The 142,466-nt window shown below is 41.0% G+C and overlaps 10 protein-coding genes across 27 annotated transcripts in view; 7 read left to right on the top strand and 3 right to left on the bottom strand.

The window, feature by feature from the left end:
* The window catches only part of smtnb (smoothelin b), a 50,486-nt gene extending 36,236 nt beyond the window's left edge, over positions 1–14,250 (top strand). Inside the window, 11 exon segments of the mRNA XM_078250760.1 lie at positions 6,844–7,029; positions 7,310–7,385; positions 8,414–8,593; positions 8,815–8,877; positions 8,976–9,063; positions 9,155–9,331; positions 9,434–9,560; positions 9,728–9,879; positions 11,477–11,619; positions 11,622–11,652; positions 12,679–14,250. Of these exon segments, the coding sequence (XP_078106886.1) occupies positions 6,844–7,029; positions 7,310–7,385; positions 8,414–8,593; positions 8,815–8,877; positions 8,976–9,063; positions 9,155–9,331; positions 9,434–9,560; positions 9,728–9,879; positions 11,477–11,619; positions 11,622–11,652; positions 12,679–12,832 (1,377 nt within the window). The 3' untranslated portion in view covers positions 12,833–14,250.
* A 181-nt stretch (positions 14,251–14,431) lies between these two features.
* On the bottom strand, positions 14,432–17,333 carry selenom (selenoprotein M). Its single transcript, XM_078250761.1, has 5 exons — positions 17,088–17,333; positions 16,232–16,267; positions 16,010–16,044; positions 15,811–15,889; positions 14,432–15,207 (listed from the first exon to the last, which is right to left on the bottom strand). Exons 1-5 carry the CDS (start codon positions 17,181–17,183, stop codon positions 14,977–14,979), a joined length of 477 nt encoding a protein of 158 aa, XP_078106887.1. The 5' UTR covers positions 17,184–17,333; the 3' UTR covers positions 14,432–14,976.
* Positions 17,334–20,915: 3,582 nt separating this feature from the next.
* Positions 20,916–39,408, top strand: inpp5jb (inositol polyphosphate-5-phosphatase Jb). 2 transcript variants are annotated; one of them, XM_078250759.1, is made up of 13 exons: positions 20,916–21,441; positions 26,594–27,114; positions 28,513–28,620; positions 29,094–29,202; positions 31,427–31,543; positions 33,765–33,940; positions 34,080–34,191; positions 34,663–34,772; positions 35,620–35,827; positions 36,712–36,849; positions 36,998–37,086; positions 37,167–37,266; positions 37,497–39,408. In XM_078250759.1, the coding sequence occupies exons 2-13, from the start codon at positions 26,606–26,608 to the stop codon at positions 37,839–37,841; spliced, it is 2,121 nt and encodes a 706-aa protein (XP_078106885.1). In that variant the 5' UTR covers positions 20,916–21,441; positions 26,594–26,605; the 3' UTR covers positions 37,842–39,408. The 2 variants fall into 2 exon arrangements, with proteins under 2 accessions (XP_078106885.1, XP_078106884.1); XM_078250758.1 differs by having other exon boundaries at positions 20,917–21,435.
* A 5,632-nt stretch (positions 39,409–45,040) lies between these two features.
* Positions 45,041–49,981, top strand: mat2ab (methionine adenosyltransferase 2Ab). Its single transcript, XM_078250757.1, has 9 exons — positions 45,041–45,287; positions 46,019–46,096; positions 46,183–46,305; positions 46,405–46,517; positions 46,634–46,777; positions 46,867–47,085; positions 47,166–47,348; positions 47,456–47,589; positions 48,178–49,981. Exons 1-9 carry the CDS (start codon positions 45,197–45,199, stop codon positions 48,278–48,280), a joined length of 1,188 nt encoding a protein of 395 aa, XP_078106883.1. The 5' UTR covers positions 45,041–45,196; the 3' UTR covers positions 48,281–49,981.
* Positions 49,982–58,285: 8,304 nt separating this feature from the next.
* On the bottom strand, positions 58,286–62,354 carry c5h2orf68 (chromosome 5 C2orf68 homolog). The gene is made up of 4 exons (XM_078250756.1): positions 62,126–62,354; positions 59,566–59,690; positions 59,335–59,480; positions 58,286–59,237 (listed from the first exon to the last, which is right to left on the bottom strand). The coding sequence occupies exons 1-4, from the start codon at positions 62,233–62,235 to the stop codon at positions 59,115–59,117; spliced, it is 504 nt and encodes a 167-aa protein (XP_078106882.1). The 5' UTR covers positions 62,236–62,354; the 3' UTR covers positions 58,286–59,114.
* A 372-nt stretch (positions 62,355–62,726) lies between these two features.
* Positions 62,727–69,662, top strand: usp39 (ubiquitin specific peptidase 39). The gene is made up of 13 exons (XM_078250753.1): positions 62,727–62,930; positions 63,267–63,345; positions 63,452–63,550; positions 63,633–63,765; positions 64,182–64,334; positions 64,425–64,650; positions 64,769–64,843; positions 64,941–65,008; positions 65,187–65,375; positions 67,890–68,032; positions 68,239–68,374; positions 68,467–68,553; positions 68,959–69,662. The coding sequence occupies exons 1-13, from the start codon at positions 62,870–62,872 to the stop codon at positions 69,010–69,012; spliced, it is 1,503 nt and encodes a 500-aa protein (XP_078106879.1). The 5' UTR covers positions 62,727–62,869; the 3' UTR covers positions 69,013–69,662.
* Position 69,663: 1 nt separating this feature from the next.
* Positions 69,664–73,801, bottom strand: sftpbb (surfactant protein Bb). Of its 2 annotated transcripts, none has more exons than XM_078250755.1 (11): positions 73,667–73,798; positions 72,766–72,818; positions 72,492–72,566; positions 72,026–72,148; positions 71,786–71,917; positions 71,606–71,686; positions 71,329–71,512; positions 71,091–71,233; positions 70,813–70,893; positions 70,398–70,508; positions 69,664–69,794 (listed from the first exon to the last, which is right to left on the bottom strand). In XM_078250755.1, exons 1-11 carry the CDS (start codon positions 73,716–73,718, stop codon positions 69,756–69,758), a joined length of 1,074 nt encoding a protein of 357 aa, XP_078106881.1. In that variant the 5' UTR covers positions 73,719–73,798; the 3' UTR covers positions 69,664–69,755. The 2 variants fall into 2 exon arrangements, with proteins under 2 accessions (XP_078106881.1, XP_078106880.1); XM_078250754.1 differs by lacking the exon at positions 69,664–69,794 and adding an exon at positions 69,816–70,312 and having other exon boundaries at positions 73,667–73,801.
* A 20,397-nt stretch (positions 73,802–94,198) lies between these two features.
* Positions 94,199–100,600, top strand: LOC144518239 (eosinophil peroxidase-like). Its single transcript, XM_078250752.1, has 13 exons — positions 94,199–94,302; positions 94,432–94,500; positions 94,792–94,879; positions 95,036–95,211; positions 95,301–95,433; positions 95,755–95,884; positions 96,068–96,274; positions 96,402–96,753; positions 96,860–97,020; positions 97,163–97,421; positions 99,318–99,488; positions 99,619–99,856; positions 100,033–100,600. Exons 2-13 carry the CDS (start codon positions 94,434–94,436, stop codon positions 100,241–100,243), a joined length of 2,193 nt encoding a protein of 730 aa, XP_078106878.1. The 5' UTR covers positions 94,199–94,302; positions 94,432–94,433; the 3' UTR covers positions 100,244–100,600.
* Positions 100,601–104,099: 3,499 nt separating this feature from the next.
* LOC144517558 (uncharacterized) lies at positions 104,100–105,418 on the top strand (the record flags this gene model as incomplete). Its single annotated transcript, XM_078249642.1, has 2 exons — positions 104,100–104,322; positions 104,454–105,418. Coding segments are annotated over 2 exons (645 nt in total), but the record flags the coding sequence as incomplete, so codon positions are not given.
* Positions 105,419–109,404: 3,986 nt separating this feature from the next.
* Positions 109,405–140,250, top strand: ebf2 (EBF transcription factor 2). Of its 16 annotated transcripts, none has more exons than XM_078249728.1 (17): positions 109,405–109,921; positions 111,804–111,960; positions 113,731–113,794; positions 117,190–117,245; positions 117,333–117,406; positions 118,799–118,867; positions 133,043–133,124; positions 134,708–134,827; position 135,518; positions 135,875–136,005; positions 136,232–136,358; positions 136,504–136,592; positions 137,144–137,209; positions 137,863–138,037; positions 138,130–138,312; positions 138,419–138,589; positions 138,768–140,250. In XM_078249728.1, exons 1-17 carry the CDS (start codon positions 109,788–109,790, stop codon positions 138,797–138,799), a joined length of 1,731 nt encoding a protein of 576 aa, XP_078105854.1. In that variant the 5' UTR covers positions 109,405–109,787; the 3' UTR covers positions 138,800–140,250. The 16 variants fall into 16 exon arrangements, with proteins under 16 accessions (XP_078105854.1, XP_078105851.1, XP_078105849.1 ...); XM_078249725.1 differs by having other exon boundaries at positions 138,386–138,589; XM_078249723.1 differs by lacking the exon at position 135,518 and having other exon boundaries at positions 113,737–113,794; positions 134,708–134,849.
* Positions 140,251–142,466: the final 2,216 nt, after the last annotated feature.

The following is a 142,466-nucleotide window of genomic DNA, read 5'->3' as shown; positions in this document are numbered from 1 at the left end:
ACCTGTCTGTCTGCATGCACACTGATTGCTGTCCAGCTGCATCGAAACACATGTTGACACAAGTTCTTCATCGCATCTTTTCTCAGGGGGCCAAAACCTAAAGGTTCAACTCTCTTAATTTGCACACTCTGATAGGAAGGAAAGAGTCAGAGTCTAACTAATCCCCTCCCGTCTCACAGTGACCTCTGGGAGAACAGCTAAACTCCCTTTTGCCTCATTCCTTATAACCTTCTCGGTCCTCCATGAAAGGAAGTGTCCTCATGAATGGAGAGTGGGGGATTGAGAGGGTCAGGAGAGGAGAAGTGGTGTCCTGTGTACTCTTAAATGGCTGTGTATTCCAGCCCCTGTGTCTAGTGCAGCTGTAATCTGGTTATGGGATCAGGGAGCTGGTTAATTAGGGCTGAGAGGAGGCTCCACAAGGCTGCGGGGTAAATTTAAGGTGTTGGAATGAGACTCCATCAGATATGCCCTTGTTGAGACGCACAAACACAAGGGCAGGTACAAACTAAGATACCACAGCAGAGCCTTGTAGAAAAGGGATTTTGTAGGAAGAAGAGGACAAAGATTCTGCAGGAGATGATGTTTATATTTGTCTGAGCTGAGTGCTGCTACAACCTTACCATAACGGCATGCAGGTAACGTCTTTGCGTGTGTACTCACATGGGTATGACATTACTAAACATGATGTATTTTAAATTATGCTAAAAGAAATATATGCTGTCTGCATCACATAATCTTCTTTTTTCAATTAGAATAGTTTATTTACCTCCCAGGACCTCTCACTGTTATTGATTATAGCCAGTCACCAATCACAAGTTTAGCCTTAAATTGTTACTATGTTGCTGACTGCATGCAAGGCTGAGATTCACATACATGGCTATCGGAACAACTGCATCATCATTGTGTAGACTCAACATGAATGAATGCATTGATGAACCGCAAGGCTATGACAGTAAGTCTTTCTCTTCTCGTCACTCTTGACGCCGACTGTTGATATTTCACCTGCTCAAGTTTTCCCATACAAACCCTGAGCCTGAGTGACTTGGCACATGAGATTGGTTAGCATCAACCAGAGGGGAGGCAGCTTAGTTACCTTCAGACTGATCTAGAGACAATTCTTCCGAAGTGCAAGGTTGTGTGATGGGGAGGATTCATGTGAAAGTAGCTTATACAAGTACCCTTTCACATTAGTGTATATGTTCATTATAAGAAGAAGAGGGTGCAGATATCTAAGTGGAGTAACATTACTTTTAATATGTTCTTCCTGTTTAGTATTTGATTGTTGTTTATTGACCACACTGGTTCCTGTCTGGGACTCTGATCTGTTTGGGTGGTCTGGGCTTCTCTTCGGTGGTCTAACTTCAGCACTCACAACCTCCCCTATTTCTTTTATGGTATTTTTTCCAATAAAACAAGTTGTTCTTTCAGCAGATTGCCTATAAATTACAATCTATTTGAGAGTCAATGGAGAGAAACATTTGAGTAAATGAGAAAATAAGCAATGGAAAGACTTTGAAACAATGAGAGACAAATGTGCGCTAAAGAGACGGAGCTGCTCCTTGTTATTTATTCTGAAAGCAACATTAAGATAAAGTTAATGGCAAGGTCAAGATGCTTGTAGTGTTTCAGTGCAGTAATGGGAGTTCATTTCAGACCAAGGTAAGGCCAGCAGCTGAATATTGATGCCTCCAGCTCCGAGTGATCGCAGCTGCTCCTACTCATCTCAGCTGTCCGTCCATGCCGATCACTGCGCTCGGCCTTGAACACAAATATAAACAATGCCTTAGCTTAATTACCAGAGTAATGACAGGACAGTGGTCATGGAGATTACTGCCAAGCTCTGGGTCACACTGGTAAAGTGCTGCTACGTGAACATGGACACACAGGCCCACAGTCAATGAAAGATTGTCTCACGTCGCACGGAGGAAGAAGGACCCCATTGTTAACATACTGCTGATCCATGAAACATGCTGGTTACCCAACAAGTTCACACGTGTCACAGATTTAAGCCTGGTCTGCAGACTGAGGAGAAAAAGATGTGAGATTATCTAATGTTTGGATGATGTTTTATTGCCATTTTAGATTTAGATTGTCTTCCTCATGTTGGTTCTTCTTTAGACTGAAATCTCTGCATTGCTTTATTTTTGAGCACTGTTGGAAGCTATTCTTTTTTGGAAAATCTTTTGTGAATAGCAGCAGATGGTTCACAGTAGCCACAGACGCGTCACATACATAAGAGAAAAGATACAGTTTCTACTACATCAGTTTCTGCCATAATCGGAAATACAGACCCATATACATGCAGAAAATTGTGTGTCTATATGCTTTCAGTCTTCATTTGTCATGCTCCTTGTCTTTCTACATCACTTTGCTTTGCTGTGGGTAAAGTGTGTTAGCGCTTTGATGCATGGTAAGACTAGAGCCATGGCCTTCTTGGGTTTTGACCCACTTTCCCTGCTGCCAGTCACATTTCTCTCCCTCGAGGTCCGATTGTTTTTGGAAACTGATTTGCTTACCTGTACATCCCAGGAGAGACCACTGTAGCCCTCTGCCAGCCTGGATTATTTAGATTTTAGATTCATGCACTGTTTATGTGTTTAGATCATTAAAAACATTGGTTATACAGTCATGACATTTGAATTTTTAAGTTACAGATATTTACAGTCAAGTGTTCTGTTGTGTAAAATCAGTTTAATGCTTGTGATGTATTGGCATGTAATTAAGAATTACAGGTTTATCACATTTTGCTTCTTACTGGGCTTCCTTCAGAGCTGCAGTATGTACAGTCCCATTTGATTTCTCTGCATGGTCTGCAATATCCCAATAAATTATCAGTAGGCATTTCAAATATGTACTTGAGCATCTTATACTATGAACAGCGTACACACACAGACTTCTGTCAGCGCTCTTGGAGAGCTCTTAATTTATCACAACAGCACTTGAAGCATCCACATGAGCAGCAGCTGGGCCCATGCTGCTTTGTCAGTGAGCCTAAAACAAAATATTGGAAGGGCTACATTGACCTTCCCAACATCCTTGCCGAGAGGCGTGGAGAACTGAGCCCCAGCTCACCCTCGCTGGTCACCCTGTCTGCTGTGTCATGGCCCTAAGCACGCTGTCCTTCATGGACTGATCTTCCCTCTGCCTTGAATCACAGCCATGCAACACAACTGACCTTATTAGTCACGACGCAGTTGCATTTAGTCAGAAAGCGATTTCATGAGGAGTGAAACACTAACGTGTAACTCCACTCAGCCCAGGCCTTGATTCACATCTAAACCCCTCGTCGCCTGCCAGTCGAGGTGTGAAGGACAACAGCTCTAAATAAAAGGAAAGTTCAAAGAGGGAGGGGTGAGTTTTCTGAATTGTTGCCACTACCATTCCCCCTCTGGCCTCCACCAGTGCCCCAGGACTGACTGGCTCAGTGGAATGATGGCGGGCCAGGAGATACATAGACGTGTCCATGGCACCTGGAGATAAGGAGGTGGGGCTACTGCTGCCTGGGAAACAGGATTCCTTGCATGCTCATTGGCTCTCAGGCTGTTGGCCGCTAAATAGGGGAGATTTGTTGGGGGGTATAAAGAACGTGCATTGTTATGGAAGGTCTCTGTAGACAGACGGACAGAGAGGACACCTACACTCACATCTGAGACCACAACCTTTTGATTTCTCTGATCTTACACCTCAACTTAAGGTTTTGGGATTTAAACTGACTTTGGCCAGTGTGATATTGAGTGCAGCTGGTCTGGCGATGCCTGGAGTAAACCTAGACTTCCTCCCAGCCTCACAGGCTCCAGAGGCTTTGGGCAGCCCAGATAGCGCTTGTGCCGAGTCTGGCCTGGAAGAGGTGATTGGTGATCTGCTTGCTCAGGAGGAGGCAAAGGATGAAGAGGAGCAGTTTTGCCAGAGGAAATTTGAATTAACACTACAGTGTGCAGTTGGGGGAGATCCATAGGGACCTGCAGGCCTTTGGGAAGCGAGTGGATGCCCGTCTGGAGGAGGCTGCAGCCCAGGTGGGTCCTCTGGCCGAGGCCCTTGCCAGGCTGCAGGATGAGAACCTGAGAGTGAGGATTCAGCAAGAAAGGCTGGTGAGGCAAGTGGAGGCCCTGTGCCAGGTAATGGGGCTACCTGATACCTTACTACATGTAGTGCCCAGCAGGGAAAGCTCACCAACAATTCCATGTGAAAACAAAACATCATCCAGTGATTCTCCATCGTCATCCAGTGATATTCTAACATCATGCAGTGATCCTCCAGCCTGGACACCCCAGGACACTGCACTTGAAGCGCCACATGATACTTCATCCTGTACTCCCCAAGATTCTCCATCCAGTGCAGCTAGCACTCTCCTGGATACTCCATCAAGCATACCCCAGGAACCTTTATCATGCCCCCAGGACTCAGACTCTGTACCTACTGGGACAAGCATACCTCAGAAATCAGAGCCTTCACCTGTCCGTCACCCCCCCACCTTTGCAACCTACCGCTCCCTCTCTGCTCCTTCTGTGATGGCAAACATTTCCTGCAACAACAGCACGGTACCGCTCTCTGTTAATGATTCTGATCATGACTGCTTTTAAATCAGAAAAGCTGCGTGAAGAATGGGAATGTCTTTTGTTTCAGTGTTGACAATACATATGGAGCTGGCCATGAGTACTTTTACGTGCCTTGCTAGTGACGCTCTGTGTTCTTGCTCACGTACTTGTTGACCTGTTGTTCCATCTCTCTTAGCTTTCCATTGGTTTTAATCTTACATTCTATCCTCACTTCCTGGGTTGTCTCAGCTGTCAGTCAGTTTTGACAGATTGTGTTTATGTGGAGGACTTCACTGCAATCTGTCACAGAGGTATTCCAATCCTCCAACACCATGTTTTTCTGATCCTGGCACTCATGTGTGTCTGCAGTGTGAGTGGATACACTGCCTGGTGGAGGAAAAAAATGACAATGTTATAACAGTAACAGTGGCCCTGACTTATAGTTTGCCATTTTCAGATCATCCATAATGTTCACTTTGGCTGAACATGAACTTAGCATTAGATGTTTTTTTCCTAAAAAGTAGCCATAAATGAAAAGGTTTTACTTGTCTGGCTTCAGAACAAGAATGGGATTTAAGGTCTTATGTAGATTACCGTTATAGAGATTGATGCACAGTTTCTTGACTGACAGGATAACTCTCGGCCCTCATCTTTAGCCTTGTTTTTTTCCGTGTACTCTTAAATTCCCATGACAAACCCTGTGTGTGTTTGTGTACACTGGTGACATTTTGATGTATATTGAGTATTTGCTGCATTATCTTTAGTTATTCAACCAGCCAGTGTTCATATTCCTGTCTAATCCTGCAAAGACAGCTGGGTCTGCCAATCAACTATTCCAGTAAAGGTGATGGCCTTCTTTTAAATGTTACTCTGGTAATTGTGATAATGAGGGGTGAACTTATCTGACTATTTTGCCTTGGTGCAATATCAGCTATTTTTCCCATGTCAGCTTTATATGATTCTGCTGGTGGAGACTGTATTGCTGGTCTAAGTGATGAAATAAAAACATTTCAGAAGAATAGTAGCCCTTCTCTCATTAGAGAAGAACGATAAAAAGAGCATTTACCCGGATGCTGAAAACTATCCTGAAGCTGAATTAAATTATGACTTGAGCACTAAGGTTATCTGGGATTTTCTCACTCCACTCACATTCCCTCATTGCCTCAATCATTGGCCTTGTTTGGCTGTGTTGGGTCCCAAAACATTCCTCACCGGTCAAGTGCCTCTCAGTCCAGTCTGTCCCATGTCCAGAAAAGTCTTAAAACCAGTGGCCACCCGTGATCACACAACACAGTGGCTGCGCTGGGCATTCTCCCTCCCTGGTGAGACCTGGCCCTGCTGGGGCCTGCAGGGAGGAGGGCCGGGCAGCTGTGGATAGGGACGGGGCCAGCTGTCTGAGCTATATCTGGACCTGGACTCAGTTACAACAAAAGCATTGAAGCCACAGCTAGAGCTCATAGTCTGCCGCAGGCATTCAGCACCATATGTAATGAAAATGTAAGAGTTGTTTTCTGTAGGGTTTGTGGTCACTCCAAATATGCTGGTAGATATCTAGGTTTACATTAACAACCTATAATGTTGTGTTTGTTCTCTTGGTGCACTGCTTCCTTTTCACCATGCTACTTTTGCTGCTACGCTCACCACTCCTTCTTTGGTGTACATACCATCTCCTTAGAGTTTATATCTGCTAATGCATTGTTCCCATCTTCCAGCCATAATGGTGTACCGTACCTGTCACATAAACTTTTGCTTCACAGCAGCTCTGTATCATTTAGACACTCAGTGTGTCAGTCACACTCCATGAACTACGGTAACAGTAACTAGGCAGGGGTGCTCTTGCTCTCATGTCCTCACTGTCACCCTCTCTAGCATGGCTGGGAGGCGGAGGCGGATGGAAGAAATGATGAGACGTGGTGAGCTGGCAGTCTTGGTACAAAAAGAGATTAGTAGAGGGAGCCTACTTCACACATTCAGGTCTATTATGGCTGCAGCGTATTTAACCAAAATCCTTTTGTGCTTATTACATCCTAAATGTCAGCAAGCTTGAGTTATGTTTTTTTTTGTTTTTTATGAACCCCATGCTTGTTTCATAAGTGTACAACTTAAAAGCCTGAGCTCCAGGTTCGGGGATTCGTCCTGCAAGAGGTCTCAGATGACAATGCACATATCCAACTACGGTCACAATTTAAATGAATTTAAATGAACATAGACAATGAAACAAATTAATGTAACTGTGCATCTTTTTGCATGTCTGTGTGTATGTGCTCTTGCTCACGCAGTGTGTTTTTGTGTTATGTGACGTGTGCAGATGGAGACAGAGCCCGTCGTGGCGTCTGAGCCGGTGTTTTCAGCTGGACCGTCTGCCCAGGTGGCGTGTCACGTCCCGGCCATCCCCAACGGCTCCAGCACTCGGGCCAAACCTGACGAGCGCTCTGGAAAACTGACTGAAGAACAGCTGGCTGCTATCGAGGACGAAGAGCTCCTTGACAAAATGGTACTTCACACCCAAGTTATAATTCTGGATGATTTAGATTTGAAAGCACCACTTTGTAACAAATACAAATACAGCAGCTTCAGTCATGCAGCAAGTTTATGTATTAACACTGAATGTCTCACTATGTGAGGGTGTGTTTGGAAAAGTCATAGCCTGGTGTTGTGTGTATGCGCAATGCTATGTTACAACTGCATGCATAAATAGAGCCATGCTACGTGAGGATTGACTTCATTGTTTCCATTTTGTGTTTTTTTCTTTTGTTTTTTCCTTCCTTCCACAGCTCGATGAGTCCAAAGACTTTGAGGAGAGGAAGATGATCCGTGCAGCCATGAGAGACCTTCGCAAGAGAAAGAGAGGTAACAACAATCTTCTACCTGGTATTCCAACCACATCAAAGTTTTTGCTCCATCATTTTATCATGACAACTGCTTTCTTTCAAATCATCTAAGGTAGACACATCGCCATTACAATCAAGCCTGATGCATTTAATTTACTCACAGTTTCTGCATGATTTCTATCCATTCTGCCCTCAGAGGCCATGCTGGGATGTACTCAAGAGGAGATAGGTAGGGCAGGTTGGTGTGCAGTGTGCATTAACAATTGATACTTGCCTGCATTTGTGTTTTTGTGTGCACCATCCTGTCATTGTTGGACCACAACAGTTTATCTCTCAGACCTCTGTGGTGGATGATGAAGGATTTGTTGACAGTTTTGTTAGAGTGCATGAATCCTGGTTTCCCACTCACCTCAGTGTGCTGCAATATTGTTGCTAAAACGTGTACCACATTTGGTGTATTCTCTGTTTTGCTGTGAGCACTTGCCATATGGGTTCACCAGGCGTCTGGTTGCATTAGGCTGACAGTTGAACCTCCTTATTTGATTCCCAGATCTGTAAAGGTTCAGTGCACTCAGTGGCATGGAGCATACCAAGGGCAAAAAACCCACTGCATAGTAGGTTTAAATAATGCTCACTCTCAGGTAAAAGCTTTAGGTAGTCCTGCAGGTGTTAAGGTATCAGTATTCGGGACATTGTTGAACTTGGCACAGCCTTCCACAGAGGACGGTCAGAGTGTGTTTGCTCTCTTTGATCTGTGATGTTTGCGCAGTACATACTACTTGACAGCTTTGGCTCAGCTCCGAGCCTCCCATGTGTGGGTGTTTGTGTGTTCAGAGGAATTTTACGGTACTGTGGAAAAAGAATCCTGAAATGTATCACTTCAAATTTGGAAGCCCTGTTTTAATCCATCTTTGTGGCAGTCAGATGAGGTGCTGTCAGTTTGTTTAGGACCTTTTGTCCTCCTCCTCCTCCTCTTTTTCCACTTACATCATCTCTCCACCTCTCTGTCCCTTCTCTCCGTCCCTTCTCTCATCTCCTCCACACCAGACCAGAGAGAAAAGGAGCGCGAGACCCGTCTGCAGGAGCTCCGGCAGCAGAGAGAAGAGCGAACACAGAAAGGCCTCGCTGGTGTCGGAGCAGGAGAGGTGGTGATGAGGAAGGTGGAGAAATCAGCAGATGGCTCCAAACTCAGTCAAGTCACCAAGACAGACCGCTTTGCTTCATCTGGTAGTTTTTTCTTTTCTCTTTCCTTCCTGCATTTCTGAAACCTTCTTTTGAACCTGTATTTTAACCACTCACAGTGACTTGTTATTCACAATTGCAAGACACAAAAGGCATCTTGGGAGGTAAAAGTTAACAGTAAAAGCAGATGAAAAACAAAAACTGACAGTCATGAAACGGATATGTTCAATATGTACATCGTTTTAAGTGTTTGTTTGTGTTTACAGATGATGGGAGCCGATCAACACGCAGCACTGTCGTCGAAGCCAGTTATGTGCAGAAAACAGACAGTGAGTCATTACTTTATTTCTCTTAAAATTCTGTATAGTTATTACAGTCATATCACCAATATCATTTATATATCTGTGTTTTTGTTTTATTATCTTAGGAGGGACAGTCCAGTCAAAATCATTCAGCTACAGCTCTTCCACATCCTCCTCCTCCTCCTCCTCCAACACAAGCAAAAAAGTGGGCAGGTATGTCACAAAACATCAGGACAGTAATAACACAAAATTTAAAATCCATGGACTTTCACAGATTAACTTGCTGTACGTGTCCCTGCCTCAGTGTATTTGATCGCGAGGATGACACATCATCTCGCAGCGGCAGTGGCGGGTTAGCCGCAGTGGAGCGAAGGCAGGCAGAGAGGCGCAAGGAGCTGATGAGGGCTCAGACTCTGCCGAAGACCTCAGGCATGCAGGCCCGCAAAGCCATGATAGAGAAGCTGGAGAAGGAAGGAGGAGGGTAAGGATAAACAGAGAGATATTACTACCAAACACTACCAAAGAAAGAAAAGGAGCAGGTCGAAGCATCTAAATATTAACACAAAGCTAATTTTTCTTTCAGCCCTGGAAATCAGGCAGTCCCCAAGGTAAACAAGGTCCAGCGTTCCACCAGCTTTGGTGTACCCAATGCAAACTCCATCAAGCAGATGCTGCTCGACTGGTGCCGTGCCAAGACCCGCTCGTATGAGGTGAGCCAACCCGCCATGGCAACCCATTGTGTGTTTAGTGCTCGTCTGTAATGTCAGCCAGTGAAGCTGTAGCTGAACCTGATGATTAAGACAAGATAGGCTGAGATAATATTTTCCTACTTTTGGAATCTTTCCATCACTTATTTGGAATTTGTCTTCTCCCTCAGCATGTGGATATTCAGAATTTTTCATCCAGCTGGAGTAACGGCATGGCATTTTGTGCCCTGGTGCACAATTTTTTCCCTGAATCCTTTGACTACGACTCCCTAAGCCCCAGCAACCGCAGGCAAAACTTTGAGGTGGCCTTCAGCACTGCAGAGTGAGTACACATTAAAAAATAAAAACACGTTTGTCCCAGTAACATGTCCACTAACCACATCAGTTCTGTTGTTGTTACGTTTTGACTGTAAGTGAGAGCTTTGTTGGAGAAACCACATCCACTGCAGTGAGCCTTCGTTTTTCTGACGCTTGGAAGAAAAAATGTAAGAATATGAGGAGCAGAAGAAGCTACTGCAGGCTTAGCTTTCCTTAAAGATAGAAACATTATCTTCCAACCAAGGCTGCCGTGGAGTGAATACACAATGAAAATCAAATAATCAAAGCCATTTTTTCACCACTTTGCATCATACAGGTTTTTCACACCCATCTCTCGTTTCTCTGTAAAATCCCATTCTAGCTTTTATTCAGTTTTGCCAACATCTAATTGAGCCTGAAGTACAGAGACGGACGGAGAACACGTGGAAGCTCCACTGATGTCCCAGTGTTAATTTTCCTGTCTCTCCCAGGTGTCTTGAACCACCTCAAGGCTACTACTCTAATTACTCCACCTCTAAACCTCCACTCTCCATCTGTCCTCTACTCTGAGTAACTGCTGTGACACCCTCCATCTCCTCTAAACCAGAGACCCATGAGCAAACCCTCCCCAAACAACCACCAGGTTAAAACAACAAATGGACAAGCTCTCAGCTGTGCCCCCAACATTTCCTCTCCTTTTACTCCTAATATCTCTCCTCTCCCTCTCTCTTTCTCATCCCTCTTACGTCACACCATTCTGACTTGTAATGCCCCCTCCGGCCACCTTTTTGTGTGTGTGTATGTGTGCTCTCACATGCTCCCAGTAGCATATTGTCCATGCTGATATGATGTACTATTCATGCTCTCAACACCGGACTGTCACCCAACCACAGCCCCCGCATTTCCACCTTTGTGTTGCACTATCACTCACTTCCCTGGGCACTCCTGACCCTCCCAGCAGTTTGCTGTTATCTGGAATCTCAACACACACACTCTCACACACACTCCATCCTGTGCACCAGTGTGATGTTTTTAGAGTCACCATATGTTTGTTTTTGTTTAGTTTTTTTTGCAGAATCCTTGTTGTTTTTTTCATCGTGTCTTATGTTTCTGAAATGGTGAAAAGTTTCACAGAAAAAAACAACAAACAAAAAGGCTAAATGAGCATCACCTGACGCTCATTTGACGTTTTGTTTTGTCTTATACGTGTGTGTTTGTGTGTGTGTGTGTGTGTGTGTGTGTTTGTGTGTGTTTGCCACATAATGTACGTATCATGATGTTCATGAAGCATGTCCACTCATGGATATATTTGTGAACACAGAGAATGTAATGTTATTGTTTCTTTTTGTGTCATTTCTCTCTCCCTCTGTCTCTTCACCCTGAATCTTTTTCCATTTTTGGCTGCTCACTGCTTTATCTGTTTCCCCCCCCCCCCCCACCCCAACCTTCCTCTCTTTCCCACACTTTGTCCACTATCTCTGTCCTGTTCCTCCTCTCTTCTTTTTATCTGTACTTCTCCCTTCTCCTCCTTCTCTTCTTTGTTTCTATCTGTTTGGGTCTGCCTCTCCTTCCTGTCCTTGTCCTCGTCCTCCCCCCCCCCCCTCTGCTGGGTGCGGGCACAGGAAACTAGTGGACTGTCCCCAGCTGTTGGATGTGGACGACATGGTGAAGATGCGCGAGCCGGATTGGAAGTGTGTGTATACGTACCTGCAGGAGTTCTACAGAGGTCTGGTGACGAAGGGCCTGGTTAAAACCAAAAACTCCTCCTAGTCGCACCCCACCTAAAACTGAACCCATGGTGAGAGAGGGGGCAAACCTACGAAAGAACCTTACTTTGGTTCTGAGAGACGGGATGGAGGGAGTGTGTATGAGTAGGTGTGACTGCATGTTTTAAGCAGCTGTTAGGATTTAAATCAACCGTGGCTGTTCAGAAAACTCCTTTATTGGACACTTTTGGATATTTGATCGTTCATGTTAATCTGAAGCTACTGAGGTCCAAAGTACCATACATGGTGTGTGTGTGTGTGTGTGTGTGTGTGTGTGTGTGTGTGTGCGTGCGTGTGTGTGTGTGTGTGTGTGTGTGTGTGTGTGTGTGTGTGTGTGTGTGTGTGTGTGTGTGCGTGCGTGTGTGCGTGCGTGTCCATGTGTGCATTTCTGCATAGTCAGACTATGGCCCAGGCGGAGAGCCAGGACTATCTGCAGCTCAACACTTTAAAAGGAACTGCTGTATCACAATGTTTCAAACAGAGAAGTTAAGAAACAAAGCAGAGAATGGAAAGGCTTTGTTGTCCCCTGACTTTTTATGCCTACAGTTCCTTAAAAAACATAACCGATTTTATGTAGTTGACATTTATTTTCTCATGTGAGAGATTTACCCTTGTGCTGTTCCTGTTACTCTACACTTTGTTTGTTTGGGATGTCTGAGGGTTTACAGTATATGGAGATATAATGCCGCCCTGTGGTCACTCCCTGCATAGCTCACATGTGAGGTCTTTGTTCCTAAAAACTGTTTATTGAAATGCTCTGCATTACTGAAGTTTATTTATAGAGAGCTTTTAAAGGGTTTTCCACACTGTGCTTTAGAGAAAACAGAGACAAAAAAGGATATAAAAAAAAAAAGAATAAGTAGAGCATAACCACAACAAGGAGGTGTGTGTGTGTGTGTGTGTCCAGTTTGGTTAATGATCACGAGATTAAATATGAATAAACATGACTGAACATCTGAAGAGAATATCGTCCCCTCTGCTCCATCTCAGGTCCTCTACCATCCTGTCTGTTCATCCTCCTCTTTCTCATACACGCTCTCTTGTATGCTGTTCCTCAGGAGCTACGCCAACTGCATGCCTTTGCTGGAAGTGGAGGACATGATGATCATGGGTAATAAACCTGACTCCAAATGCGTCTTCACCTACGTACAGTCTCTGGTCAACCACCTGCGCAGATATGAGATGTCCATGGGTCGGCCCTGTGACCTCTGACCTGTGCTCAGTGAGGGTTCAGCCTTGACGTGGCATCACCCCTAACCCCCCCGTGTGTGTGTGTGTGTGTGTGTGTGTGTGTGTGTGTGTGTGTGTGTGTGTGTGTGTGTGAGAGAGTTTGTCAGTTTGCTTATTTTCTTTCTTGGCAGCGGTGATGTCTATTCATTTTTTCACGTAAAGTCCACCTTTCTCCAGCAAGAAAGCGCCAACGTTTTTATAAGACCTTTATAAGACCTTTTAAGCTTTAAAATTTTACTTTTTTTGTACTCAGCTTTGTACTAGGTAATATTTAACATGCAGTAACTGTGGCACTACGCCAGTGTACTGAAAAACGCATTAAGAGAGAAAAGAGAAATATTTTTATAGTATTTCCCCTTTAAGTTATTTATACCTTCATTTTTTCTCTGCTACACTTCAATTTGCTAGCATTTCTGTTGGTAATTCCACAGAAGAAGAAAAATACACCTAACCATATGATGCATTCATTTCGGTACTTTTTTTAAAAAACTTTTACCAAACTCTTCTAGTATTTCAATTAAGTTATTAGAACAGGTATGTTCTTTCTTCATTGTTATAAGTAATCTCACTTTTCTGAACTCTACATTGCTACTGAGAACATGTTTCAGATTATTTGAACATTGTACCCCTCCTGTATCACTGTATCATCATAATATAACAGCAGAAATGCGTTGCAGTCAAACAAGCTTTTTATTCAGGTAGAAAGAAAACAGCAATAGGCGGTAGCCTACAGCTGAATTGTATCATTACTTGATGTTTCTTACTGCTTGACTTACAGCATATGTACAAACAAAAGTGTGTACAACAGTGCTGCCATCATCCCCAGCATCACTGACTTGCCCTGCCAAACACACTCGCACACAGCTCTTTTAGAGGGCTTCTTATTTATGCTTGAGTAGATCTTTTTGAAATATATTATTTGTTAGTGTGTACATTATGCTTTCAAAAGCTCAAAGTGAGTCAATAAGCTCAAGCTATCACGATGTTTTGTGAAACTAATTGGGGTCACGTTTTGAATGAGTTCATGGGCCTGATGAAAGCCAGCTTTCTGTTTAAACATGAGTAATCATGACTGAACATAACTGCCAATTGTACATTTTACAACATGAAGCTAAGGAAATTTTTTAAATGAAGATTTGTATTCCGCTTGTAAAATTAAGATTCCTTTGAGAAGATGTTGAAAATCTGATCGTTTCAGAGCTGGTTTTGATGAAACTTATTTCTCAAAGCTCTGTTTTAGTAGATTTAGAGAAATTATTTGACAATTATCACCGCTGTCCACTGACATACCTGCCACAGAGCAGTGAGTTCTGTACATAAGAGCTTAAACACGTTATAATTTCATGTTTCTGTGCACAACAGTTAAATGTGAATTAAAATTAAACCAATTTGAGAAATGAGTGCGTTTGTTGGGGATTATTGCTCTGAATCATCCCATAAAACACTTAACGTTTGCTTTTTCCACACCCGATTTTTTTCTTAGTGTCAAACATGCTTACATTCATTCATACATCTGCCAAATCTACACTTTGAAGGAAACAGACATGAGAACATAAACATTCAACACAGCAAGGCCGAGGATGAGGTTATTTCTTTCAAATATTTTATTATTTTATTCTTTTACAATGCTTCAACTTAAATCCTCTTGTGTGTTTTTGTCAAACCCACCAGAACATGTAGCATCAGCCTCAGGCCAGTCAGACAGTTTTCAGCCTGGGGCTTCATTCGGTTTCACAGTAGGTAGGAAGCAATCAGACACACAAGAGAACTCGAGAGAGGCGAAAATCCTGAAGACAGCTGACACATGATGGACCAATAAAATGTACACACTTCCAGTCGTGTAGAGAATAGAAAAGCACTCACAAAGCAGCCGGTTGGGTTATTATTGCTGCAAAAAATAAGAACAAATCGCAAGAACAATATGTGCAAATTCAGACTGTGGACCTTTTAAAGGCCTTTTGCTGATGCTAAGATTGTGTCCTTGCCCAAGGGCTGATCCATGACCTGCTGGTCTTATTTTGAAATGACAAGCACGTTTGTCATCGACTGCAATTACCAGCTGGTCGTGGAGCAGCTTTGGGGCTTAGTGGTACTGTGAGATCCCTACTTTTCTCCACTCTGACGGGTTATAGGTCAGTATGCATGGTTTCTGCATTGGGCTCTGAGGAGGCATTCTCTGTGGCAAGATGGGAAGTGGAGGGTTTATAGGCCAGCTCGTCTTTAAACGGGCTGTCTTTGGCAGGAGAAAAGTGGAACTCCTCCGGCACCTCGTCCTCAGGTTTAGCCTTCTTGTAGAAGCCCAGCTCCCCCAGCAGCTCGTTGATCTCGGAGCGGGTCATGTCAGATAGAGCGATCCGCTGTGGAGCACACACACAGGTTGCATTATAATTCCAGTTTAAATTTACTTTTCGGTCACTGTTAATGCTGCGTGAAAAACTGCATTACACATGTTGCTCCACATCTGCTGGATGTGTTAATTGGCAACGGTTTGCTAGGAAATTTGCTATAAGAGCTTTAAAAGGTGAAGTCAGATGTGGGTTTACAGCTTGGTGTGGAGTTCTGCCTCCAAGTGGACAAACATATTAATGCAGCGAAAAATTACACCATCATGCCTTTATTTCAAATTTTTCACATTTGAAAAGTAAAATAAAGCAAAATGTATTTTTTTTTAAAAAGTTGTTAATTAAAAATAATGCGTAAAGCCTCTGTGTGTAGGGTATTTTACAATTGACTGTAGTAACTGGTTTAGAAAGACCCCAACCCCTTCAATTCTACAGATCTGACCCCTGGACTATGAGAATGAATAGGCTGAAAACAACACACAAACCCTGATTTACATCATTATTGTCACATTATATCATATAGATGCTATAATCACATTCCAAGTCTACATATAGGGGCTTTGATATTGTGAAACAAGAACAATGCAAATATAAATAAGCTGCAAAACAAAGACTTACATCCAGCTCTTCATAATAGTGGTTCAGGAGGACGAGCTCAGGGTCGGCCCCAGGAATGTGCTTCATCACCAGGTTATGGCTGAGGTAGTGATGGTCAAGGATCGGCACACACAGAAAATGCTGGACTTTTTACAGTGTGCAAATTATAAACAACATATTTAAGAACAAGTCACAGGAGTGTACTTGAGTCAAAGGATACTAAAGAGGAATGTCCTGGACCACAAAGGCTTTGACCTGCAGACAGAGGTGGGGATTAATGTTTTTCACTCAAAGCTTGTTTCAGTGACAGATCTGTGGGGGATTATGTGAAACTCTAGATCTACAATGTTTCTCAGTGAGCAGAATTTTTTTAGGCAGAGCTTTCAGGCCTCTGGCGCTCAGTGTGTTGTCTGTTTTGTTCCTGTTGATGGGGATAACTTACCTCTCTGAGCCTGTTCAGCTGTCATCCACCACAAGTCTGGAAAGAGACAGAACATCAGATACAGGAAAATTAAACAAGCAGCTCTCATACTTTTGAAATGAGACATCACCTAAATTAGGAATAAGATAACTGACATATTTCAGCCACTGAAATGTGTCATTATGCATATATTCCTTGTGGAGCTGCAATTATTTGGGTTAGCTTCCTTGTTCAAAAACACTTAAGTAAGTCTCTCTAATGTTCTGGTATCACTGCAGCGTTGCATCCTTTGAGAGCACAGATTTAGATTAGGCTTCTGGGATGGATGCCTAACCCATTTTTGTAGAAATCCGAGCCTCAGGTATTGAGTAGCAGGTGTGACTAACGCAACAATAGCAACAGATAACGTGCTTTTCTTCGGTGATGGTGACAGGGTGGGGGAACAGTGCATGGTTTCTCACAAAAAGAAGGGTTGAGTTTCAGAAACTTTTGTGCAGGAATCAGACCTCCAGTTAGGGTACGCCCTCAGTCCCTTTCAGATAAGAGAATGAGAACTGTCACTTTGTTGCCGATGTTATGGTTATTACATAAAATAGGCCTACATGTTGTCTACACAGTCTGTGTAGGCTACTTAATTGGGTATAGCCTATACTGTAAATGCATGAGGATCTTTCCAGTTTACTACAGCTCTATTGGGAAAAAAAAATCACTCACGCATGCGCCCATCACGGAAATATAAGGATTAAAAACACATCCATTCACACATTTAACCAAATCTGACTTAAAATGTACTCACAGCGCAGCCGCACCTTCAAATGCAACTATCAGCCTATTCTCACGTATGAGTAGCATAAGCTGCGGTGTTACTGTAGCCTACCTCCACCCTCGCTTTCGCCAGCCCGTCCAGTTTCTTCAGATCCACATCGTAGGCCGAGACGCAGTGAAGTAAACTGGCCAACAGGATCAGCCACATTATTTCTCCTGGTTCAGATCGTGGACCAGGACTCGCTCTGCTCCAGGACCAGTAGGCTACCTGCAGATGTCTGTAGGTACGTAACGTAACTCAGCTGAAGAGAGGAGGAGGAGGAGAGATGATGTGCGGATATGTCACGTCCGGACTTCTTGCCACGTCAAAGATTTCTCCCAGAGGAGAAATAGAGAGGCGTGGAGAGTGCGCTCATTGGTTATCCGAGATCCCCATCAAGTTACAGTTAATCCCATAGATGTGACATGCAATCCATGGTTAATCCTCGCAAATGTTAAAATGAAAGAATGAAATCACTTTATAAAACCATACACAGGCTGAAGTATCGTCTACGTAGTCTCTTTATTTAGGCCTATAGACTACTTTAAGATCACGCAAGCAGAAGATGGCAGGTGGGCTGTTTCATATTTAGAAACAATGATGAAGTTGATGAACAATGAACTTTATACAAAGTAAATCACGTGTTCCTACATTTAGGAGGAGTTACCTGTGATGGGAAAAAAATGTGATCTTTGCTATGTTAAGTGATTGTATCAACAGTTAACATATTGGTGTTTGGCAAAAAAACATGGGGACCTGAGCTGAGTTGAAGTACATTTGTCAAAACAGTGATGATGCTTTTGAGTCTCTTTAATCATGAGGCATTTCTAGAGCAAATTACTCAGTTAAGGCCAACCTGATTATATTCAAATGTATATTCTGTTAATGTTATGTCAAACATATATGCCTACATAGTGGCAGAACACAACTACTTTCCAATGTCAACGTTTCAGCATAATGCAACACTACAAGCTTTGTAAATTAACACAAAATTGAATTAATTCTGTAATTCCTTTGCTAGAGTTTCAACAAAAATGGGATGTATAAGATGTACAGAGACAGTGTTTATTGCCACTGAAGTGGAGGGTTTCAAAAGCATTTCAGTAAACATTAGATGTGAATTTGGTGTGATGAGTTGCAATAGAACATCAGAGGAACACTGAAGGGACATAATGAGGAAAGCAGCAAAGAGGTTAGGAAACACACACACACACACACACACCTGTGTTGTCAGTGGGATTCATTACAGAAGAGAAAGACATACAGCACTGCTGGTCCGCTCTAGAATAGGCCCATCGAAAGGATGAAAAAGAAAATCTATAACAAAAATAAGATTTTAGTATTTAGATTTTTAGTATCTACTGACAGCTCTACTGTGTCAGTAGAAATAGGTCTGGCAATTCTTGCATAGTAGCCTAGGGTCTGGCAAAGCGAGACTAGTAGCCTAATTGACCCAAAAGACTTTTGATGCTATACATTATAATGTACCTACTATATACTCTATACTTCCCAGGAATTCCCAACAACCTCTAGTATGCACAGAAATGAGTTGCTTTTTATGATATAGCAGTTTTGGAAATGCCTTAGTGTATAATCCACATTATATAAGAAAAAAACTAAAACCTATGTACAGGTGCTGGTCATATAATTAGAATATCATGAAAAAGTTGATTTATTTCAGTAATTCCATTCAAAAAGTGAAACTTGTATAATGTATACATTCATTCCACACAGACTGATATATTTCAAGTGTTTATTTCTTTTAATTTTGATGATTAGAACTGACAACTAATGAAAACCCCAACTTCAGTATCTCTAGAATATTGTGACAAGGTTCAATATTGAAGACACCTGGTGCCACACTCTAATCAGCTAATGAACTCAAAACACCAGCAAAGGCCTTTAAACGGTCTCTCTGTAGGCTACACAATCATGGGGAAGACTGCTGACTTGACAGCTGTCCAAAAGACGACCACTGACACCTTGCACAAGGAGGGCAAGACACAAAAGGTCATTGCTAAAGAGGCTGGCTGTTCACAGAGCTCTGTGTCCAAGCACATTAATAGAGAGGCAAAGGGAAGGAAAAGACGTGGTAGAAAAATGTGTACAAGCAATAGGGATAACCGCACCCTGGAGAGGATTGTGAAACAAAACCCATTCAAAAATGTGGGGGAGATTTACAAAAAGTGGACTGCAGCTGGAGTCAGTGCTTCAAGAACCACCACGCACAGATGTATGCAAGACATGGGTTTCAGCTGTCGCATTCCTTGTGTCGAGCCACTCCTGAACAAGACACAGCGTCAGAAGCATCTCGCCTGGGCTAAAGACAAAAAGGACTGGACTGCTGCTGAGTGGTCCAAAGTTATGTTCTCTGATGAAAGTACATTTTGCATTTCCTTTGGAAATCAAGGTCTCAGAGTCTGGAAGAAGAGAGGAGAGGCACAGAATCCATGTTGCTTGAAGTCCAGTGTAAAGTTTCCAGTCAGTGATGGTTTGGGGTGCCATGTCATCTGCTGGTGTTGGTCCACTGTGTTTTCTGAGGTCCAGGGTCAATGCAGCCATCTACCAGGAAGTTTTAGAGCACTTTATGACTTCCTGCTGCTGACCAACTTTATGGAGATGCAGATTTCATTTTCCAACAGGACTTGGCACCTGCACACAGTGCCAAAGCTACCAGTACCTGGTTTAAGGACCATGGTATCCCTGTTCTTAATTGGCCAGCAAACTCGCCTGACCTTAACCCTATAGAAAATCTATGGGGTATTGTGAAGAGGATGATGCCATGCGCCAGACCCAACAATGCAGTAGAACTGAAGGCCACTATCAGAGCAACCTGGGCTCTCCTAACACCTGAGCAGTGCCACAGACTGATCGACTCCATGCCACGCCGCATTGCTGCAGTTATTCAGGCAAAAGGAGCCCCAACTAAGTATTGAGTAGTTATTCAGGCAAAAGGAGCCCCAACTAAGTATTGAGTGCTGTACATGCTCATACTTTTCATGTTCATACTTTTTTTACTTTTCTAAAAATCCTTTTTTTGTATTGGTCTTAAGTAATATTCTAATTTTCGGAGATACTGAATTTGGGATTTTCATTAGTTGTCAGTTATAATCATCACAATTAAAAGAAATGAACATTTGAAATATATCACTCTGTGTGTAATGAATGAATATAATATACAAATTTCACTTTTTGAATGGAATTACTGAAATAAATCAGCTTTCTCATGATATTCTAATTATATGACCAGCACCTGTATGTTATGGTCAACGTTAGGCCTACATCTATGTTGACTATGGATATGCTATTAGTTTTTTTTCCATATGAGGATTCAGTATGTGCAGTGAGCTTTCAACACATCCTGCAGTATTTATTTTACTTCTGCATCTCCTCCAGTAGCTTCAGAAAAAAACAGTATTTCAAGTTCTGATAAGACAATACCAAGTAACCTTGACCCTTGACCCAACATGGCACCCTTGCTCTTTTTCAAACTAATGAAATCTAAAGGAGGCTGCATCAAATCTTATATCCACCAACAAAAATACTCTGTTAGGTTTTTTTAGACAGTGTTACAGTCTACAAATGGCTAATTAAAAGATGCTATAGAAGGTAAGGCCATACAACCCTCACTGCTGTTCTGTAATTATGCCACGCACCTCTCCAAACCAACCACTATGCGGCAGTAGTGCTTCATCATAGACTTTGACTACATAGAACGGCCATTCAAATCCACACTGATTAATAGGTAAGAGGTAATTTGGCTCGCAGCCTAAAATTGACTAACGGTAAGTTGTTGTTGTTGTTGTAGAGAGAGAAGTGTACGCTAAGTTCGCAAATGTAAGCCATGTGTGTGTAATTGTCATGATATCTCCATTCTACTTGCTGTAGTTCTGGGAGCTTCAGAGCCGGACTACTGTAATCATCAACCGAACATCGTTGGCAGGCAGCGGCTGCTCGTTTACGGAAGCGCTCTCTCTCGCTCTCTGTCTCTCGTGCCGTCCCGGACACGTCTTCTTTAATTTGAAGGGCACGGTGAAGGCACAGGACACACAGGCGTGCCCGTGCTGCTACAGCCTGTTTCTTTAAACGCAGGAGGAGACATTTGTGTTCCTGAGATGTAGCCTGCTTGGCAATTCTGTCGCCAACATCGCTATAAACCCACCTGCTCCTCCTCCCTGTCGTTCCCCCGCTGAGGAAGGAAGGAAGGAAGGAAGGCGCTGGGATGCCGATAGTTTCATCTGGGAGACGACTGGAAAGGAAAGTTCAGTGTATTTTCGGTTAACGTTTCACTCCTTCTCCTTCTTGTGATTCCTATTAATTCACATCCTCCACCGAGGCTGACCGACTGCTACATCTGTGACAACGGTTTCCTCAAGATCCATCAGCTGTAAAAATCCTCAACACAGAAGAACCAAAACAGGTAAAGGTAATGATTAATCAGCTGCAAGCATGCGTTCTGTTGAGTTTTGAAACCTATCAGGGACATTTATGTAACAGGACGCACCTCTATTAATTACCAGTGATTGTGACTGCAGAAACACCAATATTGTTGTTTACTTTTATTTCATTCTAACGTCCCCTGTAAAGAAATCATCATGCTGTGAATGTGTGGGTCATTAATACATGTTACAGCTTACTTGTTTGCAACGTAAAACCATGATAATTAAGAATAAACAAATTTCTCACCTTTTTCAGTGCTAGAGATCATGCAGATGAATCATGATCAGGTTTTCACACATAAGTGTACACACATACTCTGGCACTGATATTTATATTACACACACACACAAATTAATGCACAAGAGGGCACCCATGTGTCTGAGTGAATTTAATGGCAAAACACTGAATTAAAATGACCATCTTCTTTTTCTGCCAGACAAAAATTGTCGTTGAAGCAAGAGTGTAATTAGACCAGATACTGTAATTGCTACTGCTGTCCTCTTTCAGCCGATACATCAGTCATTTCTGTTTCAGTATGTAAATATGTACACCTATCATGGGACGCTGAAAGTGTGCAATGTAAAACTTGTGTTCTAGTGTTAACAAAACTGAGTATACCACGTATCAAATGACACATCCTGACAAAAATCCTTCTCTTGGTTTATAGAGATAAATATTTGCACATTTATGTGCAGTCAGAAGCTGTTTCAGGTCACTAACTCATGTTATACAGTTGTCATTATGCTCTGTTAAAATGGTGTAAACCATATAAGCTTTACCCTTACTCTGCCAATCTGAATCGCACCAAGCACATTATAGTGCTAGAATATAATGTAATGTGAAAGATGCACTGAGGGAGGATTATGCTGCAAGCCTAATAATCTGTAGCAACATTGGATTCCAAAACGCTGCATTTAATTTTAGTCTAAATTCACTGATTATCCCTGACTATCACTCCACAGCACAGGTCTGGCAATGTGAGACTATCACTCACCTAACATATTTCCTCAGTAGTTACTAAAGCGGCAGCTACTGTACTGTGAAGCTTCTTTTGCAACTTTCCGTACGTATTTCTTCATTCTTACTTACGTAAATATCAGTAACTGGGCATGTAGAAAGATCTGGGCAGTGAACAGACTTCTCTATAAAATAGTGTTTTAATTCCATGCACATGCAGACCTTAGTACACATGCTGTGGGCCTGTTTCACATTCCAGTCCACGCACAGTGGATTTCTTTTTATCATCCATAATGAGTTTTTGTCATTGCATTTGATTGCATAGCCAGATTCCTTCACATACAGATTATGTAGTGCAGAATGATAATCTTTATCCCAATTAGTTGACATTGTGCAATCTATGCAAGTCAATTATTTGGTGAACCAGATGCTGCTTTTGTGTCTGATAACAACATGGTGACCGTTTTCCTCTACAGAGGACCATTTTAAGCAGAATGAAGCCAAAGTAAATGTTTCCATTTGGCTGATTTCTATAATTGTTAATTGACAGAATCTGAAATTGCAACTTACAATATAATTTTGCAGTGCAGACATTATACTGCATGTTGTCAGCATATGTCTTCAGTGTTAGACTGTAAGCAAGATCATCTTGACATCCTACAGCCTTGGCTGTGATCTGATCATCTGGTCGTCCAAAACTATCTGTGTTGTCAAATAATCCCACCAGAGGAGCCAAGAAGGTTTGCTAGAGCCTGCTGTTTGGGTTACACCACATCCTTCCTGGCTCTCTCAGCTTTAGCCCCCTCAGGAGGGCGCATATAAACCCCATGACACATTTGTTATTATCAAATCATTCCACTCTCTCCTTGGTGACCGTGAGTGGAATAAGAAGTGGTAATGTGTCGTTACTATTCCCAGAAAGACAAATATTTGGCTATTAAGCAAATTAAAACAAATTGTGTATTATAAATGTAGATCTGCGTGTGCTATTTCCACCTTAATCAGTGTCCATATCTCACGTTTTAGTATTTGCTTCTTTCATTATCACCTCCACAAAGTCCTACATACTGTGTCTCCCCATTGTTCCCAGATATTTTCTCATATATGATTTGAACATGTTCTCATTCTCCAGTTTTTTCCCCATGTTCCCGAGCACATTAGCACTGATTATGATCAATGTCCGGTTGTTGTGGCGGCGGCCGCTGGGACTGTGGCATGTTGACGTCATTGATAGTGACTGTGAGGTGGTTGGCTGAAGGAAACAATACAGAGCACGTCGCTGGAGGAGCGCAAGTGTCACCTCAGAGTGCAGGCGGAATAAGAGAGGAAAGGAATGAACATTTTTTAGGCCAGGAATAGTGTAGGCACTCAGGTTGATGTGAAAGGGAAAATATAGGGATGGGGAAACTAAATTAGTGGGGTGAGCGATTCAATGCCCATGCAGTGGAGGTGGGTAAGATGAAACAACAGAGTCTGGAAGAAGATGGGGAGAGGGAAAGGATTAGAGAAATGGGACGAGAGAGAGAGAGAGAGAGAGAGAGAGAGAGAGAGAGAGAGAGAGAGAGAGGGGGGCTTGGAAAAATAGACAGTGCCAGAGGGAAGTGTGAGAGGATCAATTTAGAGACATTCTGCAAAGAGACACAGTGTTGTCACTGAATGGGCTGTCTCGCTCCGCTCTCCCCCTCGCTTCCCTCGGCTCGTTTTGCACCCACCCACTCCCACGTGTGCCCTACCACCCTCTTCCACACTCCCCCCACCGAATGCCATACATGGACCATAGGAATACATTATGCCCAGCCAGGCACCAGGTTATTGGTGGACTGAGAGGCCAGCATGTTTGTGGGCACATGTGGAGTACAGAGGCAGCCCTCCTCTCTGCACGAAAGTCATGGCCCCCATCTCTTCAAGGTCATGTGAATAATTATAAAAAAGGCTCTGTCGTTTCCCCGTCCCCAAGCAGATAACCCTGTCTCCCTACTGACCAAAAATATGTCCCTAATGTACAGGGCATCTTTTTACCATGTAGAGAATATATTGGGTTAATGTCTGCCAAGATTTGGCTGTGCACCTGACAATGTTAGATTAAGTGTCCGCTCACCCTCATAGAATATTTTGACATTTTTTGGTCCTTCCTCACCTGTTTCCCTGCTGCCACAGTTTAGTGCTCAAATCAGCTCTTTTAAGGCTCAGACATGTCCACAAGCACAATATGATGTCCCCATCTACTGTATGGGGCTGATTTTTTTGTTTAAGGGATTTTACATCTGAGCATTTCTTGCTTGCTTTTATTTCGTCATCTTTGGTGATGATTACAGTGTCTGTATCTTTTTTTCCTTTGATTTCCCATTAATTGTATGGCCATATTTTTTCACGGAAGTTTGAATTTCTATAAGTGGCACTCTTTTATCGTCAGCCATGTTGGACATCACCATATTTACTATTACTAATTACATAGTTATTTATTAATTTTTCATCAACTCATTGAAGCAGTTGCCTCTGAAGTTAAAATGCTGCACATGTTTTGCATTTAAATCAGACATTTAAATTTTTTTTATAAACTGTGTGCAGTAGCTTAAATTACTATTGTGTCCTATCAATCTGCAATAGAGAAAAGCAAAACCGTCATTTATTCACGCAATAATCGAATAGATTGTTACTTGAATGAATGCGTTTAGATTCCTTTTTTATTCCTGTCCTCTACTCTCTGTTTGTCTGATCTCTCTGTAGCTCCTCTCTCTGTGTTGTTGTTTATTCCCTGCTGTTGACTTTGTGGTTCTGGACGGTGCAGCGGTTCTTCATGTAAGTGTGTGGCAGGTGCTCTGAACTGATATGAACTGACTGAGCATCTCCCTGGTTACTGCTGGACTGGCGCGCGGCTTAGGCACAAGTAGAGAGGATGTTAAAGCGCCCATATTATGCTCATTTTCAGGTTCATACTTGTATTTTAAGGTTGTACCAGAATAGGTTTACATGGTTTAATTTTCAAAAAACACCATATTTTTGTTGTACTGCACAGCTCTCTCTAACTGCTGCAGATCCTCTTTTCAGCTGGTCTCTGTTTTAGCTACAGAGTGAGACCTCTTTTCTTCTTCTTCTGTACTATCTTTGATTGCACTCGCACATGCGCAGTAGCTCAGATGTAGATCATGTCAGCTAGCTAGCTCCATAGACAGTAAAAGAGAGGTTGTTTCTCCAACTTCGGTCAGTTACAAGGCAGGATTAGCTGGGAGACTTCTAAATGAGGGCGCACATGTAAGTAGTTCTTTTGTAGATTATGGTGAACTTGTGTGTGTTGTAGCAGTACTTTGCTATTGTGAACGAGGTAGCATGCTAGCGTTAGCATTAGCTAACACTACGAGCTAACGGTTGCGGTTAGCCAGCTCGTTTTGGTTTTGTGACGTCACAAGCCGTGCCGATTTTGAACAGCTCACCCGGAGACTGAAGGCAGGACACATTCAGAAACCGTATCTCACTCAAAACAACATGGATGGATTTTTTTCAAAGTTTGTATGCGTGTGGAAGCACCCGAGACACAAAAGAACACCCCAAATCCCAGAAAAAGTGTTTTTTTCATAATATGGGCACTTTAAACTGTGTCCAGGTGTTTTTTCTTCTCCAAATCTTCCATTCAAAAGCTCCAAGAGGTTAGGACAGTAGGAGAATACATTTCTCCTTGTCTCTTCCTGCTCTTTAGCTGTTGCTTTATGTATTTTGGTCTTTCAATTTCGTCTATCATACATGCAGCTGTATTCTTCTGTTTTCAAGGCCATGAGAAGGCAGGTAATGAACAGTCATGAATTGGTGGGAGCCTGACTGACTCACTCAGTTGTCTTGCTTGCTCAATAGGGTCTCATGACAGTCCTGCACTCATCAGCTGAATAGCCTTGTCATTTGTGAAAGAGGCTGCATGTCGTGCTGTTCAGTGTTCCAGTGATAGAAATCCTCTCTGTACCTTCTTAGCTCCTTTTTTAAATTAATTTTCTGTAGTACATTATATCATCATGTACTGGCCACAGAGACTTTGGTTCCTTACATAAATCTCTCCATATAATTCTGATGCTACACAAGAATGTTATCTTCAGGGTAAGATGTTCTGGATGAATATGAATTGAAATTCCTAAAATGCAAACATGATGTGCATCTTGCAAGTGGAAACATTCCTATTGTTTTCTTTGTCACAGAAATCTTAAGAAATGGACGGAGATAATCTGAACCAAAGCCAGATGCAAGAAGACAACACAAAGGGAGCAGCAGAAGCTTTAACAACAACTCCAGCTCCGGCATCAGATACAGCGGCCCCGGCCACAGATTCCACTGCCGGCCAGCCTGGAGCTCCTGCCAGGCCTAGACGGCCCCAGAGAAGCGCCAGAGTAGAGGGCTCTGTTGACATCTCCGAACTTAAAGCTGAACCCAAAGCCGGACCCACTCCAGTGGCTAACCAGGACAAGTGCATTCCTGATGGCACTGTGGCAAGTCGCCCCAAAACCTCTGGCCCTGGAGCAGTCAAACCCGTAGGAGAGCGCACGGGGCCCAGCGCTAAGGCTGGTCCTAAAGGACCGGGCCACCACCCGGTTAGGGCTGCCTCAGTCCCCCACCCACCTGTTAACAGGCCTGAGGCTCCTCACCTGAACCCTCATGCACAGAGAGCCTTCTCTGTAGCAGGTACAGCTGACACTCAGACCCAGATTGTGGAAGACTTCAGGCAAGTTCCCTCATCTGTTTTTCCCACCATGATTTAGAATGTCTTAACATCGCCTTTATTTCCCAAACAGCTGAAAAAAAAGCCTGGCACACATAGTATTTATTTATATACACTGACAGTCAACAGTGCAAGGCTACATGACTAGAGTGAACATGTAGTCAGATTCTGGTGATTTATACTGTCATCATAATTATTTGTTTCTGTGTCATGAAACATTTACTTTGACTACTTTTTACAAATTCAACAATCAAATTGGTTGTTGTGAAGTGAAGAATCTCTCTGAATAATATCAATATCCCAAATTTGGTCAGAATACATGGCATACAATTATTCTTTTTCTAAATTACATCCATTTCAGTGTTAGGTTTGTGTCTTTCTTTCCCTCTGGTTCCTTTTTATCTATGGGTGTGTTTCTAACCACTTCATGCTTTAGTAGGTAGTGAATCACTGTAAAGTGACTTGGATTAGGTTGCTAAATTAATGGGAACATTTTAACAGAAGTGTCGTGGCACAGACAACTTAAAAACTTAATGCCATGTAATGTGAATGAACAAGAAAAATTGCAAACCTAAATAACATGCATGCAGTTTAATCAGCTACAGCATGCTGTGGCTGTGAGAAGGGTTTGCTGGAAGTGGAAATGTAATGATAACACTAGCATAGTGAGCTCATTGCTTTTTATAGAACATTTTTGGAATTTTCTTGGGAGCTGAATCTCAAGTGCCCTGGAACAACTGGAAACCTAAATGTCCTTTATCCTTTGCCACCACCTTTGGCCAGTAAACAGAGAAGAGCTGCATGTTCATTCAGGTTGTTTTTTTTGGGGAAATTGTTCAATAGCTTCCCTGCAAATACACTGTAAATACTGCATTAAATATACAGTAGATCCTATACATGTGTAACATTCAGACTGGTCCAGAGTTGGCTTGGCTTTCAGCACCAGTGGATTTGAACACAGGACTTCTTGTTTTTAAGTGACATTAACTACTGAGCTTCCAGGCGGCCCAATATATCAAATCACACTGCACGAATTAACAACAAACAAGGTGTAAATACAATCCCTTACACAACCTTTGGTTTGCGCCAGTGCTGTCTGGCAACTGCCCTCATCAATGGTGTTAATTAACCTAATGGAAACAGTAGCTGCTGGAAATGAACACAGTCAGCTTGTACTCAGTTTTGTAATGTCCGATCTTTTTACTTAATATTAATATTTCTTCAGTCATTTTATGCAATTTCCTCTGCATATGAATCAGAATGGCTAAATGAATTACATCATTATCATTTTTATTAATACGAGGGTTCTGCTGTGTCACTCAGAGTCTGTAGGTTATGATCCTGAGGTGTGTAGGAGACGAGAGTTTATAAGTGATACTACCTAACACCCTTTTCCAACAGGCTGCACATCATCACTTGGAACGTGGGTTCGGCCACGCCACCTGATGACATCACTTCTTTGCTGGGGCTGAATGTGGGTGATGGAAACACAGACATGTACATTATCGGGTGAGTGTTTTGTGGCGCATCTAGTTTCTTCCACATAAAAGCTGAATTTTCCAGCGCCTTGGTAGCTCATCTGGTAGAGCACATGCCCATATATAGAGGTTTACTCCTCGACGCAGCGGCCGCGGGTTCAACTCCGACCTGCGGCCCTTTGCTGCATGTCATTCACCCTCTCTCTCCCCTTTCAAGTCTCCATCTGTCCTACAAAAATAAAAGCCTAAAATGCCCAAAAAAAAATAATCCTGAATTTTCCATTTATGTACATTTTTCCCACATGGACACCTAAAACAATGTCCCTAATGAGCAGCCAGGCTTAGTTCTGTACCACAGTGATTATGTCTCTCTCCTCTCCCGCTACGATTTTCTTTCATTTATTAATCCTCCCTTACATTATCGAAGCTCCCACTCAACAGCTCCTCTTACATCTCTGTCGGCTTTTGACCCGTGTGTGTTGTTGTGTGTCATTTTTCTTCAAGGCTGCAGGAAGTGAATTCCATGATTAACAAAAGGCTAAAAGATGCCCTCTTCACCGACCAGTGGAGCGAGGTCTGCATGGAGAGACTCAGCCCCTTTGGTTATGTGCTGGTCAGTAATGGCTTTTATTATCAAAACATATGCACACTCTCATAGTAAAATGCTAAACAGCTTAGATTCATACACATGACGTGATCACTGATAAGATCTCTGCTTCTCCGCTACTGTTTCGGATCATTTTGTTCCCTGAGCAACGGATGGGGTGATAATTCATAACAGGCGTGTAATGTCAGCGTATCTGCTATCTTCCACTGTCTGCCAAGCTCAAAATACAAAGTCAAGCTCTCACTGTTTCTCAGTCTCCCTTCTGTGTGCCTTTATGACTGCATATCTGCACCGTTTTCTCTATCTTTCTATTTCACAATGCCTACACATACCCACTGTGGGAATATAGTATACTAAGAAATGCAATAGGTTTCATGGAATGCACACAATAAATCAGATGTAGCAAATGCTTCCTAAAATGTATTCCACACTGTATATGAAATAAGACGAGCATGGCTATGTTATTTTCTGAAGAACTGTCTGGTGTGTTGGTATCTACCAGGTTTGATGTTTTTAAGGGGCAAGTACTGCAGCTGTGGTTGGTGTTCGTCTGGCTGCATCTGAAACGATGCTTGGCTCTGTTGGCATGGTGAGCCAGAGAGCGTGAATCAGCTGTCGAGCTGAAAGAGCTAGACAAATGTCTCCCAGGATGCTGTTTTATTTTTGGATCATGTTGTTGTCAGTGTTGATGGGCCTCTGACAGTGAGACTGATGCTGTCCCCCGGCTGTATCATGGTCTGCTACGTTAGCTTTAACCTCGTTAAAATCATTTCCTTTTTGTGTACTTCATGTGGATATTAATACTGTGAACATGTTAAGGGGATGTGTTAATTTGAGATTGTCTTGAGCAAAGGGAGATGTATGGTGTCAGTAGGAATCAGTCTAGTTATGACATGGTGGACAGACACGTAGTAATGAGACACCCCATCAGTTCTTTTTCGCTCTGAGATAGGGCTCACCAACGCTCATTCAGTCAGGTTCAAACTGTAACTACTGCAGACACAGGAAAGCTTATTGTCCTTCACTGCAGAAACATTGAGCCAACAAAACATTTTTTTTCTGGCTATTCACCACACAGCTGCTGATTGTCACCATCATTTATGTTTCAGTAAGTTTCAATTTAAATGCACAAATTAGCAAGGAAAGTTTTTTTCTGGCCCTTATCTCTAATTGCAACATGGTCACTCTTTTGAATGTGTTACCGTGACTTATTGTATGCTTTTAAACCACAGGGCATGCAGGCAAAAAAGGGGATTCTCTTCTCTCAGACTTTAGACACAGATGCACACACACACTCATTGTGTGTGTCCACACACATAGCACAAATAAAGTGGGTCCACTTTACGGTTCAGTAGAATCCATTACGCAACAAAGTTTTGTTGCGTAACGTAAACAGTAAGTGGCGAACAAATGTCAAAATCTACAAATTGCTGGTTAGTATACAAGCGAGCGGGTCTTACTGTATGTCACGTGCAAAGATGTGTGCCTCCATTACTGGCCACAGGGCATTTCAGGCGGGGTGTGATCATGCTTCTTCCGTCTGCAGTTGGGGGTTGGGATGTGTGGACCACTGGAGGAAGGGAGAGGGAGGGATGGACATAAATATCTGGTGAGGGGCTTGACATAGCATGCAAATACCTCATCTTGTTCCACAATGCATGTGTCATATTTCTGCCCCTCTTGTGCAGTACATAAATATGTATACCTTTTTTTATACCATTGGCGAACAAATGTCAAAATCTACATTTCATTATGTAGCAGAACAAGATGCAAGTGCTATTGAGATAATGGTGGAGGGCTTGGAGAAAGGAAAGGTCTGACCATCAAGTGCCTTCAGCGTGTACATCACGTTTCCTCTACAAAGTGGTTTGATGCCACAGCGAGGGTAGACCACAAGCTATGGCCTCCTTAATGTGCAGTGCTTCATGTAACGTAGTAGGAGAGCAGGACCGCTGGCTCCTGCAGGGCTAAATGGAAATGAAAGGGGAGAGAAAGTGAAGCAGAGCAGCAGAAATGGACACACCGCAAAGCCTGACTCAGCTCAGAGAATTTGTTTATTGAAATATTAGTGCTAAAGATAAAGATATTTATACAGTTACCCTGAACTTTATAGCTGCTCTCTTTTCAGAAATATGCAAAGTGGCTCCTCCTAACTCACACTGTGTACCTACCTATTCATGTTATCATATTTTTTCGCCATGTCTGTCTGTCTCACCTGCCTATCCCTCAGGTGACGTCCCAGCGGATGCAGGGATTGATACTACTGGTCTTTGCCAAGTACTTCCATCTGCCCTTCCTCCGCGGAGTCCAGACTGAGACCACCCGTACTGGCCTGGGGGGTTACTGGGTGAGACGGCTCCTGACACCATTCTGTGATCAGCACTGTGTTATGGAAATTTCAGCTTAGCTGTACATAGGACGACATCTCTGCAGGAGCGACTAGATTTAAGCTTGCATCACTGTCACTGATACCCTGATAGAGATCTGACAGACACTAACTTTCCACTACAGTCTACACACTTCTACTGCTCGGAGTGTAAATAATGGAGGTTGTTTGTATTTATCCAGTCTTGTTACTTGATATGCTATGATATATATATATAATGCTGATTCATCCAGTTTTATGAGAATAAAGAACTGTTCTAATACAGGGGGGAAAAAAGATGTTTGCTACAATGTGTTACTGAAAGACAATAACATGCTCTGAGACAGAACTAAGATCCTGTTCACTGAAAAGTTATGTAGCACTTATTTTTAAATGAAATCCTCCCTGTATGAAGTCAGACAGGCATCACCACATTCTGATTTTATACTGAAACATCTTATGTGTTTTGGTGGGTCAGAGCAGTTGGGAGACCAGCAGGTAGAAATCCACAGACTCATCCTGTCCCCCAACTGTGCACTTTACTGTTAGCATTAAATATTGAAGACGTTCTTCACTAATGAAGATGAATGAGTAAACTTCCTGTTTGTCTGTGGCACAGACACTTGCACCAATCAATTGACATACACTGTCTTTAGGCACTTTTCCATCACTGACTGACTATTTAATTTAGCTTCCAGTGAAATGATGAGACAATTAATACAAACGCTTTCTTGCCTTCCTCTCTTTAAAGGGGTGATTGAGTGTTTATATAGGGTATTATACACTGTTCCTTAAGGTCTCCTAATAGGGTATGTAACATTGGTTGGGATGAAAATTGCCCGAATGCTATTTTATTAGGCCCTTAACTACCCTGTGAATATGGCTCTATTTGGAACAAGAGCTTTTCTTCCAAATATGGTATGCTCATGAATATTTAGATGAGCTGCGCGCTGATTGGTTTGAGCGAACGCCATAGAAACACATTGGAGACGAGACAGCAGGTCTCATATTTCAGACACTGCAAAGTTATACATTGTTTGTCGGGCTATTTCGTTATTAAATTCACTTCTGAGACTTTTTTTAAGCGAGAAATCAACTATATAAAGCTCAAATATGGGCCGTTTTACCAAAATTGATGGCTAATTTCAAATTTGGTAAAACGTGTCGGACTTTAGCTAGGAGCTCCACACAGTCTGACGAAAAAGCGGCAACCTCCATACCCAGTGAAAATCACCGTTTCCCTGGGTACTGGACTACTGGAATACTTGGGCCTACGCAGAGCTCAGCGAAGCTCCGCGGAGCTGGCTGCCAGCTGCCGGCATAACTAGAGTAGCTATATTTACAGTTTGAATTTCATCACACCACTTATATAACATCTACCCCAAGGTCTTATAAAGCTAACTATGGTGTCCGATTTCAATTTAATGCATTTTTGTGAACATTAGGGATTTCGTTAGCTGCTACTGTCCCTTCAATCCTATGGGTAAAGATCGCGGCTAGCTGCAGGCCCTGGAGCTCCATCAGGGCCTCTGCATTTTGTAGTCCAGTAACCCAGAAACGGTGACTTTGCGCGGGTATGGAGCGCCGCGGGCTTCCCTTCGTGACGGAGATCCAGCTAGCTCACAGCGAGCCAGGGTCTATGAAGTAGGACACGCCGGGCGGCGAGGCAGCACCGGCCGCTGTCACGTACCCTGCTGAGCTCCTGCTAAACTGCGACACAGTCGGACAAAATTTGCAATTAGCCATACATTTTCGTAAAACGGCCCATATTTGACCTCTACATAGTTGATTTCTCGCATAAAAAAAGTCTCAGAAGTGAATTTAGTGATAAAATAGCAGATTAACAATGTTTACAATGTCTGAGATCTGCGCAACCTATTCAGAAGACTAAGCTGACCTCAGATCAGTGGTGTAGCCTATGTAAATGTTTGGGCGTGACAAAGATAGAGACTAGAGCCAAATGAGGAGGAGCCGCTGAGTTGACGTCGACTAGGCGGCTCGTTGAGATTTGCCCATTTTCAGCAGCAGTTTCAAATTGTGAGATTTGCAGAGGAAAGAGGTGTCAATGGGATTTTGAGGTTCTATGTATGTCCTAGTTACCCACTAAACTGTCATTATTCAACTATGACAAGGTAAAACCGGTTTTGCATTCAATCACCCCTTTAATATTATTTAACCTCCCCTGTGCTTGTCTGTGTTACAGGGGAATAAAGGTGGTGTGAGCGCCCGCATGTCAGCGTTCGGCCACACCATCTGCTTCCTCAACTGCCACCTGCCAGCTCACATGGAAAACTCAGAGCAGCGCATGGAGGACTTTGAGAGTATCCTGCAGCAGCAGCAGTTTGAGGGCCAGGCTGCCATTGGGGTTCTTGACCATGAGTAAGTCAGCACAACCTTTGCACTCTGATATATCTGTGCTAAACAATCCCAGACTTGTTTTTTCCATATTCATGTCTTATGAGGGAAATGGCTTCACAATCGGCATTGCAGAAATACTTATGCACTTATATTTTCACAGTGTGGTGTTCTGGTTCGGAGATCTCAATTTCCGCATTGATGACCTAGATATGCAAGTGGTAAAATCAGCCATCGATAACAACAAATTTTCAATGTTGTTGGAAAAGGATCAGGTAAAAATGGGGTCTAATATACTGTATAAAGACTATGACATTTAACTCCTCTGCATGTAGTCCTCCTGAAAAGCAACTTGCCCCTTAACTCGTCTGTGTTCATAGCATCAGGTTAACTTTTGATTGACTTTTTAATTTTGAACAAAAATAGTCTTTCCATTTAAATCTTATGGAAAATCCCCCCCCCCCCCCCCCCCACCCCAGTAAACTGTTCACCTTAAAATCTTAACTTGAGATCAGAATTCTTGTGATGACATGTCATTTCACAAGCTGAAACTAAGTTTACGTTACGTTTAATTAAATGTAATTAATTCATTAAATGTAATAAATGTTTTGTTTTTGTCTGGTGGACTGTGTAGGTGATGTCACTAGAGGGCAATAAAGAAACACACTATCTTCTCACAGGAGCTGTCAGTGAGTGCCAAACAGAAATCCTCAGTGAGTGATGTCTACTAATTCTCATTGTTACAGCTCAATATGGCCAAAGACAGTGAGACAGTGTTGGAGGGTTTCCAAGAGGGGCCGCTAAAATTCCCTCCCACCTACAAGTTTGATGTTGGAACAGATACATACGACACAAGGTTGGTGATGCCAGGGGTGATGTTATGAATTCTAGACAACTGACCAGATATCACAGAGTCTAGCTTAGTAATACCAAAGCCCGTCTACGGAAAGCCTTTCCACTCCCTATTCAGCCCCATTGTACCGAATTTGGTTGCAGTTCCACCAGAGTTCCACTGGGGGGGATCGCGTTCCAGTGCTAAATGAATGGGACTCTATGGAGCTAGACGGCTAAATTTGTCTCTTTCGCCTGATTGTCGTTGAGAAATCTCAGATTTGATTGTAGTTTTTGCAAGTTCAACATGGATTATAGGTCGAAAGTTGAATGAACGAGTACTTGTGTCCTTTTGATTTCTTACAGGTTGAGTTGTTGTTGCCCATAACACGCTAGCATTCTGCTAATGAATGCTGATTGGTCAGTGAAGGACTGATTACGATCGGAGATCCCGCTTGACGGCATCCGAAGCAGAACCAGAATGTCAGAGTGAATATTTCGGCGTGGTCTTTAAAACATTAGCAAACCTCTTTCTAGCACGTGTATTAACAGGGAGAGCCTAACCTGTCAGCTGTGTTGTCGATGCTTCGAGAGAACAAAGGAAGTGACTCAGAGCTTGCCGTAAAGCAGTATCTCTGGCCGTATATGTGTATGACGTCACTGACATTTTAAAAAGGCTTTTTAGAACAGAAAAGCCACTTTACAAAACTCTAACACCCAGCAGTGTGTATTTTCTTAGCCTCCCCTTTCGAATGCAACATTCAAATTGCTAGACAAAAAATTAGAGTGCCTCTTTTTTCTCTCCATTTACTGTTATTAAACAAGTTGGTATTTTTTCTCTTGCTCCATCTCTCTTTCTGTCATCCACCAAGTGGGAAGAAGCGTAAACCAGCTTGGACCGACCGGATCCTGTGGCGCCTGAGAGCCACTCCTACTGCCGGCGCTGCTGTCAGCGCAGGGAAGCGTTGCTCCATTTCAGGGCTGACCAGCGGGACCAAAGTGACACAGCACTACTACCGAAGTCACATGGAATACACCGCCAGTGACCACAAACCAGTCTCCTCCATCTTTACCCTGCAGGTTTGAAATCTTTCGATACTAGTGCTAATACCATAATAAAATACTTAGTTTCGGTACAAACACCAAACAATACTATTTTCAACACCTTAGTTTATGTGTAAACTCAAACTGCTGTACAAGAACATTGCAGTAAAAGTAAATTACAGTTTAAACTTAGCAAAGTCGGCCGCCTGGGTAGCTCACCTGGTAGAGCAGGCGCTATATATATATATATATATATATATATATATATATATATATATATATATATATATATATATATATGTATATATATATATATATATATATATGTATATATATATGTATATATATATATATGTATAGGTTTACTCCTCGACACAGTGGCCGCAGGTTCGACTTCGCTCTGCAGCCCTTTCCTGCATGTCATTTCCCCCTCACTCTCTCCTTTCATGTCTTCAGCTGTCCTATATAAACAAAGGCCTAAAATGCCCCAAAACATAATCAAAAATTAAAAAAACTTAGCAAAGTTAGCAAAGAACATGACCATGCATTTGGTGCCAACTTTCGATACTTGACAGTTTTTGATAATTGATGCCGTGGACACATTTCGTACTGAGGTTCGATACGCTGTCCTCGTTATAATTTAAGTTTATCTTAGAAACTTTACAGTTGAGCACCTGGGAAGCTCAGTTGGTAGAGTGTGCGCCCGTATAGAGAGGTTTACTCCTCGACACAGCAGCTGCGGGTTCGATTCTGACCTGCGGACCTTTGCTGTATGCCATTACCCCTCTCTCTCCCCTTTCATGTCTCGAGCTGTCCTATAAAAATAAAGGCCTAAAATGCCCCCAAAAAAATCTTTAAAAAAAAGAAACTTTACAGTCACTTTGCACTATATAAATGTTTATGGTAAATGTTCTTTGTAGTTCCCATACAAGGTGGATATTCCCCTGGTCACAATCATAGTGGAGGATGAGTGGAATAGTATTGCTGATGCCACAGCAACATTCAAACTGGTGCCCAGCTACCCTCGCAGCTCCTGGGACTGGATCGGACTGTACAAGGTAAATAGTCTTACTTCTACTGGCCAAATAACGTTATGGCTGAAGAATTCATGTCAGCAAATCATCAGGAGTAGTACAACACATATTTCTGTGCATTACTAATTGTAATCATGTAGTTACTGTTAGTGATTGTGCTGCCCATCCCCAGGTGGGTTTCAAGCACCATAAGGACTATGTGGGCTACGTGTGGGCCAAGCAAGAGGAAGCTGATTTTAATCGACAAGAACAGCAGGTAACCTGGTTGCATGGTGGATTTTCTTCAGGGATCATTTTGTTTAACATTTAATAGATATCTGACTAACTGTTTTCCAGGTAACCTTTACCGAGGAGGAATTGCCTAAAGGCTCAGGGGACTTTATCTTGGGTTACTATAGCAACAACATGAGCACCATTGTGGGTGTAACAGAGCCATTTCAGGTAATCATGGCACTCTGGCACTGCTTTCTTGAGGTTAAAACAATCAAATGCATTAGCACTAAGAAAGGGACATTACATCTGTTGTACTATACTAATACTGTGGTGTTCCCATCTGCATCTTAACAATTCTTTCATTACCTTTACCAATATTTACCAACATTTTGCTGCTCTTTCTCCATATTCTATCTCTTACGTCCACCTCTTGTCCTCCTTTTTAAATCTTTCTTCAGATCCAGCTTCCCACTTCAGGTCTTGCCACCAGTTCTTCAGACAGCTCTGACTTCAGCTCAGAGGATGACAGCACTGATGTCCTCATGAAGATGAGGTCCCGCAGTCCCAGTCCACGCAAGGCCAAGCACCGCAGCCATCGCAGCCACCGCAGCCACAGCAGCCACAGTCGCAGCCGCTCTGGCAGCCCTGCACAGGCCAAAATGAAAACGCTCAATGTCACTGGTTCTCCCTCCAGCACCACCAAAGCTGAGAGTGAGTCCACAAGACTTCCAGCAGAGGGCAGCAGCAGCCAGGTGTCTGCTTCTGTGGTGAAAGAAAAAGACATAGAGGGTTCAGGGGTGTGATACACAACCTAGTCCTGCTGTTGTCACAGGTCACATAGCCAACTGTTGTGTCTTTTATTAAATACATCCACTACACTGTATTTTTTCTGTAATGAAAATATACAGTTTCTGATGCCATCCTTTTCAGGAACAGCCATCTGGTTTGTCCAGAAGGCTTACTTTGCCTTGAGTTGTTCTATTAAGCTGTGCACATATTTTTTTATTTGTAAACCTTTCACTCTGTCCTGTGTTTCTTCTACCTTTGTCCGTTCTCAGGTGTGGACAGTACAGGGAGCTGACACCTTGCATTAGGAAATACTGATGGATGTTATGGTCATGTAAAGTAAAAGAGTGGTTACTTATTGCTTTTTAGAAACCATCTTCCCCATATTCTGACGATGAAATGAAACCCTGCACTGATTTACTTAGCAGTCAAGTCAGCAGACTGCATACCAACGAAAGTAAACGCTTTTGAGACAAGGAGTATGACGTACTTGACACAGACAATGCTCACAAATCGCTCAGTTTGCTTTAGTTGTGGAACATGTATCTATTGTGTAACAAATCCGCTCAGACCAATAGGACCATAGAGACATGGTGAAAAAAGCATTTTATTCCAAAACATCCCACATAAGCATCACCAGCTCTATCAACAATCACTAACATGTTTAGCTTCTGCAAACAGAGATATGCACTTTGACTTGGCAGTATGAGTCTACTCTTGTGGTTATTCCATGCTACGGAAATTCAGCATTACATATCAACATGACGCAAGGAACGTTTCAAATGATCCCTCCAGGGTGCATGAAAAAAGTGGGTGGGGCCTGGGGTTCAGGGGGCTCGGCCACCAGCCATGGCAGCGTCACAGCACGTCAGCTGAGAAATTGAATGTGAGCGTAAAAGGCCTTTAAATAGGCCGCCAAATAAGTGCAGTGGGATGTGATAGGTGTGGGAAGCTAGCTGTACAGAACTAGTTGATTAATTGTTGGCCTCTAACTCTGTACTTCAGTGTTAACTACAGCAATATCTGACCCAGGAAACATATACAGTATATTGCTTGGACTCATTCCTTTATATGAGTTATTGCGCCTTATATAACTCTTGCTTTTCACAGCAACAAAGTTACTTTTTGAATAATTCACCAAGAAAACAAAACAATCACATATTTGTGACTGCATTGTAAGTAGGATGATACAACGCTGACATGTTCCACTACTGTGAAATATCGCAATGCTAATGTGATATTTCCAATAAATGAAATTGTCCTATCTAATGCTTTTATTTTTTGTATGAAATTTTGCTTTCTTTCAGTTCACTGTTCCTGTGTTTGTTTTTGCGTTTTTTCTTAATCATCTCAGATCATCCCTTACTGATCCTGCTGGTTAGCTGACAGTGACAATAGTCACAATAATCGTGTTGCATTGTTACCGTGTGACCTCTGATGCACCATCTTAGACACTTGTACTTTTGGGCTGTTAGCGTAAGACAGTGTATACTGTTGTAGCTGTAACCTCAGTGTGTATGTCTGTAAACAGTTGTTTGTGTGTTTGTGTTTTTATGTGTGTGTGTGTGTGTGTGCGTGTGCGTGCCTGTGTGCGCACGTGCCTGCGTGCGGGCTAGCTGTGGTAGTGAAGGGGGTGTGACTGTGTTTGCATGGTTTTGCATACTGTACATTCCGGTACTGTGATTTTTTTGTGCTGTAAAGTGCTGTTTTTGACTCCTCTTTGTTATAATTGTGGCTGTGGAAATTGTTAGAAAACCTTGGTAAGGACAGTATAAAAATTTAACTTCCGTGTAAGTGTTAGGTGAAGAAAATGCAGGGCAATTATGCTTATGCAGTAATCTGAAATTGTTTGAATAATTTCATAGTGCATTTATGTATTTTTATTGTTTTTGAAAATGAAAAATCTAATGGACCTTTGTTTAGAGTAACTTGTTTAAAAAAGATTAAGATTGTATGACTGTGTCCTACTTTAAGTAATTAAGTAAGTAAGTATGGTCAGTTCTGCAGTCATGACCAGTGACTATCTAATGTGAAATGTTAATGGAAAAAATGCTGTGTCTATAAAATGTTATTGTTTTATAATGAAGTGGCTAAAATAGAAGAAATATGTATGTAAAGGACAAATATTAAGTATGGTAGAAAAACAAAATAGGAGACAATCTATGCCACAAAGATTATTTTACTTAAATTATGTATTTATTTTCTTATTTAACTGTTAAATGAGCCTGAATTCTGCTGGCCAGTGAGGGAGCTTTATTTCAATGGATATTACAGAATATTGATAATTATTTTCTTGCTCTATAAGCAACTAAGAGAGTCTGATTTCTCCAGTTTGCCATTTTAGTAAATCAGATCAAATGTTGCTTTTATTGTCTGAAGTGTAGATTGTTTAGTCTACTGGTCGTTGTATAATTGTGAATGAAATAAAAAAATTTAAAAAAATAGCAAGCCTATGAGATACTAATTGATAGCATATGAAAATTGTTTATCTCTGTGAAATCATCTGATGAATGAAGCAAAAGGTTTTTTTAGGGGTTGCTTGCTTTGTTCTTTAACCTAAAAACTAGTGCAACGCTATCCAAAGAAAAAATATACTCCCTTTCAAATTGTGCTGTCTGTGTGTTTCCTGAGTCTGTTCATATTTATTGTCATTGCTTGAAAAATGGGTAATTACATTGTAATCTATTGTTTCTTATATGTTTATATATGTACATAACATTCATACAACATAACAAAAATAAACAATACATCGTACAACACTCAAAACAATACATACAGTTACTCACATAATCAAGTATTTCTTTAATAATTCACAACAGAAAGAAAGCAGTAGTCTAGATCAGGGGTTTTCAAACTTTTTGTGTGTGTGGACCACTATTTGTAATCAAAAATGTTCACGGACCACCTCATAATACACATAAAATATGTATACACACAGTCCTACCTGAATTAATCCACACCTCTTAATAGGCCTACTAGCACTAAAACTATAATTGGTCATTGCATCAGTACAACAGGCTTGTTAAAAGAAAGTTTACTGCATACAACGGCTGCCACATATTTTATTTATTTATTTACTCAAGCGCCCGAGGCATAATCAGGTTCATTTGAACAACAGGCTTATTTCCATAGCAATGGAGTATTAAATCTATACAGTAATAAGAACACTTATATGGATATAATCAACATTTCAAAACCGTTTGGCGATTTTAGGGGATTATTAATCTTCAGAGTTTTATAAATCCTCAAAAAGTAGGCTATGAGTTTGTCCACTTAACAGCACATCCGCAAAACATTTCAGAAACGTGAGATCAAGAAAGTAACTGGAAATTAAAATAATAATAGGCCTTATTCATTCCATTTATAATTTAAAACAGTTTGTTTCATATAAACTGCCTATAAAGGCTATGCGTTTGATGGGATCATGACAACATTCTTTGCCTCTGCGCTATACACATTTCATGAAAACACAGTAAGCCTACTACTGGTTAAAAATAAAAAAATAAAAGTTGTTTATGGGAATTTCCTGTTAAAATGAAGGTTAAAAAACTTATTTTATATTTTATTTTGCTTTTCCACGGACCACCTGCAGTATCCTCACGGACCACTAGTGGTCCACGGACCGTAGTTTAGGAATGACCATGGTCTAGATCATAAAAAAGAACGTGTGTGTGTGTGTGTGTGTGTGTGTGTGTGTGTGTGTGTGTGTGTGTGTGTGTTTGTTTGTGTGTGTGACTACAAAGGTTGTTAATGCAACAACAATACTGCACATGCATTATCTTCAATTAAGTAAAAGAATTGAACTTCATTCAGTGATTACCAGTATTAGAGTGGACCTCCAGTCTACTATTATTCATCTTTGGACAACCATTCAGCTCTTTGTGAGTTATAACTGGTACCTGCTATTTTAGACTTTCTGAATAAATGAGGGCAACAGACACAACAACGCATCCTGCAAAAGGCAACAGCAGGTGCATCTTGCATCATGCTTTTGTCTTCTGAAAAGAAAGTGTCCACCCTGCAAATTCATGGTGACAAATGAATGTACCACTCTGATGCAACACTGGTCAGGGATTGGCTTGCTTGTTTTAGTGACAATAAACACCATAATAACATATTTAAATTGCTGACCATACTAAAAGCTGACCATACTAATGATCTGTAATGTCATAAGCAACCTTTGATTTTTGACCGTTTTTGACTTCTGATATGAGTCACTGTGTGTGGAATAACCATTATCAGTATGTGCCACACTATAAGTTACCGATGCTGCCTTTATTCTTTATCTCGCATTATGATAATAAAAATTACCCAACACTACTGTTAGAGTAATCTTTACACCTTAACACTGATGGACTATTGACTTCAAGTTGAGCACTTAGAACATATTACATCAGGTCTCTTTGCTTCATGATGTAACACAGGGCTTTCATTGTGGCACGACTGTTTGTGTGCTCCACATCTTCATAAATGCTTTGTCACTGTGACTAGCCATGTTTAACATTTAAAGATATCTTTAAAATGGGACGATTAATAGTTGCAGGGTGTCAGATAGTACGTGTTCATAATGACAAGCAGAAAAAAAGATACATGAGCTGTCTTGGTGGAGCAGTCTGAGTCACAAACTTTGAAACCACAATATCCCAATTTCGAAATCAGATTCTGGATAAATCTATCATTTCTAACTTAAACAGGCACTGGAACTGAAATTAGAAATACTCCTCTTCTCAAATGAATAAAATGCTGCTTTGAAGCTAAAACCACGGTAAACCAGTCCTTGTAGCGACAATAAAACCCATCTGTTGCCTTCACAGGTACATCATGTTCACAATCAGAGCATTTGATTATATTAAACAACAGTGCCTGAAGGATATGAGGGATATGGATTTTGAGTAAAGTATAATCAAGTTATGTTGAGATACAATATCCCCAGCCTCTGCTCTTCTCTCCACTGTCCAATTTTCACTTTGTAGCAAATGTACCTCCAGGTTGTTTCACCAGGGAAGCACATGTTGTGATGTTCTTGTGATAGCTAAAATGAATGCAATTTATCAGATTGAATTAACCAGTGTTGGTTTATACCAAACTCTAATAATGGTTTCTGGGAAACATTTATTTGTTGTGTGGTACACTTCTGGTACACATCACACACACACACACACACACACACACACACACACACACACACACACACACACACACACACACACACACACACACACACACAAAACAAATACTGTCTAACATCTGACCTTTTATAAGGGCTTCTAAGTCTCTATTGTCTAACTTGTTGATTAAATATAAGCTTTAAAACTGATCATTTATAACATCGTAAAAACACAACTGTCACTGCAACAAACACTGCTCTGTTGAACAAGTAAATCTTCCTGTATGCACAATGACAGCCAGCTCTACTTTCAAGTGTCAACCATTCGGGCCACATCCTCACATTTGGAATTATTCACAATCTTGTTATGTTTTTGTTTTGTTTTGTTTTGTAAAGCAAAGATATCTTGGCCAGTCCTAACTTCTTAAAGAAGCTATTTTAGGGTTAGAGATTGGTGTTAATTTTGATTTATTGTTATTTTATAAATACATTTTTGTTTTTTAGTTTGGGTAATGGTTAAGGTATGGCATGTAGCACTGATGGTATCAAGTCTAGGGAAAGAAGAAATACAAGAAGAATGTGTGTGTGGGTGTATGTTGGCAGAGAAGTTTATGATTCAAATCTAGCTGTTTTAAAATCAGGTCTAACAACTGTTTGATTCAAGAGTGGTATGGTTTCTAGCTTGTATACATCTCATTTAAAATGACAACACAACCATGGGCGTCAATCTGCTCTAACAGTAGGGGGGGATAATAAACATAAAATTTCTGAAGAGCAATTTTTGAAGAGGACACAAATAATACAGCCACAATTATACTCGTAGAGGACATGTGTACACAGAGGAAAACCTTAATACTATCATTAGTGTAGCATGGAGACTGTACCATTATCCTTCTTTTCAGCGTTTCTCTTGATTCAATGAAAAAGCTGACTAAATTGAACGAAATATTCTTCTTTAAAATCATGTATTTATTTTTAAGTTGTTTACAATCAAGCCACAAAAATACCTTAAAACATAATGACTTATTTTGAAAAAGTGTCCCCATGTAAAAGAAATACAATGCTTTTGTACACTTGTTAAATTAGCTGATCATAACGTAAATTACAACACAAATCTTTAACGTCAGATGTCTAAATATGAGTTAGTTTCATAGGTTCACCACGTGGTCATATTATAATTATAAAATGATCTTGCGTCCTCCACATAAATATTAGGTTTCTTCTGGGACAGAGGATATATATTTAACTGATCAGCCACTTAACTTCATATTAAGCAAAACACAACTGTAGATCTTCAATATTAACCCTAATATCACTTCACACGCATAACGTTAGGCTTATCGCCGTGGTAACGTTAGTTGTAGTGGGTGCATTTCTATCCAACAAGCTATAAGCTAGGTAACGTTACATTATATTACACTAACATAGCAAACTTTTTTGTCATGACTAATTTATTAATTACTCAGCATCATTTCTATTTGAGAAAAGAAAAACTTCATCCGATGTGTAATGTGAATAAAATCGCCTTGAACTGCCTACTTACTACATTCCTGTCACTACCCATGTGACTGTGAGTCTAGCGCAGATCCTAAGGCATGCAGTGGACCAAACCACTGTGAGGCAAGGGAGGGGGGACTCAAAATGTTTCTAAATTTAAAAAGCATTTTTGGGGGTTTGTATTGTTTTTCTGCTTACACAGATATTTTAAGTATATATCATTATGTTATTTACAATACACAGCATTGTTTTAATGATATTTCTGGGGGGGGGACAACCCTTAGATGGGGGGTCCAGACACCCCCGAACCCCCTGGAATTTACGCCCTTGAACACAACACAAGGTGCAACTAACTCTATTATTACATCACCATTCTTATCACACGCGCGCGCACACGGTAACGTAACTGTTAAGGTAAAAGGTTCTGATTGAGCAAGGCTCTCGTGTCACTGTAACGTTTTGATAGCGTATTATCGCTGTGTGTTTGTCATTCTACACTTCATCCGCTTATTCATGTTTGCTTCAACCCCTTTGATAGGCTCGATGGTATGGTCCACCTCCGCGTGACGTCAAAGCGTCTGACTTCATAGGATAAATACTGGAGCTCTGCGCCATGAGGCTCATCTTGAGGATCAATACACTGAAACAACAGGATTTTCCTTTGGGAGAGGAGGGAAAACGCCGAGACACCGCTAGTATAAGAAACATAAGTTAATTTTATATTAACGCCGTAACATTTTAACATACCAGCAGCAGCCGTTAAAGACAATGAACGGACAAATTAATGGGTTTCATAACTCCCTCATTGACGAGGACTGCTTCTTGTTCACCTCGGAGTCGGTCGGGGAAGGACATCCCGGTAAGACCCTACACACTGTTCTTTGAGTCTGTCTGATGAAATGAGCAAAAAACTATATTTTAAGACGTTGTTTGCCTAACATAACGTTACTGTACATTTTCACTTGAAAAAGAAAAATGGAATATGCTTTCATTGAATTTTGGACGTTACGGCCTTTTCCGCTACGTCACTGTAACGTTAGCTGGGCCGGTGTCTAGAGCACGCGCTACTTAGCTAGCTAAGTTAATCTTTGCTAAATAAATAATGCCTTCACGTGTCTAGTCGATCGACTGCAAACATACTAGTGTTGCTACCAGGCAATCACTGTAACGTTACGCTACTTGAATGCTCTGTCCATATCAATATCATTGTTTGTTAATTGGTAAACGTTTTCCTGAATGTGCCAAGTAGTTCGTGGCTATTCATGAGGCACAATGACTGCTAGCGATAACTTTTGGCCTGAACAGCAGCGTGGGATGGTGGGTGTTTTTACGAACCACGTTCTTATTGTCGGCAGAGAAAATTGGTTCAATGTCTTGAAGTGTATCACGCTTGCCTTCAGCTACCCGGTTAGTTGCGCGCCCTCCCTTCCTTACCACATGTGCGCATGCTGAAATGGCGACTGTTGAGAGGCTCCGAGCCACTCCCACTGAGCACGAGACTGGTCGGTGGCGCTAATGCAACAGAACCGTTTTGGCGCAGTCCATCATTGTTGCCGGTGTTTAGTTGCATTGTTGTTCTTCTTTTTTCAGACAAGATCTGTGATCAGATCAGTGATGCAGTTCTAGATGCCCATCTCAAGCAGGATCCTGATGCCAAAGTTGCATGTGGTAAGTAAAGTTTGTTATCTTTGTTGGCTCAAATCCGATGTTTACATTGACACTGAAATATTGACTTTACTTCTTACCTGGTGCAGAGACTGTTGCCAAGACTGGGATGATCCTGTTGGCTGGTGAGGTGACATCACACGCTACAGTGGACTACCAGAAAGTTGTTCGTGACACAATCCGCCAAATTGGATATGATGACTCCTCCAAAGGTGTGGCATGTTGTTGTATTTCTGGTTTCTGTTTTTAATTGTACTGTCTGTTGTTTTAAGAATAGTGTCCTGATCTGCTGCTGTCTGTCTCCTGCTTAGGCTTTGACTATAAGACCTGTAATGTTCTTGTGGCCTTGGAGCAGCAGTCTCCTGACATCGCTCAGGGTGTTCATATTGATCGCAATGAGGAGGACATTGGAGCAGGAGACCAGGTCAGTAGTAACTATCCACATTTTGGTCCATGGGTGTCCTGAAGTTGGATTGCTGGTCTTTTATTGTCCTTAAATGAGGTGTGCTTTTTAAACATTACATTTGTCTTGCTTTACAGGGATTGATGTTTGGATATGCCACTGATGAGACTGAGGAGAGCATGCCTCTCACAATTGTCCTTGCCCACAAACTGAACGCTAAGATGGCTGAGTTGCGTCGCAATGGCACCCTTCCATGGCTCCGGCCAGACTCAAAGACACAGGTAAAGCTGTTATACTTGCTGTAATTAACTACTATAATTATCTCATGTTGGTGCGTTTTTAGCTCATTTATATTTACACCTTTTCGCAGGTCACTGTCCAGTACCGACAGGACCGTGGCGCCATGCTTCCAGTGCGTGTGCACACAATTGTTGTCTCTGTTCAGCATGATGAGGATATTTGCCTGGAGGAGATGAGGGACACCCTTAAGGAGAAGGTTGTCAAGGCTGTTGTTCCATGCATCTATTTGGATGATGACACCATCTACCATCTGCAGCCCAGTGGGCGATTTGTTATTGGAGGCCCACAGGTAAATGTCAGAGGGTGTGGCTTTCAGAAAATGACAGCCTGTGAGTTAGTTACCTGTGTAACATCTGTTCTTCATCACAGGGTGATGCTGGCCTGACGGGGCGCAAAATCATTGTTGACACTTATGGAGGCTGGGGAGCCCACGGTGGTGGTGCCTTTTCTGGAAAGGATTACACGAAGGTGGACCGCTCTGCTGCTTATGCTGCACGCTGGGTGGCCAAGTCTCTGGTGAAGGCTGAGCTCTGCAGGAGGGTGTTGGTCCAGGTGAGTGGAAGAACCTACCGCTCTTCATTTTAGAAAGAGGGGCTGCAAGAGGTTCCCACCTGAAGTTTTATGTTTGATATAATACATGCGCGTGTGTGTTGTATTAGGTTTCCTATGCCATTGGAGTTGCCCATCCCCTTTCCATTTCTATCTTCCACTATGGGACCTCCCACAAGAGTGAGAGGGAGCTGCTTGATATTGTGAAGAGGAACTTTGATCTTCGTCCTGGAGTCATTGTCAGGTAATGTATAACCTCTAAAGCTGCCTGTTACTCAGTAAAACAGCAGATCCTTTTGCTGTCTTTTAATATAAAATGTACGTTGCCCTGCCCAGACTTTAGGGTTGAGTTAATGTATTGTGAAACTCTGCTGAAACAATCCTTTTGATACAGATTTCACTTTGTTTGGCTTCCGTGACTAAAAGCTTTTATATTGCCTTAGCTCTTTTTACTGAATTATATGGCAGAGTCGAAAGTTACACATGTGGCCATTAGTGGGAGCTGAAGTCTGATTTATTGGGGTAGACAATGTATGCTATCTTTTTTAACAAAGCCCTGTAGCTCATAGTTAAATTAGCCTTGAGTGTGGTTTCCAGCTGCAGTCACCACACTGCACAGGGATGAGTTTGCTTGTCAGGGTAAGTGTCGAAGCTTCATGTTACCCTCTTAACAAGTTGGTCTAACAAACCTCTTTTTGTTTTTGACTTTTTATTTTTTGGTAACTATACACTCACACCGGCTAATGTGAGCGTTAATTCGTAGGAGTACGATTGTGTGCATTTGAGATCGCTGTGTGTGACTGCTGCTAAATATATTGATTATGTATTCCAGGGAGCTGGATCTGAAGAAGCCCTTGTATCAGAGGACAGCAGCCTACGGCCACTTTGGCCGAGACTCCTTCCCATGGGAGGTGCCCAAAAAACTTAAATACTAAACATGTTAAGCTTTTCCCCCCCAGGCCTGTTGGTGTATACTACAGAGAAACCTCCAAGGTTCCGGGGGTGAAATGCCCTTGTCTCTCACAGTTATGGTATCATTTAACACTTGATTCCCTTCCTCACTCCAACTCTCTCCTTTTGTCTTCTTGCTGTTTTCTGCTGGTTGCAGTATCATGCTGGGTCATAGGAAGCATGCCTCAGAAACTTGATGGTTAAAGAATTGGATGGGTTCCATGAACTCATGCACCGTAGTACTTCATGTTCTCTCACGTCTTGAGATTTCCCCGTTTCTTGTTGGGATAGACCCTGAATAGCTGCGTTCAGTTGTTCACCTTTTGGCATTCCACACATCAATATCATCAGTCTTCAGTGTCATGGCGGTAGCATATTAGGCTATATGCAATACTCCTTATTTCACCAGGGCTACTGATGTATGAGTCTGCATGACATCTAAATTTAAGTCCATTTGGAAGCAAAATTTGATAGTCGGACGGTCCTTTTTTTTTTTTTTTTTTTTTATCTGTCACCTTCCCAAACAAGTTTAGTGTCTTTCTAAACATTCCTCCTTTTCAGTCTGGTCCAATTGTTCCTTGACCCAGTGTTCTTTATCCTTTTTGTTTGCTTTATTCCCTTGTCTTTGTGGAGGATGCTAGAATCGCACAATTAAAATGTAAGGGTTGTTGCTGTTTTCACAAAAAATGCTATGCATTGCAGGCTAATGGGCAAGCCAAATTTTAATTAAAGCTCTCAAATGAGCATGAAGCCTCAAATGCCCCTACAGACCTTTGCTGTTTTCTGATGTAATACAGAAAAGTCAGAAGCTGCTATGTCACTGCTCTGGTCTGCAGAGGTTTTGGTTATACTTGATAGTAATGGCAAAAATTGGATTGTTTATGCATTGACATTCAATTTTAAATAAGTCCTTTTTTTAAATGTAGTTTCACTTGGTTATTTTATGGTGACTAAAGGTCCTTTTACTCCTTAAGTATATTGATGGCAGGTGTAGCTACAGAGAAACCTGGTCCCCGTCTTTATTCTTAAAGGAGTGTTCTTTGCAACTGAGTCTTATTGGCTTGAGGTCAAACCATAACATTATTTATTTGTTCTCTGTAACTCGGCGTGGATACAGAGAAGCCGGGGTTTCAGAAGGCAGCTTTAAACACACTTGGCTATTTAATCTTGAATTCCTTTTGACTTGACCATTTTTCAGTGTTTGGCTCGAGGCTCCAGAGTGTTGTACAGAAAAGCTTTGGTCCGCCTCAACAAGAAAGTGTCACTGGCTACTATTTTACAACCTTTTTATTTATTTTGACTGTAGATCAAAGTGGGTTGGTTTTGAAATCACATTTTTAAATGCCTGGTGCATTTCTTTAGCTCTTACTTATCCTTGATGGAATGGCAACATTTGGTTGGTGTAGTACAGAGAAACCAGCCTTGTTTACACGGCCATCTCATGCGTGGGATAGGTTTTGTTCCCTTTTAACACTCGGCGGTCATCCCGTTGGCTACAGTAAGTGTAAGAGTGCCTTTTCTATTTCCTCTACTCTTTCTCCCCCCCCCCCCCCCCATTTGCTTTTCTCCCCTCCTACCAACATGTGCTCAACTTCCAGAGGAGCAAGTAGCTCATACTGTATTGTGCTTCATGTCTAGACTGGGTAGTTTCCTTATGCTCTGTAATAAAAACTACTCCTTTCAAATGTCTGTCATTGTTTTGTTTTTAGATATGGTTTTTCCAGGACAACACAACCCTTTCAAGAACTTGTCTGTTATCCAAAGAAGCAGTTTATAAAGTTTCCTTCTTATTGATCAGTAATAAAGCATTTTGGTATCCAAGTAGCATGCCTATTGGATCACTTTCAATAGTGTATTTTAATTGACGAAGAGACTTGAAAGTGGGTCTATTCCAGTTCTACCCTCTTTTCTTCTAGCCCGTAATGCTTTAATAGTGCCTGTTTGTTTTGGCTTTTTTTAAACAAAGTTCAAGGGAAATTTGGACAAAGCTTTACATACTAAACCATGTAGGTGTTTTGTTCATTGATTATTTTACATGCAGAAGAAGGTCCCAGTTCTAAAAACAGAAACTTGTCAGTGAGGATGTGAGAACTATTCATTCTGACATATGTCAAAGAGTTTCTGTACTAAATGATCCTCGTTAGTTGCAGCAGGTGTTATTACTAACAGCTGTGCTTGTCTGATAAGTCGGACTGGTTAAAAAGCCCATTCTCTCTTCGCTGTGGTGGAAGCATTGGCAAAGCCCTCTAAAGCGGTTTAGCAGCACATCTTGGTGACTTTAGGGCACATTTAAAACCTTTCCATACTCATAGTGTAATGTTGATTCTGAAGTGTAATTGGGACTAATAATTTCCCTCCAGGACACTATGTTAACATTATATAATAAGATGAAACACTGGAAAATCTCCATTCACAGGTCACCATTGTTGGCGGTCATTAAAAGGTTTAACCCTCTGGAATGTAAACCAGTAAGTCACCTGGTTTCCTAGTGTAAGAATACTTGTTTGTTTAACGTCAACTCTAATGCACAATTACAGACTTTCTTTTCTGGGACAACCTGGACTATCAGGATATATGTATGTGTGTGTGTGTATATATATATATATATATAGATAGTTACATGACAAAAGAGAAGGTAAACGTAAATTGAATCTCAGGAATGCATTGAAATCCCACAGTAAAACAATAATGAGCAAGACTTATGAAAATTGTTTCCCCAAGTCTTGGCAATCAGTGGAAAGGCCCAGGTGTTAGCTTTCATGCTAAATCAGAACGACGCTAGCTTGAAGTGATGCGGAGATATCGAACATTAACGTGATTTATGGATTCATATTTATGAATTTATTGTACAAAGACACTGATAAACTTTCCGTTTTGGTTTGTTTAAAAGGTGGGAATTCTTTATTTGCAGCCAACATGCGCTACCCTCAGGTCTATGATACAGTATGTCAAGAGGAACTTAAAGTCCCAAAAATGGTTTGTGTGACAGTTGCTTTCTGTTCATCAGCTGGATCACTGTTGAGGCCTTGTGTTTGTGTCTTGCCTGTAGTGTTGAGGACACGTGCACTCTTATACCCACTGCTATACTTATTAGTCATAGTTATCATGACTGCTATTATTGCTTTTATTATTACTAGGCTGTTCATATTATTCTCATTCAGGCAGCCAGTTTTGTTTAGGTCTCAGGGTTATTCCAGGAAGCTGGAATGTCAGCTCACGTGAAAAATATTTGGCTATAGTTTTTATTTTTTGAATCTGAATTTGTAAAACTAAACTTGAATATATTAGGTGTCAAGTCATAGGCACTGATTATTGCTATCCTATTCATACTTTCTCATGAATAGTGGGGTATTTAAATTTTTCGGTTTATGTATTCATGACCTGTGAACATGTGGGCAGTTTTTGCAATAAACTTCATTGAGTGGCAACTTCTGCTGGCATGTGACAAGTAGTTTGAACCACTTTTTTTTAAAGTAGCTTTAGTCAACTACACTATAGATTTCTCCCTTGCTTTGCTGTATCTCAACTTCTTCCAGTCTGAAGTAATTGGTAGCTTGCTTTCGCCCATCACTTCTTGACAGAGGGAAGTAGTTCAGGGTTGTATGTAGGGTAAGCCTCTTGCTCCTGGACATGGTACAGTCCTGTGCAGTGTTTGACCCCAAGCCAACAACCCCAATTGGCCTCTGACAGCTGCCTGAACCTAATGAAAAGGTCAGAATACTTTTAGTGTGACAGGTAAAATAGCTCTTGTAGATAAACGGCACAGCCAGCTACGTCAGCTTTCGAAGCAGGTGCTGGCCTTTCCTTTTAAATTAGTGTTATGGTAATTGTATTGTGAAAGCTGAGGTTGTTCTCTAGGACGGCTCCCAGGTTTTTTAACCTATCCTGCCTTCACTGAAGACCAGTCAATCTCCATCTTTCTTTGACACCAAGCATCATTATGGAGGATATATTTATTCATAATTCAAATTGAAAGTCCAAAGAGAAAACGAAGCAAGATCAAATTGAAAATAGTATTATTTTACTACGCTACTAGGAAAAATCATGCCATAATTAAATGTGAAATGTAATCACATAATGTATTACTGGCCGACCAGTAAGCAAGCGATCCCGGCCACCGCAAGCTGGCTGTCACCTAAGACTGGAGCTTCCAAGTCCGACAACATATCGGCGCAAATGTGCAATTGGCCATTCATTTTTGTAAAACTGCCCATATTCAAACTGTACACAGTTAATTTCTCGCATAAAACAGCCTCAGAAATGAATTTAGTGGTGAAATAGCAGACGAAAAAAAGCAATCGATTCTAGAATCTAGATCGGGAGTTTGCCGTAGTAGCAGCAGGCAACAACAGGAAACCTTTTACAGTTTTAGTCTGCTATTTCACCACTCATTTCCCCACAACTTTATCTAACTATAAGCGCGGTTCAATCATGCGAGGCTGAGCTGCGGCTCATCTAGAGATTCGGCATCATCGCCGCTACAGTGCGTAGCGATGTGCCCCGGGCAAGGTAAGGAGACAGGCGCTGTAGCTTCCTCCTTCCCTTGCCCAGGGCCGGGGCACATCGCTACGCACTGTAGCGGCTTCTCCAGCAGGCTGAACCGGCTTCCTCCCTCCCGGGCCACATCGCTACCTGGATGTGTGACGGCTAGACGAAAAAAAGGAGACACGCCAAACTCTTTGAGCCGCAGCCGAGCCGCGAGATTCTAGAATTGATTGTTTTTTTCGTCTGCTATTTCACCACTAAATTCATTTCTGAGGCTGTTTTATGCGAGAAATTAACGGTGTACAGTTTGAATACACCGTTGAATATGGGCAGTTATGCTCTTTGTGTGACACCAACAGGCCAGCATTCAAATGTCAATTATTGTTTAATATTAGTGATTTACATCATGAAATCATTTTCAAACAGGTTAACAAATGGTTTGTGTATTCATAATTTACAGTATTTAGATGCCTGAGTTGAATCAGCATGTTTTTTTCTGCAATACAAATGTTTTCTCTGAACACATTTTCTTAAAAAAAAGAAAGGAGCTTTAACTGACTGTCCAACCCATTTCCCTGAAGGACTTGTAGTCAAAGAATCATAATCCCAAAAATGTATTTTTGTTGGCCAGTTACATACCAAGCTAACTTGCAGATGCCAGCAGACAATGGTAATTGTAATTTGGTTCAAATTTGTTCAAGACATCCAGTTTTTTTAATCTCTTTAAAAGTGTAGTTAACTATTTACTTTAAGGATTCCAAACTTTGCAGTGTTAATAATTAGGAACAGGGACAACGGAACAGTGAGTGACCTTTATCTAGTTACACAGAGGAATTCACGTGTCCAAGGGGATCTTGAATTGATAACACACAATACAATACAACAGGGCAGAAATGCGTACTTTGTGACTGTGGCCATTTGTAGTTCTCAGTATTTCAGCAAGAACATTTGGCCCTTTGACACTGTAACCTAAGCACAAGGGGCTCCTGGAAGCCTTGGTCCTGGTGTAAGCAAACATTTATTTAACAAAACAATACTGTAAATGTGGATGCAGGAAATGGAGCAAATGGCAAAGTGTGATGAAGCAGTTTGTCAACACTAAGCCGAGAAAGTGTAAAGCAAAGAAGATTAGAAAAGGACTTTAGACATTTAGCGATCTGCTGTCGTCTTAATTCAATTCACTTCAGTTTATTTAAGAAGGGGACAGTGCAAATTAATATTATTATTATAATAATAATGGATTATTATTAATTATGGCTTTGTGGCCCACATGATCAAACCCTTAAAGTCCTGCAGCTAATTCAAGATACTGCTTGACCTTTAAAAAAAGAACATGTTGCAGCCCTTCTTAACCCCAACATACATGCTCACATGCTTGTACACTTTTAGGTACATTTTGCTAATCTTATGTAATTTGAACTGGTTTGCTTAGTTCCAACAGGATTCGAAGCTACAGTATGTTTACTTTAACGGAGTTTAAACAATGAAAATATTTGCCAATAGTAACGCGCATTATTAAAATTCAGTCTAACTCAGCAGTAATAGCTGTAGAGCACTAAAGCAGTAAAGCACTTTTATACAGTTGGTAACACCCATACAACACTTCTCAGGCCGTTTGTGCAATGCTAAAATGATTGTGCAAAATGAACACATTAACAACATAGACAAAATTGCTATGTTGTAGTGTTGAGTTAATCACATTCTGTTCTAGCATAGGATATCTGGAGCCTTTTCAGTACTGAACAGATAATCCAATGAGCATGTTCACTAATTAGCTTTGCTACTGTGCCACACAAATCCTGCCAGCTTTGTTAATTAATGAATTAATTAATGATTTTGTGGTCTGCCCATGTGGTTGCGGCACCATAAGAATAAGAGTGTTGGTGTTAAGGAGACCTGCATACCTACATTTCAGGTACTTTTGCCTCCCATGGCAACACCAAAGACTTGGATTGGATAGAACATGCTTACTTTGGTTGTATTATTCATGAAAGGAAGTTATTGGAAGGTGGTGATTTACAACATTATGTTTTGTAATATAGTTTTATTTTTATACATAAGGTAAATGTGAAGGTGTATAAAAGTTTTGGAGGATGAATTACAAACTCTAAATAGCCTACATCTACAAGCTGGCATTATGAATAATGTCTGGAAGAGCTGGCCCAGTTCATTTTACAAAGTAGCTACATCACTACAGTTACAGTATATCAAGCTATGAGTAGTATTCATGCTCAAGTAACATCATCAAATTCAGACCTCAAGTCCTGTGTGCAGTGGGACTACAGCAGCTGTGCATTTCCACGACCACATTGGCTCCGTCAAACGTCTATATTTAACTCTGAATGGTGGGGGGTTACACTTCCACAGCCTTGAATGGGCAAGACCATTCACTACTGCACCAGTATCACAGCACTAACAGAGGCTGTTGCAGCTGAAATGTCCTGGGCGGGTTTATACATTTCTGGGAAACTGTACTTGGAGAGCATTGCACTACACTCACTGCGTGAGGAAATGACAAGCTGACAAAGCATCACAAGATCTGCACTATTACAATGTTTTGGATTGATGTTAAAAAAAGGTACCTTTTTGTGGCACGCAAGTTTATATTATTTCTCCTAAACAAAAAAAATGACAGAAAATTCTTCCCACAACAAATAGCTCAGAGGACACCACTTGTGCTCTGCTCTCATCTGAGACAAAACAAAGTACTATAGACACCTAAACAGAGCATGACAGTGGGACAAAATATTGTCGCAGACTGAAAGATAAAATGTCTTTAATTTTCTCACTGCCAACACACACTATTTGAGCCCAACAGTGTAGAGAGTTGTCACAGTGTAAAGGGCAGAAACAGGTCAGCTGTTTAGTTAAGGTCAGTAGACTTGTAAGGATTGGGTGACAGCTGATGCAATATCTGTGGGAGCTTCACTGCACTGTACTTTTGCAGGAAAGTAAAATTAAAGCCACACATTGCTCTTCACTCCAAATTGTTAACATTGGTGCCCTTAAAACTGATGTTGGTTCAGCAGTCATTCTCAAAATTAACATTTTGACTTTAGCAGGTTTATGTTTGTGCTTTTTCCTGATTCAGCACCAAATAGGAGGAAGGAAACAACTGTTGTAGTGTTTTTACACTGGGTATAAACAGTATATGAATTTGCTTTTACTGTACTTAACTATTTTTATAGTCTAATGTGAAATGCAAATTTGTTAAGTATAGTCCATGTGTTTTACTCATACTGACTTATTGAACAGCCTACATGTTTTAAAAATGTAAAATATGAAATATAACATTAACCTGAACCATCTGCATGTTATGTAGCCTATGTTCAGCCAATAGTTCTGACTTTATTAACTCTAGATATGTAGTGTGATTTGGTTATTGAGTAATAACACCTTATCTTCATATCTTCTGTTTTGATGGTTACAAAGGGGCTTCCGATTGCACCTTTGAATCAACCTGCCATCGTCACTGTTGACAATGACGCATTGCAATAGTGTTTAAAGTAGCCGGATCTAGACTGTTATTAAAGTTGTTTTAATAACAGTCTAGTTGTTTGACTTGTCATTGAACCCAGCCCGGCCTAAATTCTACAGAATGTTACACAACATCCGTCTTTGAGATTACATCGGCTGCGTAACTTTAAAAAAAACAATGTGAGGTAGACGTGTTGATCCTATTACAAACTCCCAAATGTGTGTGTTTTGTTACACTAGATTATCACGAGCATATAAAGTAGTTTATTTCAGTTTAGTTGCGGTTAAAACTATAGAGAAAACAAGAGACAATGCAGGATGATGAGGAAAACTGGGCCCTTAGCCTGGAGCGTCACAATTTTGGTCAAACAAATAAAAGAGAAAAAAACCAGAATGTAAATATAGGCTACACGTTCTGCCTACTAGGAAAACACAACTCCATTAACCAAGATACAGAGTAAGGGGCGACTGATATTGTGTACTTTTGTGTTTAACAATGGAGCTTTGTTTACAATATTTACATAACTATTGAAGTTTAGTACCTCAATAAATAAATAAGTCATCACTAACAATGTGATGTAGGCCATGATAAGATGTATTCACTGTTGAGGCAGACATTAGGGTTAGGTTAGGTTAGGTTAGGTTAGGTATTGTATTCCATACAAACATACCTGTCAGCCTGCCTGTCACAACAGGTACCTCAGTAAATTGCATATTTTCATGCATTTAAAACAACAAAGTGTTTCCTGCAGGGTATATAACTGCCCCGACTGGTTGTGCGTTATATAACATTGTAAAGCTGCACTAAGAGGCGAAGGTGTGAGTTGTGATTGGATCATTTTCAGCCAAATGACAAATGGTGAAACTGGAGATAATCTGGCGAGCAGTGGAATGGGTGACATAACTTCAGTCACATGCTGACTGGAAGATGAAAAGTGAGCTGGATAAGGGCGTCGACAATCTATTGGGGAGTGTCTCTGTTCCACCAATAGCATAGCAGAGACCGATCCACCGTGACTAGACTTATGCATAACACTGTGGAGACTTGGCCCGCCATGTGGGCAGAGGATGAAGTTTGCATATTTGTATGCATTAATGAAAACAATGAATTAAGCTCCTACTTTGGTGCAAATCAACAGCTTGTCTGTCGAAATGTCAACTCAACTATGTTTTTTTCCACAGCCAGGGCATGGTCGTGGAACTTTGTGTCCGCTTTTCAGCATGGGGATGGGAGGAATTTCTCTATTTATGTGAGGATGGATGGGACAGCAATACATTTAACCTGTTCACTACTACTGGTATCTAATGAAAGGGGAATGCTACGCTTTTTAAGAACGCAATTTTTTTTCTCTATGTGTGTCCCAGGGCCGTATAAATATCTCTTCTTTACATCAATGTTTCAGAACGCCTGGCTGATTCTAACTTGCTGGGCTTGTCTTAGCTGGAAAAACAGGCCAACAAAACAAAAACAAATCCGCCAGGTTGAAGGGTGGTAAAAGAAATAAAAATGGCTGATACCAAAACAGGCCTCTTTATCAGATAAGCAGCCACCAATATTATATGATATTATACACCAGTCACCCTGGAAATCCAAGGTTTAGCTCTCCAGTTTATGTCTACCTTTTGAGTAAAAAGTGATGCAAGTTCAACAAGTAGTACCTGAAGAGTCCTTGCCCACAGATGTGACATTTCAGAAGGATTGATAATAGCTGTTAATTTCTTGTGTATAGAAAATGACAGTTTGGCTATTTGTCTTGTATTCTTGTAACACACTGTTACTATGCACTGCTTACGGAGGAAAATCCAATTTGACTTATGATTAAAACAAAAGTTTAGACACATAGAAGATGGCGTGCAGTGTGAAAAGCTGATTCATACTGCCACCTGCTGAGGACATGATGTGAAACACTTTGATCACTCAGTTTAAATTGATACAGTATTTTGCTGTTACCCCAATACTATATTCCCACCAATATGTATATTTCAGGATAGAAGTGATCAAAGTTATTTTCCCCCACAGATTTGAGTGTTTTTACAACATATCATTTTATGACTGTTCAATTCCATAAGTGCGCATTCAGACACATTTGGACAGTAATAAATGCCTTTTATATATATATATATATATATATCATTTTATACATATACTGAGTTGTGTCCTCAAAATATTACAGTATCAAAAATAAAAGTATTTCAACAATCCAAAATAAATTAGAATACTGAAAACAATGAAATGCAGTTTCCACACAAACACATCATGGACATCCGCTAAACTCCAACTCAAAAAGAAACCAAACTAAATTCTCACATTTCTAAACAGAATCGCTGATAGACTGATGTTCCCTTCACAGCATTTTTCCCAAAAAAGTCAAAATCTTGTTTATAAAAACTAGATCTTTGTAAACACAAGAAACACAGGACATGTTCAACAGAGGAGGATGCTTAACAGTGCTCTCTGTCAAAGAATACCTACTACTTTCGGCATTAAACTGGTAGAAAGTAACAGCATTTTACAGGTCCAGTCAACTTGAAGGTGTACAACGTGTCCTTAAAGTTATGAATGAGGGTATGAGGTAACAATCCATGGTGAGTAAAATGTAGTAAACATGACAGTCAACTCCCAATTATACTGTCTTTCATAAGTGCTGTTCCTTCTCCTTAGAAAACAGAAGACGGATTATTTGTGGCTCATCAAGTTGGCTCTTTGCTGACAGTCACTGTTCATGATCCCAGAGTCCTCCTTTTACACGGTCAACGGCATTGATGCTTTCTAGGAGTGTAGAACTGCAAATTAAGTCTTGCTCCTCTTTGCGTGTAGCCCCTCTGTCATCATAATCTACTATTTGAGAATATCACTCAGCGTTTGTCTCGTCTTTTGTCAATTTCCTTTCGAATTCGAGCCTCTAGAGCTGCCCTCATGGCTGAATCTAGGATGTTCTTCTCTGTGACACGTTCCACCACCTTCTCAGGCTTATCCTCCTTTTAAAAACAGAAAGATCATGAGGGGAATTAAGACCAAGGCAAAGTAAAATAGGTCAAAGAGTCAGAAATATCAGTCAAAGGGATCTGCATTAACCTTGTGCACAAGGAAGGAGGTAATGGTACCAGAGTCTGCCTGATAGTCAAGCCAGAAGAGTTCAGTACCATGGGTCTCTGTTTCTGTGCTCGACCCACTCTCATTAGACTCTTCAGCCTCAGCACTGGCCCCCGGCTCTGATCCATCTGGGAAATTAGCAAACACATGCATACTCTTTACTGGATTTAGTGTCGGCAAAAAAAACATAACAACAAAGTGTATCAAACTTACGTCTGCGTCGAGGATGGTACACTTGGATATCAGGTCGACGGGGTCGTCTAGGGGTTGTGGTGTGCCTCCGCCGCTGAAGCTCTTTAGCTTGCTTCACCTCTTTGGCTTGCTTATCATAGTCATCCCTTGAAGAGACAATAATTTAAACATTTTGTTATTGCTTGGAAATGTACAATATACCATGTGCGTTTCAAAAACATGCATTGCAGCATATATCTGACCTTCTAACCCAGTTAGTTAAACTACAGCAATATTGTTCTTGTTTTACTGTAGTTTGTAGGGCTGTAACGATACACCAAACCCACGATTCGGTTTGTATCACGATTTTTACCCGATTCCCACGAATTTGTGGGGCTCTGCTATAAGTCGTCGAGTTTGCCGTTACGGGCGCAGCCATCCTGGTTGTGGATGTGACAACTTTAGACGAGAGGGAGGAGTGAGGGAGGAACCACGTTGCGTTACACACTTTCACTGGCAATCACATCATAGCCACGCCATAAAACACCCCCTGCTTTATCGCCGATTTTAAAATCAACGAGACCATAATTCAAAAAATGAACATCATTCTGTGTTGCAGAAGACTAAAAACTAGCGATTGAGACCATAAACTCATTATGAAAATGTTAACTGAGGTAATAAATCAAGTGAGAAGTGGGTCACTTTCTCATAGACTTCTACAGAAACCGACCTCCTTTTTGCAACCGCACGTGTCGCCCCCTGCTGGAATTCAGATAGAATGCAGGTTTAAGGCACTTCCGCCAAATGCTTTGTCCATTAATATTAACAGTCTATGCGAGTAATATAAGATTACGACATCGTTACGACCACGGTTAACAACTCTGGGCTAACCCACGAATTCATCAGTAACGTTAACTGTATAGATAAACGACTAATCTAATGGTAATTTAGCCAGCTAGCACACCCCTGTTTGTCTGCCTCACTCTCCCGGCGCTGCAAGGCTTCAGTCGGGATGAGAGCTGGCTACAGCCCGGGGACACATCCACATTCAGCCCCAAGCCAGCTAGCAGCCAGCCACTATCATTACAGCAATCCAAACCCGGTCAGCACTTAACTCCGGTGCTAAGGACGCTAACGGCAGTTTACTGAACCGTTGGGAAACAGACCCAGGCACCCGAGTCAGAACAGCTGCCATTCATAACGTTACACCTCCGTTAGCGTTAACGGTGTTCTCCTCCCTGCCGAAATCGCCCCCTTTGCGTTTAGCCGTCTTTACAGTTAGCTAAATTTAACGAGCAAAAGGGGGATAACGCATAGGATTGGGCATCGTTTGGATTTCAACAATTCTGATTCCAATTCCAATTCTTCCTTTCGATTCCGGTTCTTATCGATTCTCGATTCCGATTCTTTGAGGGGTAGAGTTGAAACGGGTCACATGCCTATTTTCACAAATAAGAATAAAGTTTTATTTTGATTCAATGGTGGTTTGCCGTTTTACAGGGCTTTTTCAATGTAAAATAAAGCCACACTGGAGCGCTGCTTACTGTGCTCCAAGGCTGCAACACAACAAGCGCCTGGCCGCTACGGAAATCAAAACTTGCGCTGCGTGTCAAATTGGAAAGCGATGATCGGATTTGAAACCAAATCCTCTAAACGATTACAAACGATTCCAATAAAGAAACGATTCTACTGGAATCGTAATTTTTGAAACGATTCCAATGCACCAAAACGACTTAATACTAATAGTAATTTAAAGATGTGGTAGCATTGCATCTGGATGGGTAGGATAACTCTGGGAGTTGGAAGGGGTGTGTCCCGATTCTGCCTTCTCACACCGCCACACAGGTTCGTGGATCTGAGTGTCGTGATTTCGGTTTCATGTCGCATATCGTTACAGCACTAGTAGTTTCTATAAGGATGAAGTTGCAATCCTCTTCCTAAAAAAATATATATATTATATATTAACAAGTCCAAAGTTGCTAAAGTTACTTTACTAGATTTTTTTTTTATTGGTCTACCTTCAAGAAAAGTAAAGTCAAAGTATATAAATAAATAATTTCTTATATACATTTGCTTTAGTGAAATGCATTTCAATGAATTGTGGCATTCTTAAATGCATTTTCCACTGCACTTCTATGTTTTGTCAATAAGCAACAAAGGCCAATGTTTTATTCAGTCTTCATGTCATACATTACACACCCATACAAATATAATATGATGTAAAAGGTGCCTTGTACTTTTATTTCTTCACCTTACGGAGGTCCTGTCTGAAAAACATGTCCAAAAACGCTGACTTACATCTGATAACGGTATGCAGCACTGACAAACCTAGACCTTTTTTAGCAAACGTTATGTTGTTTTGCCTCAAGCTGTATCCTAAACAAAGGATAACTTTGGCCATTGGGGCTTTGCGAGCTTTCTTTATATTTTCATTTTTAACGTAAAAGAAGCTGTATACATTTTTACCTGCCCTGCTAATGAACCTTCCCTTATCACCAGATTGACTTCTATAAAAAATGTGTGGTTGCAGCTCTAGATATTGTGAGCTAGCTTGTAGGCTAGCTACTAGCATTAGGTAATGGTAGCTAGTTGAGGAAATCACCTAGCAATCTGGTTCCTCCGGATATGGTGCAGGAAGCCATGGCTCATATCCAAGCGGCCCCCAGGTTTGTATTTCAGCTCATGCACTTCTTCGTCTCTTAACATATCCATTTTAACAGCTCAAATGCGTGACAGTATATGTGAGCTAATGACGCTAATGATTGGTCTCATCCAGATCCATCGAAAGTAGTGACAAAAAGCTACATGCTAGTTTGGTAAGTTGTTGTCCAAATTTAACACTCCCGGAGTTAAAAAATTAACAATAGGTAGAAATTACACCTTTAAAAAAAAAAAAAACTACATTCATGTTTACATTAAGCTTATTAATTTACAATTACTGTCTTCCACACATTTACATTACCTCATTTCACATTGAATTATGTATATATTTATACCTATATTTTAACTTGCACTATTTTATGTAGGTTCTCATCTCGTTTTCTTTTAATTTAATTAGCATTGTTGGAGGGAGCCTTAGACCCAAGATTTTCAGTGACAATGACTGCTTCTGTATTTGTCGTGCGTCCTGACAACAAATAACTTGAAACTTAAACTTGAATCGAGCAGCTCAAGGATCGATGTAGCTAGCTTCAAACTCCGGGTTAGTTTTTAGCCTGCGCGACGCGAACGTACGTTACCACCGCGAGTTTCGACGCACACGGTGCTTGACCCATTCATCTCTTCGAAATAAAGTTGTGCATTCTCCGTTGTTTTGACAATAAAATCAGGCAGGCTTACTGTTACGATGGTTTCTCTGAAACGAGAAAGAGAGATTGAAGTGGACGATGATGACAACGAAGACCGAGGTACGTTTGTTTACTTCTAACTCGACGACGTTTGGTTAGCAGGTAACGTTAGCTAACCAATGCTACTTGTAGAAGCCAGATGAAAGTGTGTGATATTTTATTCACGTGTCGGACCAGTCACACACAGGCAGGTCAACAAGTAGCTATCACTACAGTGTAATTTGAACTGGCTTAAACAAATGTAATTTACCACCCTTCAAATTCACTCTGTTTCAAATCCATTATCTCCTATCAACCTAGCTAAACGCTAGGTCAGCTAGTTAGCATGTGTAACGTTAGCTAGCTTACATTCAGCTGATTGAACACAATCTCGTTTTGTTTTACTTCATTTTGCAGTGCCAGCCAAAATAGGCAGAGGACGTGTAATAGAAGACCGGAGAAGCCGCCATTGTCCTTACCTTGACACCATAAACAGGCAAGATAGTTAAATGTGCATAGCTAATGTTAGTGCTAAAAGTTAGTAGCCCTGTCCTCCCCTATAGCTCTGCAGCTGATTCAGTCTTTTCTGGTTTATCCATCAGGAGTGTGCTGGACTTCGACTTTGAGAAACTCTGCTCAATCTCTCTCTCCCACATCAATGTCTATGCCTGCCTTATATGTGGGAAATACTTTCAAGGTAGGTGAATTATCTGACATTTAACCAGGCATCAAACACCTTGTTGTGCTTCACTGATTTACTTATGTATGCGTCCTTGTAGGTAGAGGTTTGAAGTCCCATGCTTACACTCACAGTGTGCAGTTTACCCATCATGTGTTCCTGAATCTGCACACACTTAAGTTTTACTGTCTGCCAGACAACTACGAGATCATTGACTCTTCACTAGAAGATATCACGGTAAGTAAAGTCATCATGTAATTTTATTTTTGATTGCAGATGTTTAATTACTTTTCATGTTCAGAACCCTCCTTTTTAAAAACTTAAATCCCACACTGCATGTTGTTATGGGTAGAGCTGAAAGGGTTAATAACCACTATACTAGCTATAGGTTGTAGTTGTTGAGATTGTTGTATCAGGATAAATCTTAAAGGCCATCTGATCCTGTTTTAAAGGTTGCACCACAGTCAACTTATCCAATATTCAGATGTTTTGTCTGACACAGCATCATGCTCTGACAGCATAAGTTATGCTGTTTTAAAGCATCACGGGTCATACTTAGTATCACATTGTCAATATTGAGGTTCTGTGTAAAAATACTCCACTGCAAACTGTACTTTTGTGTTTGTAATGTGACACTGACACTTTCTCCGCAGTATGTGCTAAAACCAACTTTCACCAAGCAGCACATTGCGGGGCTGGACAAGCAGGGTAAACTGTACCGAGCCTACGATGGTACGACCTACCTGCCAGGCATTGTAGGGCTCAACAACATCAAAGCCAATGACTATGCCAATGTGGTGTTACAGGTATGATGAACTGCCACAGTGAAGCTTCTGCACTTGTTCATAAAGGTTTTAAATAATCCCAACCATTTCATGTTTGCTTCTTCTTCCTAGGCTTTTTCCAATGTTCCACCGTTGCGAAACTACTTCCTGGAGGAGGAAAACTACAGGGGAATCCGCAGGCCACCGGGGGACATTATGTTCCTCTTGGTGCAGAGGTTTGGTGAACTGATGCGCAAACTTTGGAATCCGAGAAACTTCAAAGCTCATGTGTCACCACATGAGATGCTGCAGGCGGTGGTGCTCTGCAGCAAGAAGAACTTCCAAATTACCAAGCAAGGTAAGCTTTAGTTGCCAGAAATTGTAGTACTGTACTATGCTACACTTTGCAGATCTTAACACATGCTGCTCTATAAAGACTATGTTGTGATGCCGATTCATTGTTTTCTGTTCTGCAGGAGATGCTGTGGACTTCATGACGTGGTTCTTGAATGCTCTGCATGGTGCTCTTGGAGGCACAAAGAAAAGATCATGTGAGTAGTAGGGAAATCAAAGTTTGTTTCATAAATAATTTATTGTTAGAAAAATGTGAATTCAATTATGTCCTCATTTGTCTTTCTGCCCTCAAAGCAATCATTGCTAAAGCATTTCAAGGCTCCATGCGGATCTTCTCCAAGAAACTTCCACACCCAGACTTGGTGTGTTTCCTGCCTGTGTTATGAAATCATTAATTGACATCTGGAATATGAATTATTTTACAAATGGAATAGCTCAGGATTATTCAAAAATATTTTTAACAGTTTTGAAGATAGTAATACCTTAACGAAGGCTTCTTTTTTTTTTCTTTTTTTTTTCTTTTTTTTTTTAATTCCCCAGACTCCGGAGGAGAAAGAGGCATTGCTCGTAACAGAGGAGTACCAGGAGCAGATGTCTGAGTCCACCTTCCTGTTCCTTACCCTTGACCTCCCAACAGCTCCACTGTACAAGGATGAGAAGGAGCAGCTTATTATCCCGCAGGTCCCCCTCTTCAACATCCTGGGCAAGTTCAATGGCAACACAGAGAAGGTACAGATTGTCTCAAATATAATAAAATTGAGGAAAAATGACTTAAAGCAATATTACAAAGCAGTAATTTTAGCGGAAAAACCTTGGATTTTTTGCCCAAAACTGGTTGATTACATTTAGGGCTGAAACGATTCCTCGAGTAACTCGAATAATTCGATTACTAAAAATCCTCGATGCAAAATGATTTGCCTCGAAGCTTCGTTTAATTAATGTTATCAACGTTGTATCGCTCACGGTGTTTCCGCACGGAGGATTATTACTGCTGCACACCGGGCTGACACTGCTGGCGACACATGCCATGAAGACTGATTACAAAATGAAGAAAGAGCGTGAGGGGCTAAGAGAAGAGACAGGCTGGAGAAAACGACAAAGTGTCCAAAGTTTGGAATCAGTTCAAACGAAATTAAAACGAAAACTCTGTACAGTGTGTCTACTGCAAAACCGAACTAGCTTACCACAATAATAGACTATATAGTCTATAATAATAGACTCACAGAGTCGTATGAACGATGAAACCACACCAAACACAACAACTACCAAAATCAAAGACAAGAAAATACGTAGTAGTGACAGCTGATTGTTGCGCACCATTTTCTCTCTCTCTTCACGGAGAAACAGCTGATCAACGATCTACTAGCATAAGTGTAACAGAGCTGTGTAGCATTGTAATCAAATATATAAATGAAAATAGGTTGAGTATAACTAATATTTACATATAGGTCTATATACAGATCATTCTCAGGTTGAAACTTGTAGTTGCACAACTTAAGGTAATGTTTATGTTTTAATATATGCCTTAGTTTGAGGTTGTTATTGCCTTTCAGAAAATGTTTTCTTTAAAAACAATGGCACTTAAATGCACTTAATGTTTAGTTTTTTTGAGAGATGATATTGTAAGTAGGGCTGTCAATCGATTAAAAAATTTAATCTAATTAATTACATACTCTGTGATTAATTAATCGAAATTAATCGCATACATAATTAACGGTGCCTGAACCGATACTTTTTAAGAAAGGTACTAAACAACAGTTGGTGACATTAAAGAACGGCTTGTTTATTGCTAAGGCCATATGGTCAAAATGAAATGATTTAATAATAATGTATAACAATAACTAATTTCAGTAGTAAATTGCTGTTGAACCATCAGATGGGAAAAGGGCATTTACAATAACTTCAAATGCACCACGAGGCTGTAGTTTCATTGAATGCACCGTCTGTGTTGTTTCTCCGACGGCAGCTGCAGATTGTTACATACCGGTGTTGAATCCTCTACAGTAAAACACAGTCACACTTTACACCATTTAGCGTTAGCTGTCAACATTTTAACCGTGTTTAATCCAGCTACTAGCTAGCGGTAGGCTAACGTTAGCTGCTGTCGAGTATAGCGTTAACTAGCGTCACGTGCAGCGGTGTTTGTGTTTCAGAGCATCAGAGAGAAGCGCAGACATATCAGTGGCACCAGATTTCGGTAGCCAGGGTTGGCAGGAAGAAGATTTTTACAAGTAAATGTTCCAATTAATAATCCAGGCAGCACATTCTCGTCTCCCTCCTTCATTTTACAGGCCAATGGAGGCTAGAATGGCTCCGGGTCAAACGTCAATATGGAATGGATTAATCTGCGTGATTTTTTTTTAACGCGTTATTTGTTCTCAGATTAATTAATCGAAATTAACGCGTTATTTTGACAGCCCTAATTGTAAGCAATGTAGGCAATAAAAATGTTTTTTCTGAAAATAAACCTAACTATTGTATATTATTGCTCTTCAATAAAACAAAAGTATTTCTAGCCCTAATTACATTTTTGACATATTCAAAGCCAGTGGCGTTTTTAGGGTGGATAATGGTGGGGCAACAACTACTTTGGACAGGTGCAAAACAAGAAAATTACACAATTTGACATAATGGGCCATTTCACATTTCCCACACAGTTCAAGACGACTGGTCACAAACCTGTTCTCTTCAATATGCTGTTATTCCACATACTCAGTTGCTATGTTTCCTCTGGCAAACAAGCTCAATTTTACCACATTGTCCTGCGGCTTTTCATGTTAGGTAATCCTCTCAGAAAGATGTTTGAGATCCTGAAAGCCTGTTCTTGACCAGGTACCATTCCTGAATAACACACAGGAAGCTAAAGAAGCTTCTTCTCTGACAAGCCAGCAGTTAGACATTTTCTTTCTGGAGAACCACCACACATTTGATCTGATCATTCTTATCAGTGGTTTGGTGGATGACAATATCTCGTGGTTTGTGGGCACTAAGGCATTTAGTTTTCTTCCAAAAACAGACTTTCAAATTTGTGCTGTAGAAGATCTACCTCGTTCATGGTGACCACAGTTACTATCTTCTTTAAAAGAAATCCTAACTTCTGCCAACTACCAGCAAATGACCTTAGCATATAGTGGAGCAACAGGCAATCAGCCTCACATCAAATCTGTGCCATCCACTTTCCATTTTTTTCTCTATTGAGCACTCTAAATATTGTGCATGCTTTCCCATCTAATTTTCATTCAGGAGTACAAAACCTACAAAGAGAATTTTCTCAAAAGGTTCCAGCTGACCAAACTGCCTCCGTACCTCGTCTTTTGCATCAAAAGATTCACCAAGAACAACTTCTTTGTGGAAAAGAATCCCACAATTGTCAACTTCCCCATCACGTAAGTGCTGTTCATACACTGTAAGACGAAATACGTAGCATTGATCAAAGTTTCTGACAGAACCATGAAGTGTTTGCTGATGATAGTAATGAATGGTTGTTACAGTGTAACTCTCGTGAGAAGTGATGTCATGGACGTGTGTATTTTTTGTCCTCCAGTATGAATATGCACTTGTTCATGTTGTCGGTCTGTATTTGCCTCAACAGGAATGTAGACCTTCGTGAGTACTTGACAGAAGAAGCTCAAGTTACAGAGAAAAACACAACGTATGACCTGGTCGCCAACGTAGTGCATGATGGGAAACCCACTGAGGGAGCATACAGAATACACGTTCTGCATCACGTAGGTTTCAGCCAGATATTTCTGAAATGATTTCTGGTGGCATTGGTACAAACAACCCCAAAAATGCATCAACTAATCTTTGTGTTAATCAGGGAACTGGGAAGTGGTATGAGATGCAGGACCTGCAAGTGACTGACATTCTCCCCCAGATGATTACGCTGTCGGAGGCCTACATCCAGGCAAGTCATCCAGCTTATTCTGTGCATGTTGGAAAATGTTACATTTTTAAAGGCAAAGCTACAGTACAGACAGTTGCAGCTTCTGATGATGTGTTTGACTATTTAAGGTGCATTTAACTTGTAATGCGTGGAAGTAATAGTAGTGATATGAAAAAAGTAAATAGACCATTAGAGAGAGAGAGAGAGATATGAATGAATCTAAGTGGTGATTTTGCTGATGTACACAGTGGAGGACTGAATTGTAAAAGTTAATGATACAGATTATTAGGAGTTTCAGTATAAAGATACCACAGCTTTCAAAAACCTGTTATCAGTTGAATCATTTTTCGTACCAGATTGCAGTTTTAAATCGTTGAGAAAAAATAGTCTTTGAAAGTAACAGAGTGCTTTTTTTCTCTCTCTTAGATCTGGAAGAGACAAGGGAGTGACAATGGCACAAACCACCACACAGGGGTGTAAGTGAGGCAGCATTTTCCTCCGTGTGAATGGCCAGAAGTGTTGTCATCAGTTTGGAAATTAACGGGGTATTTAAGTGATTGAAAATAACAACAGAATATAGAAATGAGTGGCAAAAGAGCATCAGGACTTTTTTCTTTATAGACACAAAAAAAAGCAAATAAATGTAAATGTCTCCCATGTTTTTTTTTTTTGTTTTTTTTTAAGCTTTGTTTTTACTATGTGGAAGTTAACAAATAAACAAACTCCATGACACGTGTCTGTATGTTGAATTTTAATGACAAACCATTTGATTGTAATTTAGTTTTAGGAGATTGTCGTGTGTATGTGGTTATTTGCACCGGGATCATAGAACTGCAACAAGATAACAGATGAAGCAGCTTTTTTTTTAGTAGTCAGTCATCCAAATAGTCTTGAATACATACCAAGAGCTTATTCTATATAATTAACTTTTTTTGCAATTTCTACATTCATAATAACATACATGTAGCAATCTACAGAATAACGCTTCACAAAACTGTTAATCACTGCAGAAACTGATGTTTCAGACTGAATCCCAGCCTCAGTATTGTGACACTTCATGCAAAGCAGAACATTTCATGATGAATATTTATGGCTCATTGATATGAGATGGATACTTATCCCAAAAAGTAGTTTAAGTGCAATGCATTTATAAAAGTTCATCAGTGCAATACATTTGTGAAAAGGAAGTAGTTATTTGTGTGCACACAGGGCAGCAGTTTGGTTCACTCCTTCCACATGTACTTCTCACAATAGGCCTGGTTCTGCAAATGCAAACAGAAACAGGATGTGAAACTAATTTAATTATTCACAAAATCACATTAGTACTTTAAACAGTGTTTCGCGTAGGGGGGGAAGGGACCCAAGTCTGTCCTTTTCAAGAAAAGAAAATAGATTTTCCATGCATTCTCAACCAATTTAAACATTTTCAACATTTCTCAAAGCTGAAATTATGTACTGTAAATTTTAACTGATTTGCAGTTTTGGCTGGCAAAACCTCATGCCCATCATCCATGCTGCAGAGAGAGCATCTGGACTCTCAATGCAGATCCTCATAGTTGCCTCCCCCGGTACTATAAATACAGTACTAAACATTACTTATTCACCATCACAGAACAAAAATTGAAAACAATCCTGAATTAATAGGTTAAAATGTCTACAAAAGAGAAGCTAGACACAGTGGACTTAAAATAAGAGAGAACAGCCAGGAGTCCTGCAGCTGAGTAAAGCCTGTGTCAGGTTTGGTGGTTGTGAAATGATATGATGATATGGGTGGCCCATGCTGCAAATGGCAAAAGACAGTTTTGTTGAAAAACCTAATGCATTGTTGTATGCTGTATTTAAAAAAAAAAAAAAAAAAAACTTACACCACATTTCTGAGCAGTTTGAATGTCTTTACACCAGTAGCTTGGCCCCCAAGTACAGCGATTCTTTCCCAGCGGCTCCAACTTCTTGGAGGCCACGCACAGATCAGCTCTCTGCAGGACAGACGGGACAAGAGATCCCGAGAAAATGAACCCGACCAAAAAATGTGTGTTCATGAGTTGTTACGAGTGGTTACACTTTGTTTATGATTGGTGTTGCGTTTTCTAGGGCTCATCATACTGTGGTAAATTATGTTAGTAAATCTAATGTTTGTACAGTTTTTTATTGTACTGACACCATTTACTGTGGACAAAAAACTGTTTTGGATCTGTAATACTGTGTGAAGACTTGTGGATATAGAAATTTCTTCTTTGTCCCTCCGGTAAAACAGGTCATTGTAAAAGAGCTCATTCTTACCTCACAAGCATGCAGAACGTCCATCTGGTTTCCCAAAACCTTTTGCAGTCGGGAACCATAGATTTTAGTGAAAGCCTCACACTGAAAAGAGCACAAGAGTTACTACCATGCAAAGTGACAAAGATTTTGTTTCCTTAGTCTACCTGATTAAAAACTGCTTAAATCACTTCACTGAAAAAGGAGAGGCCATATATTCTATAGTTGTACGGATTTGTGAAGGTGTTGTTAGTTGGGAGTACTGAGGGATATTTAGTGTTAGTGGGAGCTGAGGGTCAGACCTTGGGGATGGCATTGGGGTGGTGGACACACACAGACTGGAGAAAAGAGGAAGTCTGAGGTTCGGTAGAGTTGAGACCCAGGTGAAGTCGGCTCAGCAAAGCCAGCGAGCGGCATGACTCACAATCCGAGGGGAGGAACCACTCTAGAAAATCAGTGGAGTGTTAAACTTGGTGGTGAAAGTGTGAGTTTCTGGTCAAACTGATGGCCTAATGTATTCATTATAAACATGTGACTAACCTGCAACAGGCTGCTCCTTGAACAAACAGAGGTGCAAAAGACTACATATTGTGTGAGGTGCAGCTGACGATAAGAGGAATTCGACTATCTGCACGCCATATTTGTCGACAAAATCATCACATCGGTCCTTATAGCTCTCCGGCACGAGATCACAGACCTCTCCCATGATCTTCATCAAAGCATCCTGCAGGGCAACAATGAAGATATTTACATGATGTGATGTGTAATACAGGATATGTGCCTGATGTTATACAAAATGATAGAAAAAAAAAGTTACCTCAGTCATATTCTTGGGCAACAGGGTTTCCAGTTTCTTGATAATATACAAACACAGGGTGCAAGCTGGGTTGAACTGCCCCTAAACAGATGATAGCTGATAAGATGGCCATCTATAAGATGGAAATAAAAAGCAAGTTTCATTTCAACTTTCATTTAACAGCCACTTTCTCATACTAACGTGGGTGCTGGTGGCTGTGCTGAGTGCAGAACTGGATACATCTTTACTGGTGGCATGGTGGGGAGGTTTCAGCAGTTCATCCTCCTTGTGGGCAACACAAAGTCCAAAAACCATACAGGTCTCTCCTGGTTTCTACATAAACACATTATCTTGCATTAAAAGGTGATCATTGAAGGCCATAGTGTTAATTCTTTCCCCCTATGTATCTTTAAAGAAGCCCAAATAGGAGCGTAAACTCACCAGGTGACCTGGTGTCTGCTGCGGGACTTTCGGCAAATACATCTTCACCTGTGAATCACACTCTGATGCCTGCTCTCTTGGGAGGCTTTGGCACAGAGCATGCAAGGTCTCATATACAGTCTCCTGCAAAAGCAACAGCAGTCATTGTCTATGTTGTTGTGGCAATAATACTGGGTATCTACTCTGCAGAGTACAAAGCGAGCATGTGAAAAATAGCTTGACAAATGTAAAGCTTTGAAAGTCACATTTAAACGCCCTGACATTAGAATATTGGAATTTCTCTCATCGAATCTGATTACAACACGCAAGTACCTCATTATAAATGTCCATTTTAAGGTTTAACTTTTAAAGACATTACTGGGATCCCAGCTGCTGGGTGTGTCTGCCAGTTTCCTGTTTAACCAGTTCCACAAACCCTGCACGTGTGGTCAGTAAAGTGAAACTGTGCAGTCACCAACATCCTCACCTTGGTATCTCTGCTGGAAATCATGTTGGCAGACAGCTGGATGACCTGACTGCACTCTGAACACATATCCAATGTCTAATAAAGAGAAACCACAGTGAGATTATTTAAGAGACCTGAAAACAATCATGTCAGCAAAATTTGATTCAGTTGGTTACTAAAGCCCAGTCACTGTATATGGCAATAATATCACCTTTAATTAATAAATGCATTGGCTATTTTAAACATACACATACGTGCAAAAGGAGACGTTAGGATTATTCTAATACAGGTTTACCAGAGATTTCTGTTTGATGACTGACAACGGGTCTATGATGAACCTGGAGTCTCCTTTTAAACAGAAAGAGAAAAGGGTATACGTGCAGTTTAGTGTCACAAATTCCCCATACAGTCTCGTACAATGTCCTTAATTAATTATGAACCTGGTAAACCACCTGTGCTGTTTAACAGGTGTTTTATAGTAAGTAATCAATGTTGTTGCAAATTTATGCATTATTTACAATCGAAACAATGGCAGGGCGACCCCGTTCTTCGGAAACAATTGTGGCAAATTGCGAGGACCTCAACGACGTTCAAATTAAGGGGGAGGAGTGGAATTTAACGAGGCTAATTCCCGAACTCGCCACACCGAAAGCGACTTTGGAGTGGCTGGCGAGACGTCGCCTAATCGCGAATGCGATGGAGGCCACCGCTTGCCGTCACCAAGCGCGACTGGTGCGTCTGGAAAGGGGGATAGACGGCTTCAGGTGGTACTAATACACACAGTTGTCACAATTTACAGTGTAGCCAAAAGAAATCACGATAGGCCTACTACTTGCCTAACCCCCACCCCTCAAAAGTCGTTTTATAAACACCAGGCTACGGCGCTTTTCCGGCCGCGCACCCCGACCCAGTCACGAACGGCTATGCTCACCCGGACCCAACCGAGGACCCATCTGGGAGAGATTTTGCCTTAGAGGCGTTCAGTCATAATCCCGCAGACTGTAGCTTTATGGTAGCTTTGGGACACTCACTTTTTGGAAAATAATAAACCAACCTGTCTCAAATAAGACCCTCATAATTTGTAACACTCCACCAATCCCACGATAATAACCTGATCTTTGACAACAGAATGAATGGCGACTAGTCAGGTGACAGTGATGCGGACATTAAAGTCGTTAAGTACATTTTTATCTTACCGGGCCACAGAGACACCGCGAGGATCACCAGAATAAATCCAGATGTTGACATGATGTGAAGAAGCACAAAACGATATGAAGCGCAGATGATTTTTTGTCTATAATAACATCCGTGCTGTTCTTCTTCTTTGTAGGTTTTAACGGCAGTTGGAAAACTACGTATTAGGTACATTACCGCCACCGTCTGCTTCGTACAGGCATTAATCCTATTTGAGAAAATAAAATTAATTAAAAAAAACCAATTTAGGCCTAGGCTACTTCCTGATCTGGAGATGTCTGTTTCAAAGTTCTCCATCCATGCATCCGGCACAATATTATTTACCGAATAAGAAATGTAACTGCTCCTCTGTGGAAACAACTCTACACTTGTTTTGGAGCTGTCCTCCTATTCTTGGAAAGAATTTGCCCAATATATTCGTTGTAACATTTCTGTTAGTTTTCATTACTATACAAAGATGTGCTGTTTGGTTTTTGGGATGCCTGCAGTTCAGAACAAAAACAGTATTAGCTTATATTATAAAGCTTTTACAAACTATATACTTAAAGGGCCAATCCGTAACAATTCAGTCCTGGTTGAATTAGAATTTGTATTTGAGTACAAACAATGGAATTGTGCTGCTAGTTTGTCAGTCTGGAGCATAGAAATAGAATGAATCTCGTTTCATTTCTATGGTCTGGACTTGTATCTTGTTGATACATGAGCTTCAAGTTTTCAGAATTGTGTGCATAGTTCCATTTTGTTTGTGTTTACATACATACAGCTTTTTTGCCAGGAGATTTTGCCAGTTCGTATTACTGCAACTATATAAATAGCAACCAAATTAGCTGGATTCCTCTTACATAAAAGTTGATTTAAGGACCATGCATTTGCTTAGCCTCTCTGATAAAAAATACTAGTAATTATAAAATAATAGCTTCATATTTCTATGAGAAGAGACCCAATGGTATATTTAAAACATAGTGGGTGGTACATGAGTTGTTGTTTTCTTCTAACTGTTTGTGTTGTTGAAAGCATTGGTGCTTAAACATGTCTGATCATTCTACTCTAATTGGTCAATTGGTACCTGCTAGATGATTTTGGTTTTATTGTATCTCCAAATATGATTTGTACCCTAGTATAAGTGTTACCGTTTTACTATTTTAGCAAAATTTCACATTTACAAAAATATTCTATAGCCTTAATTTAAACATAAAATGACACAATACATACAAACTCAGCACTCTACAGCCCCTTAACAGTTGTGTTCAGAATCATAGCAATGTGTTAAAAAAGTGAATAATGCTCAAAATCCTTAGAATAGCTTTTAATTCCATAATATCAATGCATTGGGAACACTACACATTCAATTCCAAATCAAAACATGACCAAAACTGATCAAGTTTGTGTTATACCTTCACAGAAAGCGAAGAAAAAGGAATGTTAGGTTTGCTTTACTTTGAATCACTGCACTAATATTTAGTTGCATAACCATTATTTCTGAGAACTGCTTCACATCTGTGTTGCATGGAGTCGACCAACTTCTGCCACCTGTGAACAGGTATTCCAGCCCAGGACAATTGAACTACATTCCACAATTCCTCTGCATTACTGAGTTTTGCCTCAGAAACAGCATTTTTGATGTCACCCCACAAGTTTTCTATGGGATTGAGGTCTGGGGATTGGGCTGGCCACTCCATAACATCAATCTTGTTCATCTGGAACCAAGACTTTGCTCACTTACTGGTGTGTTTTGGGTCATTGTCTTGTTTTCAAAGGTATTTCCTCTTCAGCATAAGGCAACATGACCTCTTCAAGTATTTTGATGTATTGAAACTGATCCATGATCCCTGGTATGCGATAAATAGGCCCAACACCACAGTATAACATACACCATAACATGATTTTTGCACCACCATGCTTTACTGTGTTCACAGTGTACTGTGGCTTGAATTCAGTGCATGGGGGTCGTCGGACAAACTGTCTGCGGCCCCTAGACCCAAAAAGAACAATTCTGCTCTCATCAGTCCACAGAATGTTGCACCATTTCTCCTTTGGCCACCTTTGGCAAATTTCAACCCATTCAGTACATGTCTTTTTTTCAGCAATGGGACTTTGCGGGGGCTTCTAGCTGATAGCTTTGCTTCACATAGCCTTCTTCTGATTGTAACAGTACTCATAGGTGACTTTAAGTCTTTGATTTTCCTGGAGCTGATCATTTGTTGAGCCTTTGCCATTTTGGCTATTCTTCGATCCATTTGAATGGTAGTTGACTGTTTTTTTCCCACGTCGTTCAGGCTTTGGATGCCATTTCAAGGCATTTGAAATCATTTTGGCTGAGCAGCCTATAATTTTCTGCACTTCTTTATATGTTTTCCCCTCTCCAATCAGCTTTTTAATCAAAGTCCGCTGTTCCTCAGAGCAATTTCTGGAACGAACCATTTTGCTAAGTATTTTATTGTGAAATGCACTATAACCAGCATGCACAACATTTGCTTCCTTCCTTCCTTAAATATGGGCCATAGTTGACACCTGTTTCTTCACAGAATCAATCACCTCACTAATTGAACAAAACACTGCTATTATTTTGAACATGCCCCTTTCAATTACAGATTCAATTACACAGAATGAGCAGCATGCATGTCATGACTGTTGGGTCTGTTGGTTTTCTATGACTCTACAACACTTACTAGTAAATTATTTGCCATGTAGAAATATCACTTCTACCAAAAAAATTGATTTGTGAGGTTAGTGATGTTGGACTGCTATTATTTTGAACACAACTGTATATGCAAATTTTATATTGTCTGAACTTCTTAATCCTTCCTTTTTAATATTATTTTTTAACCCTGAACCACTGGTATTTTTTCCGTTATTGCACTTGTTTTTCAATAAAAGAAAATAATTCTACTTTGATCCACTTGACAGGTTCACATCAGTGTTGCTTTGGACGCATCAGGGATCACCCAATCACAGTGGCAGGTGTAATGTGCAGGCGCTGTGAGTAAGTCATTTCAACAAGCAAACAAACAAAAGATAACTTGGTAATCCTCAATTTAAAGGCTATGTGTAAATCTCTAAACCACAGATTTTCACTGCAGTGTAAAATAGACTACAAGTGGAAAAACTGACCTTAAGTCTGTGAATATATGTAATATTGTCAAACTGTATGACAATAAATCTTTCTTTAAAAAATAACAATGCAGATGAAAATATTGTATCTGGGGATTTGTATATTAAGACTGAGATTTAGCCTTACTTGGGTGTTTGACTCCTTGCTGCACATATCTGGATTTTGGTAAGGCCAATACCGGGTGTCTAAACCATAGATTGTATTCTCTAAATAAAGAGGAATATGCCTGAATTGCTTTGTAGTTCTTTTATTGAAATACAGTCCATAACTCATATTGAAAATAACAACTAATGAAAGCTTCTGAAGGGACCAATAGATGGCAGCAGAGCAGAGGAAATATATACTGTAAAAAAAATAAAAAAAATAAAAAGTTGGCACAACTTAAAATTTTAAGGCAACAAACTTCTGCAAAATTTTAAGTTTTGAAAAACAACTTAACTTTTTAAGATTGGCTTTTGAGTTGGTGCCGCTTTTAATTTGAATTTTTATTAACTTAACTCCAAGTTGCATTAAAGGGATACTTCATCGATTTAGCATTAAGCTTTGTATCAGTAGAAACCCGGTAGTATTTTTGAATGACCGTGCTTCCCTCCCTCATGTCCCCCTGAAACGAGAGATCTCTGTATTGTGGGTCTGGAAAAAAGCCTCTTATGATGCAAAAATCATCATTTTGCGTCATAAGAGGCATTTTTGCCCAGAGGCTATGGACTACAGCCAGTAGTAGGAGCTACTTCTGCATGTTTCCAACCTGCCCATAGGGGGTTGGACTGTTGGCTTTCCCCGAGTATTCCCGAGAAATTTTTGTTGTTGTGGAAACATGGCTGAACAACAGTGTACCGGACTATCAGACAGACGGAATCTGTGGCGGAGTGGGATAAAAAAAATCTTCCAGGAAATTTCGTAGACCACCAGCTCCCGGGGGGTGGGGAAGAGATGAATGTTCAGAAATAAGAGGTTGCTGCGGCCCGCCGTACAGGTTAGTTTGACCAGCGGGCAGCAGCGGTGGCCGGAGCGGGCAGCAGCGGTGGCCGGAGCGGGCCGGAGCGGGCAGCAGCGGCGGCCAGAGCGAGCAGCAGCAGATGTGGCGGCCGGAGCGAGCAGCAGCGGTGGCCAGAGCGAGCAGCGGCCGGAGCGGGCGATCACGGGGGGACATCCTCAGCGGTGAAACGCGAATGGGGGCTGGAGTATAACCTAGCTAGGTGGAAAGCTAATGCTAGCCGGCCACCTGTTCCATCAATCCTGCTTGCAAGTGTCCGCTCATTAGACAACAAACTGGACTACATCCAACTTCAACGAAACTCCTAATGCGAGTTCAGAGACTGCTGTGTTTTTGTTGTTGTGGAAACAACAGTGTACCGGACTATCCAGCCTGTTTCTGTCGCTGGGTATGAGTGGAGGTGGGCTGTGTTAACACGGACTTGTGCAGAAATTAGCTGCTTGTATCCAACTAAATGCTAACTGCTGGTGGAGTTTGTGACTATTAAATGCCGACCATTCTACATTCCATGCAAATTTACGACTGTGTTTATAATCGTGTTTACAGTCCACCAAGCGCTAATGCTAGTATGCGTTAGCTGAACTTTATGGAGCATATGTGTGTGCACTAGCTAAATGTAGTATGTCGTTTTATATAATGTCGTTTTTATATATTTTAAATGTGTAACACCACTTGAGCCACGGAGAAACGTTGTTTCGTGTATATGGTTGAAATACACACATTTGAGTTGAATGCTGCCTCACTGTCTGTCTGTAAACGGTAGGCGTAGTTTGGGAGTGGAGTCTAAAGCAGCGAAGCAAGTGCATTCTGGGATTTGGTGTCTTTCATCCATATGAGCCAAAAACACATTTTCTGGCTTATCTTGGCCTAGAAGGCACCAATTTCTATACTTTTTTCACATTTCTACTACATAAGTGACCCAATTTAAAGGTATATCCGTCTTTCCAACGGTGAAATATCCCTTTAACTCATAACAATAAGTTAACTTTTATAACCATACTTATGTTAAGTCAAAGTTGCAGTAACTCATAACAATAAATTGAGATAAGTTTAAAACCTTTCCTATCTTAACTTTAGTAGTAGAAACTCATCAACAGTTAAGGTAAGGACAAATAACTTGCATATGTAAATAATCATACCATAATGTATGGATTCAAAGTTTTTTTTTATTTAACATGTTTAACATAAACCTAGCACAAAAAGTAAGGACATTTGTGTTTAGTAGATGGGCGCAACCCACATACTCAGCACTGCTGCTCATCCCACAAATGCATGTTCCTTACAAATGAGGCACCATTTGAAAGGGAAAAAGCATTGTTACCACAGAGAAATAATCTACCAAACACAAATGTCCATACTTTTTGTGCTAAGTTTATATAAAATGCTTTAAACAAGCAACTGAGAACTGCTGAGACTCATTAGGTGACCCATGACTGACCCAATTAGGCCAAAGAGTTGAACTTTTCTAACATTTACATAAGCATACAATATATATATATATATAGCAAATGCTATATGTATTAAAATGCTCTCTGTTAAACAAAGCGTTGGGAATCCGAACAAAAAAAATAACAAAATGGCTCAATGGCTTGAGCTGCAAAATGTGTGTTTATTTACAAAAAAGTGGTTAAACAAACGCAGGACGTCCACAGCAAAAACATAAGAAACAAAAAAAACATATTTTTACACAAGGTTTTCACTAGCAAAGTTTCTCAAAGTTTCACATCACCTGTCTGGATTGTAGCCACCCTCAGACTGAACCCCATGCTTAGGTGGCCAGAGGCTTATTATGTTAAGCCCTTCCCACTATACCACTCTTAATTGCTTCAATTATCTCTCAATTATGTTACCATTTAGACATTTAGAATTTCACTGCTAATTTCTACCATACTAATAACAGACTCTTGAACAAACCATTTTCCCCTCAACTAACTTTAGAAAACACAAAAACTTACACACATTTTCAACTAGAAAATCTACCCTCACCTATGACCCAGCTATGGTATCTCCCACCATCGGCACACCTGAATGTGACTGCTGTAGGCCCTATATGAAGCAGCACTTTGCCTCAGCTCTGGTTCAGAGCCAGGGACTGGAGAAGAGTGAGAGTTCAAAATAATGGTTAAGTAACAGTTTGTTGTGAAATAGCAATTACTTAAATGAATAAATAAAAATGTGGTGTTTTTCCAACAGTGTCTACTGAATGATATGTATAAAAGTGTGACTGCAAATAAATTGTCTGGGTGCTTTGTGACCTGGGTGGGTTTATCATGTGTCATCCAAAAGTGACAGAGCCTTCTTCACACTCTATTTTGTGTCAACAGAAGACAAGAAAAGAGTTCTCTTGCCTTGGGACAGTCCTGTGTAATCTTATAAGGTTAGATTTCAATGCACCAAATGTTCTAAAAGTGCACAAGCAGTCCGTGTGGATGCAAGGCCAGTCTGCTCCTCTGTGATACAGGCAGTAGTGCTTCAGAAGAACAGCTTCATTGAGGTCGTTGAACTTGCAGAACTTGCATTTCATTCAACTCCATATAATGGCGCTTTTCCATTACGTGGTACCTGCTCGCCTCGACTCTACTCGCCTTTTTTGGTTTTCCATTACGAAAAAAAGTACCTGGTACCTGCTAACAGGTACTTGTTTTAGTACCACCTCAGTCGAGGTTCCAAGTGAGATGAGCCGATACCAAAAGGTGACGTGAAAGCGACAGAGGGGGGTGTCCTGAACCAACCCGCCATTTTTAAATAGTTTAGCCAGCTGTGGTTTTTTTTGCTGCCTCCAGCTTCATTTGAAACAAAATGTGTATTCTGGCTGTGGCAACAACACACCTTCCACGTTCTGTGTGTGTGTCGCGTTAGGTCACGGCAGTTTACTGCGGCGCCGCTTTGACGATCAGCCAAGCTGAGGCGGTACTAAAATCTGCAATGGAAAACGGACGCACAGTGAGGTGAGTAGAGGCGAGTAGAGTCGAGGCGAGTCGAGCAGTTACCATATAATTGAAAAACACCATAAAAGACAAAGGTGACAATATATTGGAACTAGGGCTGTCAGCGTTAACGCGTTAATCGCGATGCGATTAAGGGCCGACGTGATGCGATTCATTTTTTTTAATCGCATGCCGGCATTTATTAATTTATTTTACACTTCACAGGCTACTATTTTTACCCTTTGCAGCACCGTTACTTATTATCAAGCTGCCACTTCCTCGTAACACATCCTGCTGCTGCAGGCTTATATACTGTCTATGGCTGCAGGCTGCAGGCATGATGGAGAAAGACAGCAGCAATGAAATCCTGAATGGTGCTTTTTATTTTCAAAAACTCCCAGACGTCTCGTAGACAACTCAAAAGCCATATGCACATTGTGATATTGTGTTAAAATATCACCGAAGCACGTCAAGCTTGAGCTACCACCTACGAGCTAAGCATAGAAGCACAGTTAATGTTGATGCTAGCCGCTAGCATGCTACCCACTCAGGCAAAGCAGTATTTTGGAGAGTGCTACTTGCTAACCTGTGGATGAAACCAAATCCCAAAAAATTACTACAGCTCTTGCGAAATGGGTGGCAACTAACTGCAGACTGATCTTATGAAGTGTTGAATGTATGACACGCCAATTCGTATGCCATTATTGGTGTGTTATCAAGACGCATACTCACTTTTTAGCGTGTTTATCAACGCCGTTTGGCCTCCATTGACTTACATTACCTTGCGATTGCGTGTGAATTTACGCTGTAGCGAGTAGTATGAAAGGGTGAAAATCCACGTAGGGAAGTTGGTCGGGGTGGTGGATGGGTCAAACACAGGACTTTCACTCAGGAGACCGGGGATTGTGTGTCACGTGTCACATTTCCTTTGTGTCCTGCGTGTCACGTTTCCTAAACTCAACCGTCGCTTTCTTCTTTTACTAAATCCAACCCTGTTCTTCTTTTCCTAAACCCAACCCGTCTGCTGTATACGGCGCTGAAAATGCGTACAGATAACGTACAGAAAGTGGGCGTGTATGTTTACGCAAAATCATGATATCATGTTGCCTGGGCAATGCTGCACAGCGGCTTTAATCCAAGCTCCCTTCAGATGTCTGAGCTTCTCACCTTGTTTCCGGCCGCTCTACCGTCATATTTTTGGGCACTACCCAAAGCTTATGACCATAGGTGAGGCTTAGAACATAGACTTGATAAATCCCTCTTTAAAAAAAAGTAATTAATTCAGTGATTAAGATTGGGTTGTTGCGACAGCAAGTAGGCTAAATATAATGTTATGAAACAGAAAAGATACAGATGCAGTCAGCTGTGAAATATTATGCAATCAAACACTTGTGTGACAAATGTGACCTCTATTAAATTCTCAGTGACATCATACTTTCCAAAGATCTACTTGTTGCACTGCATTATGTTCTATGGTGTCTCTGTTATTATCGATAATTATGATTGCTTCAACCTGCTGGACTTGACTGGGCTGTTTTTAACTGTAAGGCTTTTTGGTTTGAAACACAGTTTAGTGACAGTGTAACAAATGCCTATAGAGGGTTTTCACCGAGGTCATGTTCTGGGTGGTAACCTGGATGCACGGCCATGTTGGAGGCACTTGGTGTAAACAACTGAATGGAGTAATGGAGTATTGTGCACTTTGGATACTTTAATACTTTATGTCTAAACAACAGAAAAGCTCATCAAAACGCGTCCAAGATGCAAAGGCATGGAAGGACTTGGACCACCAAAAAAGGCACGATATTTTGAGAAATTACAGTTTACTGGCGGTGCAGATCCCTACAAGTTGGCTCCCTCTTTTTGGATCCATGGCGACCCGGTGATTCTTCCTTCAGTTGCATATCCTAATATAGTCAACTACCTGGTTTTCTCGCCGAGCCCATACACAGCGGAAGACCTTAAATCACATGTGTCAAACTCAAGGCCCGAGGGCCAAATCTGGCCCCTCACAGGTTATGATCCGGCCCGCATTTCATTTTAGGTTCACAATAAATTTCGGCCCATGTAGTTTTTGTTTTGCTTTTTTCGACATTTTTGACGCCTTTTCCGGCAGTCTATGCTCTTTTTTTCAATGCTTTAGGCACTTTGTTTTAACGTTTTTGGCACTTTACTCAATGTTTTTCCACTTTTTTTTGAAGTGTTTGCCGATTTTTACGATGTTTTTGGCACTTTTTCCAACTTTTTTGGCGCTTTTTTCAACGTATTTGTCACTGAACTTTTTTGGGGCCTTATGAGGCCCAAAATGTAAGTGAGAAGACTACAGTATATGAGACATGCAGTAATATTCTCAAAATATTTGACTTTTTCTCTTAAATAAAAGCATGTCAATAAACTCTACATGTCTGGCCCTTGATGTGATTCTCATTTTCCAATGTGGCCCTTAGGGAAACTGAGTTTGACACCCCTGCCTTAAATCCTACAAAAGTTTGGAGGTTTATAACCAGATGGTGTGTGAATGGGTGAGGGAGACGCAGTACCAAGTCATTAACGACCATTGTGTTGTGAAGGCCAAAGTAAGTAATGCAATAACGTCTTTAATCAACCTAACCTTAACTGTATGATATCATTGTGATACTCAAGGTGTAGCCAAGTGACTCTCAAGTTTTTTTTTTTTATTTCAAAAACCGAACAAGAAAGAGTTTTCCCTCGTAGATCCTGGTTGAGCTTTGCCAACCACAAGCACCTCCTTTCCTCTGATAACTTCTGACATTCCTCTCCCTGGTTTTTAATAACTTTTGGAAGTCGATAATATTCCAAATGTTTTTCTCGGTCTGACCTATTGGTACAACCTAAAACATGGCAATAATTAACCATTTTCCTTGACGCCGTTCGGGATCTACTTCAGTGCCTGTGCTTTGTTGTGATGCGGAGTACCTCCAACATGGCGACTTCGGGTCTGATGACGCGTCTGATGACACGCCGTGAAAACCCTCTATAGTGTGCAGCCAGTCATTTACCATGCAGATGAGTGCACATTATTGTTCACACAAACACCAGTGTATCTGTAGCTACTGAAACAAAAGCTAACTCAATCTGAAACAAGTAGCAAATGAATGGAAGTTTCACTTTCTAAAGTCTAAATGCTCCTGAGGAAGATTATAAGCGTTGATTTATTGAGACTGACACAGGGTTTAAGCGATGTCCTGATTCCTTTTGTAAAAGATGACGCAAAATTACGCATCTTTGTCCAAATTTACAGCTCAGTTTTTAATTAAATCAAGTAATTGCAGAATGTCTTTATAATCAACAATCTCATTATCAGACATTTCAAATAGGTATTCTTAAATTAGTGAAACATGTTCACACATGTTTTTGTTCTCTGACAGATCTGACAGTGCAAACATTTGGGGTAGGCTAACATAATAAGGGTACAAACACATTGTTAAGTAAGCCTAATGTACAACTAATACATGAATTAATGCAGGCTGTAGAATCCATTTTGCTCACTATTAAGAAATTATCAAGTCACTTTGAGCAAATAAGTTAATGCTTAATGGATCATCAATCAGCCTGATAAACGTTAAAGGTCCCAAGGCATGAAAATTTCACTTTATGAGGTTTTTTAACATTAATAACATTCCCCCAGCCTGCCTATGGTCCCCCAGTGGCTAGAAATGGCGATAGGTGTAAACCGAGCCCTGGGTATCCTGCTCTGCCTTTGAGAAAATGAAAGCTCAGATGGGCCGATCTGGAATCTGCTCGTTATGACGTCATGAGGAGCAAGGTTACCTCCCCTTTCTCTGCTTTGCCTGCCCAGAGAATTTGGCCCAACCATGAGAGAGAGCCATCATGGCTTTCAAACGAGCAAAGTGGCCACTAAGGTCTATATAAAAGAGACTTCAGATACAGTATTAGGGGACCACTAAGGTCTATATAAAAGCATCCAAAGAGCACCATGCCATGGGATCTTCAACACAGTTATTTCATCACCACCTACGAGCTAAGCATAGTAGTACAGTTAATGTTGATGCTAGCCGCTAGCATGCTACCCACTCAGGCAAAGCACTATTTTGGAGAGTGCTACTTGCCAACCTGTGGATGAAACCAAATCCCAAAAAATTACTACAGCTCTTGCGAAACGGGTGGCAACTAACTGCAGACCTGTCAGACCCATCAGACACAAATGCATTTAATCAGCTTCTCTGAAAGCAGATATGAATGTGACAAAATAATATTTAAATGACCAGTTTCAATCATCATCACCATATTTAACAATCTGTCTCTCTGTTTGTGTTGGTATAGACGACACCCAACTTGGAGCTGTGCAGAAACAGCCTCTCTAGTGCAGATTGGTTCTTTGAAAAAATAATTATGATTCATGTTACAATAAGGAAATCTATTTGCTTCTGTAATAGTTTTTGCAGTATCATTAAGATAATTTCTTGAAAATTACCACGAAAATTGAATTGTCTATAGTCTGTGGTAATTAACCTTTTTGACCTTCAGCTCAAACCTGACTGATGCAACCATTAGTGATTCATGAAAAAATGGCACCAGAAGGATGAGGAAAGAGACAATGCAAGACTGGAGGCAAAAGTAAAGGAATGAGAAGATCCGTTTCACAGTGCATGCAAGGGAAGCTCTTACCTCTGGCTTTCAGAGAAGGAAGGGTCTTTATAAATAATGGAAATGTATATGATAATATTGGAAAGGACATTTTCCAATAATAGTTCTGCATGTTGTATACTTTGGATGATATTGTGAAATAATGCTGCATCCTGGTAACTGATACAGCTTTGCTTCCTTATGCCACAAAACAAATACAACAAGAAAGACTATTGTGATTCGTTCTTGTCTTTAGAAACCTCTGGGGTGTTTCAATAATACAAAATATTGAATATGTCTTGCCTGAGATAACACATTCCAATTCCAATATTTATGAAAAATAAATATAATCTCTGAGTTAATCTTGGAGATCAATTCACAAAACCATACAGCATTTTTACAGCTGCATGAGTAATGAATAAGCAGACAGTTCCAACACCGAGTCCTCCCTGTTGATCACATGAAACAAAAACTGATCACTGCTACTTCTTATTCATTCCTAAACTAACTTTGTCACCTTACTTTCTGCTTTGCGCCTGTGGAGGAAAAGAATGGGATGCTACTAGAGGGCGCTGCCACTTCTGTATAAACGTTAGTTTTTCTCGATTGTTTACACATTTTCTGAAAGCATGCCTCATACTCTCAGAACTCTACACACAAATAAAAAAAAAAAAACACAATGGGCAAAACCCCTCAATTCTCCTGCAAAATGAAACTTTACATTCAAAACAATGTTATTTCTTCTCAAAATGGTATTTTGTTTTCAAATGACACACAAACCATCATATGAATAGATATTTATAAGAACCAGTTGAACACAGATGTGCTCAATGTAAATCACTATGCTGAAAACACTTCTTCTCCATTTATCATAATAACTTCGGCCTTTTGTTCAGTGTTACACTTACTACAGACAGTACATACATACGTATGTTGTAAAATATTTGAGAATATTGTTTTTATACACAGAGCACATAAATACACTGTAACAAATATATTTTATTTTTCCCACAAAAACAATGTACACAGTGTACATCCCAACCAACACAAAGTTGCACATACAGTGGTCTACATACAAACGAATTTATTGTATACAGTAAATAAAAAAAATAAATAAAAAAAACCTATGCTGAATCCTCTCTTCTGTTTCGGTCTGGCCACAGCACCTCATCCACATCACAAGCAATATTTTCCCTGGCCAAGCAGCAGGGGAAATATCACCTAGCATGGCAAATCAAGCCATGAAAAGCATCAACTGCTATATCTCCACATGCGTCTTCCATAGCTTGGAGAAGGGGTTTGTGGATTTCAGTCATACACTTTCCAAAAAATGTCTCAATAGGATTGAGGAATGGTGACTATGGAGGGAGATAAACATCTAAAAAGCGTGGGTGTGTTATGGTTGTGCATGTTTCAGTTTCCTGTTTTATTTTGGTAGTCTGGTTCTCTGTCTTGTCTCGTTTTACTTCCTGTCTTTTCGTTTTCCCATCTTTGTGATTGTCTTTCAACTGTTTCCCAGCCTTTGTGTCACCTGCCCCTTGTTAACCCTCATTTACTTGTGCATTTAGTCTCTGTGTTTCCTTTGTCTGTGGTCAGGTCACTCTGTCATAGTTTCAGAGAATGTGGCGGACCCAAATGCAGAGACAGCAGGCAAGAGTAGTGTTGCTAGAGGATTTAATCAATAAATCACAGATATACAAAAGTCCATACCAAACAAAAGGTGTCCTGAAAACAGCAGGCAGAATCCCCAAAACAGGGACAGGCAGAATCCCAAAAACAGGAATAACAAAATACCAGGAACACAGAGACCAATGGGGTAGACGACACACACTCTCACATGGAATACCATACACAGTACAATTGACCTGACCACAGACAAAGGAAACACAGAGACTAAATACACAAGTAAACAAGGGTTAACAAGGGGCAGGTGACACAAGGGCTGGGAAACAGATGAAAGACAATCACAAAGGCGGGAAAACCAAAAGACAGGAAGTAAAACAAGACAAGACAAGACAGAAAACCAGACTACCAAAATAAAACAGGAAACAGAAACATACACAACCATAACAGGGTGGGCAGTGAACCAGTTACGAACCAGAGCAGCCCGGTGGAAACTTACGTTGTCCCAAATGACAACGTACCTGAGCTGCTCTGGGCCGTCTATCTGATCTGGTGGAATGAGTGTGTTGTGTAGGGTGTCCAGGATTGTGATCAGATGGGCAGTGTTGTAGGGGCCAAGGGTAGCAGGGTGACGGATGACGCCGTGGTCTGTAATCGCTGCACACATTGTGAGGTTCCCTCCGCGCTGGCCAGAGACTTCAACAATAGCACGCTGGCCGATGATATTCCTTCCCCTCTTTCGTCTTTGTGAGATTGAATCCAACCTCATCAATGAAGATGAACTGGTGCTCTACTGCAGCCACCTCTAGCTATACGTACACACCGCCGCCAACTTGAGCTGCAAAGAAGCTCTGGCCGCCCTGTCAAGGACGCTTGTCAAAAAGTACGGGGAAGCTGTTTGACGCTTTGGCCGCTCTGACATAGTAGCATTCTATGTTCGATCATGGAAAAAGCACAAGCAGCCACTGCACGGTGAATACATTGACACTAGAAACCTTTTATAAATTACATATATAATGACAGGATTTGTATTGGTTGTTGGTCGCAGCGGTGTCTGTTAGCAGTTAACTCGCTCGTTAGCCGCTGAACAGCAGCAGAATGCAGGCAGAGCGAGCAGCCGCCAGCTGTTGATCCGTGCAGGACTTCACCGTGAGCGGACTGTTTAGAGACGATGTGACCGGCAGGTAACGTTAACTGGTCCCTATACGCAAATATCATAAATGATAGGGAACCCAGCAATGGCGATGATGAGCTTTCCCTCCTTTTTCTCGGAACTAATGTTTTGGTAGGAACGAAAGTTTACATCGTATGTTTCTCTGGAATCAGCCAGCGGACGTCTATATTCCAATTGGTCGCCGCTGCTTGCCGCTGAACCGCGTCATAGCTCATTACCATAAAGTTGACCTACTTTCAACTTTCTGATTGACGCTCTGGTCGCTCAAAACGCCCAAAACGCGATGCCAACAGATTTGACGCTCCTTGCAGCTGAGAGAAGCCAGCTTCCATTGAAAATGAATGACTTCCAGTATCTTTAGAAGCTCAAGTTGGCGGCGGTGTGTACTTACAGTAGCTCAAGGACTCTCTGAAACACCGATGACAATTTCAGAAATAGACATGGAGTGGTCACTATTGTGAAGCACAATCATTATGATTACAATACTGAAATATGTATAATTGATAGTGTTGAGAGTATGCATCAATTGTGGGATTGTATAGGACTCACTTGCACATAGTTATATCGTAATTCTTTGACTCTTTCTGAATTGCGTTCAAATGGCACCCTGTAGACCTGCTTCATCCTCAGATTATTTCTGCGCAAGACACGGTCCAGTGTTGATAAGCTTACCCTATCAATATTTTGAAATATCTCATTGTTTTCTATTATTTTTCTTTGTATTTGCTGTAATGTTATGGCGTTATTTTGTAGGACCATGTTTATGATTTCAGTTTCCTGTTCAGGAGACAGACGATGTTTCCGACCACCATGTGTTGGTAATCTTTCAGTTCTGCCAAACAAATAGTAAAATACTGTAAATACTGAGTAGGAATACAAAGTAGGAATACATTTCCTAAATACTTGAAACATACTTTATTTTTACAATCCTACAGAACAGTCCACAGGCAATATTGTACTACCGTACTCATTGAGTACTGTTTTGATATGCAGTACTGCAATTTTAGAGAGTAGATTTCTTACCTATTCTCATTTCGGAAAGTCCGGATGATGGATGCTACAGTGTACCTGCTCAAATTTGGCTGTACTCTTTGCTCAGCCTCCCTCATTGTTAGACCATGGTTGACCACATTGTCAACCAAAGTGGCTCGGATCTCATCAGAGATTACGGTCCTTGGCCTTCCTCGTCCTCCTCCTCTTACTCTCACTCCTCCGGCTCTGGCTCTGCCTCTGCCTCTGTTCCAATGTTGGCATCCATTGCGCCAAAACAGAAGCTCACCTGTTGCCCTTTCATGGTTTTTGCCCATGTGATGAGTCAGTGTGCATAGTAGGGCAATCTAACTTTAGAATTTGAATGGCAGTGTGTTCCTTGTGAAAACAAGAGATTTTCTTCATGAAAATTGTGCCAAATGCAGAGAATTGTGTGTAGTGTTTTGAAAAAAGTGTGTTTTAGAACTGCAATTTCAGTGTAAAGCAGGAATTGTGCTTGTAGTTTAGCAGAATTGGTTCAGGCGGTTGGTACATGAGTTACATGTTGTGGTCATTGTGTTTCAAGTACCAGTATTTATGTGTAACAATTGAGAAAAACTATAATATGAGCCATAATTGTTACTCATGGGAGTCTCCAGGAAACATTCTTTAAGATGAAAATAAAAGCAGACACTTCAAACACTGTTCAAAGATAAAATTTGTCACTACATTCTTTCATATCCATCATCGGACTGAACTAGATGCACACCTGGCAATTATTTTTATTTATTTTATTTAACCTTTATTTAACCAGGTAGGCCGATGGTGACCTGGCCAAGAAAAGCATAGGCGTACAAGACAACAAATGGTTTCACATTCAATACAGTACAAGAATACAGAATACAATATGCTACATAAAGTGCAGAATAAGTGGGCATTACAAATGCCGGCACGTAGTGAGGTGTAAGTAAGTCGATGGATGTGCAATATAAATGAACAATTGTGGTGAACTACCATGTGGCTTTTCCAGTTTGGCATTTTAGATTTCTTCATGCTTATTGTGATTCACGCCCCTCCTGTCTAGTCCATTTCCTGAAAAAGACACCTAGTACATTCCCCACTGTTACTGTACTTCCTTAAAATAAGATAGGTTAGGTACTTTTAAAGAAATTAAATTAACTTTCTTGTTATTTTAAATGGAAGTTTGTCTGATACAGGATATATGTTTACTTTGAAGAGCCACTTTTGTTACCAGCAGCATGTTGTGAAGCATGCAGTGCAATGTAGCACAGTGGTTGAAAAATATGAACAAAATTATTTTACTTTTTTTTTGGTAAGCTTGGAGCTTCTTTTTGTCTATGGTTTGCATGTCATTAATATTAAGAATGCCTTGCAGTTAATACTCAAGAAGACCCAAAAGAGTTTAAAATTGAATCTAGTAATTCAGAAAATCAGAAAATAGATAAAAGTAATAGAAAATGATATACTTGCGGAGTTGTGTTGTGATTACATACTGTATTACAATACATGTGTCAACTGTGGGATATTGAGGTCCTTTTTAGAATATGACTGTATTTTGGAAGATGGGAAGTGTTATGATAGTTACTTATTGATATCTTCTTTTTATAAGCCTGTTGTTGAATGATCTGGGAACGTTTGACAAATTTGTATAACCTTATTAATGTTTATTCTTTTGGAAAAACCCACATACTGCTTTCAGTCAGCCTGTGTCCAAACAAAGATACCAACAATAGAGAGGACAGTAATTACGTTGAGTACGGTAACTGAAACTGAACAAACGACATTCCCATTTTACCTATAAGTGAGTAGACGATCAAGATTATTTTATGATTACCCCTTCCTTATGCATTCCACACACACACCACACACCACACACACACACCACACACACACACACACACACACACACACACACACACACACACACACACACACACACACACACACACACACACACACACACACACACACACCAACATAGAAGTTCAAAGTGCTTTACATGAAAAGCCATTAGGACAAGATACAAATGAAACCCAAGATAAGATAAAATGCATATATTGGATTTATAGTTTTTTCCAATTGCTAACACACTAAAATGACATGCATAGCACAATTATTTAAACTGACACACAGAGAACAAAACCTCTTCTCAAGTCTCCGAAAGTCTAAACATGTTCTGCTTTACACACATTTTGCAATTCGAAATGGCACTTTTTAAATGCACTGAACACAGTTCTCTGCATAACACACAACAATCTGACATAAAGTCACATGTTTGCCATTTCAAAACACTGCCATTCAAAATGACACTACATGAGTTAATTGGCCAACATATGCGCCACCTGGCCAAACACCTCAATGGTTAATTGTTACCACTTCAATCAGGAAGTAAGCACTATAAAAAGACCACATGTGAGCACCTCTTTTTTTTCTATATATTTTTTCTGCAATTTTCTTTTTCAGTTTACTGTTTGTCGTGAGCATATTTCTGTTCAGTCTTATGTAAATATATCTGCTGTGCATATGTTGCACTGACTTGTTTGGTTAAAAATAAAAACAGAAATGTTTCAACAGCATGTGTGTGTATCTGCAAATATTTAGATAGATAGATAGATAGGTAGATACTTTATTCAGCCCGAAGGAAATTTTAGGATCCAGTAGCTTAGACAACCTTAACACAACAAACACATATACACACATATCACACCGCATTCCTAAGTGACAGAAGAGGCCCTCTATAATCTCTCTCCACTCCTGTATAGACCATTTACATGGACAAAATGTACCATTGTTACCGTACTTCCTTGACATAAGAAAGGTTAGGTACTTTTAAGGAAATGAAAATATTTTTCTGTTAGATATTGAGGTCCTTTTTAGAATATGACTGTATTTTGGAATATGGGAAGTGTTATCATAGTTACTTATTGATATCTTCTTTTTATAAGCCTGTTGTTGAATGATCTGGGAACGTTTGACAAATTTGTATGAACTTATTAATATGTTTATTCTTTTGGAAAAACCCACATACTGCTTTCAGTCAGCCTGTGCCCAAACAAAGATACCAACAATAGAGAGGACAGTAATTACGTTGAGACACTCCCATCTTTCCCGTAAGTGAGCAAACAATGATTACCATTAACCAAATTGTTCCTTCCTTATGCATTCCACACATACACACACACACACACACACACACACACACACACACACACACACACACACACACACACACACACACACACACACACACACACGTGACATTATGTGGTTGGGTCTAAGGATGCAGTTACTGTAGATCACCATTTATGTGTTTGTTTATTTACATTTAATATTGGATACCTTCCAAGTAATTGTGTGTGTATATATATATATATATATATATATATATATACACACACAATATTATGTTCATAAACTGTATGTACTATTATTATTTTAAATATCTTTCTAATTTAGCTGCAGCTCTGCACATTGGTTCTGATAAATACTAATGTAGCGGGATGCCAGCAGCAACACAAATTTTCTACAATTTTAACTATTTTAATATTATGGCAAAGCATACTAAAGATGAGAGTGCTTTTCATTATGCCCAACAGTGTGTAGTTGGTTAGACAAAAGTCTGGTAATATGAATGAAGTGTGTGCCATGTGGTGCAAAAGTTTGATTTTGATAATGCTATATGTTGTTTTGGTTGCAGTGATTCATTTTGCAGGATATATGAGGTATTTTGCAGTTTGGGTGTGTGGTTTTGTAAATTGTGTTGAGTATTTTGATAAAACCACACTAGTTTGCAAAATTGTGTTTTAGCAATTGGAAAAAACTGTAAAAAGAGTAAAATGAAGTTATAATAAGTAAAATAAAGGTTACAGTGCAGTGAAAGCTATAAATAAATAGTTCAACATTTTATTTTAATGTCATGCAGTGGCAAAAAATATATATAAAAAATATGCTGCTTTAAAGGTCCAATGTGTAGGAATTTCTCCCATCTAGCGTTGAGATCATATATCGCAATTAACTCTCTCGCACCACGCAGTTCAAAGTACGTATTACAGCTACGGTAGCCTTCATGCTTCAAAAAGCCGGTCTTTTGCTCTTTTCAATCTCCTTTCTCTTTTTCTGGGCGAAGAAGAAGACTCCTGTTCCTGAAATTTGGATTTTGAATACGTGTGGTGCTCAATGTTTCCTTCTTCAAACTTGCCGGGGCCGGGAAGCTACGATACCCATTAGCAGCATTAGCAGCACCTGTCAGTTTATCATGTGACAGTGAAAACACGAAAGGCGGAGCAGTATGTCCTGTATGTCCCTTACAGGCTAACGTATTTCAAGATGGCGCATGAATATGGAGCGTCTATCCCAGTTCATGTGAATGCAAATGTAAAATTTCAAACCAAAAGGAATACTTGGAATTGATGGTGGTAGTAAATATTCATGAAAAAGGAAAAAGTTTGTGAACGGGCAACACAGATTTTGATAATGATAACAACTAAACATGTTACACACTGGGCCTTTAAATGTCCCTTAAGGCACAAATAAAGAGCTCATAGGTACACCAAAACAGAGATCAGCCACATCAGGAGGATTCAACATGAAAGTGGAAATGTAAACCGTAAAACAATGGGAGACAAATGCTGAATTAAATACAATAATTCACAAAGCTGTATTAGAATTTACAATAGAAATGCAATTAGTTAAAAATCAAATTTGCTTTTAAATTATCAAATAAATCATGGGAGGCTTTTGTGTTTTTTGGCTTCAGTTTAGGAACTTGTTTTTGTCTCCGTGACTGACTGGAAAAGTGCGTGGTTCAGAGATGCTCAAAGATCAAGAGACTTTTCACGCTGAACTTTCTGATATTTGCAAAAACCAGCTGACCATTATCTGATTTTACACATAATTTGTTATAGATAACATGATAGATGCCCCAAAATCCTTCACCAACTCTTCAATAATTCAATATACATTTACAAGCTGTTGGCTTGTCTAGGAGGAAAAATGTAAATAATTGAACCAATTTGATTACCAGCATGTTGGTTGCAAGACAGGTTTTTTTATTTCCTGCTAAACTACATGCTCATCAATATGATCAAAGAGGTAGGGAGTTCCTCTTCCTCCAAAAATACTATATATACTGACAACTAATTGTTCTAAAAGTCACTGACTCCTGACTGCAGCTGAAGGTTCAACGTGGGACTTCCAAGACATCACAGGTATTAATCCTCTTGTCTAACTTTTTAACTTTGTGGTTAATTGTAGTTCACATTCAGGCAACCATGCCCTCTGGTATGTTACCCAGTTGATCACTGTGTATATATCAGGACTATGTTTGTCTTTTTCAGAGATGAAGTGGGTTTTGTGCCTGCTATCTGCAGGTCTTTTCCTGTGTTTGCAAAACCATGTGAATGCCGGTGAGTACCTCTACTGTATATCAAATATAAATAAATGAAAGTCGTTCTGAATTTATATTAAACAGTCTCCTATTACAATTAGTTTTGACATTTAGATAAAAACTAAATACTGTATAGGAATATGTGCATATAGTATATTATAATCACTGAATTGACATTTTACACTTGAAAGAAACCTGCATCATAACTTTAGAAATCCATTGAATATAACATCAATATAAACATAGAACAAAAAAATAAAGACAACTTAATCAGAGACCAGACTAACTGAAAGATGTTTTGTGCCTTCAGAACAACGTTTGAGCAGGAGTGTCATTGAAAAGGCTGTGCTTGAAGCCAAGGCAACAGTGGATTCAGCTTATGAGTACTCCAGAAGAGTGTGAGTGTAAAACCTGCTGAACTGCTACACAAGTTCTGCAGTGATAGAAAAACAAATGGCAGAACATGAGTGTTTATGAAATACATTCAAACTGCAAGTTGTGCGCCACCAGAAGCAATACATCTCAGTGCTCATAAATCTGACCTCTCCATACAGGAGCCTTGATCGTGTGAGGAGGAATACAGCGAATCCTTCAGACATCCTGAGGTTGATGAAGCAGCCTGTTGGGCCAACCCGTACTGCTGTGCGTGCTGCTGACTATATGGATAATGCTGTTAAACTGATCAAGAGATCTTTGGAAAGACGTGAAAAACGCTCCATAAATGCCACAGGTGTGTATCTAAAATATGTTCTTTTAGTTTTCCATACAGGGGGCTTCAAGTCACAGTAAATATGTCTATTCTTTGTTTCTGGTAATTAGATCTGATCTCTGACGATGATTTGAAGGTCATTGCTGGTCTGACAGGCTGCTCTGCCCAAGTCCGTATCCCTTCATGTAGGACAACTCCCAATTTGGACAAGTTTCGCACTGGAAGCAGCAACTGCAACAACAAGTGAGGCAACTACCAAATAGCCAGATTGATGGGTGGACCATAAAAATAACAACTGACAATTATGTCCACAGCTAATTGACTGTTTAATGTTTTTTAACCTGGGGCCGAACTGAATTTTGCCAAAGATGTTCCTCCTGGTTCTCTGTCTTTTTCTTTCTTTCATTTCAGAAATAAAGGTGTTAGAAATGTTAGTGACCGTTGGATTGCTAACATTCTTTGTTGTTGAATTGTCAATTACAGTACATATTGTGCATGGTACTGTATCACTTCATGTGAGACAAAAAGAAAGTATAATAAAGGATTTATTTTTTTCTTGCCTAGACAAAACAGCCGCTTAGGATCCTCCAACACACCTTTGGCCCGCTGGCTCCCTGCTGAGTACCAGGATACAATCTCTCTGCCTAAAGGCTGGGACCCTGAGCGAAAAGTCAACAATTTTCTTCTTCCTTTGGTAATATATACTATATACTATATATATATATATATATATATATATCCTCTGATGAGATGGAAAAAGACAATAGTAAAGAATAAAGTATATAACAGTAACATTTAATCACATCTGCATTAATGCTTAACCTATTAGCTTGTGCCACTTTCACCAAGATGCTCATTGTCTACATCCTGTCCACAGGTAAGGGCAGTGTCCAATAGAATTCTGAGCACAGCAAACGCTGATGTAGAGAGCGATCCAATCTACACTCTTCTGGTGACATTCTTTGCCCAGTGGACTGACCACGACCTTAGCCTTACTCCTCAGTCTCCTGCCATCCGCTCATTCAGTAATGGTATTGACTGTAACCAGGGCTGTGAACGCACAGAGCCCTGCTTTCCCATTCAGGTCAGTGTCATACATTACACAAGAAAAAATGTAAAACAAACACACACACACACACACACACACACATATATATACATATATATATATATATATGCTAGATGCTAATTGCTTTTTGTCATCTAAACAGTTTCCCAGCAACGACCCCCGCTTTGGGGAGCAGTGCATCCCCTTCTTCCGCTCAGCACCAGCTTGTGGTTCTGGAAACACAGGCTACATCTTTGGTGCAAGCAATGTCCGTCAGCAGATAAACTCTCTCACAGCTTACATTGATGCGGGTCAGGTGTACGGTGAAGAGGATATCAAAGCTCGCTTCCTACGCGACCTCACCTCAGATAAGGGTCTGTTGAGGGTCAACACACAGTTCACTGACAACGGCAAAGAGCTCCTGCCCTTCGACAGCTCGACGACCAACGTATGTGCTACCCGGGCCCGCATTACTAATACCACAAATGCACAGGAGGTGCCCTGCTTTGTGGGTGGTGAGTGGCAGCAAAATGAATGTACAGACGTTCAAAGTGTTAGATTCATTCCAATCATCGTACAGGGCTGACAGAACTTTTTTCCTGATTTTATCTGACTTTTAAGGTGACGTACGCACCAATGAGAACATTGCTCTGACCTCTTTGCACACGCTGTTTGTGCGTGAGCACAACCGTCTGGCACGTGCTCTGGCCAATCTCAATCCTCAGTGGGACGGAGAGAGACTCTACCAGGAAGCACGCAAGATCATGGGAGGATATATGCAGGTTAGAGCTTAGCTGCATGGCTTCCAGAAATGTTGCATTGATGATTGGATGTTATGTTCTCACATGGTTTAATTCAATAATGAATAATAATGTTATAATCAATGGTTTAAAACAATAACTCAGTGTCTTCTCTGTCTTTCAGGTTATCACTTTCAGAGACTACTTACTTCACATTGTTGGTCCAGACATTCTTGCCAAGCAGCTCTCCACCTACCCTGGATATAATAAAAATGTGGATCCTAGCATCTCCAATGTGTTCGCTACCGCTGCCTACCGATTTGCTCACCTGATGATTCAGCCATTCGTTTTTCGCCTTAATGAGCAATACCAGGAACACCCTAAATACCCCAGCCCATTGCTGCACAAATCCTTCTTCGCACCGTGGAGGGTCATCTTTGAAGGTATAGCCAAGATCTTGAACTTGTTATACTTACCTACCTTAGTACCTTAATGGAAAATCAATTAGTTGTATGTATGTTTTTATAGGCTTTAGAAAATCTAGCCTGTGATGGAAGACTTTGGCCAATCACAGGTCATTGAGAAAAAAATACATTGATGATAGAATTACTAGCCTATAGGTAAGGTAGCCACTAAAGTAGCCATCCATTTAACATTAAAACATGATTTATAAAAATGCCAAAAATGATCATTTTAATAGCTTAGTATTCTATGCGCTAAAAAAGTATGTATAAAGGCTTTAGGTCGCCCACACGTTATTGTAGTCCCAGTTAAATATGCAACTTCATTTTATACAATAAACGTAGTAGGGCACATGTGTCAAACTCCGGCTCCTCGCAAATTTTTATCCAGCTTGCATATCAATTTAGGTTCAAAGATTAATTAAAAAGACAGGAAACTGTTTTCAAACTGCAATTACACGACACTCAAAGCAGAATTTTGCAGAATCGCTGACTTTGAAATTCAGAAATTCCCACAGAACCAGAGCGTTTGCATATTTAGGCTGTGAAACATGATTGTCGGCTGTGTGGCAGACTACTTTAAAATTGTAATCAGAAATCATTGTTTTGCTTGATTTGCTAAATTCTATAATGGCTAATTAACTTTTTTGCTGAAATTTCTTTTCAACTTGTATGTAAGAAGGCTATATGAGACATGCAATAATACAGTCAAAAATATTTTACTTTCGATTAAAGCGTAACTCTCGCCAAAATGCAGCCTAGGGTCTTTTTGTGAATGTACCCGAGTCAAACTTTCGTTTAAAAGCATATTTAGGACGGAATTGCCACTTTTAAGATTTACCGTATTTTCGTTTTTCGGTCAAATGGCCTTTTGAATGGGAGTGCTAGGGGCACTTTTTTGCTAGCCTCAAAATAGCTATTTTTAAAACACTAAAAAGGCTTGACACAACATGAAACTTTGCTCGAAGTATCACCAGGGTCTCTACACCTTAACGAAAGCATTGAGAACATTGTTTGTGTACACAGAGTTTACTAAAAAGAGAGGTTTTGAGCAACTCATGGTAGCTGTTGTTCTTCCGGTCGCCGTCCATCGAGCCAGTCAAAAATAGTCGAGGGAGGAGAATAAAGATGAAAGCTCCAAAAGCTTAGTTCCATAGAAATGCACGGATAATTCGTTGTTTTGTCGTTAGTGAAACACAATATTGACCTTGTAGTTGAAAAAGGAGCCTCATATGAATGACATTTCCTCCTATGGAGTCCGTTCATTCGCATTCGGAGATCGCCTATTTTTGACTGGGAAAATGGCAGATAGTGTAAACAACAACTGCTAACGTGAGTTGCTCAAAACCTCTCTTTTAGTAAACTCTGGGTACACAAACAATGTTGTCAATGCTTTTGTTAAGGTGTAGAGCCCCTGGCGATACTTCAAGCAAAGTTTCATGTTGTTTCGAGCCTTCTTAGTGTTTTAAAAATAGCTATTTTGAGGCTAGCATAAAAGTGCCCCTAGCACGCCCATTCAAAAGGCCATTTGACCGAAAAACGAAAATACGGTAAATCTTAAAAGTGGCGATTCTGTCCTAAATATGCTTTAAAACAAAAGTTCACAAAAAGACCCTAGGTTGCATTTTGGCGAGAGTTACGCTTTAATAAAAGCATGTCAATAAACTATACATGTCTGGCCCTTGAGTTGTGAGTTTCATTTTCCAGTGTGACCCTTATAGTGAAATTTAGTTTGACACACCCCTGTAGTAGGGCGTCCCTGATCAGTCTCTCTCAGTTATAAAAAACGTTGAAGACTCACTTTAGACGACATGATTCTCAGTGGGATCAGCAACAGTAACTTCAACTTAAAATGTTCCTATCTCTTGTGTTCTTCAGGTGGTTTGGACCCAATCATCAGGGGCCTGGTGGGTCGTCAGGCCAAGCTGAACACGCAGAATCACATGATGACTGATGAGCTGAGGGACAGGCTGTTTAAATTTTTCGCTAAGTTGGCGATGGATCTGGCTTCCCTCAACATGCAGAGAGGCAGAGACCATGGATTACCTGGTATTACACTCATTTAGTCTTTCTATTTCTTTTCTGTTTTGTCTCATTAGAATTTCGTCTGCATCTGAGCCTTTGCAGATCATTCATCATCTTAAACATGGCTACCTTTTTACCCCGTGTCCCTTTTTAGGCTACAACAAATGGCGTGGGTTCTGTGGGCTGTCACAGCCACAAAATCAGAACGAGCTGGCAAATGTGCTTAAAAACACCAATCTGGCCAAGAAACTGCTGGATCTCTACGGAACACCTGACAACATCGATGTGTGGCTGGGAGGAGTAGCTGAGCCGTTTGTCCCAGGAGGAAGAGTAGGACCCTTGTTTGCATGCTTGATTTCCACTCAGTTCCAGAGAGTCCGCCAGGGAGACCGGTATGTGACATAACTGACATTCTAAAGATTTGGAGATATTTGTGTTAACTGCACCTTTACATTCACTTTTACATTCAAATGAACACTAACATTGCACTATTGACTGACATGTACTGAAGATGTGGAAATTGCTGTGCTTGCCACACATTTAAAGATGAACAAACTTTCAATTTCAGACTTTGGTGGGAGATCGAGGGAGTCTTCACTAAGGCCCAGAGAAAGTCCCTGAAGGACGTATCACTGGCCCGCATCATCTGTGACAACACTGGTATCACTGATGTACCAGAGAAGCCCTTCCAGTATCAGGCCCGGCCAAAGTCCGGTTACACTAAATGTAATAAAATCCCTGCCTTTGACCTCAGTCCATGGAAGGAGAGTATTGTGTAGGTCCTCACTGCAGCGGTCTGACTGAAGACAGCTACATCTCAGAGCATCTGATTTTTATGTGACCTTTCTTCATGTTCCTGCTGACCTGCTTGCTTTGTTGTGTGTAATGAAATACTTTTCCTTTACCTACATTTTTAATAATGAGAGGGCAATTTTCACGTCACATTTCTTTAACTGCTGGAATTAATTGTGATTGCTATGAGTGCTTTAGCTTTCATTTGAAATGTGATATTTTCTTAGTTCCTTTTAATTTGATTTGTTTCTGTCTTTAAAATGTCATTTTAATGACTCATAAATGAAAGTGAACTCTCCAAATATGTCTGTGCATCACAAGGCATGTCTTTTTCAAAAAAGAAATATGTGGAATATAGTCTTGTTTGTCTTAAGACTTGACAATTTACATCACATTTAAATGAGTGTTACTTGTTACATCAAATAACTATGACTCTGTATTTCATTTTTATAACAATATTTCCAAGATCTCTGGTCAACTGAGCAACATTGGACCATAATATAAAAATATAAGTATTTGATTTTGCTGTGTGTCACAGTTTAAGCTCTTACACGTTTAATCTGCATTATCTTGAAACTTTAAATCATGAGAAAATGAGCATAATTTATGATATACTTTATACTTGAAAGTATGCCATTTTGCTTAGGTGAACTCCAAATGTGTTAGCAGTTTAATTTGGTTACCTTTCACCAAATATGAATGAAAATTAGGTATAGTTGATAATAACTTTAGCCAACCAATATCTCAAAGTACTGCATTTAAACACCATTTTATGTATAAAAAGCAGCTTTCCCACCTCATAGTTCCTCATAGGTTTGGTATTATCTGAGCTCATATCATTGTCTGTGGCACTTTACTGATTTTTAAAACCTCTTCAGAAACATTCAACTATGTAATCAAAATCAAGCACCTAGTTCTAAAATCTTTTGGCATGGTGTTTATTTTTGAAAATAATCAATGCATGCATGAATGCCTGCCAAATTTAACTTGGTTTCTTTATGCTTTTTTACTGAAGATTTGTGAGGTGAAAACATTTGCTTTTTTCACAACTTCTGAACTGACTTATTGAAATTCATGGGGAGAGGAATTTAAAAGGCCATCCCAGTGTATCCTGCATACAGTTTGGACACGTGTATTTTCAAATGTTGAACTGTAAGTGACCAAACGTTGTAAGAAACAAAGGCACAGCAATATCTACAGAAAGACGATGAGATTTAACGTGCAATAGCCTATTGTTTTGGAGCACGTCACCTAGAAGTGGAACCATATAAGCTAAAACGGCATGGGCCTATTGCTTTGGAGGGCCTTAAGGGAGACACTTACGGCAATCTCCGGTGCTAAAGTGTCACATATTGCGTAATAATAATAATAATGTCTCCTTGCCGTTGACAGCCACTGCCTAAGCGTCCATATTTTAGAAGTTCGGAGTTTGAGGCTAATATTATGTTTATGGCTTGTTTATGGTTACAGACTGTAATGAGTTAAATTTAGCCGATAAGAAAGTAGGAGAACCGGGACGAATGAAACTGTTTTTAATTAAACGTCATTTACAAAGACATTGTAAAACACTGAAAGCTAATATTTTGTCACTAGCAACCTACATCTGTCCTCTGTCAAATACAGTTTTCAGCTCTGAACGAAACCGTTCGGGAGTTATTTAAGCAGAAGTCGAACGTACATTTTGTTTCATTCGTGCCTCCTGGCCTGGACGAATGAAACAGGCATAGGGGACGAAAGAAACATACAGTTTACTTCCCACAACTTCAATATTTGGCAACATATTATGAATGGTACTTCAGATAGGTGTTATTTTAGATAGATTGCTGCAGGGCTATACGTCTTGGTGAATGTCTGTTAACAATCATTGCCGTCATCGTGAAGCGCGCATCTCGCGGTTATGGAAATGAATACACTATGCCATTTATATAGCTAGAATAATACATGTTTCCAATTATATAAGGTTTCTATAGTAGGCCCACAAAATGTTATTTCACTCTGTTCTTATGTGGGTAAAGCCACCGCATATCCAAATAAGTGCCCTTCATAACCCACAGCCCGTCAGTCTCCATAGGTTAACATGGCAAAACTCGACCCCCTCCCTGATAGCCCCAAATATATTTACATCTTTCTAAAACCACTTTTCCATGTCTCACCTGCATAAAACATAGTATAAACACAGATATGAGTGCAATTACTTAGAATACATGGGGTTTTCATTCGTCCCGCCATACATTTAGCATTATAGTTTTGCATCCATTGCAAACAAACATGTGAAAGTCTAGGATTGGAGAGAGCACTAAATGGTCTACTGAATAAGCATGACGTCGAACATTTAGATGAAAAACACTCTTTAATAATCAAAAAAATAAAAATAAACCGCTAATGAAGTTTACTTTTGACTATCAAACATTTATCAGTTTATCGCCTGTAACTCCGTGATAAAAGGACGTAACAGGAAGGTATATTTGGCTAAGCAACGGAGGTTAATATGTTCTATGTTTTGTCCAAATTATGTCTGTCTATGGTCGTTGCACTCGGAGAAAACTGGAACGTTTCATTCGTCCCCCCGTTTCAATCGTCCCGGTTTGCCCTACAAGTCTGTCCAATTGAAACTTTGGGTCACGCGTAAAAAAAACTTGTGCGCACAGTTGGATAGATTTGCTCTGGCTGTCTTAAAGATCGTAGCCTAGATAGACCAAAGTAGACATTTTGAATTGTCGAAAGCACACACACACACACACACACACACACACACACACACACACACACACACACACACACACACACACACACACACACACATTCCACATTAAACCTATTCTATTGTCGGCCTGTGTGTGTGTGTGTGTGTGTGTGTGTGTGTGTGTGTGTGTGTGTGTGTGTGTGTGTGTGTGTGAGAGAGAGAAAGAGACAGTGAGTGTCATGTAACTGGCTCCACTATACACAAAGAACACACTGATAGCCTACCGGAACCCGAGAATCTCGTTTGAAATATGCATATATATTTCATAAATTAATTGACATTATTTCCCTTTTGGTGCAGAAAAGAACATGTGTTTTTTTGGAAATTGTGAAAAATAAAATATTGTTAGCCTACATTACGAAAGTAAAATTTTAGACATGCAATAAGGCGTTTCCAGACATTGCGTGCCAAGAACATGTTGCAAATGTTTCCACTCCAAGAAGTTGGCACTTGACACGTTTTTTTCATGATCTTATCTGACCTATTGTTTATTTAGCTTCTTAAGAAATCTTACCGTCAGACTTATCTCTTCAGGTGTAGCCTAGCGTAGGCCTCTAGGATATTACATTTGATAGGCGTACATTTTGAAATGCAGAATTTACTCAAAATGTAATTGACAAGCAAGCACACAAAGACATAAATGCATGACGAAAAATGAAACAATAAATCATAACGCATAACGCTCTTTACGAATAATCCTACGCTAATAACAAACAAACGAGAAAAGCATCTCGTCATATAAAAACACTGACATTGTATTGGATAAGTTTCCTCTCTGCTCTGTGGTTACGTAATTGGCGTACTCGAAGTTGTTCAACAGACTGCAGATGCTGCGCGGAGAAGGAACTAGGAAGAAGAAGAAAAATATTTCATTGTTTGAGCAAAATTCCGGACACAAAATGTGTGTCAAATGTCGTGACGTCCAGACTTAAAATACTTAAGACTTAAAAATAAAAAGGAACAACTATTATGGGCAGTATTGACCTATGAGAGCCGCAGCTACAGGACACGAGCTTTTAAAATAATGGGTGTACTTCAAAACACGAGCGTCGGATGCTTTCAGTGCGTTTGGGCCTTCACATTCACTTTTCCATTAAAATGTAACCACACTGTCCAATTTCAGACTTTGGTGGGAGAACGAGGGAGTCTTTACTGAGGCCCAGAGAAAGTCCCTGAGAGAAACTTCACTTGCTCGCATCATCTGTGACAACACTGGTATCACTGATGTACCAGAGAAGCCCTTCCAGTATCGGCCCCGAGGGTCCGGTTACACCCAGTGCGAGAGCATCAGTGCCTTTGACCTGAGTCAATGGAGGGAGAATGGTCAGTTAATGTCCTGAAATCCTATCTGACACAGTTGACAAAAGACAATCAATGTCAACATTATTATATGTTGATGTTATTTTGGGAAGGTCCTGTTGCTATAATTGTACTCATGTTTTACTTTCATACAGGACCCAGTGGTCCAAATGGTCTGAGCGGCCCCCCTGGACCACCTGGACCTCCAGGACTTCCAGGACCTCCTGGACCTCCTGGCACCGTGGAAAAAGTTGCCTTCTCTGTAAGACTGGGCAACAACTACCCCAAAACCGGCGTGCCCATGATCTTCCGAGAGGTCATCTACAATGGACAGAACAGCTATGACATCAGGACAGGGTATTTTACGTGTGAGTATCCAGGTGTTTATGAGTTCCAGTTCCACGGGATCATCTTCAACAGCGCTGGCAGTGTGGATCTGATGCGTAACGGAGAGCGTATTCTGCACTCATTCACCACCCAGCAGAGCGGTTACATCACAGCCAGTGGCAGCACGTACATTAAGCTCGAGAAGGGAGACAGGTCTATCTGGTGGCCAACCACGGTGGCAACGGTCTGACCCGTGACAGCTTCTTCTCAGGGTATCTACTGTTCACTGAGTAGGAGACTGTTCTTTATACAGCTGTTGAACCACAATATCATCTTAACACTGTGAAAATAATCAGTTTTGATCAGTTATTTAAGTCTACTCCTTAAATGCTACCAAAAGGATGAGATAATTCCACTTTCCACTTAACATTTGCAGTTCTCTGCATTGCACTAGGATTAAAGGTGCTCTACATTATTCTGAGTTTACCTTTTCTCGGGTTTAAGTTAAGCAGAGCTATGCTGAGAGTTTGTTGAAGTCACCAGTCTCTACTAACATGAATCATAAATGTGGAAAAGTTCTAAAGCAATTGAAGACATGCTAACATCTTAAAATAGACATTTTTGTATAGTGGAGCTTGCTGACAGAAAAGCACAATGTTTAAAGATATATGCGATATTTTTCTTTATTTTCTTTTGAATTAACATCTTGAATTTTACAGCTTATCCAATTTGTTTGGAACACACTTTTGTTTTTTCTAAATTTAAGTGTAAGCACTTTAAGTTTGACATTAAAAAAGATTGTTCTACATATCAACCACTGCCTCTGAATGATATTTATGGTGATAAAACTTCAGGACATGATACCATGTTTGCTTGCAGACCCAGAAAACCACAGTTGATGATGTTCTTAACCAGACCAGTAGATGGCACTGACATACAATCTTTTAGGAAAGCAGGCTGGTTTTGGATGAATTACAGTTCTCAAGTTGAACTGTTGATTCGTAGGTGTAGTTTATACTGGCATAATGCAAAAAAATCTAAATAAATCATAAACAGATACAATGATAAAATGAGTTTAGCCCTGCGGGTTTCTCCTGCAGTATATCGGTATATGGGGGAGTGAATTCGTACTCAGCTCTTCCCTTGGAGGGATCCCTTATATTTGAAGAACCAACATGACAGAACAAATGTGTTCACCCGTACCAGTCAATTATAAGTTTCATAGTTCAATGCAAACTATTGACTCATTGTGATGTCTGAGAGTTATTTCAGCACAACTTTTGATGTGCACTGACATCACCAGCAAATAACTAATAAATGCATTGTGTTTGTTTAAAAGCACCTGTAACACTCTTGCTTAGATCTGAGCTAGTTTCAACACCTTAGTATGCATGCTGGCTCACTGGCACGTGAGAAGACAAAGTTCTTTATGTGAAATGTAATGTAATATATAACATATTTAAGAAGCTCTGTTTTTAGCAGCAGTATTTTTGGTGTTTTTTTAAGTCCATGTGGGCTGACCACAATAATTAACATAAGTAACTGTTACACTTAAATAAAGAGTACTCGACAATGTCTGCGAGGAAGGTGAAAGGTTGAGTGTAATTCAAAAGATAAACTTTGTCATTGTCCAACCAATTCACAAGAAGACCAAAAAATGTCATATTTTATTTAACTGATGAAAAAGCACTACAGGCTGTAACAGTGGAGGCTGCTAGGAATATAGTGATATTCGTACCTAACTTTTGAACTTTCTACAGGCCTATTTATTTTCGACCATATTCTAAGCGTCCTGCTTTATATTATTCTAGAATAGATCACAATATATTTTCTTTTCTTTAAAGAAATTATTTAACTCCAAATTTAACAGGCCCTTTATAGAGATGAATCTAAATATTTGGAGCAGGTCAGATGATGTTTTTGCTATTAACAAATTAGTCTAACGGTGGTCACTCCGCTTTAATTGCGGATGCCGACACTCCCCAGGGGGATCTGCATCCTTGCCTAAATCCTAAATAAGTAAACAAAAAAACGAGCGCAATATATGGCGATCGATTGAAGACGTGGTGGGTCGCATTAGCTTTGGTGTTTTCTACACAGTGGAGAGGAGGGACGGAAACCAGCTGCTGCGTCTCCACACACACACACACACACACACACACACACACACACACACACACACACACACACACACACACACACCACGCCCCTCCTGACCTCCGTGGACACAGTGCCATCCACACAGAGTGGCTCTGGGTGTCCCATGGGAGCAGGGGAATGCTGGAGTGGACGAGCGGCACACGATACCCCATTGTTTGGTTTAGCAGTCACTGATCCCACCCCTCCCGATCCCTCCCTCACCTCCTCCCTAAAACACACGGGCTGGCCGTCTCAGCGGGTTAAATTGATTAGAAAGACGTTGGTGGTTTGACTAATCCCCCATTTTCGCCCTGACTCTCCGCTTCACCAATTTAGAAAAGCCACATTTAGACAGCCCGGTCCTGCGGGTTGTGATGATTATCACGGCCGAGCCTGTCGCACCTGTGGGGCTGAAGCGGACGAGACGAGTCGGTCCGCAGCTTCGAAAATCCATAGCTTTCTATTGACTTGATCTGTTTCTCTGTTAAAATGTACACATTTCGGCCAACTTGAGTTTCACAATACTAAAATTGATAGATGAATAAATAAATAAATGATACATAACATAAAGCGTAATAACAAGCTGAAAATGATAGGTGAAGTTTGTGAGATATTTACTGGAATAGGGAATTTTAAACGATACACTCTCCATTAAAGCCGTAATAACTGTGATTATATGGTCTTTTTGTTTCCTTCTGTAATAAAAACAGTGTATACATAGCCTAAATGTTATATGATTGGATAAATGTGCACAGCTGATTTAACAAAACGTTCTCATGTGATGACACCAGAAACCTGTTTGAGCATATGACATACATAGGCTATGTCAACTAAAAATGTGTTTGATGACTTAGATGATATCTGATAAACTACGCCACCTCCCAACATTTACTATATAGCTCAACCTATGCTGAGTGTTGACCACAAGTAAAGTGCAGTAAATTCAAGTTTTAAATTAATATTTTCTCTTTGGGCTACTTTTAGTTTGCAGATCAGAGCAAGGCACTGACAGCAGATCCTGTGCCTGCACTGGCTGCAACGTTCATGTTCTGCTTCTCTTTAATTAGACAGTCAAAGAACCAACAAGACCATTCAAGCAACCTACTTTATAGAGAGCATCTCTCTGCATTTCAGTGGAGGAATTTTATTAAAGTGTGTCATCATATACAGATTTTTCATGGTTAAGTAGAGCTGTCAATCATGTCAGAGGAAGTGTGTGAGGGACACGGCGAAACGGTGGAGACTCGGCAGCAGGATTCCCCAAGACTGCTCTAATAATTGGGGGAACATCTGACTTTGTCCCGCGCTGGCAGATGGTGGGGTGAGGCGGGATCCAAGGGGGGAGATTTACATCCATTGTCCAGGCGCACAAACTCCACACAGAGACAATAGTAGGCTATCGGTAAGGGGCAAAGAACCAGGGATGGAAGAAAAAAAATCTTTTCAACGCCACGATCAACAGAAGAAGAAATAAATGTTTAGACTGCAAAAAGGTTGGGCCATAGATCAAATTCGAAACCGAGAATTATCTATTGAAACAATGATATGATTAATGTAAAATGTACGAATTACTACTACAATATTAAATTGTGCTTGGGCTTGTATAGCTGTACTTTTTAGGTTTATTACAGCTCACAGAGCCTTTGCAATGATCCCAATCAGCAGCTGAAGAAACTTCGTAAGACCGCATGCAAAATGAATAGGCCACGCATTAGGTATATTCTAACTTGCCAAATAACACATGAGGTATAGCCTCTTTTTATCTGCGTGGTTTCTAACTGATTTCATGAGCACTTTGGCTTTGATAAGACAGTCTGTTGTATTGATTAAGAACTCATTTCGGGCCCTGTCAGGCAGCGGTCCAAACGCCAATCAGAGCGCAGCCCTGTACGCTGCTGGCGGAGATTGATGGACCAACCAGACGGCCATTGTTGCGGCTGACACTGATGCGATGCCTCCTCAGCGGAATCACTGCGTTCAAAGGAGCAGACGGTCGAGGTGCTGAATACGCGCCTGTCGAGAGCGCACTTGTGTTAGATTTTGACTTGAATGAATAGACCAAACAGGATTTGCTGTAGGCCTACAGACTATTCAGGGCAGTGTGTAGGCCTACAGGAGAATTTAAACCCACATTTTAACACGTGGCTTTTATTAAACACTCAGATATGAACACATGTAAATATAAAACATGTGCGCTTTTTTATTTGTCCACAATTTTGAGGTTGAATAATATGAATAATTGTAAAGCCCCCCCCCCCTCTCCTCGCCCACGCACGCACAAAGGGGACCTTTCGTTTGTCACACTACAAATAGTCCTATGCTATTTCCAAGTCACAGATGCCATAGTTTCTGCTTTAAAATGTGTAACAATTGTGTGTTTTCCCCTTATCACCCCCCTGGGTCAACGTAATGTGTGGAAAGTTTGCTGCAAGAGTTAGTGGTTGGATGCTGAATCTGGCAGAAGTCCAAACAACGGATGCACTTTACACCAATGAGAGCATCCATTTCAACAATCGGTCCCCCATATGGCACTAAGGCCCCTCCTCCACGCTCTATCCCGGCAGAGGGTCTCATTCATGCTTCAATACAGCGGTTCACTGCAAGCTTCCTGGCCCTCGGATCAACTGTTTTGATCCGATCTGGCCCTCTGACAAAGGAAGACTTTCTCACATAGGCTATTGGACAGAATATTCCGAGACGGACTCGCTCTGAAGTGTGTGAGGAGGTGTGAGCAGGTGAACATTGCGCTCGAACTGACGCTGGAGATTTTGCGCTTGGACAATGCTTGCAATTAGTAGGGGAATACATTTATTATCATCGTTTCAGCCCGAAAAGAAAGTGTGCGTGGATTTTTAACTGAGGAGCCTTCTGAAACATCATCACACCGTGTCGGTCATTTCTTCTTTAAAGCTGTGGAGGAGCGCAGTGTCTTCGGGTGTTTGCGAAGTGCTTTAGCTCGCCAGCTCAGTTTTTTTTTTCTTAAGTTCAAAAAAGTGCACCCAAACGCGCAGGACAGGGCTTAAATGTTCGGGATCCAGGAGCATCTGATGCGAGAAGTGAGCGGATTAAAAGAGAGAAGTCTTGGAGAGGAGATGGATCCGGTTCGGTCGTGGGTGCGTAATGTCGGGGTTGTGGATGCGAACGTAGCGGCGCAAAGGTACAGTACAAACCCAGCTGATCTATTGATGTTAGACTACCTTCTCACCACTTCTTTTCATCAGTTGCGCTCAGACTTGTTGGCAACGTGACAGCATTAATTTTCATAATCAGCATCACGAGCACAATATAGTTTATAATGTGTGAATTTTAAGCAGGCGTCCTTCGAAAACGAGCTGCAAACTAGGCTACTTGTTGCAAAAGATGACACGAGTCCCCTTTAAACCTCTTTGCTCCCAATTCATAAAACGTCTTTAAATATGATGAAAGAACAACACTTGATATTGTTATTATCTTTAAAGCAATAAAAGGTTAAATGCACAGAAGGCAAGTAAGCCCATATTCCCCAAACTATTAATCATAACTAGCCTATTAGACTTTAACATTAAGTCACACAAATTAGACAATTTACTCTTGTGCAAAAGGTCAGCTTAAATAATATGTTTAGACTACAAAATTTGAGATACTTTTTGAAAACCAGGAGCCTATGTGCCTAAAGCTGATTTCCCCCCCGTCTAGCTATTTTAGTTGATGTAGCTGAAAAAACACCTTTTTCTTCAGTGGACACACATACATTTATGATTATTTTTTTTAAATCAGAAGTATTAAACGGGTTTTCTATTGTTTTTCACATTTTGTTTTTCACATTTACCAAGATGTTCAACTATCATCTTCACGTTTTTAATTTCTTTACCGACACACACACACACACACACACACACACACACACACACACACACACACACACACACACACACACACACACACACACACCAATGTCCAAAGTTTAGGAACAGAGTCAGACAAGCGCAGCAGCATTTTCTAGAAAAAATAAGGCAACTAGTTGATTAGTATAATACATAGGCTACATCTTAATAGATAATATATAAACAGCAATTAGTGAGTGTATGACGCAATTCATGCTGCATAGGTTATTTGAGTATTTTATTGAAAGTTAAAATGTAATTCAAATATCTTGTAATTCAAAGATTGTATTACTTTATCCAAAAAACTAGCAACAACAATAAAAAAACTCGTAGAAGGCAAATTTTCCCTCTGGCATTATTTTTAGTTTTTAAAAGAAACGTTTAATGCTGTCACGAAAAATCAGAGTTTTGAGTTATCTGAAAGATATAAATGTCCCATTTTAGATCGAAGTTAAATATAACACTGTACGGACTATCTGACCTGCACGGGGAATATGCCTAAATATTGAAGTTATTTAAATGTAACATTGAGTACCCTATTTACACTCAGTAGGTAGCCTACATTTTAACCAAAATGCTCCACCATCAGCCCTAAAGTGTTGATTTTATTGTCGACTTTTCAGTTTTCAAGCTAAAATATAGTTTCAACAAGTTTTGCTTTTCCTGTTTTTCCAGTCCACATTAGTTTTTTCTAGAAAAGAAAAATGCTCTTAAAGATATGGATAAAGCAAAATATTTATAAATTATATATTATTTATATATATATATATATATATATATATATATATGTTGTTTTTTGTTTGCAGACTATTGAAAAGTATTATATGAATAAACTGAAGGCCTCAACAATTGGAGAACAAAGCTTTGCAACCAAATATTGAAAATGAAATGATTTTAAAAACACCTTTAATATTTGAATAACTGCCTTTAAAGTGCAAGCAAATCGAAAATATTTGAGAAGCATGTTAATTGAGTTTTCATGATTTACTACAAGCAGAGAAAAGTCTTTTTTTTGCTTTATTTAGATCTGAGAACTATTTTCAACCACCAATGGATTATATTGTTAGATGGTAATTTAATTAGAAATTACCTTTATATTTATCAGTATAAATCAGTCTATTATAACTCAATATGAATGTCTGTAGAGCTGACTGTCTCTTCCTGTTGTGTCCTCAGTGGAGTTGCTTTGTCAAGAGCTCATTTTGAGAAGCAGCCGCCCTCAAATCTCCGAAAGTCCAACTTCTTCCACTTTGTCCTGGCGCTCTATGACAGACACGGCCAACCTGTGGAGGTGGAGAGGACTTCGTTTGTGGACTTTGTTGAGCATGACAAGGTGTGTTAGTTTTTCTGATTGCCTGTATGATTATTTGAGGATGTCATTAATACATCATCTTTACAGTTATTTCAAGGACTTTTTTTTAAAACTCAAAACCATAAATCTGAAGCAGTATTGTCTGAAAAACTCTGAATAACAACAGCAACAGAATGTATTAGTGATATAGTTCAGCTGTAACCAGGTGCTCAACTTGATCTTCCCCATCCCCAGTAAAGCCAAGCATATCGAACAGCTGACGGCTACATGTTTACACAAGATCTTCCCTGAATGAGCTGATGATGTGGGATTGAAAAAGAATATCTAATGACTAATTAGCAGCTTGCCTCATTAGGAGGACATCTCTACTTTTTTAAATGCAAATTATGCTAGCTCCTGTTAAGTTATACAGTGAACTAATCATCAAAGTCTCCTTTCCTTCATGCCCCCCGTTCCATACTCTAAATACTGCTGTGGGGGGGGAGCTGGATTCCTCAGGTTGGACCAGACCAAAATAAGGAAGGGTGCAGTGTGGAGACAGAGTTAGAAAGCGACTGCCCGGAGTGGGAGCCTTATGCCCAGTGTTGATGGATGTTTCTGCCTTGTGGTGAGGGGAGTGAGAGCCTCCTAAACTGGCAACAGATCTCCCCTGTGAGAAAGACAAGAAGACATCGTCCTGTCAGCTGAAGTTCAAACATAGTTTTACTATGAATTTCATGGGCAGGGAGGGAGGGAGAGGGTGGGCGGCAGTGCTAACGCCAGGGCTAAAAGCTGTCTGTGTGCTCCCCTTTGTGCCATACAGGCCAGCGTAGAGTAATATGACGGCAGTGGAGGAGTTCATTTTCTGCATGGTTACCCTGGCATCTGTTTTTGCTTTGTAATTATGCAGAGGTAGAACGATGGCAAAGCGAAATAAATGTTCCTCTGTGTATATTCACAAAACTTATGAAGCTAGGCATCCATCTATCTCCTGACGTTAAGTCTCAATTTCACTTTTGATATGAAGTTTGGAGCTCTGTTACTTTCCAACTTATCTCCATGCATCTTAATTTCCCCCTCTCCCCACAACTGTCTCCTTTTCCCAGTTTCTCTACTTCCCTTCTCCTCGTTCTCTTTCCTCGTCTGTCGCGCTCGTCTCTGTGATGCCAGCCTCCTGGGTTATTGGACCAGAGAGCATTCCTTTGAGACCACTTAGAAAGACCAGTAGAGGTAGAAGAAGAGAAAGAAAGAGGGGGAACAAGAGACAGAGAGGGGAGAGAAGGAAGAAGTGAGAGGCTAGTGGAGAGCCTGGGGGAGGGAGGGATAGCGGAAAGGAAGTTTTTCTGTCAAGGTTGACTGCTGCTCAGTCTCACATACAGTACTTTCCACACTTTGCACACACACACACACACACACACGCGCGCACACATGCATACACACACACACACACACACACACACACACACACACATATATAACCATGCCTGTGCTACCTCGTTGCAAGGAGGACCACTGCATTTGATCTTAAGGTTTTAGGAGTTTACATCAGACATGATAGTTCAACCGCTACAAAGAACATCTGACTCAAGGTTAAGCACTCAGCTCTTGAACACAACGAAAGGTCCCACATGGGCTCTGAGCCTACAACCCTCTGATCTCCATGCTGCTCCCATGGAAGGGCGAGCTGCAGGATTAGGAGAGCCTCGCTGTGCTTAACACTGCATGGGGATGCTCAGCTCTACTTATCTGTGCCTCAAATGTGCCTAACTGCATGCTCTGCATTTGTCTGTGTCTGTCCTTTCTCTTTCCAAGGAGCAGACGGGAGAAAAGACCAACAACGGCACTCACTACAAGCTACAGCTCCTCTATAGCAACGGTGAGTACAGTCAAACATTCAGAGTTTTCAGATTATGGGTTGATTCTTTGCCTCTTGAGGTGTCTAATTTGATTATTTAGACGACAGCGTTGAGCCCTGCATGTAGCAGGAATTGAAAAAGGTCAGGGGTGACACCAGCGGTGTTAACATGACACACACCTTTCCACTTAAGTAATCTTCCTCAACATCCTTACCTCACCTCTCCTCTCTGAGCTCATCAATTTCCTTCCACTCATCGTATAATTACTGGGATTGTGCAATTTAATGTTCAGCTCTGTGAGGAGCCACTGGGCCCATGTATGGGGAAATGAGGTACATGTTGCCACCCCACCCCAACCCCCTCTCATCCCCCCAAACTCCTCCAACCCCCTATAGTGCTTCCACATCAGATCGAGGGATACATAGAGAAATTTGGGTCCCATGAGCCACTGCTGCCCCTACTCTGCCATCGCAGTGGAACCCATGGGAGAGAAGATAAAAGACATGTTCCAGAGCTACCCCCTTATACACCCACCATACACACACTAACACACACACATACACACACACATACACACACACACACACACACATACAAACAAGCACACCAAAAGCACTTCCTCTGCATCCCCTCCTCTCATCCCCTTCCCCCACGCGATATCAAAGGCATCTCGATCGAGACTTTGATGAGAGAAACACATTTTGAAAGCAATACTCTCCAAAGTCTCTATAAAAAAATACTTGGGCAATGTGCTCTTCTCTCACGAAGCAATTCATTACATGTGGTTTCCGTATCTTGTGTGATTTACAGCGGAGGTTTTAAAGCATCCAGAGATTCAGACACACACCTGCATTCATAGAAGCGAGAGACAATGTTCAAAAGACATTCGCTCCTCAATTAAACCCCTTAACAACTAATCAGGTGCTATTTTACCTGTTGGTGTATAACTCTAATCTCCAGTCAGTCATGTAAACTTGGGAATAAATCAGAAGTTAACTGAGAAATACCCCAAAAAAGAACAGTTTGACAAACGTGAGAATGTGGTTGTAAATTCTGGCCTCATAGCCGAACATGACATATTCATCAAACATCAAATAACTCTCAATCCCCTCAGAAACCATCAGAGAGAAAATACAAACTGCTTGCCAATCTTATTCCTCCATGGTGGCTGGACAGAGTTCAATGCTTTTTGAGCTTGTCCAGAGTTTGAAATAAATAAAAAAGATTAATGTCATAAATCTTTCCATTTTATTTTGAGAATCCTCAGCATCATGTACTTTTTATCAACTGCTTAGTGGGAGTTTAGGAGTTTCAGTGCAGTTTCAGTTGCTTCATTTATGGTAACAGTATTTAGTATTTTGCAATTAGGGTTGAGCTTCTTGCTTGATCTCTCCTCTACTTCTAATTTCTAATAAAATAGAAGGAGTCTCTGTCTGTATGCCTGTCCTTCAATTTTCTTGACAATCATTCATCCGATCGACTTGCTAAGGACCCAAGGAAGTGCAGTGCAGATTGCAAGCTCTAGAGATCTTCAGGACATATTTATTAGTGCGTTATGTACACACCATAGATATGGTATATAATGGGATAGAAAGGATAGGGTAACACCTCTGACACTCCACCAAATGAGAGAAAACGTACTTCGTTCAACCTGGAAACTGTAGCAAAACGGTGCACACAGTTTTCAGAATGACCGTACCCAATGACGGTATGTCAGCGTTGCTCCACCATTCTCAGGTATGTGAAATAGAAACACATCCAACTTGCTAACACACATTCAACGGCATCACCCAGATGTGCCGATCACCGGGATGATAAAGGTTTGGGTGCTTTTAATGTTTAGTCAAGGTGACACTGAAACACTCCTCCTAATGCACAAGTTTGATTTTGTTTTATTTTATGTATTTTGGTATTTTCAGTTTAAGAGATGTTTTGTTTTGTTTTTTGGCATATTGTGACCTATTGCCTTTTTGTTCAGTGTCGGTACAGTGTAATACAGAAGTGTCTGACATGTTCCTTACTTTTATAATGAAAATAGTTTACCAAAGTTGCCAGTGGGAAAAATGCTACCTCTCCAACAAGAGGGATTTGTCTGTCTTTGACACTTGCCCTACTGTCCCTTCAAAATAAATGAAGAATATACTTATGCATTTGTGGTTTTTTTGCCCCTTTGCTACCAAGCTCGCACCAAACCGTGACTCTTCAACCAGGTTATGAACCGAACCATGACTTTTGTGTACCGTTACACCAATAGACTGTATAAAAAAGTGGACGTTGTGACATCACCCATTGGTTTGTAGACTGCATTTTGAAGCCTTGAGTTTAAATTTTTTTTCTTTTGGAGACAGAAGTGACCATATTTCGACAAGAGGGTAGAGCTGGGGAGGAGCACTAAGTTAAACGTTACCAGCTAACACTAGCACAGGTTGGTTAGCAAGGTGCATCCGTAATTCACATTAACATAAGATATTAATTAGGATGCTAATTTTTGCTAGCAAAAAACAAGCTTAAATCAAAATGTATCCTACTTACCAGAAAAAATAATAGCCAACTCGTTAAGAGTTTTTTTTCGTACAACGAACGAACAAGACATTTTTAGGATCTAAACTTTATTTACAATAAACTTTGATGAACTGAAAACACACAGCGAAAGGCTTAAATTTCAAAGACGAAAACAGATGACACCCATAAAGAAGTTTCCGGCTATTTCAATGTACACAGTGCCATGGATATGCGTTGGTCCTGATTGAAATATCACCACATAGCGACTTGTCAATAGCAAGGTAGCCACACCATAAGAATAGCCTGCTTATCGTCTATAATTTATAAAATTAACATCATGCTGGGACTAACTAAGGATTGAGATCATAAACTCATTAGGAAAACGTGTACTGAGGTAATAGATCAAGTGAGAAGTAGGTTCATTTTCTCATAGACGTCTATCGGACTTTGTTTTTGCAACCAGTGACGTCGCCCTCTGTTGGCCATTAGAAATAAGGTTTTAGGCGCTTCCGCATTTTCTCAAAGCCGGATGTTGCCGCTTGGTTACACTGTAGCCTACTGTTACTTGCTATAGTACGTTCAAGAACAGATGATGAAGAACAAGCAGAAGACCAGACATGTTACACTCAAACATTTCAAGCATCAGCGATGTAACTTTTTGGAATGAACGTGTTTGTTCCTCGAAAAAGTCTCATCCCAAATAATTAGCTGTTATCAAATGACAGCATTCATGGCAGCAATACCAGAGGCCAAGCGATCTACCCATGCAACCACTGCCGGGCAATCACTGCACTAGTAGACTAAAGCACTGAGGGCAAGAGATCATACATTTTTACATATTTTTCAGTAAACTCTCCCTCGTGCCTTAAATGACTTGTGAAAGTTGTTAATAACAACCAATTTCTGTTTGCAGGGGTTCGCACAGAGCAGGATCTTTACGCACGACTTATTGACTCTGTCACGAAACAGGTTGGTAAACCTTCCTTAAGTCTCAGCTATGTAAGTAAGACTTTATTCTACACAAAACTGAATCTGTCCCTTAATTCCTCCTCTCAGCCCATAGCGTATGAGGGACAAAACAAAAATCCAGAAATGTGCAGAGTTCTGCTTACACACGAGGTTATGTGCAGGTGAGTCTTATATACACACACACACACACACACACACACACACACAAAACACGCATGCTCATTCAAAGCGTCACCCACAGGGACGAAATCCAAATATCCATCACTCTCCTTCACTCTGCATTGTCTCAGTTAACTTGAAATGTGGTTTTGGGATGACGCTTAGGGCTCTACTTTTTTTTAAATCTAGACTGTGGTTGAATTATAAGTCTAGCCTGTCTGTCATCATCCTTGTTACAGTGGTAACCCCCCCCCCATTGCTTTTTGCTGCATGTCCCCGGCCAGCTCCTGTTTCTTCCTGGAGCTCCTCACTCTCTGGCCTGGTGTTTTGCAGCCAGACCTCAGTTGACAGCAGCAGGCATACTTTTGGGGAACATTGTTTGAAGTTTGTCAACATGTAATGACAAGTGTAGTGATTTACTCCCAGTGTCACAGCCAGTGTTACAAAGAGTTGTTATAAAAGTGAGTTTAAAAAAAATCTAGTTGTGGCTTAGGGACCACAAGGTTTTAGTTAGTGTTTGGTGAATAAAGAAAATAGGTGAACACAGGGTTATGGATGGAGAAGAAGGTGAAGAGAGCGGTCTGGAAGTGGGGCAGTGACCCAGGATTCGATGGCAGTAGGGGAAAGGATAGGGGGCTGGGACATGGGGAGAGGGGATAAGACGGAGTGGGCTTTGCCATTGTGTAGCCAGCAGATGCCCGAATGTGACTCACAGCTGGCTAATAACAGAGCCGAAGAGGCAGAGGGCAAGCGTCACAGCTGGGGAGTGAGGCCGTCTGACAGGGGGGCGGAGGGGGGCAGGGCAGGGCCAAGCTGGGACACGAGAGGGGTGAGGTGAGGTGTAGGGGTGGCAGATGGTTAGGGGTGGGGGCACTTTTGTTATGCAGTGAAGGGGACTTTGGGGAGGGGGGGCTGGGTGGCCAGCAGGCTCCTCGGACAGGACTGCTGACGAATGGTAGGATGTTGTGCGACTGTGTGTGTGTGTGTGTGTGTGTGTGTGTGTGTGTGTGTGTGTGTGTGTGTGTGTGTATATGTGTGTGTATATGTGTGTGTGTGTGTGTTAGCGCAATGAGGCTGCGTGGGGGTTGAGTTTGATTTCGAAATCAATGTGACAGATTGCCTGGCTGGCTTTTCACTTCTGAATAGTCTCTCACTGTTTGTAGGGTGTGTTGTTGTACCTTTTCTTCCTCTTTTATTCTTTTGTCTATTCTTCCCCTCCCCTCTCATGCCTCCTTTGTGTGCTCCTGGATCTTGGCCGACTGCGGAGCATAGTAGTCTGGGCCCGTTGGATGTGGATGGGCCAGACAAATTATGTTTCCTCCTGTTTAATTTGTTGTTGTTTTTTCCTCAGCTGACTTTTTCATTTTTTCTGTTTCTTTTAACTGCCCATTCAGCCGCTGTTGTGAGAAGAAAAGTTGTGGCAACCGAAACGAGACGCCCTCTGACCCAGTCATCATTGACAGGTAATGAGATCAAATCACATCCCATACAGTCAAACCAAACAAGCACCTCTTCATGCTAAATGTTTTTGTATATACACCTACACAGTCACAAAGAAAGCGATATCACAGGTTGATGGGAAGGTTGTTGTAATGAGATCTCACCAATCAGCTGTTGCATTTACTTAAACCAAGTGAGAGGAGTAGCTGCATGGCCGAGTATAAGCCCCAGTTACAACACATGCATGGATGGATGTGTGGGCTGTATGTATACATATTTACAACATAAGGATAAATGTTTCTGCCATATCAGTTACACTGAATCAATGCCAGGAGGCTACAGTATAACATATCTGTGTCCATGTCTGTCTCCCATGTGTTTCTTTCTCTTCAGCTTTCTGTTAATCTGTTGATCTATCTTCACCCTGCTGGGATCTGTTTCAGTTTGGTCACTCATTATGTTTAACAGCCAACATTAGCTACACCTGAAACCTGCCAAAAACTTGTGGAATCTTTCATGTGGATCTTTCATACCACCAGACAGGCTCAATATGTAGTATATGTTCAACCTGACAGCCAGTTATCAGGCTTAAAGGCGGATGACCCCCGCAGTAATCAGCGTGTGTGAAGGCCTTCACGTGCGAGGGATTTCGGAGGTCTCGCACTGTCTGCCTGGCATTAACCAGTGTGATGAATGCTCATAAGCAGACCGCATGTGAAATACTTTCTCTGTGATGTCATGGACGCAACCTTCATCTCCTCTCCCTCCTCTCTCCTTCCTTCTCTCCTTCCCTGCAATTGTCTGTCTAGAAAACACTCACTTCATATACGTCAAGGACCCTTTTCTTTCCCCTCCTCAGTTCAAGCTGGCTGGTTGTTGACAGTGTGTCTCAAAGGATCTCCGCTGAAGATAGTTTTCATATAATGGAAAATTTTGGGCTGTTGTCTTTTGAATTTTCCCAGAATACCATGGAGCAGCTGCTTTTCGCATTTACTGTAGCACATTACTCTCCCAATATCCCCCTCCGCACCCGTATTAAACTTCCTCCTAACATGGCTAAACCTTTAAAAATTTGTTTGTAAGTAGCTCAGCGGTGGGCTGGTGAGGAAAGATCTATACAACTCTTTGTGACTCTGTGTGTGTGTGTGTGTGTGTGTGTGTGTGTGTCCAGGCTGGTGTGCGGCTGTGAGGATTGATTTAAATGGAATCATTGACCTACTGTACTCTCTAATCACAACGGGCATATCCCGTCCTGATTGGGGCTTCTCTCTCTTGACTGGCCCGCGAAATCCTCTCCTCAGGGAGCAGCCTATTAGCAGCCAGTTAATTTCTGATAAGCCAATGGAATGTTTGCGTGGCCCTGTGCCCTCTTATCCCACCTTATGTGCACTTTCTCATTTGACTGTACTGTATGCATGTACACCACGCACTAAAAAAGACTGACAGATGTGTGTGTTCAGAGCATGTATACACTGTTTGTGTGAACACAAACGGATGTATATTTTCATGTGTGTGGGATCCTTGCATGTTTATGTATGGATGTATGTGCGATTGTCTATGTTTCTTCATGACCCTTACTTTGACCTTTTCCCTAGTCACTGCTTGGGTATTAAATTATTCATGTGTGTGTGTGTGTGTGTGTGTGTGTGTGTGTGTGTGTGTGTGTGTGTGTGTGTGTGTGTGTGTGTGTGTGTGTGGAGGAGACGGTCTGTTTCTGTGGCTCCAGTAATCAGCCTCCTGCTCCCAGCCCCAACACCTGTTCTCCAATTAACATGCAGCGTGCTGGGGCCCACTTGCCCAGCCACTGCTTTCTACCCCTTCTTCCCTTTCTCTTTTTTCTCTCACCCTCAGCCCCACACTCCCTTACTCCCCGCCTCGCCTTGTATCTGTACTACTGCACACCCATCTCGCTCTTTCCGTTCGCTCTCACATGCTCCTACTATGCGCCTACTTCTTCACTCCCTATTGCCTAATTCCCCTGCTCCTCTTCTTTTTCCCTCACGTTACAATCTCCTCCAACTGCCCCCCCCCCCCTTTAGCCTGTCTAATTTTACCATAATTAGGCGGTGTCATTAGGACACCTACCCAAGCACAAGGGAGTTTGCAATTCCCCAAACGGCCCAAACCCCCTCTTTTCTAATCTCCTTTCCATATTGTTTCAGTTTTCTCTCCCCCTTCTCCTGCTGCTGCTGCTGCTGCTCCCCCCTCCGCCTCCTCTTCTCCCTAATCCTGATTTGAGTGAAAGGAAAGAGAGAGGAGATCACAGCTGATCCATAGGGAGGGGGTGAAGGGATAGAGGTTGGAGGGACCAAGGGATGAAGAGGGCAAGGGCAGTCGTTGACAAAGAGATGACTCTTAAGTTGCCTATGGGAGAGAATTATCTAATGCCCCGCTGCCTGCTGTGTCTAATAGTTTTACAGTTGTATAATCTTAACATTGGTGAACTGCTACACTCATGTGACTTCTCTGTATGGAGAGTGTCAGAGTATGAGTCAAAGATAGACTGATGGACTGGCTTGTTCACTGAATGGATGCTCGATCAGTTAGATAGATAAATTGATTCCTCTGGGCTCATCACCATCAATCTTCACTAACCTCTCAAACTCATGCAATCAGTGTTTTTATACTTTTCTATTTTGTAATGTAACATTTTTACATTTGGCCATAATATTGTTGTATTGTGTGGCGGCTTGTTTTACAATTAGTGTTGAAGCAACTAGTGGATCAATTGGTTAATTGACAATTTATTTACATAATTCTTTTGATCGGAAAGGAAAAATATAATCAGCCCTAAGTATAATACTAATATTGTTTTACTCTGTAAAGCTCCTCTTCTCTGAGAAGTATTAACTTAGGCAGATCTGTTAATGGTGGCATTATTGCCATGCTGACCTCTGACCTCTGAGAAACTATATTGGTTCTGGGCCAAAGCTGGCCTCTGTATTTATGAGTGGACCATGGGTTTACAATGGAGACAAGCAGATGTCAGTATTAGTATTAGACTGTGTGGTTTGGATGGGAGGGGTCAGTGCTCAGTGTGAGTGCGTGCTTTTATATTTGGCTAAGAAGCTGAGATCAATAGTTGGTCATAAGGAGTGTGTGGAGGGATCCATCGTAAGGAAAGAGCCTTGTGAGGTGGGGGGGGGGTTGAGAGAGAGGGTGATCAATGGCAAGCACTATCTCACTAATTGATCGTGTTTCCAAGAGGGGTCTTTTTTAACAAGCCGGCGCTCAGAGAAAAGAAGAATAATCAATAGGAATTTTCCAATGTTGTCAATATGGCTCTTCCCTCCCCTTGACTCAAAATGAGCTCACAAACACTCATACATACTCGTGCATATCAGCCTTTGAATTTGAAATACTGAACTAAAAAACAAAACCTTCATCTGGAATGCAAGTACCATTGTCTTTTGTGCTTTCTTTTAAATAGTTGCTTTCTGAGTTGATACTTTTACTATTTGAACAATGATTAGTTGTCCTGGGCTTGACTTCAGATGCTCGGCTCCAAGAGGAATCCATTACTCTTAATCTTAGGTTGTGGGTTGTATTGATCTGTTTGTAGTCTTGGTTCTAGTTATGTGCATGTACCACAGCTTTATTTATAACTAGTCAGTGCAGGTCTCCCGCCTGTTCTTACAGCAGGACAGATAGTTTCTCCTTGTATTGCAAATGGAGGGGAACACCAGCCTCCTCATTCTTCAGCTTCAACCAAAAAGAAAATAGAAGCTTCAAGTCTTTGGGAAAAGAACATTAAACTATCAGCCAAAGAATAAATGCAGTAACATTTGTTGGACTGTGTCAGGGGTCAAATTCTTCCCCTTTCCCAGATGCATACTTACACACTGCCGCCAAGTCGCCCTGTCAGGTCATCATATATGCACTTGAGAGTTTTATGTGTAAGATAACAATGTCATTTTAGGGGATTGTTTCTCATACTCCCAGTATAAGATTCTCCTTTAGCTGTAGAGTGGAACTCATACTGTATCTTTCTTTGTTGATACTGGCATGCTGTACCTGTACTCCCATTACCTTTTCTATTACATTTTATTAAAGATGACTTGTCTAAAGGTCTGATGGGCAGTGAACCATCCCAACGTTTTTCAGAAATAAAATTTGAGTTTCTAATGTCCCTCCTGTTTTTTTTAATATATTTTACTCTGAAACAGGATGTTGGGGTGGGCCAATCATCAGAAAAGAGGACTTTATGTGTGAAGTAGCTAAAAACAAAAGACAGTCTCTTGACAATAACTGTTGTGGATCACTCTCCTACTCTGTCATCCAACTTACAGAGGATGTGAAGGAGGTGCTTTTCTAGCCTCCATTTTTGAGTTTCGGCCGCGGAAAGAGCTGCAGATGATGTTCGCAAAGTTGCTGCAAACTGAAACAGACCCTCTTCTTAAACAAACTTACTGGATATGTAAGCATTTATGGAGAAACCACTGTGTTCTCATTGAACACAGTATCAAAAAAACCTGGGGCTTGTTTGATTATGCATTACAACCTATCCTGATATATATTGAAGGATACTACATGTAGTGTCTTTATTTACCCAGGGCGGGCGGACAACCACTTTTGTGAGCAGTCACTTTATTTAATGTTGTTTAGGTGTAGTATGAAAATTGTTGCTATGCTAACCTGGAGTTTAATATGCATTGCACACTATGTTATAATATAAAATTGAAATGAATATATTCCAACTAATCAGAAAAAAAGTATTTTTAATTATACTTAGGATACTGACCAAGTTATAAGCAAACTCAGAATTCACTCCACAAATGATAAGCCAAGATAATGTCGTAGTGTTGCTGGATTGCACTCACAATCTGAAACATCACAGTGATGCTGATATTAATATGTATGCATAAATTACCTGTGTGCCACACGTACATACATGCACAGAGACAAAGTCAGGCACACTGGTCCCTTCAGTCTGCTGTCACAGGTCTCTCCCTGGTGGGGTAGTACTGTCCAGTCCCTCCAGACCCCCTGTCAGCGAGCACCTCAGGCAGGGGGCCAGGCAGCGTGGCGACAGGGCCCTGAGGCTCCAGTGCACACCGCCTCACACAGCGGAGCGGCACACAGGCTGGACCACTGAGCAGCTGGCACAGGACCGCAGGGGTGGCTCCTCCCTTGGGGCAATGCAAGGGGGAGGATGACACAAAGACAGACAGAGACGCTGCAATGTGTAGAATATCAAATTCACTGACAGGTACTGCTTCAAATAGTGGGAGCGTCACTCAGAGTCAGACTGCTGAAAATGAGATCAGGGACCTTTTGTGGGGCCACTAGCTTTCTGCGATGTGGTCTCATGTGAACTGGGAAGATCCTGGACTCCTGTGTGCACAGGAAGTGTATAATGAGTTGTAGGTTATGAGCCGAGTTTGTGTTTGGTCACCTTTGCTCCGCTTCAGCCAGTGTTAGCTGTTGTGGCTTGAACCCTGACACAAGGAGTAGGACTGGTTTGTTTTCTTTGAGAGAGCCTACAGAGGGGGCAGTCGGAGACAGAGAGCAGTGGAGAAATGTTAACAGGAAATGGGAATGGACTACCAATGGGCTAATGTGGAGGAACAGCAGGGGGACCTTTAGAGTGGGTGGGATGCAGAGAGGATGGGTGGGGGGGGGGACAAATTGGAAGTTTTGAGTTGCAGCTCAATGGCACACTTTGAAAGACCTCGCACTCTCAGAGTAGCTGGGGCAAACCCTCTCATTTGTCTGGCCACTAATAGGGTTCACCTTTGGTTGAGCAGTGTAGAGATTAAGTAGGGGCACTCAGAGGATCAGAAGGGGGCAGATTAGTGTGATTTAGAGGTACTTCAGATTGCAGGCAAATGAGCGTGTGAGTTGTATTTGTGGGTTTATTTGTCATGTGAAATTCCTGGGTTTGTAAGGGGATCTTGTATCAGTTTAATCAGTATCTCATGTGTGTGTGTGGGTGTGGAGTCAGAGGCCAGTTAGTAGTGGTATTTAGGAACAAGGGCTGTTTTCTTTGGCTGGATGCTGCTGCTGTGGGTGGAGCTGTTAGGGCGTGTGCGTGTGTGTGTGTGTGTGTGTGTGTGTGTGTGTGTGTGTGTGTGTGTGTGTGTGTGAGTGTGTAATGGGGATCGGTGTGTTAAGGTCTTAAATTTCACTAATGACTTAACAATGCCCCCTGGTGCTGGGCCGGCCCCGCTAGCTACCTTGTTTGTTTGTCTGTCTATTTATCTGGTATCTGGACGGGCTATATTTCTCCCAGGAGTTAGTTTTCTCTACAAATTCTCCACCCTTTCACTTTTTGAAAACATTTCCCAGCACTAATATTTACACATCTGCTGTATTTCTTAAATAAAAATCCTCATTGGCTAATGCTTAAGGCAATAGTTATCCCTCCTGTGGGACATGGAAAAAGACAAGAATTGTTTAGATACAGTTTTCATACAATAGATCTACATTTTTACATTGTATGGATTGCAGGGTAGACTTATAATAAGTTACAGAAAAGCAGGAATCATCGCTGGCTTTTATGTGTTTTGCCGGCTGAATCTTTCAATGCAACAGATGTTGTGTTTTCCCCATCATGGAGGAAAACAGGAACAGCAATTGCAATGTCACTATAATATTTTGGATACATGTATATTTTGGATGCATGTTTAAGTGTGTGTGTGTGTGTGTGTGTGTGTGTGTGTGTGTAATGGTCCTGATGAATCTGTCAGGGCTGAGGGCAAGGGGTGATGTGACTGCTGACAGGCTCCCAGCAGGCATGCTGAGAGCCCCAACAGTCAGCGTGCCCTCCCTTCAGCCTCCCCGCCGCCCGGCTCCCCTTCTCCTCTCCCAGTCCTCGGCTCCACACATTTGCTGTGTATTAGCAACGGACAGTAAATTACAGCACCCTGGACCTCTGAGTGATTCCATTCCCATTTTCTTCACACGTTCTTCCTCTCCTCCTGCTGCACCATTATCCAGCTCACCTTCTCTTGCGTCTGTCTGTCCCCCTCCTTTTCTCTCATTTTGATCTGTTTTCTTCCCTCTGTCTGTCATATTCGTCCTGGCTCTTCGACTCCCTCAACCCTGTCAGATTTCACTCCCCGTTCTGTCTTTCCCTCACTTCTGTTATACTTCTCATCCGTTCTTCTATTGTGTCACGCTACACAGCGCTCCCTCCCTTACACATCCCCTCCGCTCCCCCTTTACTTTGTTACAAGCAGGTCCCTGTTGTCTAGGCTTCACAGGTTTCTCAGCTGCCTCTCTCTCTTTCGTCCGCCATCCTATTCCCCCCCCCCCCTTCTCTCTCTTTCTGGAAACAGATGTTGTTTGTCAGATCTTATCATTACTGGCTAATTAAGAAGACATCTCTTCTCCTTCTGTTGTTGATTCTCTTTCCTCTCCTCTCCCTCTCGGTGGCATCCATCCCAGATTCATTGTTCTTCTCTGAGAGAGGTTCAGGTCGAGCTTTGATATACATGTGTTATTGGTAAATCTGATTAGTAGCTGATTGATTGAAAGGGTATTGAGAAAGCAAGATTAGTGTTGGTGTATTGCAGATGACCTTGTATGTTTGAAATCTGTTCAGCTGTAGAGGGTGCTCCGTGTCTCTCCTTGACAGTTGAGAGTATATTTTGAATCCTTGTCCCTCAGGACACACCAAGCATGCTGGGAGAGGTGAGGCCACTGTTGGGACTTCTATTCCCTGTCCTGGTTGTGAATTCATGTTCTGCAGACTCTGAATATCTATCCATATCCATCTATTTGGCAGTCTGACCGCAGTCCCATGTGGCCAAGCTTTGTATGCAATCTATGCTTTTGGCTGAGCTTGGGAGACTGAAACATTAACTCATTTTAAATTGTTGAGATGCACATTTAGGAGCTAGCGAGAGTTTATGCAGTAAAACACTTTAGCACCCAGGAGAAACCTCATTGAAACACTCGAGTGCCTCTTGTGTACCCTTCCCATCATTCTGCTTTCCTCCCCTCAGCCCTCTGTTTCTCGAAGCTCCGCCGTGCCTCAGTCACTTTTGCGGTGGCAAGTCTTAATGTTTTACAGCGCAACAAGCTCTATAAATCAGCACTAGTGGTTTAAATGTTTGGCTTTGTCACAGTTCTCAAGTTTAGAGGCGGGGTGGGCTGGGGCTGAGGTTGCAGGGGTGAAGCCAGCCTGGGAGGCAACTGAGAGGAGGCCAGGAGGGGCACAGCCAATCTACCAGGCAAATGTATAAAGAGCTGAGTTCCTCCATGTGCTCGCTGTCTGCCTGAGACTACCTGGAGTCGATTGACCCACTGATTATCTTACCACTGATCATTAAGACAGGCTTTTTAATTTAATTTATTTGATATAGTGCAGCTATTTTAGCAGACTTTACATATATCAAAACAATCCTTACTTAAAGGAATGTAATTTTTTTCTACAAATTATTTATTTATTTAGCAAACTTCTGAATTTCTGAAATGTAAAAGTTTGTATACACACGAGCAGTCAGACAAGAACTTTGCCTGAATAAAATACAGTCTAAAATAAGCAAATTTTTTATCTAAATCCGTAATTATCTGAATGAGCAAACAAGACTAAGAATCTGATATGGCATTCGGTTCAGTTTTCGATACTAAGTGCTACAGTTCCAAAAAGTTGATACTCAGCCCTTCTGTGGTTGAAAGCAATCGAGTATATTCACTCAACTACTGTGCTTAAGTGCAGTTTTAAAATACTTGAGTATTTCCATTTTCTTCTACTGTATACTTTTACTACATTGATTGTACATTTTACTCCACTGCATGTATTTGACAGTTATAGTTACTGATTACTTTGAAGATTAGGATTGTATAATAAGCACTTTTACTTTAGTGAAAGATCTGGATACTTTCTCTACCACTGTAATATACTTGGCTGGTTTGAGGTGCATGCCAGCATCTGGATACAGATGGCGTTTAAAGTCATACAGGATAAACACTGACGTCACTGAGAATCTATTAGACAACAGGGTAATGTGGTGACCATCATTTGATAATCTGTAGATAGTGGATACAGGTTTCAACTGTGACAATCTTGTAAAAATCAGAAAAGTCAAAAAAGCTGTTTGATTGATGACTGGATGTGCGTTATACAAGCTGTTACAACAAAGGGAGAAAAGACTACCATGGAGTCAGTTTGGCTGTGAGACGTTTGCTGGTGAAAGGCGAGTGAATCTGATGCCACAGATATCCCTGTATGTTTTAGGAGGAGGAGGCGGAGGAGGGGGTTGGACTGGGAGGTTGGTGTGAAAGGTCCTGTGGTGGTATGCGACAGAGGGGGTATCAGTTCGTGGAGGGTTTTCTGTGCCCCATTAGCAGTGTCAAAGGTCATGTGCCCCGGGTGTTAACCCTGGTGACCAGTCTAGCTTCCAGTCTGCCAGGGGACCCAGGTCCAGGGGTATTTATTACTATCCCCCACCTTACCTCCCCATTCCATCCCCCAAACACAGCTCTCCCCATGGAGGAAAACAAAACACCTCCATCCCTCCCCGCCGGCCGTTCCTTGGCCCGGGTACAAGTACTAATTGGACGCATATCCATACACTGATGCGTGATGACCCATCTGTAGATTTGTGCTTTGCCGTGAAACATTCTTAGATCAACACTGGTTTATCCAAATCCTAGCACATGAGCCATGAGCTGCAGCGTGTTTTTGGCTGACTACTTACATGTTTTATTGAACATCAGCTTGCAAGTGCATACATATGAGTTTTAGACATTTGTTTTCGAGGCATCATTTTTGCAAATGTGTAAAACTTTGCATGATTGATTGTGCACACATGGTTGCTTGCAAGTCGGTATTTGTCTTTGTGTATTTTCCTGTGAAATCACGCATGAATGTGTGTGTGGTTTGTACAGCCAGCGTGTGACATATGCATGCATACGTGCATGTATCTGGGCCTGCTGTATGAGTTAGTGCTCTCAGTGTGTGAGTGTGGCAGAGGAAGGCCCTCAGCATGTCAGTATGTTTTAATGCTTCACATCTGGTTTCCTAATTTTCCTCCCACCCTCCCTGCCCTCCCCTCAGCTCCCCTCCACCGCGATGTCAGGACACTGTTTTGTTTTTCTAGCGTGGAGGGGGGGGGATGGAGGGGATGTCTGATGAGTGATGGCCCTGAATAGAGGACACAAACATTCTCCCTCTCTTCCTCTGTCTTTGCCTCCCATCTTCGCCATCATTCTCTTCCTCTATTGCTCTGATCTCTCTATTGATTTCTTACAATCAATAGCTATTGAGCATTGTGGAGGGGGTAAAGGTTACATGTATGAAGTGGAGCAGCTCTTTTTTCTGTCTCCACCTCACCACTTTGCCTATGTCTGAGCAGCAGGGCATCAATGTCTGCAGAACAATTATTATGACAATCTCCTCATTCTTTTCCTTAAAATTTCCCCTCCTATATATTTGTATCAAAGCATAAATGTGAAAGGCATAAATGTACCCCAAAATTGAAAGGCCAAAGCCAAATCCCAGAAAAGGAGACGAGTGGAGAATGTTTTCTAGCTGTGCTGCTAACTAACTTGAACTCTGCATTAAAGCCTTTTGCATCACATGCTTCAAGAACTGCTGCTACCAGTAAACCTTCATTTACAATGAGCACAGAGGGCGATGTGTTTTATGTCTATGTGAAAAGGCAGTTTATGTCAACAGTGATTAGTGCTGATGAATGCCTATGAAAATTTTTGTTAGGGGTCCTGTGCTGCTTAGGTGCTCGTTGCATGATTAAGGCCATGTGTAAAGCACAGTGTGTAACACTTATGTGTAACAGATGCCCCAACAGACAGAGAAACGTGAAACTGAGGCTCCACACTGAGTGGTGAAATATTTCCAAAAATGACATTTCTGCTATTGTTTTTTGTGTCGTGACTTGCTGGTTGGTCGTTGAACTAGTTTTAGTTAAGCTCGTGGTCACTATTGGGATGGCCACCTCACACTGAGAGGCCTGTGTTTAGTCTTGGGAACTGAAGCAGATGCAGACAAAAGGGATTGGAGGCCTTGACAGAGATGCAGAAGTGAAGACAGAAAAGAAAAATATAGACTCCCTGTGGTGCCACAGTGGAAAATGATCCCAAGGTTTAAGACTTGGGTCTGTGTTTTGTTTGTGTTTCCTGTCTTAAGTGTGTCTGTGGAGGGTAGATGTTGTGGGAGATAAAACTTGGTTTCCATTGCTTGCCACAGTAAATTCTGTGAAATTCAATTACTTTTCAAATTTGTCCTCAATAAGGAACAACATAAATCATGAGGAGTTTGCCTTTTATCAAGTTTCATCATATTTGTTAGTAATCTAATGCTCTTTTCTGTTATAAGCTTTAATAATGCTTTGCTTACAGTCTGCTTTTCAGCTTTGTAAAATTGACTTGTTAGCGATTGAAAAATAATAATTTCATTATCATTACAGACATATTACAGTATAAATGGGTTGAAAAGTTTTTTTTCCTATTATCTTTATTTGCACTATGTTACTCACTTTACTATGTTTTAAACAAACAGAATCATCATTCTACAGCTGCTTTATGGAACAGCATATTCTGTGAATGTAAAGAACAAGGTGCACTTTAAATATAAACACGTGTAAGCTAGTGGAGTTCTTTGAAAACAGCCTTTCTCTGCTATTTCCCTGTGACACGAAGATCACCTCCAATGCTCTGCATGTTCTCCTCATCTCTTCCCTCTGGATGGGGAGGTGTGTGGGTGTATTACATTACTGAAACAAAAACAAACAACAGCAATATTAAACTTTTGCAACCACAATAGAGGAGGGGATAAAAAACAGAGGGTCCTCGACTTCTTATTAATTATGCAAGATTAGTCTAATTATAATTCAGCAAATGAATGTGTGGCAGAAGGTGCGAGGCGACGGGGCTGGGAGATTTGCATGTTAAGTGGGCAGGGGGAAGCGGCTAATGCATGCTAATATATGCGTCAATGTCTCGCTTTAATTTCAGCATTTGCAGCTGTGTGCGTCCGAACTGAGGGGGGGTGAAAAGTTGACTCAATGGGATTTTGGGAGGGGGGCAAAAGGTGGGGGTGTCGGTGTATTAGAGTGTGCATGCATGCATGTGAATGTGTGTTTCTGTGTGTGTAAGGCATCTGGTGTCATACAAACAGGGAATGATGAGAAGAAGTCAACAAACAAGGTCAAGAACCCCTTTAGAAAGTGAACAAAGCCTGAGGTGGATGTAGACAACCTCTCAATTAGGGTTGTGATATCATTATCTGAGGCATCACTGCATGTTCTATCATGTCAGTCAGTCAAATGAATGATGACTGCTGGTTAGATGAACATTAAGTGGTCGACAAGCAAGTGGCAAGGAAATGATTGTGGCTAAACCACAGCCAGACCATGGACATGGGTACTAAAACCAAAAAATGTGGTCTCTGTGCTGATTTACCTCCTTATAAATGATGGCTTTAGCCTTTAAAATGAGCCATAATGCAAGCATCATTGCCCAGGATAAAACCTACATACAATATAACCCTCAAAGAAGGCAGTAAAATGAAACAGAACACCAATTGTGGTACCCTTTCAGAGTCCGGAAACAAACTGTATAACTTTCCTTAGTAATGTACTGTATATATAGTGATTTTAAATCATGTTAAACCGATACTGTCATGGTGTTATACAAGCCTATGTAATGAAGGACAGAAAAGTCAGACTGACGAGGAGAGAAATGGAAGAAGGAAATGGGAGAGGCACAAATGTGCAGTTTTACGTGTTTCCACCCAAAACTGAGGTCTAGCGCAGCTTTGAGGTTGGAGGTCCGAGCTCTCCCTGATAAATTATAATCACCCTCTGCCAACAACAATATTGATTGTCCTCCGACGAAATAGCTCAAATCAAGAAATATTGGACACACTGTTGGAACTCGGAGCTAGTTACATGCCAGGTCCTGTTCGCATGGGAGGAAGCTGGAGCGAGTGATGGAAGAATAGCGAGTAAAAGCTGACAGAATGAGGGAGAGATTAGTATTCGATGGGAGGGTGCAGGGCTTTGGGGCCAATATGAAGTTCCTCTCCAAACAACCGCTCTCCATTAAGAAGACTTATATTTTCAGAGAGCACAGTGTGGGTGGGATTGAAGCTAACCATGTAGCCTAAAACCACTGCCTCCCTCTGCAGCATTTCTCTTCAGCGCTGTTGTTGTTTGTTTAATTGGAACATTAATGGATGGGTTTTTCATTGGCAAGACAGAGTGCAGTGTGTTCTCTGCGAAGTGAAGTGGACATCTGGTTTAAAGGCTATATATTTGCTAATGCCATAATTCTATCATAAAACCACATCACTTCCAGGCTCACTTTTCTTTTTCTTTTCATTTAACACACATCTTCTGCCTAATTTTTTGTCACTGTTAGATTTGTGCAGCCTCGTCTGCACCTGCTCTCTTTATATACTTTCCTGCATCTCACCTTGCCAAGTCTCCCTCCTCGCTGTGTTTCAGTGATGGAATGTGTTCTTGTTGTTGCCTTCCCTTTCCCATTGCTGTCTTTGCCTCTCAGCATGGGGACTTTGGGATTGCGGCAGAGCTGCGTTGCCATGGCAGCGGGCTGTGTTGCCGAACTGTGTACACCTGGGATTTGGAGTCTCTCTCCGTAGTCTCCATCTCTCCTATTTATTCCACCTTTCTCTCAGTTTTTCTTTGGTGTAGTAAAGGCTATCAGCACCTCGCTCTTTTTCAGCTTCTCTCAGTCTCCGCAGCCAATCACCCTCAAAAGTACACTCACATACGTAATAAGACACATATACTTGAAAACAAAATTCATGTCCATACTAGTGCCTGTGCCTCTATCACTACCTTCCTTTTTCCACTTCCTCATTTCACTTTCTCTGTAGTTCGTTCCTTCTCCATTCCCATGTGGGGGTTCAAATACGACATTGCAGGATATCACGGTCCCCTGGGTCCCCTGGCATATATCACTGTCTCCAGTTTACTTTGTAACACAGCAGCGCTTTTACTGGACTGTGCTTCAAATTCTCATCACTTGATTGAAAGTGTAATAACATTGACTTTAATACTAAGCTAAACAGCTGGGATTGATGTCAGAGCTGTAATCATATAAATAAGCACGCACACATGCACACACCATCCACAAGACCTGTCTCTGAAAAATCTTCTTTGACTGCCAGTGTGTTGCAGGGTAGCAAATAATCATATACATGATTCTTTAATGGGATTTTTTGTTGTTGCTGATGTACAAACGTGTCCTCTTATTTACCTTTGCAGGTTTTTCTTGAAGTTTTTCCTGAAATGTAACCAGAATTGTCTGAAGACAGCAGGAAACCCGAGGGATATGAGGAGATTTCAGGTACGAAAAAATGGTAAAAAAGAATGTGTGTGAGTGGGAAGAGGGAAGGTTGGGACATGTGGGCATGAATATAGGAATCAAATTATAAAAAAAATATATATTTTACATTCTTGCAAAAAATACCCCCTTCACAGCCCTCCATCTTAATAGAACAATTTAATCATTCATTTCTTGTCTGTTCTAAGTAGCGTTAATGTCACAACCTCTTACATAGTAAATCTCTGGACAAGACTTTCCAATTGAAGACACAGAGGAGGAGGGAGTTAGAGGTGAAAGTTAAAAATCAATAAGGAGTCAGAGAGATGGAAAGACAAATGAAAAGTTAGAGTTAGATATGTGGGAGTTTTGGTCGTTGGGGTGCAGGAAATATGTTGAGGTGTTTCAGGAAGTTGTCAAGAATTGAGTGATTGGCTCCAGATGGAGGAGGTCATGCTCCGTGACCCAGGAAGTGGTCACAGGGGACACTCCCGCCCCACTTCCTCTGCCGTCTTTCAGCACCAGCGGCCCCTGTCTGGCATTCTCCTTCTCCCAGCATACCCTCCGTCCCTTCCCCTTCTTCGTGCTCCCTCTATCTTCCACCATGTTTGCTTTAACTCCTGGGATGTGACACATGCTGAGAAGTTATGAGCACACAGGGCTCTCCAAGACTCTCATCTCTGGGTTAAAAGGTGATCAGAGCTGGACAGGAGTCTGCTGCTTGATCGATAATTTACAGTTATTTTCCTTTATGTTCCCCTCCCTTTCCACCGCCTATAGCACATATGCTTTTTCTCCTTTTCTTTCTTATGTTCCTTCACCTGCAAAATTACTGCCATGTGTTTATTTCGAAGAGAGTGCAAGGTTTTATCTTCGCAGTTTGATTTCCTAAAAATGCACATTATGAATAGTTTTAGTTTAATATTGAATTAAAACGTGGCTTTTTCTTACTGACCCTTTCCTTCTAACTCTTAAACACACACTTATTGTCACTTTCAAAAATAGTATCACATCAACTCTCATAACGATCCGAAGAGAAAGACCTACAAGTATTCTCTCATTAATTAAACGTGTGTCATCCATGGGAGGCAGATGTGGGAAGGGACACCCACATGCTGTGGCCAGAAAATCAAATTAGGGCCACTATATATCATCCTGCTTTAACGGCCGGCAAAAATGGGAGATTTGGTCCATATGTTTGGTGTCATTGAAGGATCAGGAGGAGACAGCGATGAGCCTGCTGCATGCTGTATGAATCATAAAGTTAGGCAAGAGGCAGTGGAGGGGCCATATGGAGTCCGTGTGTGCGTGTGTGTGTGTGTGTGTGTGTGTGTGTGTGTGTGTGTGTGTGTGTGTGTGTGTGTGTGTGTGTGTGTGTGTGTGTGTGATTGTCGAGGGGTGTATGAGCAGTGTCATCACCAGAAGAATGCAGACATATGAAGATCCCAGGGATGTCACATTACCTATTGAGAAATATTACTATCACCTGTATGCTGAAAAACATTGTCGCTTAGGGATTTTGCTGTTGTAACCGGAGACAGTGACTCGCAGCGTGCTGTCTAAGTTGTGCACTACACTCATGTATCTTCCTCCTCTCTTTCCTTCAGGTGGTCCTGTCCAGCACTGTGAGTGTGGACGGCCACGTCCTAGCAGTGTCCGACAACATGTTCGTCCACAACAACTCAAAACACGGTCGGAGGGCCCGCAGACTGGAGCCAGGCGAGTCCGTCGAGAATTCTATGGAATATGGTGAGACACCGACACACTACAATGTCACACCCCATTTATCTTTTTTGTTGTTTTATTACATGTCTACTTCATCATTCACACTCAGAAACATAATACATACTGTAACAGCAGGTACTTGAGTTGCTTAATGTCCATTCATAATCACTGTGATATTTCAAACATAACCAGTGGTGCTACTGAGGTCATTAACTGAGCTAATTAATGCATTAATTAAATACTTGTCTTCACCACAGCAGAGATGATAATAAAATCTTATCTTAAATCCACTTCTTTAAGCGTGAAGAACAACATTTTATATCGGGTAAGATCCATTAAACAAGTCACATCTATCTCTAAACCAAGGAACACATTACATTTGCCTGTGGTGCAAAGTTCTGTAATTAAGTGAATATATTCAAGTACTGTACTCACAAACTTATGCTATTTTATACTTAATTTCCTAGTTCACAACACTACATTTATCTGACAGCCGTTGTAACCAGTTACTTTGTTGATTCATATTTTACATATAAAACCTATGATGGACTGTTAGACAGTTCTTCAGAATATCTACCCAGTACTTATAAAGTGGTTGAAAATATCTTCACAGCAGCCAGCCTCAACCTTAAAATACCCCTTAAACATTTTTGTATCAATATTAATAATCCCATAATAACACACTTTCACAGGGTCCATTTCATGCACGTTAGTGATACTTCCATATTTATACTTTTGTAAGATTTAAATTTTTACACTGTTATACAGCTGTAGTTGTACATTGTATTTCACTGGAACTTTAATTACTGCTCTATAGGATTGCAGGTCATGTGTTTTTTGACCTATATTTGACATGGATCTAAAAAACCCTGGTCTTCATGCAGTTTGTGGTGGTATTCATGTTTAAAAGCTACATAGATAGACTTAAGTAGCCACAAAATAACGTTAGCTTTTAAATTAGCTTTTTAGATGTAGCCTGAACAAACTAAATTGGTATACATCCTGCAATGAAACCCTGGGAGTAACTCCTGCTTTGCTCTCCGGTACAGCCACCCCGTGTATCAAAGCCATCAGCCCCAGTGAGGGCTGGACCACCGGCGGGGCAATGGTCATCGTCATCGGGGAAAACTTCTTTGACGGGCTGCAGGTGGTGTTTGGCAGCATGCTCGTGTGGAGTGAGGTAGGAATTGTCTCCAAAACATTTCACTAATGATGGTAAAGTCTGAAGCGTATTTTGAAATGATATATATAGCATATGGCTTGTCTCATTATTTAGATGATTTATGGGCAGTCTACACAAATTAATCTTTCCACTGTATTCTGTTAGCCTAAATATTTACCAGGCATGGGGGGGGAAATAATTTGTTGCTGTTTTGTGACACAATTGCCATCCTCTGTTCCCTCAGCTAATCACGCCGCACGCTATCCGTGTCCAGACACCTCCTCGACACATCCCCGGGGTCGTGGAGGTCACACTGTCTTATAAATCCAAACAATTTTGCAAGGGAGCACCCGGACGCTTCATCTACACAGGTATTTAGACAACACATTGTGTGCTTTGTTTAGACTTTACAATGGCACACAGGTATTTAACAGTCTTTAAGCATGACATTTAAATAAACTTTACACAAGATTTGATTTGCAATATATGTTTCTTTTTTACTCTTACTCTTTTCAGCCCTAAATGAGCCAACTATAGACTATGGTTTCCAACGTCTTCAAAAGGTCATTCCTCGACATCCTGGTGACCCAGAGAAACTAGCCAAGGTTTGAGACGTAATCATAATCATGTTGATTTTTCAAGGAACTGTGCATGGTACACTCTGTGGTACACTTTTTTAACAGTGTTTTTTATTAATTATTTATTGCAATTACAATTTTCAACCTCAAAGTCCAGGTATATTACTGTTGTATTTATTGAATGTAACAGGAGTTGTGTATGTCTGCCTCAGCCAATTATATTGGAGTAGCTTTAAATTAGAGTTTGCTGTTTTTTTCTGAGATACGTCACAAGTTTTCTTTCAATCGTTTTCTGAAATGTCCCTTTTTTAAGTCCTCCATGTCTCAAGTCTAGCTATCGATGTTTCTTTAGTTATAAATTGATGAAATCAAACTCCTATAATTTCTTCTAAGGATGAGAGTGCAGGAATCCCGACTGATTTGTTTTGCATAGAAGAAATAAAGTTCCTCACTTGGAGATATAAAAAAGTTTCCTTGGAATGTCATACATTAGAGAGATTTCTTCAAAGGTAATTATAATCCCTTTGCATGCTACACTCTTATCAAGATATTAATGTAATAAAATTTGTTTTTTGCAGGAGATCCTCCTGAAGAGAGCGGCAGATCTTGTGGAGGCCCTGTACGGAAATCCACACAGTAATCAGGTGAACAGCAACAGCTTTGATACAATATCCCAAAATACTTTAAAATGGCATATTGGTATATATATATATATATATATATATATATATATATATATATATATATATATATATATATATATATATATATATATATATATGTTTTATTACTGTAAGACTACACCAGTGATTTTGCAAGTTTTAGCCCATTAAATATTAATTGTGTATACTACGCAATCTACTGCTGACCATTTTCCAAAGCATACCATTATTTAATAAATTTCCAGAGGCAGCCACTGTTTTTTTCATACATTTCAGTAATTAACTTGCAGGGATTGGAAACCTGCTTGAGATAGGTAATTTTTGCCAGCATGGTATTACAGTTCTGAGCAGATGTTTTTGCTTCAGTTTCTCAGTGTTTGTGTGTCAGGAAGCTTCAACATCTGAGATTTGACTCAGCTGCCGAAAAGCGGCTAAAAAGTGGACTAATTGGACATAGCTCAGACAAACACAGCTTTAGGGATTTTTTAATGCTCACCTGTTTTCTGTCAGGTTATAGACACGTGGGGTTGCACAGGTAACATCTTGACAGCTTAAAAAGTGCATCACCTGGCCTCTCTCTCTATCTGTGACACTGCGAGCCATTGCTAAACTCTGTGTCATTGTATCTCCTGTAGGACATGCTTCTGAAACGTGCAGCCGACATCGCCGAGGCGCTCTACAGTGTCCCCCGTCCTCACAGTCAGCTGCAGGCGCTGCCCAGCTCACCAGCCCACGGCAGTGTCATGGGCCTGGGCTCTTATCCTTCTCAGTTAGGCGTCAGCATCGGGGATCATGGACAGAGCAGCCAAGGTGAGCAGAATGGGACATAAACCATTCACTATTTAGATTTTTTTCCACTATTGAAGCTCAGAACAGACCCAACCTTTTCATTTTTCTTCCAGGTTACATTCGAAATTCCAGCAGCTTGTCTCCAAGGGGTTACCCATCAGCCTCCACTCCTCAGCAGTCAGGCTACGGGGGCAGCGGAGGGATGACTGGAGGCTATGGGACAGTTCCCATGACCAGTCTAGGAGTACCTGGCTCTCCTGGTTTCAGCAGCGCTTCCCCCACAGGCTCTCCCTACAGTAAGACCTTACAATGATCTATACTTTTCTGTGGTAATTAACCTCACATTTCTGAGTCCGCTGTGATATTCAGGCTTGAGACTGATTGTTGCTCTCTCTCCCACAGTAATGCCCTCCAGCCCTACTATACCAGGAAGCTCCAGCTCTTCATCGTCTCTCTTGCCTTTCTCATCCTTCCCGTCTGCTGCTAAACAGAAGAGTGCTTTTGCTCCTGTCCTCAGGCCCCAGGGCTCTCCCTCCCCTGCCTGCCCCGCCTCAGGGGGGAATAGCTTCAGAGGTAGCCATCCAACTCACTATCTGACCCCCCTGTCTGAACTCACGAATGCAGTCTAACCTCTTGTACTAACCGCTCGAAAGCTTTGACTGAACAAGATGGAAAAGAAGTTGCTGGATGTACAATAATGCAAGACCTGATTGATTAGAATCATAGATTTTGTATATTTTTTTCTCTCCAGCGATGACGGGCCTGGTTGTTCCCCCGATGTAGCAAAGCACCCACTCCAATCTACCCCAGACCACTGCTTCACTTAGCCCCTCTTTTGGCATTAAGAGGGAAGGGAGAATGGAAAATTGATCACTAGCGACCATGTATAACTTTCCCTCCTGAGCCCACCCACACTCGCCATTTCTTAGTCCCTTTTTCATCCAGGTGGATGAACAGGACGGGGTACGAAAATGTCCAAAGACCAGCCATCTACTCTGTGTGTGTGTGTGTGTGTGTGTGTGTGTGTGTGTGTGTGTGTGTGTGTGTGTGTGTGTGTGTGTGTGTGTGTGTGTGTGTGTGTGTGTGATGAAGCGTCTGCATTTTGAAAGGAGACAAAAGGAGAACTGAGGCTTCAAAAGCATCTGTATTTACCTCTGGCCTGCTATGACATGCAGTATGTGATTCTTCCAACAACCTTCCCAAACCTTAGCCAGAGACGTACGGGACACGTTGCGAGAGCACTGACGGACTCTAAGAAGCTCTAAGAAGCAGGGTGCTATTTGTCTGTGTATGGACTTAAATGGCATGTGTGTACACTGTCTGTGAGTTAGCGAGAAGTTATTTTGTAGTAGACTTTTTGAAGACAATTTACATTCCAGAAAAATAGACCCTTTATTTTTTTTTTTATTATCTCTGCGGTTTTACAAGGGAGAACTCTTTGTCTCAAGGGTTATTACTAAAGGAATTCATATATTGATTTATTTAAGAACAAGCAATTTAACTTATTATAGGTAGTTTAGGGAATAATATAAACATGTTTTTATAAAGTGGTCCTTTTCCAACTGTAACTGAAATAAAGTTATCTCAACAATTGCTAATTAATTTGCCAAATGATCATAGGGAAATATGGTGGAGAACATAAAAATAACACACTTTTTTGGAACAAAACATCCCCAGTTTTCAGGTTCTTGCAACAAAATCTTAATATTGTGCTCACATCTGAAGGAGGTTATTGTCCTTGTGTAAAGGAAAAATGTTAGTTAGCCTTATCCTTTTTAATTTCACTTATAATGCATGCTTTGTCACACCAGTGCCCTGATATTATTTCACTCAACATTGCAAATTTATATGACTATAGCTTATAGATTTTACAGTTTAATTTTAAACCTATCAACCCAGTACAGGTCTCCAGTCACTATGCAGTACAGTAAATGAAAGCACAAACTGCTCAATTGAAGAACGGGGCATATTAGGTGTTCATTAACCCATATCATGCTGTTCTCACTCATTGATTTCTGTCATCACAACACAAACTTCATTCTCAGGATGTGAAAACTAAGAACACAGAGTAGATGACATTTGCAAATGTGTTTTTAGAGTTTGGTTAATTTTATTTATTTAAAAAAAGTATTAGCAATTTATTATTATGTTTTTTGAAGCCACCTTTCTTTGAAACGGTACAAAAAATGGTGCAAATGTGATTTGTATATCTCAAGTCTCAAGGTGTAATTATATTTTGTGCTCCAAATAAAACAAATATGAAAAAAGTCACTGATGTTGGTTTAAGTTATTATTATTATTACTATTATTAGTTCTTAAATGGAACACAGAATTACACATTAATTATTTTACAAACACACACACACACACACACACACACACACACACACACACACACACTGTATTATCTGAACATTTCCTGGTTCTACAAGACTCCACATCTCAGGGTTGGGCTGGATCTATTTTTGACTGTACCCATCACCTGTGTGCTCGTGCAGCTTGCTACACTGTTTTGTATACATAGCTGATGAGCCGCAGCATCTTAATTGTGATGCGAGCGTTAAAGACTGAGTAGAGCATGTCAAGATAAACAACAACACTCCCCCCACCCCATCTCACTCCTCTTCAATAAGCCTGCTTTTCTCTGAGGACCAAGCCTCTGGGGGCCCGAGTGAGAACCACATGAGTCTCCCTCCAACGTGGCCTCCTCCTCTCTATCTCTTTCTCTCTCTCTCTCTCTCTTAAAACACACACACACACACACACGCACACGCACACACACACACACACACACACACACACACACACACACACACACACACACACGCCTCGACATGTGCCTCATCACTGCCTTGTTTTCTGGTCTTTGTTTGGTACTGCTTTATCCCATCTTTCTTTCTCTCCTCTCTTTTGCTCCAATGAAATGACCCTTCTCTGCTAATGTAATTAGCACTGCTAAAGAAGGGCAGTTAATTACCCACTCTATTTTGATCGGGTAATTACTGTTATGCCAGGAGACGGCAACTGTTTCATTAACATAGCGCTCAAAGCAGTGAGGGGACAGGGCAGCACCTAGCGGATGCACGTCTGTCTGTGTGTGTTTGTATGAGACAAGTATGGACAAACAGTGTATCAACTCAGCTCAGAGACAGTGAGAGACATGTGGACATCAAACAGCTGCTGACCCTGTCTGTGATCTGACCCTAACATCAAGTCACTGTTTGTCTCTGAGCTGTCTTTGTCACCATCAAGTGACACGTGTCAAAAAAGCTCAGGCTGCTGCCTCTTCCTACTCCTTATATTCCTTCTCTCTCTCTCTCTCTCTCTCTCTCTCTCTCTCTCTCTCTCTCTCTCTCTCTCTCTCTCTCTCTCTTTTGATATGCTGTTAATTTGACAAGTTAAAGTCAGCATTGTTCCCAGCACCTCAGCATTCATCTTGCTGAGTGCTCTTTCTGCCCAGTGGTGCAAGAGCCATATGCCATGGTTCTCTTCCACATGACTGTTTTGTTGTTGTTGCTGTTGTTGAGGCTGCGGCGGCGCCATTTATCGTCTTCTGATCCCAGATTGGATAAAGACAGAATGAGATGCCACCTGCCACTAAGTGGTTCCACATCACACTGTGTGCACAGCTTCAAAGGAGCATCTAGCTGCTGGGCATATGAGAGCAAACACCATGTCATCTTTCATTATCGATACTGTTTAAGTACTTATGAGCTTCCATTTTTAAGTTGTAATAACAATAAAGGGTGCATATAGCACAAAATTCACCCTTCCCCTCTTGCCTCTCAAGGGATGTGTTTGTGTTTATATACCCAATTAGCCCTCCAGCCGCAGCATGGCCATGCATTATACTGACATTAGCCCCGGGTGTATGTAATGTCTCTGTGTGTGCGTAAAATACAGTGCACCCCTTTCTCATTCAAGACTGAGACAGAGCTTGACAGTGGTGGCCCACTGTTTTGTCAAATAGATTGCTAGATTGGCTTCCACACACCCAGCCGGTGTCCTTTGCCTTTGGCCCGTCAGTGAAACCAGTATTGTTGCCCATTAGACCACTGGACCCCGATTCCTTTTTCCAAAATGAACCCCCCCACCTTTTCTGCCATTCCCTTGGGTGTCAGTAGAGTGGGGTGGCAGATGGGACAGACACAGAGCTGCCTCATGAGACCCTCCTCCCCAACAAAATACACACATATATATACACACATGTAAACACACACAAGCACATATAGATGCACACAAACGCTCAGACATGCATTCATGCACATATGCATAAGTGTGCGCGCGCACACACACACACACACACACACACACACACACACACACACACACACACACACACACACACACACACACACACACTCAGCAGCAACACATAGCTCCCCCAAAACACAAACCTCATCTGTCAGGCTGCTGCTTTTGTCCAGAGACCACAGGAGTACGTTGTGTG

Source organism: Sander vitreus, chromosome 5 (genome assembly GCF_031162955.1).
Source record: "Sander vitreus isolate 19-12246 chromosome 5, sanVit1, whole genome shotgun sequence".
NCBI classification, from domain to species: domain Eukaryota; kingdom Metazoa; phylum Chordata; class Actinopteri; order Perciformes; family Percidae; genus Sander; species Sander vitreus.
This window is presented reverse-complemented; position numbering and strand designations above follow the sequence as displayed.

What these genes read in the sequence shown, in the direction of transcription:
- inpp5jb (XM_078250759.1), top strand. Translation starts at nt 26,606, where the DNA reads ATGGACGGAGATAATCTGAACCAAAGCCAGATGCAAGAAGACAACACA. An exon ending in ACAGACATGTACATTATCGG is followed by an intron (nt 28,621 to 29,093) that starts GTGAGTGTTTTG and finishes TTTTTCTTCAAG; the next exon opens with GCTGCAGGAAGTGAATTCCA. An exon ending in CCTCCATCTTTACCCTGCAG is followed by an intron (nt 35,828 to 36,711) that starts GTTTGAAATCTT and finishes TGTTCTTTGTAG; the next exon opens with TTCCCATACAAGGTGGATAT.
- mat2ab (XM_078250757.1), top strand. Translation starts at nt 45,197, where the DNA reads ATGAACGGACAAATTAATGGGTTTCATAACTCCCTCATTGACGAGGAC. An exon ending in ACATTGGAGCAGGAGACCAG is followed by an intron (nt 46,518 to 46,633) that starts GTCAGTAGTAAC and finishes CTTGCTTTACAG; the next exon opens with GGATTGATGTTTGGATATGC. An exon ending in GCAGGAGGGTGTTGGTCCAG is followed by an intron (nt 47,349 to 47,455) that starts GTGAGTGGAAGA and finishes GTGTTGTATTAG; the next exon opens with GTTTCCTATGCCATTGGAGT.
- c5h2orf68 (XM_078250756.1), bottom strand. Translation starts at nt 62,235, where the DNA reads ATGGATATGTTAAGAGACGAAGAAGTGCATGAGCTGAAATACAAACCT. An exon ending in GTACCATCCTCGACGCAGAC is followed by an intron (nt 59,481 to 59,565) that starts GTAAGTTTGATA and finishes CTAATTTCCCAG; the next exon opens with ATGGATCAGAGCCGGGGGCC. An exon ending in CCTCCTTCCTTGTGCACAAG is followed by an intron (nt 59,238 to 59,334) that starts GTTAATGCAGAT and finishes TGTTTTTAAAAG; the next exon opens with GAGGATAAGCCTGAGAAGGT.
- usp39 (XM_078250753.1), top strand. Translation starts at nt 62,870, where the DNA reads ATGGTTTCTCTGAAACGAGAAAGAGAGATTGAAGTGGACGATGATGAC. An exon ending in AGGCACAAAGAAAAGATCAT is followed by an intron (nt 64,844 to 64,940) that starts GTGAGTAGTAGG and finishes CTGCCCTCAAAG; the next exon opens with CAATCATTGCTAAAGCATTT. An exon ending in AACTTCCACACCCAGACTTG is followed by an intron (nt 65,009 to 65,186) that starts GTGTGTTTCCTG and finishes TTAATTCCCCAG; the next exon opens with ACTCCGGAGGAGAAAGAGGC.
- sftpbb (XM_078250754.1), bottom strand. Translation starts at nt 73,718, where the DNA reads ATGTCAACATCTGGATTTATTCTGGTGATCCTCGCGGTGTCTCTGTGG. An exon ending in GCACAGCCACCAGCACCCAC is followed by an intron (nt 71,687 to 71,785) that starts GTTAGTATGAGA and finishes TCATCTGTTTAG; the next exon opens with GGGCAGTTCAACCCAGCTTG. An exon ending in ACCCCAATGCCATCCCCAAG is followed by an intron (nt 70,894 to 71,090) that starts GTCTGACCCTCA and finishes TGCTCTTTTCAG; the next exon opens with TGTGAGGCTTTCACTAAAAT.
- LOC144518239 (XM_078250752.1), top strand. Translation starts at nt 94,434, where the DNA reads ATGAAGTGGGTTTTGTGCCTGCTATCTGCAGGTCTTTTCCTGTGTTTG. An exon ending in GCAAAACCATGTGAATGCCG is followed by an intron (nt 94,501 to 94,791) that starts GTGAGTACCTCT and finishes TTGTGCCTTCAG; the next exon opens with AACAACGTTTGAGCAGGAGT. An exon ending in TCATGGGAGGATATATGCAG is followed by an intron (nt 97,021 to 97,162) that starts GTTAGAGCTTAG and finishes TCTGTCTTTCAG; the next exon opens with GTTATCACTTTCAGAGACTA.
- ebf2 (XM_078249715.1), top strand. Translation starts at nt 109,788, where the DNA reads ATGTTCGGGATCCAGGAGCATCTGATGCGAGAAGTGAGCGGATTAAAA. An exon ending in GCGAACGTAGCGGCGCAAAG is followed by an intron (nt 109,922 to 111,803) that starts GTACAGTACAAA and finishes TTGTGTCCTCAG; the next exon opens with TGGAGTTGCTTTGTCAAGAG. An exon ending in TTGACTCTGTCACGAAACAG is followed by an intron (nt 117,246 to 117,332) that starts GTTGGTAAACCT and finishes TCCTCCTCTCAG; the next exon opens with CCCATAGCGTATGAGGGACA.